The following is a 144,179-nucleotide window of genomic DNA, read 5'->3' as shown; positions in this document are numbered from 1 at the left end:
CTTGAATTGAGACATTAAAACCAAATTACAACATTCTCATATTTTAAAAAGTGCGACCCAGTGGCGTAACTACAGGGGTCCCGGTGGTCGCAGCTGCAACGGGGCCCGTGCCTCCTCCTCTCCTTGAACTGGTTTAACATTGTTTATAAAGGGCTCTTTGGACCAGGACTGGGGAGAAAGGAACAGGATGCTCGCACATTTCTTCTTCCTCCTCCTCTTCATACTCTTCCTCCCCGTCTTTTAGAAGTACCCTTGATAAAGCCTCCCCCTAACCACACCCCAAAAACAAAAGTGTCCCTCTTTGGCCAATTTAAATGTTGGGAGATATGTTTTGGTTTTATTATTTACAAAGACACATTAAGGAGATGAGCAGTATCACTAGAAAGTGATAATTTATCTTTTTACATTTTAAGGAATATGGACATAGACTAAATCTTAAAACGAGGAAGGGATTATACAGTATCTGATCCTAAACACCCCTTTATCTTTTCTTTGGAAGTCATATGATATCATGTATCATATCACAAATATGAAAGCATCCTTCCTTACTGGTACAACACATATGATGGTAAATGTCAAATCGGAGAAGCCAAATGAATGCACATATATAGTTGCCCTTTTGAGCAACTGTCGATTCACTTCATATATTCTCCAATATTTTACATCCACAACAGTTCCTCTGCATGATATTCTTTTTTGCAATTAAATTCATTTTTAAGAGCTGCTCCTTTGCATCAATACACTTTCTGTAATTATTCTCAGGAAAAAGGTTTAATTAGCTTTGATGGAAATATATCCCCTCTAGACCTCAGACATTATTACTGATTTGTAAATAAATACCATAATGATTGTGTTATTAACTAAGGGTTTAGATAAAGCCATCAGTATGAAAAGATTAATTGAGATATTAATAAATATACTGTCAGTTTTAAAAAAGGAAGTCATTCAAAAAGTGACACATTTATATATCGTTATTGCTAACTAAATGAATCAAATATTCTTGTTTCCAAACTTTTAGCAGTGCATGAATATCTTGTTCTGTATTATTAAACTGTTGGGTTTCATTTGCACTATTTTATATAAACACTGAATTAAAAAAATATATATTTTTTATGTAATTTGTTCTTACTAAGGTATCAGTAAGAATAGTAAGTACTGCTTAACAGATAATTTAGAAAACATGCTGGAATCATATTTGCCTTCCATAAACATGCATTGGATTCGCATAAAGCGACCCCGACTCAAGGACTGATTAAGTTCTGAGTAACTACATCAGAAAAAATGTGCAGACTAGATAGGACGAGTGTTTCTTATCTGCTGTCAAATTCTATGTCTCTGTGTTTCATATGAAGAACCTTACATGCAAATTCAACAGTCTGCTATTTTGGTACACATTTTTAACAGCACTCTTAACGAGCAAGCACAACATCCCTATTAATAACACAAACATACTATATATATAACACAAACTGTCCTGTTGAAACGTACCTTTTAGTCACACATTATGAATCTCATCTCCCATAATGAGTTTATGTTACCATTTTCCAGCTACACAAACTCTTAGACCGGATGCTTACGATGCACTTTTAGTTTTTATCCAAATAAAATGTATTGTAATGAGCAAAACTAAAGTTAGTGTGCTTGCACTGGTTAATTGTAATAGCATATTTCCCACTGTTGCCCCTTCATAATGACATTTTCCTCAACATTTCAGGTGTTGCAGGGAGTGGCAGGCCATCCGTGGAAGTGTGCAGGATGAGAGGCATGGTCACCTGTCCATCCTACTTAAATAGCCACCTCACAATACTAGCATCTCGAGGGCCAGTCAGGGGAGGTCAGAGGCAGTGACGTACTTACGTACATCAGGGGGAGTGGTGCAGAGAGGTATGCTTTGTGAACAATTTTGAACCAAACCAGGCAGGCAGGAACGTAGCGGGGTCATGTAACGTGAACTTACATGACCCCACAGTTACATGTGTGGCTGCTCAAGGCTGGAGGGAAAGCTGTGGTTGTGGTAAGGGGTAAATAGAGGAAAGGAAGCAAAGGGTAAGGGAGACTGCATGTATGACTGTATGTTTGTTAGAGTGAGTGTATAAGTGTGTGTGAGCATGTATGAATGTGTGTGTCAACATGCATGTGTATGTTTAAGTGTGTGAGCATATGTATGTGAGCATGGATATGTATGTGTGTGATCATGAATGTTTGTATGAGTATGGTGTAAGTGTGTGTGAACATGAATATGTATGTGTGAGTTTGTGTGAACATGGATGTGTAAATATGTGTGGTACGTGAAAGGAAGTATTTGTTAACATGAGTATGAAGGGTGTAAGTGTGTGTTAGTAAGTATGCGTGTGTAAGTGTGTGTTGGTATGAGTATGTTAGCCTGTGCAAATGTGCGAGTGTGTATAAAAATGTGTATTAGCATGTAAGTGAGTTGCCAGAGGGGGTGCCAAATACTCTTGGTACGCCCCTGAAAGGAACATTTCCCAACCGACCCAATTCTTAGCAATGCCCGCAAAGGTAAGACAGTTGGGCAGCTACTCAGAACAGCATGGGACAAGGGAATTGAAACCACAACTCTCCTGCAAACTACCACACCGATCTCTCTTTAGTGCATAAACCTCAAAGACTGGGAGTGCTACTGAGCATGTACATACTACTACCACTACTACCACTACTACTACCACTACTACTACTACTACTATTACTACTACTACTACTACTACTACTACTATACTACTACTACTACTACCTGCAGTACAAGAAGCCAGGGAATGAGTACAGTAAATAAATAATACATCCTTCAAACTGTCTTCCAGTATATGCAAAATGGACTACAATATGCTTTAAAAAATAAAAGTACAATTTTGGACACTAGATTGTTCTTTTATGTTTCTGCACAGATATTTGCCCCTGTAGCCATTATGTTAAATATGTCTTTGATTAATATTTGAGTTTTATGTGAACTCTGCCATTCAGTAGTTGATATAATTCCAAACACAGTAGAAATTTGAATATCCTTAGATAAGGTTAATCATATTATTAACCACTGGTTAGTGAACACTAAATAGACGAATATTTACATTGAGCACGTTAAATATAATTATAATGGCACTAAAGATACTAAAAAAGGAATGAAACAGGTTTTATCAGTGTCCAGATAAAGATCATTTTTTTCTTTCTTTGGGCAGGGTAGCAAAAGAGAGAGTGTTTGGGGTAGTCTATTAACAGGAATGCAGATTAATAAATAGATCAATCTAAATGTCTCTAGTCATATTTAGGCAGGGTATGAATGTACATAAAACTACAGAGAGAAAGAGACAGATATAATGATATGATAGATAGATAGATAGATAGATAGATAGATAGATAGATAGATAGATAGATAGATAGATAATAGGTTGATAGATAGATAGATAGATAGATAGATAGATAGATAGATAGATAATAGGTATATAGATAGATGATAGACAGATAGATAAATAGATAGATAGATAGATAGATAGATAGATAGATAGATAGATAGATAGACTGAGTAAATAATATTACAGTCACTAAGTTTTTTTATTTTATAGGGAACAGTTTTTGAAAATGTGTCTTGCTACAAAACCACCATTTCAATTCCATTGTAACAACCTTACAGAAAAATAGAAGGTTCATGTTGTTTCCACTCCATCTTCTTCCGTTAGATTTCCAAAACCACAGGGAATATGCCTGTGTATTTATATAGCTGTCCAACTTGTATCCATATCCCCGTTATCACTGATTTCTATGAAGTTCTATGCAGTTTCACCAGTTTTTGCTGATGTAATTAATCACTGTCACTAAACATTCATCTGCTTACTTTATATTTTTCAGTAATACTTCTGTATAGCAATTTTGTTAATTACAACATGTTAAATGGTAGAAATGCTAAAAAAAAATAAGAGCATTTTAAAAAGCTATGGATTATATTAAAATGAACAGCATACAGAATCTGCAATTAAATGTATTTCTTCAGGAAACTCTGTATGTTACTAAAACAAATCTTTTGTTAAAATCTTCAGATTGTATCTAAATTTTATAAATTGATGGTGTGTACAGGTTGTGAAAAATTATTAGCTGCGCATAGTTATTTTCTTCAGACATCATCATTGTCAGAATACTGAATATACTCCACAGGAGGTTCTAGAGAGCAGTATTTATATGCTAAGAAAATATCTGAATGATTTTCTGTCAGTAGAGTCTTCAAAAGGCAATTTTCTACATGAAACTTGCTTTAATGTATTAACTAAAAGAGACGTGAATAATCAGAGAGAAAAGGGCTGAGTGTGATTAATTATCTGTTAGATACATAGATAGATAGATAGATAGATAGATAGATAGATAGATAGATAGATAGATAGATAGATAGATAGAGATCTTATTAGTTAATCACACTCTAACTATATCTTTATAAATTTGTACTCTAGCAATTAAATAAAACATTAAAATGTTTTGTAACCAAAAAAACACTTAAAACCAGTGATATCATATTTATTATAAATACTATAAATAGTTAAATAATATAGAAATACTTTTATTTTGTAAGCATTGTGTTTATCTGGTGTTTTGTTTTATTGACGTAGAATCATAATTATATTTTGAAACGAATCAGCACCGTATAATCAGTTTATTTTTTTCCACGTTGAGCAATCAAATGAGGTTTAAACATTTTAGTGCATAAATAAAATAACTGAATATTAATTTTTTTTTTTACTTTCACAAGACAATAAATAACGTCAAAAGACAATAAATATGTTGGAAACAGCATATGGTTTTTGCTTAAATATGTTTTCAAATGTCAGATATTTGTGATATTTATTATGTGTATTATTTATTTATCTTTTTTATTTTTTAATTAATTGGTATTAAAAGCTTTAACAATAGTAATTATGCAAAGAAACAATTGAAAAACATTTCAACAAAACCAAGTTTTGTTTGTGTTTTAATCTTAAAAATAAATTAATAATGATATTTAAGATTACATTTATATCAGCATTATTTTTGCATTAACCACTAATTAATATTTTAAATATTAATATAAAGTATTGATTACAAGTTTTTTTTACTAAACAGTGTGTAGTTTATAATGCATTCATTTATTTTTTATATTCATAGTTTATGTACTGCATTGATGTAACCATATTATTTTATAGAATTTGAATAATCCTTACTTACAAATTAGATATTGTTTTCATATATATATAATTTTTTTTAAATGGTATTTAGTTCAACATTATTCTTGATTAATATTTATTAAAAATACCATAAATATAAACTGAGATGTATACAGTGTAATTAGTATATCAAGAAATACATTGGGAATACCAAACGTAAAAGAAAAGTATACAAACATAAATAGTATATTAACCCTTTCATGACAGCCCATACATGTATGGGTTTACAATGCATTGTTTTTAATGGGTTTAAGGACAACCCATTGTCCTTAAGGGGGTTAAAAAAGCAGGTGGAAATTTATGGAGTAGAATGATAACAATATGCATTGTTTAAGCAACTTTAAATATATATATATATCTATATATATATATATATATATATATATATACACACACATATATATATATATATATATATATGAAATACAACATGATATTTCAAGCTTTCTGTCTTAATTACTGACAAGAGAGGATAAATAAAAAAATATTATTTCAGTTTCAAATTAATTAAATACATTACATTTCTCAGTGTCCACAAAATCTTAAAATCTGGAAAAATTTAAGTTTTTTATACTGCATAAACGAGAATATTTGGGTGTTGACAAGCAATAAGACACTCCACGATCTGTTACTCATACGGTTTGATAACCTATTGAATTGTTAATTCAGCTTTTTCATGCATTGAAATGTTTCCAAACAGAAAGAATGAAACTAAGGGAACTGACCTTTTTCATGCCATGTTACAATGTGATAACACGCTGACACACAAAGGGTAACAACTAATGAAAAAGTGTTAGGGGTTTATACAGATTTGTATATTTTCTTATAGGGATGACACTTAATTAAAAGCCTGTTAAGATGAGAAAACAAATGTTTTCAATTTTAAGAAATTGCACTGAATTAAGATAGTATTGCTAGTGCATTTTTTTATTATTTTTTTATTGCTAGTGCATTTTTAACAGAATGCAAAGACAAATTTGTTGAAGAGTATTTATTATTATTATTATTATTATTATTATTATTATTATTATTATTATTTCTATGGTGCCATAGTTTTCAACAACCCTGTAATAAGAACAGCATTATTAAAATGAATGTCAACTAAACTTTTTATTGTAGATAGTATAATTTATACATCGTTAGGAGAAAACCTGCATAGATCAAGTGATAGTTTATTTAAGTACTTACTGTGCATATTAAATGTTATTAAACTGAATATGCTGAAACCGGATTGTGGAGATAAAAGGCCACAAAGGTCATTGAAGAATGTGACAGTATATGTTAAAGTTAAAATCTAATGTAACACATTTTATCAAACGTGTTTGCTTGAGATTGTTAATTGATGACTGCAGAAAAATACCTGACAGGGGAGTGCAGGAAAAAAGCTTTTATATAATTTTCTACACCCCTTGCTGTCAGAATGGTCTGCTCTCTTTCTCTCCATCCACTCTTTATTCTGGCAGCAGCTCCTTCACAGGCAGAGACACAGTTTGCATGCTGCAGACACAAGGTAGTTTATTTCAGCTTGGGTTATTTATTGCAGCTATGGTTAGTTACTACTCTAGCTCCAATGACTCTCAACCAGTACTGTATGTTATGTATCATGGGAAAGTGAGTACAGCTGGAGTGTGAAAGATTATTTTTTTATATCATTATGGATTGGCACTGCAGATGCTGTGGAATGCATATATAATGATTCTCAGCCATCCATTTGGTTAGCTGAACATCATGTGATATGTATTAACAGCACTTCAAGTGTCAAATGTTAGCCACAACTGCTGGAACAATACCAGTAAGTGTCCTATTTTGGTTCCAAGCCTTTATGTACCCCTTTACTACCCTCTTACTACCCTTTTTTTGTAATATCTCATAATGTGTGCTGTAGATCATAGAACTGCACAACATAAATTTCCTCATGTTGTGCAGGTACATACTGGTTTGTTAGCTACTACTTCTACCATGGTCATACCATGGTCATAAAACTACAAAAGGAGGTATTGGAGTGGAAGAGAGCACTGATAGGGAGGATATCAACCCCCTTGAAAAAATCCTGCAGACCCCCATGATTGTGACATGCAGTCTAGACAGACTGTTTGCTAATAATGAGTAGACTTGGTGAGTCTTATGCTTAACTACTTGTTTGATTGCCACCTGAATTAGCGCTGTCTCAGACAGCTAAATCTTACATTTATACCAGACCGAGGGACCCACTCATCTTTATTGGAAACCAAGGAGAAAATGCATGAAGTAGATTCAGCTGTACAGGTTTAAAGTCAACAGAGCACTCCTTTTATAGCCTCCTATGATCCATGCTCACAAGACCCTACCCATCCTATATCGGTAAAAAAAAACATCTGCACAACCCACTCTAATTTGAACTCCGGGCACTGTGTATGTCAATGACATTTATACCTGGGAGCATACCCAGGAGCTACCCAGAGCTCTTCCTTTTCGGGATGTGGGTGGGCGGGTCTACTGACATCAATGGGCAGTCTGCTGACATCAGTGAGCGCTGCACTGATGTTATGTGCAGGAAACCCGGAGAGGTTCCAATTCCGAATTGCTGGCCTGGTATCAAAATGCTACAGTCCAAATATACTGTTGACTCTTCTCAGGCGTGCAGCTACATGCTATTCGTTTACAGCATGTGGTTGCATGCTAAAGGCATTTGCCTGGTGAGTCTAATAGCCTGTCTGAGTCTGTGGCAGAGGATACAAAAGCACCATATCGCTGTGCCACGGTAGAGACAGCTTGGTGTAGCTACATATATGTGTTCCTGAACAAGCCCAGGACAACCACTGCCCCTGCAGTTGTATCTTAACAAATTCTTCTATAGTTAAGCATCCCTGTTTTTGCTACATCTATGGACTGATGTAAATTAACTAGTCCAGTCTCCCTAATCTGAACCCAGTCTTCTACATAATGGATGCATACAGTCTAATCCCAAAATTGTTTTAGTTATTGGAGACAATAAGACTTTTCTGTCATGCAATCCACTCCTTAGACTGGCTCTACTAAAAGCAGGGAGTATTGTGTTCCAATGCAATGTTCTTTATCTGGTTCAGCTAGTCCTTATGGCTGAGGTATATACATTTAAATGGACCTTGGGATAAGCTATTTATTAAATGTAAGCTTTTATTTAAAATTATTTAAACTTTTAGTCTGCTCAAGAGGATTTGATTGAGAACACAAGCTCACATAGGTTACCGGAAACTTTCACAGCCTACTGCATACAGATGCCTTTAATTTTTCATTTTGCCTTTGTTTCATTGAAATACTATTATTGATATCAAAGCTACTGTATTTCTTAAGCACTGCAAGGATGCTTTACATTGCTCCGAAGTTACAGGACAATAACACGGCTCCATGCATTGTCTATTTCAGATGTGTTCCGGTGTCCCATACAATAAAAGATCTCTTTGATATTTAACCTTCCTTAGAAACTCCTTAGGTTCTATTTATGCAATGGTGTATAGAATTTATAGATAAGAAAAATCATTAGTGGTGCATGGTTATTACTGAGACATCGCTATTGTCAGAATACTGAGATTCAACCCCAGGAGGTTTTGGAGAAAATTATTTACATAGATGCTATTATCTGAATGATTTTCTGTCAAGATTGTCTTCAAAGGAGAAACTTGCAGCACTAGATCTGAATGTATGTATTAAAGATGATTGGTAAATAAACAGAATAGAATTGTTATTTGCTAACAAGCCAAAGAATGAAGCTAATAATTGAAGGTGTTTTCTTCTTCAAGTAGATAATACATAGAAATATCCATGTTAATAGGGTCTTTTTGGTTAATTGATCTTGGTTTGGCCTTAACATGTGAACAAATGCCAATCATTTTAGTCATGTTATAAAAGGGTTTTCAACACCCCACCTTTTCTTTAAAAAAATTAATTAAGGATTACTACTGTAAAATTATATCTGTGCAGTAGTTTTCAGCAAATAGATACAGGTCTGTCTTATTCCAACCACAAATCTATCCCCAAGCTCATCCCTAAGCTGTTCTTCTTCTGTATCAGTATTTCTTGACACGGTGCATGCCATTTGTACTTTGTGCCACCTTAACACCCGAGGCAGCTGTCTAGTTTTTATATAAGGAAGGCAGTACCAGACTGGACTGATAAAGTTGGCCCTGGCACAGCACAGTGGCCAATAAATCACATGCATGCAGCTCCATACCCTACTTTAACAGCACATGGCTGCTTGCTAAAGACATTTGCCTGGTGTGTCCAACAGCCTGTATGAGCATGTGAAAGAGGATACAAAAGCACCACACCACGGTTCCACTGTAGACAGCTTGGTGTGACTATTTACAGTATATTTGTTCATGAACATGCCCAGGAAAGGCACTGCTCCTACTGTTCTGATCATAATGTCACCAAAAATTACTTTTTTGGGGGAAGGGGAGCTTTTTATTGATGCCTTCACGCTGTAAACCTGTTAGCGTTTCAGATTAAAATTTATACACCTTAACATTTCATGCATGCCTTTTTGATATTAAGATCTTGTGTAAGCCCCACTTGTTGCATCTATGAAGTATGGCCCCTCCAATATCAGTGAAATATAACAAACCAACACAACCAGGTCAAAAAATAGAAGCTTGCATTTATTAGAATAGTACAGGTTTTCCATATTGCATTTTTTATATGCAGGACTTAATTTACAAATTCAAATAAATTACAATCAAAGCATTTAAAATAATTAACAATAGCACTTTGTAAGTATGTTTGGTGATGACCTCAACTGGCAAACTGTTGATGATGTCCCTACCTTATTTCCATGTATGCTACCCTAAATGTGCCAGGTTACAATTTCAGAGCCTGATGTATTGTTTAACATTTCATCTTTATCTGATATCTGCATCCCCTGTTGAGTGTTATTCAATCCATTGATGTAGTTGAAATTCTCTATCGAATCCCAGTTCCATCTTATCTCATCCCGACTGTGTATTATATAGTCTTTTAGACTTTTCTATTTTAAAAGCAAGTGTTTTACCTGTTAAACTCTCATACAGACCTTTTTTGGGTGGCAGAACTGAAACCTCAAAACGCTCTGGGTTTAACCAGATAAAAGAATTGACATTGAAAGCTAAGGGATTTCTTCTTCTATAAATACAGTGTTTAAAACAATCTTCCCTTTTTTGCCAGTGGGAGTTCTTGCTAAAGAGGCTCATAAGAGAATGATTTTTGGTATAAGTAGGAATATATCATGCTTCTGGTCTTGGTGGTTTTTCAAATACAGAGGCTTGAATAATAATACGCTTATAATTTACATGGATATAATAAAAAAAAACATTCATCCCCTTGATAGAAGATCAGGAACAAGCCGAATGAGCAGTGTTAAGTAAGGGATCCCATTCCATAAAGTAAATCTAACATCAACTGGTAGTGTATGTGACCTTTTAAATGAGAGAACATGTTTAATGGGACAATCAATCTTTAAAACAAAAATGCTTACATTTCAAACTAACCGAAATCATGTCCAGGCCAAACCTCTTTCTATCCTTCCTTAAGAACTTTATACTAGAAACATAAAATGTGTCGGTGGATAAGAACTATTCTGCCCGTATAGTCTGTGAAATTTCTGAACACTTTCATTAGTTCCTGGTCTTACATCTAGGATAGTCCTATGCTTATTAGTGCTTTTGTGTAAATGTATATTAGCATATGTAAGTGTGTGCTAACATGATTGTGTATGTGTTAGAATGAGTCTGTATGTGTAACAGCGTGTGTTAATATGATTTAGTATGTGTTGCCATAAGTGCTTTTGTGTTTGTGTTAGCATGAGTGTGTAAGTGTGCATGTGTGTGTTAGCATGAGTGTTTGTGTAAGTGTATGTGTTAGCATAAATTTGAATGTGTTAGAATGTGTTTCAGTATTTGTGTAGCGTATGCGTAAATTTGTGTGTAAATATGTGTGCCAGAGCATATTTTAATTACTGCGGGGTGGGCAAGTGGGCAATTGAAAGAAAAACTGAATGCTACAATAAACCACTGATTCATTGGTGGGTTCTCCATATTTAATCACATGTACTTTACCCGGGCCACTGTGAACAGCTAATATGTATAGGATTTAAGCTGAAATAGATGCATCATCGCAACCATATGTTTAGTCCATAGTGAAAATTATTATATTTGTTGGCTTGGATAAAAAGTAACTATGGCCATTTACTTGCTTTAGTTTACACTTAAATACTTGTATTTCATATACTAACTCTTTTATTGTGACCCAAAGCTTTTGCTTACTCATACTTATTCTGTTTGTGCAGAGAACCTAGAAAGGTCATATCTTAAATTAAAGGTTAGTGCATGTATCCTTGTACCTTGTATCTCACTTAATTTGGTTATATAAGAAGAGTAATACATTTAATTCTATTACCTTTGGGTCAACAAAAAATAAACAAGACCTTGATTTTCTTGTCTGAACTTGGGATGACAATCTTGCAAATATAGAATTCTGTGGACAATGAGTTCTAGATCGTACTGGACAATGTAGAAATTGAACAGCTGAAGAGATATTTTTCTTAACAGCCAAGCCATTCTTTGTATTTGCTTTTGCTAAAATAGCTTCTCTGGTATTTCACTTTTCACAGCTACTCCTGAAGAATCCAAGGCTCATTTTTGTCATACAATTATATGTGTGAGAAAATTCAAAAAGCTGATGTGGAGAGAGATGTTTATGTTTTTAATTTGCACTGTATTGATCTCTGCAATCCTCATCTTTTTGATGGAAACACAAGAAGATTGTTATCAAGTCTTCATATTTCATATTTCTCAGCAGCCTCACTCACTAGTGTTTTTTTTCATTTGAAGTATATGAAAGTTCCTGAACAATGCCTTTTTTTACAGGAGATTTCACAAACATACTAATTCATTATTATTTTAGCATATATTCCTTAAACCTTTTCCCTTGTCTTTATAAAGGTATGAATTATTTTGACCCTTTATAAGAAATATTGTTTTCCATAAATACATGTATATGTATGTGCAGAGCTTTGACTACAGATAGAAAATTTCCTTTTTGAAGGAAAACCCTCTTTGACCATGTCTATTTTTTTCTTCATGAAATTCTTGGATATATTTTAGCCACAAACTCTAAAAATGCTTTGTAGAACCTTGAATAGCATATAAATGAGTTTTGAATGTTAATTCCTACATTAAAAAAACAGGGATAGGCTGTTGAACAGTTTTCTGGATGCCTGGAATATTATAACCTTGTGTCGTAAGTGATAGGGCCTAATTTTACCAATTAGCGCTATATATTCATATTAAATTTCATGGTTTTCTTTTAATAAGATTCCTTTAATCTCCACTCTATAAATATCAATTACGTGGAATTGTTTGTTGGACCTTTTCATATTTACAAATCTTTCTTCGCTAAGCCTTTTTGGAATCTTAGTGAAAGCAATGTTCATATGAAGTGTTAGTCCAAAGAGCAAATCCTTCACCATTCTCGAGTAAAAAAAAAAATCTTAAAGCTAAAAACCTATACATATTGCATATAAAGGATACGGTTTAAAAAATCTAAAGGTTGTGTTTTATTTTTGTAGTATGATCACATGATGCAATTTTCATACCAAAGTAAAATATTTAGGCATTATGGTATTTTGCACCACAATCCATTTTATAACTGACTACAATATTATTATATATATTACTATATATATAGTTTCTAAATCCCATGAATTAATATCAATGAGCATTTTATGGAAGAAGATGGTGGCTCTATGTCACTGCAGTATTACACAGATCCAGTGACCCTGTAAGTATCCTCAACAGTTCAATGGATTTACTTTGAATTCCCTAATCCATTGTATCCTATTGTGTAATAAATCAGAGACATTCCTTTTTTTTTGTTCATTATCTTGAGCAACTGTGTAATACACTTACTTAACCCAGAATGTTCGTATGTGACTGTTTGTCTACAAATACCTTTTTAGCAGGAACATGTTTTTTGCTATTGCAATAGCTATCACAAGTCTTAAATGAATCTTAATTTTTTTGTTGTATTTTATTCATTTTAATATTCGATTAATTCATGTTATTCATCACTTAACAGCTCTTTGAAGTAATCATTTTCTGTTTTGTTTGTCTTTATTTCCTTAAAGGCCCTCAAAATATCAGAGTGTATAAAAAAAATGTACGAGTAAAAAAATGTGCCATTTTATGCGTGGACATATTTTGTACACAAGTATATGCCTACGTGAAACCATTTTTATTCCAACAAAGCAAATGGTTTCCTACTAAAATTAGGGGGGGGGGGCATTTGCATAATCATCCAAACCGCATTAAGACTATTTACACATAGTCTGTTGTCTACAGGCCTCAGTAAACACAAATTTAGTAAAATGCAAATGATGTTTCTATACTAACAAAACTGGTTTGCTTTAGTAGGGTTCTTGGATATTGTCCATAAGTATGCATGTTTATGTTCTAATCTTCAAATAATCCTTCTTTTTTTCCTAGCTTTCCACTGTAGTGATTAGAGGTTACCACCCTGCAGGAAGTAAGGGTTGCCTTGGCAACGTAAAATATCTGCTCCTGGCTTAGCGGAATTCCTACTTAACAGAAAACAACGTTAGCAAATCCTAAGCTTTGATTAACTTGCTTATTTGTTTTAGAAGACTCCCACCTGTGAGGTACCAATAATTTATCACTCTAACATGTTATGCCTTACTGGCATAAATATTGCACTATGAAATATTTTTTATTCATTATAAACGAGTGCACCTGTAATTCAACACTCCTAAATAAAGAAATAGAGCATTTTTCGAAAATATTAAATATCTTTCTTTTAATACAAGGAAATTGGGAGGCATAGCAAATTATATGAGGTCTACAAACGCAAAGCTTTCACAATACTGACTAAAATATCTATGACTAATATCTACTTATTTTAATTTATTTTTCTGGTATTTGATAACGTGGTGTTGTGAAGAAAGAAATTAAATCTATCTGTTCAAAATTATAGTGGTTTTTTTAAAATATTTAGTCAATTTGCTGCCTATTTCTGGCTACTACCTATTTTGTTTGATAGATACGTGAAAATTGAGCATATTATCTCAGATTTTTTGATTAGGTTGGGTTAATATTGTTTGGCACCCAATACATGCTGAGATCTCCTTTGCAGAGGGAATGTTGAAATGATGAAAATAATACAAAAGCAGTTTTTTTTGCCTGTGACCAAATATTAAAATTAGTCACTAACGCTGAGATTAGGTTAAATTGTTCCACATGTGTTTTTAAAATGATTTCATTTTCTAATAACATAATTAAATGTGATTATAAAACATTGTTCTTCGGATCTAACAGCTGAGCTTTAGGCAGCCATAGTTTTTATGATTGTGGACTATTCTGCTGTATCAATTATCTCATGGAATTGGCAGCTATTTAAGTAATTAGGCATGGCAGGGTGTACATTGTATTGCAATGCTTGAACAGCATTATTGCAGTGTATTTTTGTGATTTGATTGGCTACCATAAATCAAGTATGTAATATAGAATAATTTTTTTTTTTTTAATTCAACAGATTTTAATTCTTTCTTTGTCATCCAGGCCCTCATCTAAATTAGGTGTAAATTCACATACATGTTGTAAAAAACCCTTATTATATAACATGCCCATTGGATTTCATCGGCTAACAAATATGTACAAACAATTTGTAGTAATAACCTATTTGTTCCATTTTTTATGATTCCAGCAATGTGAAAGCACCTATTAAAACATAAGAAGAAATACTTATTTAAGGAAGCAAAAAGCATGCTTCTGTATTCTTTAAATACAGCCAAACAACCCTGATTAAATTATCTAGAACATTCATTAGAAATAAAACACAACACTAAACACAGATCAAAGGAATTTGAGTGTTTTGGAGTGGGTATTGTGATATCGCTTAATGAAATCTTTCTTTATCACAATGTTTTCAAAAGTCAACTAAGTTCTTAAATGTATGGTTGTGGATAAAACTAAGGGTCTGTGGCCCTATTAGATAGCCAACCAACTAGTTTCTGTTTGGGGAAAAAAATAAATTACATTGATATAAATATTCTTAGAAGCACAATATGTCATCCTGCACCATGTGAAATGTTGTCACATACAGTATATACCAAAAACTATTCAGCGTTAGCCTCAGTGTTCCAGTAAACTACCAACCACTAAAAAAAAAAACAGTAAAGCTCGTTGGTGTGACATGGGGACAAACCCACTTAGGGAAGACATACTATTAAGGTAAGTGCATTTTATGGTATAGCTTTGGAAACAAGGAGAATCGGAAATGGGAAAAGAGGGAGCCATTAAGCATCCTGATTGTATTTTAAAAAAATTATTATTATCATTTAATAATAAAACTTGAAAGCCTATTTTTTAATACCTGTTGGTCTTGAAACATCGTACATTAATTTTACATTTTCACAAATATATGTCTCTTTATATGTGGTTTTAATATGGGATTTTAATTGTATTTGGGCTAAAGCCGAGAAGTTCTGGAACACTGAAGCTGAACCAATAAACAGAAACGCATATATATATATATATATATATATACTTATATACTGATTGCCCGAGCTGTAGAAACTTTGTACCAGATTCACTCCATTGTTGCTCAATAAATGCCCCAAAATGGTCTACTCTGCTGCACTCCTTTTTTGTTACTAAATCTAGTCTTAAACAACTTATTTTCTCAACATATGAGTTTGTGTGTACGAAACTGAACATTTTAGATCTTTTCAGGGTTTTCTAGACCTTTTTGGTCTCATTCTAAACCATTCGTTTTCAAAACTATTGAGTTTGGATGAAATTCGAAGGGCTTTTTCCATTCTTTTACCTGAAATTTGTTGTTAGTCACCCTCATTGACACTCCATGTCAATGTTCTCTTGCACACTGTGTCTGAATGTCTCCTACCACTTCCGTGTCCCTGTCTCTGTTCCCGCAGCTCTGCTTCCTTTCTTACCTCTACATGTTCCACTTTCTTTGTCCGCTTCTTCTTACGCGTTCTTTTTCACCAGCTTCTCCGTGAACCACACCTTCTGGCGCACTTCAGCAAAAGGGCAATTGGAAGAACGGGGGGAGAGGCTTTTCCCGTGACTTTGTTCTTTTGCAGAAGTACTCTGATAGGCCAAAATAATGGGAGACAGATTTGTGGAAAAAGAGAAAAGTGGTCAGCAGAGGCGATAGGGAGACATTGAGACAAAGTTGAACAAATATGACTGCACAAGTCTAGTGTTTTCTAGTTACTTTAAGTGACATTTGCGGTATTAGTTAAGATTTCTCACACCAACATTTACTGATCTATATTGATTAATATAAGAACATATAGTTTTAGGATTGCTAACTTATTTTGTGCTGTATATTTACCTTCATTTTAACAAAACCTGATTATACAGTACCCTGCCCCCTTACCAATTTACTCATTGCTTGCAGGAAGTTCCATTTCATAGAAATAAATGTTTCATAAATGTCATATGTTTTTAATTATTAAGATGTTTCTACATTGATATTTCACATCAAATGAGTTATCACACTGTCTAATACTTGAAACCATGGGATAGCTGATGCTTCACATTTGACATAACATTAAGCTATTGATTAGCATAAATAGAAGCCTAATTAACCTGGTCAATCTATGGACTGTGCATTAATATGAAGTTGAATTCCCGTTACAACTTCAAAATGACCTTTATACTTATAAGAGCACCTAAGGGCATTCAGTATAGCATGACACTGAGAAATACCTACTGCATTTTAAAGAACTTTGCAGTAAAATTTACAAAAACAAGTTATAACTATATTTCACTTATTTTGTCAGCTTTTAAACCTGGTAGATAAACAAATGAGATGATGGTTAGAAAAATATCTACACAGTTCCACGTTTGTTTTGATTATCTTAAAGTTTCTAAAAATAATAACATTCATATTCAATAAATATTGAATAATATTGAATAATCAATAAGTATAGTTATAATAATTAATATTAATAGATTGTTCCTAGTACCAAATAAAAAGGTAATCATATTACATTATATGCTGGGTTATGGTTCAGTTAAGTGCTAGTGTAGAATGATTAGTACCTGGTCTCCATTGCGATCTAAACTGATAGGGTGGTAGATATGTGCAATAGCCTCCCAGCATTAGTGGATTTTTGCCTTTATACCAAGAAAAAAGAAGAAGAAGAGACAGCCCTGAATAGAAAGTGGAATATGACAGGAGAAAAGAACCTTTTATCCATCTGCTAATTTTTTCTGATTTATCTACAAATCTAAAAATTGTAGTTTTAGTGTGGCACAACACCATTTTCCTAACATTAAACCACACTGATTGATGATCACTGGATCCCAGACACTCTCCTAAAGTGACATCTATCCCTTTGTAAAAAATAAATATAGCACAGGTTGGTTATTGTATGCCATGGGATTTTGTTCTTCTATGTAACAGTGTGGTCTGAGCTACAATAGGAGGTATGTTGCATATTTTAAAGTACCGGTAATTCTAGCCTTGAGCTCGTTCAGATATGCCTGGCAGGCATACAGGTTTGTCCTGTAGCATTTTCCATAAGATTGCCAACAAAGGCTTTTCTATGGCCACTAGAATATCTAACCTACCTTATCCTCCATCATTGCTTAATATAGCCGTACTTATAAGCATGTAAATGAAGATTATGTTGGACAACATTGTCTGTTTTAATATTTTATTAATCCCAAGGTTTCCAGTAATAAAATGTAAAGTGACTATGGGATTTACCCACAATATATGTAATCATGTCTTCAGAGCATTATTGATGCAGCCAGATCAAATGTTTTTGAAATAATAAAAAAAATAGAATACCAAAAGTTGGAGCTACTTTAGTGCTATTGTTGGCCAATTAGTGAATAAACAAATATAATACATTCAAATCTCATTGAAACGTACAACGCAATCCTGTTTCACTGGATGTCCATTTTATTTTACCAGTACAACTGTACCAGCTCCTATGACACTAACGGATATTACTTTTTTTGTAGCTGAGCCAGCCACTATGGTGAAGCAATGGAACCAGGACCCCATGGTTACTCACAGAAATGTCACCTGTGGCAGTTGGAACAATAGCAAGCTAATACAGAACCAGTCAAAATCACACCAGTCAAAAAAGATGAACCTCAAGACACGTTACGGGGCAACCGGTACATTCCAGCCTCTCGAGCTGCATGCTGTCAGCTCCTTTGAAGTGTTGTTTCTTTTATGAAAATGAAGATGTTCATTTTGCAACTTCAGAGAGTGCAAACTCTGATTTGCATGAAAGTAAAATGCATAAATAATGGCATTCCTTGTAACTTAGAGACTAGTTTGGCAAGAGCAAAATCTAACTTTATTTTACATCAAAGAGGCCATGTTAATTTCGGATCCTGTAGAAAATTTGAGCACACATTACAAAAGGGAATAAAATGACCCTAGTTACTACAACGTTCTACAACTACTAAAGTGAAGAAGAACATGGATGAAAGGAAATATGGTTTTACTGCTAATAGGAATCTGTGACGTATAAAAAGGGATAATTACTGTCTCTGACACCACCAATAAAAATAATTTATATGAAACTACCCTGAGAGTACTCTTACATGCACCTGTAAAAAAAAAAAAAGTACAAAGCACTTACCTGACCTAGAAGTGCCAGTCCTGTTGCTGCAGATCCCTTCCTACCCTATAGGTATATAAAGCAGCCAATCAAATTAGGTTGTGGGTGGGGAAAGACGCAAATGTACATGTGGTTCTGCAACATCTCGTTTACAAAACATCATCATGAAAATGTAAGATATAATATAAGTGTATATGATTGCTGAAGTGTCCCTCCAAAAACAAATATTTTAAACATTTGATAGTAGTCATTAACCTAGTAGTCATTGGTAGACTTGTGCATTGGGATTCATAGGATATTCAAATTTAACAAAATGTGCAGATTTTCTCAATTTGTACAAATCACGGAAAACAAGGCCAGTCCCTGTCTGCTAACCTTCTCTGCCGATCACTTCCGCTTCCGTGTCTCACAAAGCAAAAAATTAAAATTGTCGCCCTAATTTTTTGGGTCCACATTCACTTACTCCCTTACACTCTCTAGATGTTTCCCTGCCTTCTCTGCCGACCATGTCCACTTCTGCTGACCACTTCCACATATTCTTCATCTTTGCCTTTCTCTTCACTATTCTCGGTGAAAAATTTGTCCGAATCATTTTGGGCCATTTGCACATGTCTAGCATATAGCTGCCATTCACAAAACCTCGCTTTGCCGATAATTGTTATTGTAACTAAATTTTTCTAAATTATTTCGAATTACAGTAGCTGCCTCTACCCCCAGGAATTACAAATTCTAAGTAAATTCAGTGCTCTCGACGTTTTTACTTTTGTTGAGCGAGAATGTATCCTGAGTTGATGAGCTTGAAGAAGCTTTCAAATGTAAGGCTGTCATCATCCCTCGACTTCAAACTGGGCAGAGTTGCCCCTAATAACAGTTTCGCAAAATCTGAAACAAGAAATCCCTGAAATAAGAATCTAATTGACACTTAAGAAGCCAGTTGGTTTACCAGATCTGTATTGAGGTAAATTCTCATAGGAAACCACAGATATTAGTACCATAGCTGTCAAACACACTGAGGCGTACAGCTAAGGGAAGGGTAAAAAAAAAAGATAAAGTTGTGTTAGGAGCAATGGATTTAATTGGCCTTACATTGGCCCTCCTTACCTGTTGTCTCTGTAAGTCAAACTGTTATGTTATATACTACTTGTTATGTCCTGTCTACCCATTGTACAGCGCTACGGAATTTGATGGTGCTATATAAAACAATAAATAATAATAAGTGATGCATATGGTGAGTTTAAAGTAAAAAGAGAAAGGGTTAATATGTTGGTGAGTAACATAGTAACATAATAATTTAGGTTGAGAAAAGACACAAGTCCATCAAGTTCAACACTGACACTGTTTGTGAGGAGATTTTGGTCTTTTTTTAGTACATAGTAAGTATATTTTTGATATATGCTATCACTCTCGCCTGGGCAAAGGGCTATCCTTTCTCTCTCTTTTTCAACTTCTCTTCTGGCCCTTTACTCATCCTAACCAAATTTTGCTCTTTCTTATTTCACGCCTTTCCTTTCTCTTTTCTTTCATTTTTGTCTCTTCACCGTTTATATTCCCTTTTCACCTTTACTCTGCTATACATTATAGTTGTCCTCTGTAAAAACTCAGACCCAAACTCTTAAAGAGTGTCCAGTAAACGGTGCAGCAAAAGGTGTTAACACTAGATCCAATACTGTGTAAGTTCCTTAATATTATAAGATGGACTAGAATTATATTTTGTACAGTAAGCGGCTGGATCCCTGGCTGTAAAAGGTTAACAAGCCAAATCCTTAAGGCTCACTTTAAGCTATTATTGGTCTATTGGCAGGTGTCTGCCTAATGCACACAGATAGCTGAATACTTTAGCAGATGCTAAAATCTTTGCTGAGTAGGATTAATTAAAATTTGCACAGTCTAGCCTTTTCTAATCAAAACAACAGAGAAATAAAATAACTTGGCACATTTTGTGAGTGTCATTTGCACTGTTGATTGCAGATATGTTTTACACTTTATGTAAGGTATATTTAGTGGTTGTGCCATGTCAGTGTCATACAGTAGTTCAATATAATTCAATTACAACCAAACATTTAATTATGAAGCAAATGCTTACTATTACTGTAGTGGCAGTGTAAATGTATGTGCAATATTCCAATGCAATATATATTATTTTATGGTTTCTAAGGCAAATGGGACATGTTTAATAATTGTTACTACTTGCCAAAAAGGTAAGGAATTGAGGTCATCTCAATCCAGATTGTCACTGAGGTGTGTCCATAGGACCATAGACAAATTGCAGGTATTACTTGATCATAAATATGAAATACTACTTGTACTGTACGCGCTTACCCCACCTTATACAATTTGTACAATAAGTTGTGCCAAGTGGGGAGGGCTTCCATTAATGAGGTATATAATTCTCTTTAATTGTGAAATGTACATTCTTTACTCACAAAATTGATGAGTACCTTAAAGTTATATCATTTCCCTCTAGCTGTATAATAATGGTAGTAAAACTGTAATTTATAGTTAATAAACTTACAAGATTAGGTCTTTTGACACATTTTCTTGATCCAGAATGCTTGCATGGAGGAAAAGAACAGTCTACTCCTCAAAATTGTATTTTTTATTTTTTTAGGCATGTAAGAGTCTATTTAAACAAGCATTTAACTGCATGAAAAATGGAGCATGCATTGTTTCGTTATGGAAGCTAGAAAATGTTCCTCCTCCCCTTGGCTTTCTCTATTGCAGCCAGGAAGCATTAGTAGGTAAACTCCTTCATAAGAGCGACCCCATTAAAGTTACTAACGGAGCCAATTGCGTGTATGCTAACAAAACATCAGTATTCGGATAACATACATGTGAATGGCAGCTATTATTCCCATTGATAATTAAGAGTCCAGCTCCCACTGACTAGAATTGGAGTTCTACTGAGCTTATGCAAGAAGTATATTATGGCCCCTGTTTTTAGAAAAGGCAGCTAACGGAGGAGACAGAAGTCCCTGAAGCCCCTAGATGGCAATGGTGCTCCTGGACCAGGCCAAGGTTCCGGGCATGGTGTCACCTCAAGTGTAATCTGTAGGTTCCACGAGCACCACTGGTCTGGCACAGTGCACCTCTTATCCTTCAAATCACTTTTTATCTGTCACCGACCCTGCCTTGTTACCCTGGATGGCGGTGTAGGGACTTTTTTTATATTCCAGAATAAAGGGCTAGGGGACATAACAGTACTTTTTCTCCCTCACGATGCACTTTTATTTTTGAACTGCTCACTTGTTTTGATCCATTTTTGTGTGCTTTTCTGATTTTAATTTTGCACTGAAAAGGCCATGATAGAACTGGATCCCTTGAAAATTTGCCTATGGGCTACCCCCTCTCCCCTTGCATGGAAGGACCAAAAAGATCAGGCCCATCTACAAGCCTTTTGGTCTAGGAGGGAAGGGGTCATATATTTTATTAAGCAGTATAACTCCCAAAAATGATGACTGTGGGACACCCTTACAGGACACCAGCATTTTTTTTTTACCCAACACTGACCTCTGGGCTTAAATAAGAAAAATGTAAAAAAAATAATGCCTAAAAACTCTCAGGGTTTTTGCCCCATCTCAGGATGAAGGGGCATATTGTAGGGTCACATAGTCTGAAGCTAACTCCTTCCTTTACCCTAGTCATGTGGATCGTGGATCTTATCATTCAAAAATATATTAGCTTTCAAATCAGTTATTTCATTAGTTTGTAGGTACGATAAATTAACAGGTACTAAAAATAAGAAAAAAAAGAATGGTAGGGGGTAATTATAATAGGTTGATTTTAGTGCATCTAAAATGCTATTGAGAGGGAAAAAAATCAGTAGAATGTTTCAACTTCTGGTATATAGTCACAAAATTTACATTAGAGTACTGTAAGTAGGCAGTATTAAATTTTATTTCAAGACACGGAGGCTCATATTGTGCATTTAACCCTTTCTTTACTCCCAACAGCAGCAAAGAAAAATACAACATTAGTTAGGAAAAAATTCAAATAGGAGTGTACAACATAACCCCTCCCACATAGCAACCATCACATAAAAGGGCTGACACATCCACAATCCTCCTCTTTCTTTGCTGCTCCCAGACAGCAGCTAAGTATTTTTCTCCTTATATAACCTTGCAATTTCGTGTTATTTCGTGTAATTTTGGTGTCTTTATGGTATGTTTGGGTTCTGACCGCGTGCTTCTTTAGTAGCTCCACGGTCGGAACCTCCTCATTTATTTTCTGTTTTTTATTAACTTTTATTTATTAATTTTCTTTGTGCCTGGTTTTCCTTTATTTTGCCTCCTTCTGACCTGTGTTGGTTTTCCCTTACCGTGCCCGTTCTTTCTACTTACCGTCCGGTCCTTCCTATTTAGTGCCTCTCGGTTCTCCGTCTACCATGCCCTTGCCGCCCTGCCCTCCCCCTCGTGGGGTTCGTGTCCCCTCCCTCAATAAATTGGAACATTTTGGTCAAGGGACCAAAAATATCGAGGTGCTTGTCCTGCAGGCTAGGGTTCGCAAACCGTTAAGCAAGAACTCGCGCAATAAGCTTCGCGCTGAATGTCCCCGGCCTATCATCCCGGGCAAAGTTTGCGAAACCCCGGTGGTGGACCCTAAAATGGTCCAATTCCTAGCTAAATCTGGCTGGAATCCTTGTAAGGGTCTTGAGTCTGCGCTTAAAGCCACGCAGGACAAGCACCTCGATATTTTTGGTCCCTTGACCAAAATGTTCCAATTTATTGAGGACTGGGTAGAATCAGTATCCCCCCTGATCTGATGGTCCTTTGGGGCTGGGTGCAAAGAGCTATTTGCATAGCCGGAAGTACTAACGCCTCTCTGTCTAAGTTGTCCAATCTGGCTCTTACGGAGATGGGCAGTGAGGCCCAAGGCTTCTTATTTGGAGATTCCTTTATCAAGGATCTCGGCCGTTATGTAGTGGCCTTCACCGCGCTGGACAAGGCGCAATCCTCTATGAGGAAGGTTTTCAACCCTCGGGTTTCCACCAGGGCTGGCAGAGGCAGGAGCCGTCTGTCCGGCCATATCTTCCAAGGCTCATCGCGTTCGAGGCAAGGCTCCTACTCACACTTCCAGCTCCATCGGCCCACCTTCCAAGATTCCTATAACAGGCAACCTTTCTTTACTCAACGAGGGCGCCCGTGGAGAGCGAGAGGACAGCGCAGATCCCAATTCGCCCGCAGACCTACCGGTAAGTCGCTTTTATTCTCACCCTTCTTCCCAGTATCCTGTAGGGGGCAGACTCACCCATTTTTCACAGGTCTGGCGGTCCATAACCTCCGACGCATGGATCCTCCAAAGGGTGAGAGGCTATGTCATAGACCTGGTAGGTTATCCTCTGTCTTCTCCCCCTCTGCTACCCTTCATTTTTTCCCAGCACGACGCGGATCTCGTGGACTCCGAAGTCACTTCCCTGGCACAGAAGAACGCCATAGAGCGAGTTCCCCCAGTTCCTTGTCCAAAAGAAAGGTGGTGGCCTTCGTCCGGTTATCAACCTACGGCACCTCAACGGGTACGTCCGTTACCGTCATTTCAAGATGGAGGGGATCCATCTTTTGCGGGACCTACTCCTCACAAACGACTGGATGGTGAAGATAGACTTCAAGGACGCCTATCTCACAGTTCCGGTGGCGGACGAGTTCAGGAACCTCCTTCATTTTCGGTGGCGCGACGAGCTCTGGCGCTTCACTTGCCTACCTTTCGGGCTATCCTCGGCGCCCTGGTGCTTCACCAAACTTCTCAGGCCGGTGGTAGCCCTTCTCCGTTCCAGAGGTGTCCTGCTGATCATCTATTTGGACGACATGCTCCTCATGGCGCCGGACAAGGAGACTTTACACCTGCACATGCAATGGACGTTGGATCTGGTTCATCGCCTGGGTTTCCTCATTAACGAGGAGAAGTCCCAACTTACCCCGTCCAGACGTTTGTAGTTCCTGGGGTTCGTCGTAGACTCCGTAGAGGGCGTTCTCCGCCTGCCAACCTCCAAGATCCATTCAATCAAGAAGGAAATTCGGAGAGTCCTTCATTTGCGAGTGATCTCGCTTCGTCATCTGGCGCGTATTATCGGCTTATTGGCGGCCTCCATCCAAGCGATATTTCCGGGCCCTCTTCACTACAGGGCTCTTCAACGACTCAAGATCCATCATCTTCGCCAAGGTGCATCCTACGCGGACAGGATCAGCTTGGACGATCAGACCGTGACGGAACTACGATGGTGGCTGGTAAACATGTCTGCTTGGAACGGTTGGGGTGCGAGGTGCGGCGAGATTTCCACAGGAGGCCCTTGGTCGCAGTCGGAGACCGGCCTTCACATCAATTGCCTGGAACTTCTGTTTTTTTCCATGGATTGCATCAATTCCTGCATCAAGTTAGCATGGACAATGTGTCTGCGGTGCGCTACATCAATTGCCTCGGGGGCCTCGGGATCCGCTACCCTGGCAAATCTGGCCAAAGATCTCTGGTCGTTCTGTCTGGACCACAACATCATGGTGCAGGCGGAGTATATTCCCGGTCTTTACAACTCAGTGGCGGACTGGAATTCGTGCTACCTTACGGATGCCAGCGACTGGACCCTGGCGAGGTGTGTATTTTCATCTATTATGGCTCTGTGGGGCCCACTCCGCATAGATCTCTTCGCTTCTCGCTTGAACTCCCGTCTCCCACTTTTTTACAGTTGGCGGCCCGACCCGGCTGCTCTGGCGGTGGACGTCTTCCTTTAGGACTGGTCCGGGGAACGTCATTACGCTTTTCCCCCCTTTGCAATGATTCCCAGGACGCTCCTACAGATCCACCGCCAACAGGCCTCCTTGGTCCTGGTAGTCCCGTTTTGGACCTCCCAGTCTTGGTTTCCCACTCTTCTGGATATGCTAGTGGCAATACCTCATCTGCTCCACTAGCCGAGCCCTCTACTTCGGGATCCCTCCGGAGCTCCTCATCCTCTCATCCAGGACAGCAGCCTTTCGCTCTTGGCATGTTTGGTTTCCGGGAGTCCGGGCGTACCTCAAGCCTTTTGGTCTCAGCTCAGCGGCTCCTGTCGCGAGCTTGGGCTCCAGGTACCTTGGTGCCTGGAACGGGATCTGGATCCCTTTTCAGCCCCTTTGACCTCCGTTATTCACCTCCTTACTCACCTTTTCGACCTGGGTCGTGCTTACCGAACTGTCAATCTGTATCGTTCTGCCATCTCCGCGGCGCACCAGGGTTTTGAAGGTGTTCCTTTCGGCCAACATCCCGTCATTTGCCGCCTCCTTAAAGGAGTCCGCCTGTCTAGGCCTCCCCGTCCTCGGTACTCCTCCACTTGGGACGTTTCAACGGTATTGAACATGTTTTTAGCTTGGCCAATTCGGAACTTTCCTTACGCCACTTGTCGGCTAAGTTAGTTATGTTGTTCTGTCTCGTTTCTTGTAAACGTGTCTCGGATGTACGGGCTCTTGACTGGAATGCCAGGTCCTTTGTACCGGAGGGGGTGCGTCTTGATATATTGCGGCGCACCAAGACCGCGATTCGGTCAGTTACTTACCCGGCTTTCCCGGCTAATGTGGCTCTCTGTCCCGTCGCTTGTCTCCAGGAGTATGAGGCCCGCACTTTGAGGTTTCGTACTGGGGATTCTCCTCAGCTGTTCTTGTCCCTACGCTATCCTCATCCGCCTATTTCTTCGACGACTCTGGCACGCTGGATTAAATGGGTCATGGGTCTTGCTGGTATGGACATTTCTAGGTTTGGGGCTCATTCTGCTAGAAGTGCCGCAGCGGAATCCACATTTAGGGAATTCTATTTTAAACCCATCGAACACCTTTTTTCTCCTTTACTTTCCCAGCTTTGAACTTGCACAATATGAGCCTCCGTGTCTTGACATAAAATTGATGGATTTTACTAAAACATGACGTAAAGTCATGATTTTATGAAAGACACCGAGGGGAATATTGTTCCCACCCTCTTTTTTCTTGTTTTGGGTTTTGCTTGTGTTGGTTTTCTTTGCCCTCCCTTGTGTTCTCGCTGGGTTGTGTCTCTAACTTTTATATGTTTCATGGTATCCTGTACTTTGCTTTTTATGTGTGGGCGGCACTGTGTTTTATCATCCTGTGTATTTGGGGATTGTTCGCTTTATTTGCTGTTACGGTTTTCTGTCATTTGTGTTTTTCAGGTTGACCTTCCCCATGTCCGGCTGCGGTTTTGCGGATCAGTTGCTGCGGTTTGTTCTTCTGACCTCTGGCGTTTGGTTCCAGTGTTCCTGAGTTGATGTCGCCTCGGGTCCTATGTTGTTGGTTCTGGACGTTTTTCCTTTTCTGAGTCAAGTTTTCATCGCAGCCAAGAAAGAGGAGGATTGTGGATGTGTCAGCCCTTTTATGTGATGGTTGCTATGTGGGAGGGGTTATGTTGTACACTCCTATTTGAATTTTTTCCTAACTAATGTTGTATTTTTCTTTGCTGCTGTTGGGAGTAAAGAAAGGGTTAAATGCACAATATTCGCCTCCGTGTCTTTCATAAAATCATGACTTTACGTCCATCAATTATCAGCTACTGCATAATATATAAACCCATAAATTAATGATTTCATCAAAAGAGATTAAAAGTCAGAAGAATAAAGTCTTCCTAAAAAATAACTTACTGCATTTTCCCAAATTGCATAGTAAGCTGTAAATATATACCTAAATAAATATGGACCATATTTCTAAACAAATTATTTGGACATAATAAAAACAAATGCTAGACTATACTAAACTATATTAAAGGTACATGAAAAAAAGTTCAATATCCATTTTATATATCTAAGAATAGAGTAGTCATCTGAACAACCTCTTTGTGACAATAGCTACATCTGAGATGGGACCCTCGGTCAGAGAGGGCTAGCAATAGTCTATAAGAGAAGGTTTGCTGACTATAACTGTCACATCCTCGTTTTGTTTGGCCTCCAGTTATTGTGACCACCAGAACTTAGCTGCTTCTTCCTTTCAAAATCAAACTGAGGAAAATCTAGAAAGAAAAAAAAGTGTAGAAAACTAAAGTTGCGATACAGGCCACAGGGTTGGTGCAGACTGAATGCATTCAAAAAACAAGCCAAGGTTGAATACAGGAGAACCAATGACACACTTAGAACACCCAGAAGATCACCACCAAGGGTCACTACATGGGGGGGGGTACGACAGCTAGTTTAGGTAGAGGGAAATGGAAGAAGACACCGTTAAGGAACTAGAGCATTGGAATGTCAAAATGTGCACATAAAAGAACATGGGACAAGAAAGGCCTGTGCGCAGGAGAATGACATGAATGTGTTTCCCGGGTTGCACCGCAGACACTTCAAGTCCTGAGGAGCCAGACCCAATGGTTAAGAGGTAAGGTCATGATATTGGGCATAAAGAGTAATGAATGTTGTTATGGCGGTAATGGATGCAAGAAAACGAATTTTCAAGAAATTAAATCAGTGTTTAAGCCTCTGATAATTTTGCATGTCAGTCCAATGATTTTGCTTAAAAATAAGCAAATTTTGACTGAAAAACAAACAGTAGAATTAAGCTAAGGTATAAGCACTCTGTTTATTAATAGGGTTAAGAGTACTTGTAACGTGTCTGTATTAAAACTGGGTTTATTTCTAAATAATCTATAGCCATTTATTGTTTTGACGTCTTTAAAATGTTTTAAGTTTTATGTTTCACATTTCAGTAGTTAAGAATCAATGGAAACTCAAAACTGACCTCTATTGGTTGATACAGGTTACTGCATGTTTTTAAAATTGCTGTAATATTTGCTAGTTTATGTTATTATTATTATTATTATTAATTAAATAATAATAAAGCTCATGTTATATCATTCTGCTTTTCTGTACAACGCTCCAAGGTGCATGTTTCATAAAAGTAAAATGTGTTGTCTTTATTTAATTTTTATTTTCAAAATCATAGTTAAACTAAAAATGGAAGAAGCTCAAATATTCTAGACACCATTCAGATATCATCTAGTTTATAAGATTTATGTGGATTTTACTACAGGTTAACAGTTGCACGGTATTAATATTAAAACTGTATCTCTAAACAGGAAACCTATGGGGTAAGATTAGATCTAAACAAAATTAGCTTGCCAAAGCAGTATCAGTATGCTATTAAAAAGGTGCTTCCCCATTAAAACATCATTGTTCATGTGCCTATTTAAAGAATACAGCTGCATGATTTAATTCCAAGAATGACCAAAATGTATAGGCAGTTGTACTCTGATGTACAAAAATAATATCTCCTAAGCAAAAAAAAAAAAGCCATTGATTACAGCATAAAAAGTTTTATGTTTTAATAAAAGTGTATCCAAGACATCATTCATGGCTTGCTTTTCTTCATCATAACCTTTAATGGTACCATATAAACATTTAACACCAATTCATATTCATCAACTCGTAAAGTGCTCAAGCTTATATCCTTATATGCTTTATAATTAAATATGTTCACCTAGATTTGGGGTAATTTTAAGGGGACATTATAGTGTACTAAAAACCGTAAAAGTAATATCTGCAATTATTTAGCTTCACAGTGTAAAGACTGCAACCTGCAGGGATATTGAGCTCTGCTATCTGAAGGACAAATCATGTGTGAAGTACAGTACAGTTTTAGAATGAATTGAAAGCAAGAGGCGTGACTACTAGTTAATAGCATGTCAACGCCATGGATTAGTTCAGGTCCTCTTCAGTTCCCTGAAAGGGTATCACAGCATGAAGACAGTTTTTTGATGCGCTAAACTTTAATAGCAGAGATGGGGAAGTCGAAGCTAGTTTCTCATCTCTTTAGTAACATTTTGATACAACTAGTTGGAGTACAATAAAACATTTATATATATACCGTATTGTTCTGCACTTGTTTCCCTTAGTTTTATTTTTAGGGGCTGACTGCTTTCGTCCACTTGTCCCACTGTCTTCTGTCAGGCCAAAGGGTGGACTCTTCCAGGTACACCCACCTGCCACAATTGGAGGAACGGGGAGAGGCTGTCCCTGAGACCCCACTCCTTTGCAGTTACATCCGCTTCTGGTTTTGCTTGGGAGCAACCATTGGTACCCTCTGTACTTTCCACAATATGTTGGTCATATTTTGGCCCACATTTTCTAGAATTGAAAGTACCCTCGTCATTTTCATATCAGAAATGCTTGCTTTTTGGTCTATAGGTCTTGTTTAATTTTGACACCTTCGTACTGTATATATCCTCGCTTAACTCTAATCAAACATCAGTGAATAAAGTAATTATTGAAATGGTGCATTCAGTGCTCTATGATATCCAGTAAGAAAACGCAAAACCATGGTATTTATCGAATTTCACCAAAAGCCTATTTTTTTAGTTAAGAATTTATTTAGATTTTCATTTACGTTATTTGCTATTTAATACCAGAATAATGCGCTGATGGTCTAAATAGTGGGAGCTTAGTTTCTTTTGATGTTTTAAATAGAGGCAGAGCGTGCGCAGCTAACCAGTACCTCCAATGTGACCCTATAATGCAGCCTTTTAACAGTTTCCAAAGGCACCAAGCAACAACGATTTGGTGTCATTATAAACCATAGAAATGTTCTAGAGTCCTTTCAATTATATTTCTTTCCCTCCGTCTATATTGTGGAGCAGATCATAAGAGGAAGTGATACTAACAGGTACTGAGAGCTTTTAACACATTTGACACTTCAATAACAATTTATGGAACTCAATTTTTTCTTTGAAAGGATTCCTTCGAGTGTTCATGGGAAATGTACAAAATAAGAGAAATTGCAACAGTGACAACTGATAGAGCCACAACAAGCTAACTAAAATATAGTTCTGCTCTGTAAGAATGGGATAAATGATCATTTAACATCTCAGATTTAGAGATTATTGATTTGCATATGAACAAACTGCTTAAAGGGAGCTATGAGTGATTTTATTTTACGCATTCTCATGTGTTTTTATAGTTCTTCTTGTAATGGTTGAATATGTTTTTTCCGCATTTAAGGGTCCACAAGTGGGTTAGGGAATTTTAATGTGGTGTTCAGTGGATATTACAAAGATGATAGTTGAGTTAAAGAAAAATGTATGTTCCAGGAACACACGTGAACCAACACTCTTGAAGAAACCATGTGTATGTAAGTGTGTTAGCATGCTTGTGTATGTGTAAGTGTGTGTGTGTATTAGCAAGAGTGTGTATGTTTAAGTGTGTGTTAGCATGAGTGTGTATGTGTAAATGTGTGTATTTGCATGAGTATGTGTGTGGTTTTCCAGGATTTATTCTTGATGTTGATGTTTCCAAGATTTTATGACTGTACTCGCTTCAATACAGTTAGCAGTAAAGAAGATCATGCTATGGCGACCTCACACCACTGAAAATAACATCATGATTTTTTACTTACACAATATGGCGGGCAGCTGCCCATAACTATTGAAAACATTAAAATGTATGTTACTTGATGCAAGATGTATATATTTCCCCCACAAGTCATATAAAGGTTGGTGGGGGGCTTCCTGCAGAGTCTGCCTTTGTTTTATAATTTGTATTGAGTTTTGTTATATATATCGTGTAACGTGATTTTTTGGGGCAAATTTAATTATTTGTTTAGTAAGTTTGGTGACCTATATGATTTATGTAGCACACAGCAATTTAGCTTTTTGGTGTGAAGTTAAATAATTATGTTGTGTATGTGTTTATTAGCATGCATATGTGTGTTTATTAGCATGAGTGTGTTTTCCAGGGAACACATTTCCACTGCTCCAGAGTATAGCTAAATCATTTCATGAACCTTCCGACACACAGCATTGCTTCCAGACGCAGTTGTCCATATAGTGTATATACAGTTTGGAATGTGCTTGTACTCCTGCACATTCTCACTCATATACATGCACATACATTTCTGTTTTACATACGTATGTTTTGCCTCCTAAGTAATATAGTGAACCAACAGCAGCAGGGGCACCCCTGGCACATGGCCAGGGACTGTTCTGATTGGATGTATGGCTGGAATTTTTTTGTGGTTCCAATGTAATACAGACCACAATCATGTGGTATGTACAAATATATACAAATTCGAATAGAAAAGCTCCATCATTAGAAAAAAACAATATTACTATATCTGGAACAAACATTTTTGTGCTTATTGATGATAAGAGATCCAAGATAAGGTTAAAGTAATAAAAATAAATAATTATAATTAAATAATGTAATATATATATATATATATATATATATATATATAGATAGATATAGATATAGATATAGATATATATATATAGATATATACACAGTATCTCACAAAAGTGAGTACACCCCTCACATTTTTGTCAATATTTTGTTATATCTTTTCATGTGACAACACTGAAGAAATGTCACTCTGCTACAATGTAAAGTAGTGAGTGTACAGCCTGTATAACAGTGTAAATTTGCTGTCCCCTCAAATATAACTCAACACACAGCGATTAATGTCTAAACCTTGGCAACAAAAGTGAGTACACTCCTAACGGTAAATGTCCATACTGGGGCCAAAGTGTCAATATTTTGTGTGGCCCCCATTATTTTCCAGCACTGCTGGTGAACTTGGGCATGGAGTTCACCAGAGCTTCACAGGTTGCCACTGGAGTCCTCTTCCACTCCTCCATGACGACATCACAGAGCTCGTGGATGTTAGAGACCTTGCGCTCCCCCACCTTCTGTTTGAGGATGCCCCACAGATGCTCAATAGGGTCTAGGTCTGCGGCCCAGTCTCCAAATGGAGGGGATCATGCTCTGCTTCAATATGTCTTAGTACATGTTGGCATTCATGGTTACCTCAATCAACTGTAGCTCCCCAGTGCCGGCAGCACTCATGCAGGCCCAGACCACGACAATCCCACCACCATGCTTGACTGTAGGCAAGACACACTTGTCTTTGTACTCCTCACCTGGTTGCCGCCACACACGCTTGACACCATCTGAACTAAATAAGTTTATCTTGGTCTCACCGGACCACAGCACATGGTTCCAGTGATCCATGTCCTTAGTATGCTTGTCTTCAGCAAACTGTTTGTGGGCTTTCTTGTGCATCATCTTTAGAAGAGGCTTCCTTCTGGGACGACCAGTTTGATACAGTGTGCGCCGTATGGTCTGATTACTGACAGGCTGACCCCCAACCTCTTCAACCTCTGCAGCAATGCTGGCAGCACTCATAAGTCTATTTCCCAAAGACAACCTCTGGATATGACGCTGAGCAAGTGCACTCAACTTTTAAGGTGGAACCTGTCCTGTGAAAGCGCTGTATGGTCTTACCCATGTTCTGCAGCTCAGTTTCAGGGTCTTGGCAATCTTCTTATAGCCTAGGCCATCTTTATGTAGAGCAACAATTCTTTTCTTCAGATCCTCAGAGAGTTCTTTGCCATGAGGTGCCATGTTTAACTCCCAGTGACCAGTGTGAGAGAAATAACACCAAATTTAACACACCAGCTCCCAATTCACATCTGAGACCTTGTAACACATTAAGGAGTCACATGACACTGGGGAGGGGCTAATTGGGCTCAATTTAGACATTTCCACTCACTTGTACTCACTTTTGTTGCCAAGGTTTAGACACTAATAGCTGTGTGTTGAGTTATTTTGAGGGGACGGCACATTTACACTGTTATACAGGCTGTACACTCACTACTTTACATTGTAGCAGAGTTTAATTTCTTCAGCGTTTTCACATGAAAAGATTTAATAAAATATTTTTAAAAATGTGAGGGTTGTACTCACTCTTGTGAGATACTGTATTTTTATATATTTCTATATATGAAATATTTTTTCACACACTAAAGAGAGAGATAAATACACAAAAAATACTGTATTTGCTCGATTATAAGACAAGGTTTTTTCAGAGCAAATGCTCTGAAAAATACCCCTCGTCTTATAATCGGGGTCGTCTTATAATCAGACCTCAAATAGGTCTGACTATGAGACGACTAAGATCCAGATCCCCCGCAGCTGCAGGGGACCTGGATCCTCCTGTCTCCCCCGCCCCACTTACCGGTACTTCTGAGTCCCCGGTGTGTAGCTGGGGCAGCGTGTAGATGCACCGGTGCGGGGAACTCTGATCTCTGACAGTCGGGGAAGGTCTGCGCGATGGACGCAGACAACCTCCGCTGCTAGCCACGCCTCCCTCCGGCTGCAGCGTAAGTGCGTGGGATCTACACGCTGCCCCGGCTACATGACAGGGAAGTCAGAAGCACCGGTAAGTTGGGGGGGGAGTTATAAATGGGGGCATAAGGCATTTCTGGAGGCAGAGTGCTCTGTGAAATGCCTTTTAACCCCTTAATGCCACTCTGCCTCCAGCAATGCCTTTTTAACCCTCTATACGCCACTCTGCCTCCTGAATGCCTTAAACCTCCCTATATGCCAGAGTGGCATATAGGGGTATAAGGCATTTCTGGAGGCAGAGTGGCACATAGGGGGTCAAATGGCATATCATGGAGCACAGTGGCATATAGGGTTAAAAGGCATATCATGGGGCACAGTGGCATTTAGAGGGTTAAAAGGCATATCATGGGGCACAGTGGCATATAGGGGGTATAAGGCATTTCTGGGGCAGATGTGCATAACTGGGGGCAGGTTGGAAAATAGAAGGAAATAAAACCGAAATATTTTTCTCAATCATAGCTTTAATTTAAAAAAAATAGTTTAGATGAATTAACATTTACTGGTAAAACTTTTTTCCTATAGGGTCGTCTTATATTCAGGCTTTTTCTTTTTTTCCTAAATTAATATTCAGATTTGGGGGGTCGTCTTATAATCAGGGTCGTCTTATAATCGAGCAAATATGGTATATCACATATTTATAGAAATATACCCTAAAAAGTTTATTTATGTAGCAGTTGCCATTGGTGGTACTATGAAAAAAGCAGGGAGAGAGATAGAATTCCTGCCTCCCTTTTTCTCACCTCAGTCTACAAAATCTGCATCATATACATGACACCAATCTAGGCCCAATTTGTACATCTGTTACACTTTGATAATAATGCTAAAAGTTTTATGGTAGAAATTACATATTTTATTATTAAAATATTGCATACTGCTAAAACATGTTTCTGTAATGTAATGTATGTTGTGTTATCATATCATTCATTAGGAGTATAACCAAAGCAATAAAAAGATATTTGCCAGATTTGTCATGAAAGTAAAATAGTCACTGTATATACTTGTGGCAAATTTCTCATACAGGACATATGAGGGAAATACGAAGTAATCAGCTTTAGATTTTGAAATTGGTCAGAAGTGTATTATATGTATGAATGCGTATGAACATACATCTACAATTTACAATAAGTTATTCATAAATGTCTTAATATTCTAGAAACATTCATAAAACACAAAAAGTGTTTCTCCTTATGTACAAGTATTTCTCATTGTGTTAAAGGGACACTCCAGCCATCATAAGCACTTGAACGCCTGTGATAGTTGTTGCAAATATATCAAGGGATTCTGTCCCGCATATCCTTTTGCATCTTCTTATCTGCCCTCCATTGGCTGAACACATCTTCTGCTGTCCGCACCCACGTGGGGTACTTCTAATGAGACCCATCCAACACGCATGCTCACAAAACTCCTGTGAAAATGTGACCAGGGACAACTGTGGAGCTTCAGCTTCTCCTAAACGTTACTTAAAAGTACCTTGGTATACTCACTTTTCTGGTGCGGCTGGCTGAGACACTAAATTGTTATTATTGTCAATTTTAACGTTATTGTTAATTTTCCCTCATCGTAACGGTACTATGGAATCTACTGGAACTCTATAAATAAAATGCAATGTAATAGTTATATTGTCTTAATTTGTTCTTCTTCATGATTTTTATAATGACTCCCATTTATTATGTTTGACAGTTACTATACGCTAATTTTATTTCCTTATTTTAACTTTGCCATCTATAATGTAATTTGTTAATTTGTATTAGTCCGTTATGTAATGTTTTTAATAAAACTCCTCAGTAGGTGCGAAATCTGACTATACGTATTTTACCAGGAAGGATACATTGAGGTATCTTATTTTCAACTATGTCCTGGGTTTACAAGCATTGCATTGTTACAATAGGTTAACATATAATAGTAGAAAATAATATTAAAATACATACATAATAACATAGGTTGAAACAGGTTAGAAACAGGTTAGAAAACCTAAAAAATAAAAAATAGCCAACCATGATTACAGGTGCATTTTGTATTGAGGTACGTTGACAGAGATCAGGGATTTAAGACACTTTCTTTTTGTATTGTGGAATAGTAAATACAGTTCTGGAACTGGACCTGAGGTTATAGGAGATGGGAACAGCTGGGGAGGGCATGCTACTCAGGTAGGGTGAGAGCTTTCCAGAAAAGGTGAAGGGTGCGTCTGGATTCCAGCAATAGCCAGTTCAACTTTCCAACATGTCACAATGGTGGGTCATGTAAATACATTGTAGTACAAAGTGTCAGAATGAGTTAAACAATGTAGTAAGTTTATGAAGGTGGGTTTGCCTCACTGATGCATATACTACACTCTCACATTCAATAACCAGGATATGCTGTACTATCTGTTTCCCTACTGCGGAGCTCAGGCGGGATTTGTTTCCACACAGGGTTCTTGATCATATATATATATAAAATCATGCAAACATTTTTATGACACTTTTCAAATGATACATTAAGATAAGAAAACATGAGTATTAACAAGCTGTATTCTGGAATGTCTGTTATAGGTTTACCGGGCAGAATATTTTATCTGCAACCATATTAGCAATTGTAGCAGGTGGAACATTGATTTAAAAGAAAGATTATTTTATACACTTAAATATCAGTTTATTCAGATTTTTCTCTGAAAAAGAAGCATGATATTTATATATCACTTATGTTCCCAAGTTGTCATGTTGAAAGAACAGTCTCTTTGTTGATGGCTTTTGTGCCACTTAGAAAGAATTACGTGTTCAAATAGAGACCTGAGAAGTTTTGAACAAGCCCTGTAGAAGAAAAGGTTTCCTTTAATGAAGTGGCGCATTCCTCCTCCAACATCAACTTAGCCTTATGTAGTTTGTTTTCACCGTGCTTAATCACTGACCAAAGCTGCAGTGCGGACCACCAGTTCCCAATAAACCATAAAAGACAGATCAGAAGCTATTGTTCTTTTTTGTAAGGCTTAGTAGACAACTACTGAATAAACCTGTTCAGTGAGAGGAGAGCAGAGACCTTACAACCAGACTAGTGAAAACGACATACGCAGTGAAATATTAATCTAGATAGGGACTAACCATAATGTATATTGGAGCAAATTATTATTATTGGTAGTACCAACAAGTATAATAATAATAATTATTATTATTATTAGATCATCATCATATTCAGCATCATTATAAAAAATAACCACCAATCTTAAGTTAAAAAAAAGATCCTGATATTATGAAATATTTTAAATATTCATCATTGTTTAGTGTTGGATTTTCTTTTCTGGTAACCCGTCCTACCAGCAAAATAAACAAGTAGATTTTCATACAAACTTAAAAACGTATTATATAAACATGTTAAAACATAAATTAAGTTCATCCACCAGAAATCACATTGAGATCATTAAGTTCCATCAAACCTCTAGAACCTTGGTATTTACCTGTAGGCAGGATATGGATCAAAAGGCATCTCCTTGCTCAGCTGCAACTAAAAAAGGGAATGTGTCGAAAAAGAACAAAACAAGAAATGGGCATTAAAAATCTCCAAACAATAGAACTGATGTAACCAAATGATTGTTTGCTTCTTTACTGGGATATAGCATTGTGATGGACAACATTGATGATGGACATCAATATAAAGTAACTCAGCATCACAGAATGTTTGAGGAGTAACTAGATATTAAAAATGAATCCTATTTAATTACAATATATATCCAGCTCATACTATCTACATAACACGTTCAAGAATTCGTGGAATTTGTGAGGAACATGGGCAAAAATACAGGGGCTTGGCTAGAAGCAGATCTAAGGACCATTCAGTGGAAAATGGCAACATTCCCTTTTCACATCTTGCTAAACACAGTTATACTTTAAACAAGTGAATATTTAGTGTTAATACACTTTTTATATTGTGTCTACTTTTTATTGCAGTTAGTTGACAAGACTTAGTGAGCTCACTAGAGAATGAATAAGAATAGTGAGACTTTGGTGGCAGTTTGGTAATCGCTTCTACAGTATGAACTGTATATAATATTGAGTGGATGGGAATTGTTTATGGACTACTTTGCAATTGTCTATTTTGTAGTGATAACTGTATCATCTGTAGGCCTCTATGTTTTGGGGGTCTTAACAAAATAAAGTCTGTATTTAACTTCTTTACATGAAACATTTTGTAGATTCGTGTACAAAGATGAAACCAATTAATTATAAAAAATCTAAATAGAATTTTACAGAGTATTTGTCCCAAGCAGTTCATAGTTCAAACTAGATGAGAAATTCATTAATAGACTGATTCCAGGTGACTTTGTGTATACCTCCTAAAAATCATATCACAAATTATGTAAATTTTTACACTATAAATAAGCCAAATTTTTATTTTAAATATATTTTATTTTTTGTAGCATCAACATCCAATGTCAATATCTTAAGGCTATCCTTACAAAACATTGGATTGTGCAATAATGTTAACTAAAATATCTCTACTCCTGGTTTGTTGGAGGTCCTTGATGGATTGCAATATTTATAAATTTAGAGTTATTGATGTTAGCTTGTACTTGAGTAAATCAAGATGTCACTTAAATATAATGATGTGACTACAGTCAACCCATCGGTGGCCATGCAAATACTAACAGTCCAAAATTGGCAAGACAAAAAAAAAGTATACTTCTTGATGGACCAAGTAATCTTCACAGATAGCTGAGATATGATTTAGGCTGCTGTCACATTTGTAACTCTTTTTTTAACGCTATAGAACATTGGATATGACTCAACCTTTGCGTCACCTTCTGAATCTCCTCTATTTAATGGATGATGCATAGTACCTTTAATATATTGATGGGCCTTCAGCAAGATTAAAGGATTAAGTAATTTAGTGATCAGTATGCTTAGTCTATTTAGGTTTAAGTGGCGTGGTTGGGAGAGTCCTTCTTTAAGTTTTTGCCAGTGGTTAAATGTAGTGTTAGTTAGCCAGAGGTAATGCAAGGCTTCTCTCCAACTGCTCAATTGAGTGTCTGCTCCACAGGTGGCAATAGTGTGTCATTTCTATTCTTCACACTCTTGAATTATCTGACAGCAAAAGCTACTAGATAACTGATCACTCCAGACAAATATGAGATGCAGTATGAAGTGAGAAAACTTTGAAGTTGAGCGCCTAAGCATTTTAAAACACATCCATATGCATTCTTTACTTTAAACTTCAACTCTCACATCAAAAGGATTCACAATCAATTATGGCATTATCTTCATTCACAATATGACCTAATTTCATTCTCTCTCTTATTTTTTAAGATAACGCTTGCTTTTAATATATTTTCCACTAATTTAAATCCATATTTTAGGTACATTGGACAAAAATATAATCTAATTTGAAAATAAGCCACTATTTACATAAATATTTATAACAAGATAGGGTGTCTGAACACAACAAAATATATTCAGATTATTATATTCATATATAGCTAACTTTATACAAAGTGGTTTGTTAGTTGCTGTATACCATGTTATTATCAGTAATATTATTAATATTAGTAGCATTATTAGTATTATTAACATTATAAACAAGAGATGTCCCAAAAAGATAAAACTCAAAGACAATAGAGCAATAATGCAATAGACAATAGATGCAATAGACAATAGACAATAAATGCAAAAAAAAAAGAAAACCTAAATAATATGAGCTTCATTACAAGCATTCCCCTAACATATAGACTCATTACTATGGAGCAGCACTTGTCAAATTTTGCTTTTCAATGAAATAGCAAGTACATTTGATGCAAAATGTGAAAATGTTTACAAGGCATGTGTCCAATGCAAGAGGAAAGTCAACAATTTTCAGTAGATGCATAAATTTGGCATTCACAACCTGAAAGCTTTAAGTTTTGTTTTTTTCTTTTTCTACAGCGGGTCTTTCTCTCACCTGCAGACCTCATGGGGAAACACTGATTGCTTTAAATCTAACATTTGGAGTAACCCATTCACAAAACTTTCTAGCTGTGTGATTCAAACTCAGCCTCTCTTTCCTCTTTTTGTTCTCACAAGAAAATCAATTCACTTGAAGAGCCTCTTAATCCCATTTTTGCAATCAACAATTGCCACTTGTATATCGCTCTAATAGATTAAGAAGTGGGATGATGCGGTTGTCTGGTCTAATTCCAGCCTATTCAGGTAACCACAGCCCTAGGCACTTTATAGTACCAAGTGTAGAACTCTACAGGAAGACTTTTGCTATCATAATTTCCTGTGGAGCGATGCACTACACCCACTGAGTACTCTGAATTACTTTTAATTAGCCCCGACAACCACAGAGAGAAGAAATCTTGCAAGCAACAATAACCAACTCTTTGAGCACTATTGTCATGAACTATTTTTTTGCATTAGAAGAATAGAAAAGGAGAGCTGTGGAACTGCAAAACACACATTTATTTAAATGATGGCAGCCTCCCATAAATCACGTGTAAAACAAAAGACAAAACAGTTTAAGTGGGAGAAAAGGTGAAACGGACGCCCAAAAACAGTCACAAACTTCAAATTAAAAACTTTTCGGAACCACGTTGCTGCTATGGTTACCAAGGACCAGTACATGCTAAATGGTTTCAAATGGGAAAAAAAGGTATATACTCTCTACCAAAAACTATAAATGCTAAAACTTTCATCAAAAAATAAAGGAAGGGGTGTATTAAATAATACATTTATAGAAACTTTTCGTTTAAATCTCAAATAATTGCACAGATTTTGCTTTGTTTCTGGATAGAAGAGTTATGTATGTACGTATATGTCTATGAACTTTCATCGAAAATGTGTTGGTATTGTTGATTTATTTTTCTTTTCTTTTTTTAACTAATGTCTTAAAAGCTACAAACACCCAATTTGACACTTTCTGCATAAATCAGGTATAAGTTACTCAAATCAAAGTCATGGAATAAAAAAAAAAACTGGCAATGGGTTCCTAATTACAGGCAGCAATATTAAAAATCTAAATAGATATAGGTTCTCTTCTTTAGGGTTTCAATCACAGCTCCTACTCTTTTTACCTTTCTGTGTTCACGAAATAAAGAGAACAAAGACGGAGCCCCACTGATTCGAAACTAGCAGAACAGACCAACAACAAGGCACAACTGTTCTTCATGCATGACTAGGATTGGGATAAAAGCAAAAGAAAAAGACTTCTGAGAGAGAGAAAACAACAAAAGAAACAGGAGTGCTGACAAAACTTTGTTTCTTTCTACTGATGCAAAAGAGAGAAGAAAGAGCTATGTTCTAAAGGGGGGGGTAGAAAATAAAGATTAACAGCCAAAAGTAAGAGCTTTCAGCTTTCTGCCTATAATTTATATTTTGTCTGGTTTAAGGGATGGCCACAAGGTATTTTTGCTTGCAGGCAATATAGGTTATATAGTTTTTACAAGAATATGGGAGGTATAAAAACAGTGAAATAAGAAATCCTAGCTATAATAGCCACCTGTGAAGTTTACGCCTGTAAACAAAGCAAAGGTGGAACCGGAAAAGGGTCCAGAAAACTTACTGATACTCTAGGTTGTATTAAGATGAGTGATCAGAAAAAGTCAAATGTAACTCACTTGACTTAGAGGTATTTGGCCCTCATGTGCTGCTGATCACACCAACTACAGCTTGATTCTCATTAATGCCTTGAGAGGCGGTATAGAATCTACAAGAAGTATTGCCAACAATGAAAGCTTGGGTCAAAAGTAACACCGAGAATGCACAGGGGATGCATATGTCTGATTACAACAGAACTGATTGTCTTTATTTTTCAATACCAGACACCTGTAACATTGTACAAACCTTCAGGAACAGTTAAATGAGTGTGCACTCTTTATGGCTACAAATAAGAACAGTTGTTAGCCGTTTGTGTGCTAGAGAGGTGACAAATATTCATACGTTACTTTTAGGTTAAGACAAGAACCTTAAACTCTGTTAAATGGTAAATGCTTGTCTTGCTAAATAATATATCTGCATAAAATAAGACCATCATTTTCACAAGTAAACCTGATCTCACACTTTAAATAATCTGCATTTGCTTTCCACACTTCATGTAAAGAGCTTCACGCTTTTTATGCAATTTACAAATTAAACATAATTAACACAGTTTGCCTCGTTGTAAAACTATTATTTTGTACTGTGAACACATGGCATTATTATGGCTAAAATAGATTAATGTATGCAATAACTTTTCTTCGTATTGTAATATTGTCAGTACGTTCAGAGTTTGAACCAGCGACCTTGAGCATAAGTCGTTTTTCACCTATCTGTATCAACACTAGCAGACTCTGAGGGAAAATCAAATAATCAATGGTTCTTATATGCCATCTTTCCTTGCTAAAGCATTGCTCATGGTCCTGATTTGTGGATCCAGAAGTTTGCATGTTGTAACGTCTTCTGATTTTGTCCACTGGCTTTAGGCCTTGTTCACTTATTTGTATTTGACCTTGCTTAGACTCAATTTTCCTGTCTAATCCCTTCAGTACCTCGTTTGTCTCTTTGCTTATCTGGTTACTGACTCTGGCTTGGACTTTACTTGCTCCTTTGTGTTATCCTTCTGTACCCTGATCTGGTTTCTTCTGTGTATGACCTTGATCAGTCTGAGTATATACCTTTGCCATGTGCTCCTGCGACATCTGCAGTGCATTCCCGCCACTGAAACGTGCTATGCGAGCCTACCACAGACATCTGCCACGTGCTCCTGCCTCAGATATCTGCCCTTGCACTTCCGCCATAGACATCTTCCCTGCACTTCCGCCATGGACATCTGCCCTGCACTCCTGCCACATCTGGCATGTGCTCCTGCCATAGACATCTGCCCTGCACTCCTGCCATAGACATCTGGCATGTGCTCCTGCCATGCTCTTGCCACAGTTTCCAATCTGCCTAGTACTCCTGTAGTCTGCCAAGTTCCTGAAGCAGGCACCGGTCAATCTTGTTTCTTATCCTTGATGGCAGATGGCACCAAACAGTTGCATTGAGGTGGCCTTGGACAGCTGTCTCCTACCAAGGACTTTGGAATTTACCAGCCAGACACTGTCCATGCACAGAGACTCCCGCCTGACCTGGTACCTACATACATGGTACCTGGTATATATAAATATACACATTTGCACTTGCAGACCAGCTATTTCTATACTTCTACAACTTACAATATCGTACTCTACACAGGTTGTATTATTTAGTTATTTTTTTTTAAATGTAAACAATAAAACCATTTATATAAAACGTGTTTCACTTTGCTGTCCTAATAGCTGATGTTCCCATGTATGACACACAAGAAGCAGTCCCATGTCCATTAAAATAGAGCTTCATAGCTGTGAATAATGACCAGTTTTATTGAATGTTATTTTATTTTCTCCTATAGGATGGTCATTTATTAAACTTCGAAGACTTGACAGAAATGTCAAGTAGTATATGGTTAATGTTTAAATTAGATATGGCTTAATTAATGGTTGTATTTCCTATGATAAAGTTAACTTGTGTTGTATTTAATCATTTTTGGAAATGCAGGTGTGAACCTAGGACACCAGAAATGTACTGACGAATACTGTATTTGAGGCCTTCCAACTATATTGTTATTGTTTTAACGATGACTTCATACCCTTTGTTCTAAACATATAGTTTATTTATCAAATAAAATGCATTTCAAAGACACCAGAGCAGCGCTGCGTTAGGTCCAACCCCCCCCCCACTTCCCCATTAACAATAGTGCGTGCCCCTCGACATCAGCAGGACTGCCTGTAACTTTAGCAGGGGCGCCCACTGACATCAGAAACACCATCCACCGACGTCAATGAGACTGACGTCAGCAGGATCTCCTACCCCCACTGCACAAGGGGGGATTCCATATTGCCGGAGCCAGTTAACAGGTATAATAATGGTCTATAGCAATTTAGTGGATAGCGATGTCTTCTTTTGTGCCTCTTTGAAAGTCTATAGTTTTTTATGGCTATAAAGTAAATCATTATTTCCAAATGAAGGTCAACAAGTCATGGAAAAAATATAAATATATGGTTTGGTTAAGACAAAGAGAACAATAAAATAATCAACAACATTTCATGAAGAATGTAATACTGTCAATCTCACGGGCATAAAAAAATTGCACGGAACTCCCATTAAAGAATTCAATATCACTGTGTCCAGTGCATATGGTCTATTACTTCTTTTTATATTCATTATACACTGATTTGTATAGCATCATCATATTCTGCAGAGCTGAATGCAAAACAGTTTGTCATTAGCTTGTTAAATAAAAAGAGCTGGACAGACAGCATATTTAGCAAGTGCTTTGTGTTGAGCGAAATTATCATCTTTGTGTATAAGCACACATATGTATGTCTGTGATTTATTACAAGACAAATGTTTTGTCTGCTCCTGTCATAATGATGTGTGATCCGGTGATTCCGCCTGACATAGTTCTGTCTCTTTGCTGGTAATCATTGTTTTACAGTTTCCATATGCTATACTGATTTATATACTCTGCATTTGTTCCCAAAAATCCTTCCTATTATTTATGCTTAATTCACTACTGAGCCAGAGTGACAGGATTGTAACAGGGTGAATGTAATCGCCCTTATGCACCAACATAAGATACTGTAGATAGCAATACGTCTCTAGAACTGTACACTATACTCTACGTGAGGTCTGAGATAGTTGGAGAACCTACTTCCGCTACTAATGCCGCTAGCTATATATCCCAGCAAACTGCTTGCTTCTTCTGAACTTTATTTTTTTCTTTAATCCTATGTCCCTTTTTTCTGTTGTCACTGACAGAACAGTGCCCTCAATGCTATATTCTGCCTTGGGATTTTTATCCTTTGTAGCGCCTCAAAAAAAAAAACCTTACCATTAAGACCTTCTGTAATATCACTAATAAAAATATTAAAAAGGATAGATCCCAAATCATGATCCCTGAGGTACCCCACTAGTAATAAGACTAATGTTTCTAGGACTTTTATAAACCTGTATGTTGAGCAGAGATCTAAGAGCCTGTAGTCCTCATGTAATTCCTCTTCTGGAGGCTACAAGGTTAATCCAGAATTAATAAGAATGAGATATGAATTCTAAGCCACAATTGTATGCAAACAATATATGTGCAATGGAAAACTGGAAATTAAGGAATTAGTTAACTATATTAGGAAGCACACATTTGTATAATATTTACTGTAGAATTGGAATTACAGCATTCTTTGCTAGGTCACAGAAATCCAAGAGGAAAAGGAGATGCGTAGAGCAAAGATATAAACAATCATCCTGAGAAATTATGCAGAACAGCCAGAAAAAGATTTATTCACAAATAGAACTAGGTCCATCTATCCATCCATCCATCCTCCGTCCATTATCTTTTATATAAGATGATTACTGGTTATTTCCTTTGGGTCATTCAGGGGACCTCATTTATCTGACATATCTGTGTCTATAATCCCTATGCTATGTAAGTAAAATGTGGACCTCACTCCAGGGGACCATATGGTTGGTAATAAAATGTATAAAAATATTAAATATTCTAATATGGCATTTTTTTGTATCAATGTAATGGATTGTTTTTTAAATCAAGGCTATTAAATTGATATCGTTCTGTACTTATGTTTCTAAATATAAAGGGATAAAGTAGCATTTTATGGGTCCCTTATTTGTTATCAGACATGATAACAAAACAGGACCCTTGCATGAAGGAACAGTGTATGTGAAATCAGAAAACAGAATTTGATAGCATACAACAGCTATTTCTCCCATCTAGTCTGCCCATTTGTCCCAACCTGTCCTAAAACTGTGCTAGGTCCTTGGTCATGCATTAAACTCAGCCTTATTCGCACCTCAAGTATTTAAATTCCTTTACTTTAACTCCCTCTACTGCTTTTGCTGGAAAGAAATTCCATTTATCTTCCACCCACTCATACAGTAAAAATTGCATGCCATGACCCTCAAATTTTAGACACTTTTCCTAGAATTTCTTCATACAAAGAACAAATAAACTTATTAGGTGAGTTCCATTCATTTTAACGAGCATAACACATTCTCTGCTAAAGGTAAAATGCCCACGGGGACTGTTCTAATAGATGCTTGGCATGTTATATTAAATGTATGTATCATCTGAAGAGATATATGGATCTTGAAAAATATAATTCAGTTTGCTATGTTTTATTGCCACATGATTGGACATTTAGTTTTCTAGCGTTGACCAAAAAGATTAGCAACAAGAGATAATTGAAACCTGCTGTCAGACACTAAGACTGCCAAAAAACTGTATATATAAGAGTGAATGAATTTAGAGATGCTTTGGGACACTAGAGACCTTCATAGTTTTAAAGATATTATATATATATATAATATATATTGAGATATTTAAAGCCATATTATAAAAATCTTCCCCAACATAAGATATTTAACTCGTTAGCCCTAAATTATCTGTTAGCAGTGAAAATAATTTGGAACAAATAAAAAAATCCCTATAAATCATAATACAAATGTAGGGTGTGTGCTAGACAAACACCATAACTGCTTATCATGTTGCCTCTGGTAAAAAATAGTATGGCTCAGTCTTAAATCACCCAGCTGGACAGTGTGAGTAATAAAAGTCAATAGAGGAATACATTTTATTAGCATTGCCATAAAAAATTTGCTTTGTGTGATGTTTCAGCATGGGAAGTCACACAAAATATCACACGACTGGCAACAATGGCAGCCTCCAAGTCGACAGATAAAAGATGTTTATTGGAAAAAATTTGACTTTGTCAGTGCCAACCTACATTACCGTGTACAGCACTGTATGTTGTATGTATGTTGTACATATGTTGTATGTTGTACATCATATTGCCAAAGTAATATTATGTACAAAACCATGAATTATATTTTATTATATATGAAAGAACATGGCATGACTGATAATCCAGTGCCCCTTCATTCTGGTAATTGACACTTAGAAAAATTCCTCACATGCTTCTCTAAATGCTAAATACCAACATAATTAGACATTCTTGGAATACGTTCACAGTATGTGGCTCAATGAGAATTATGTTTTTTACAAGGGAGTGCAGAACATCAACTTTTAATAACTGTAGTTAGTAAAACTTCTGCATGTATCAATTGCACAGATTAGATATAATGTACTGAGATCCACTGCCATGGATTATGATGGCTTTTATAATATAGTTAGTGCCAACATTTTTTTGCCTTCCTCTGGATCAACACAGTAGGCACACAATAGGTATATAGGTTGAACTTGATGGACTTTGGTCTTTTTTCAACCTTATGAACTTTGTTACTTAACATGGCGTCATTTACTATCCGTATCAACAATGACATATTAATGTTAAGGATGCATTAGGTAAACTAATTTTAAAAGGGAACAGATTACAAGGAATGCGTTATATGCTCCCAGTGTGGCAGAGATGCCATACCAAAGACCACCAGCAATATTAAAAACAAAAAGAAACCCCTTACTGTTCTTGTGCAGGCCATTTTTCATTCAAGTGCCATCAAGACGAGGTACTTTTTTTAAATATGTTTTTTCATTATTATTACATTTATTTTTTTGTATGGCCCCTTTCCTTGGGATGGGCTTCTTGGGCCATTACTGTTTGGGCCATTAAAAGATAAGGATTTTTTTCCTCACCCAAAGGGTGCTTGGTTAACCCTTGCCATAGTGTCATACCCTCCATAGTCAATGCAAAGAACATGTGCAAGAGACTGAAGTTTGTGGTCTGTGCATATTTATTACCATCCACATCAGGATGATCCCTGAGCTTTAGCTATGTCTGTGTTTCATAGCCAAATTAGTTGCAGGGAGTCTTGGCCAGTACAATGGAAATCCATGGTCAAGCAGTTGATCGGGATCCAAGGCGTTTCTACTGGAAGCAACAGAACAAGTTGACACAAAAAAAACCCGCTTTGATTTGGTAAGGAATTATGACAAAGGGGGGCACAGAGGAAGGAGGTATGTAGTACTTATAGCAGTGGTGGCCCCTTCCAGGGAAGGATCATCTGTTGAGGGCACTCATGGTACCCTGTTACAACCCTGAATGACTCAATATAGAGATTCTCCTGCGATGCACATTTGCTTTGTAGGTATTGGGCACAATTACTACACTTCCTATAATTAATGAGTTGGTTACTGGCCTCCTAATCATCTCAAAATGTTTGGTTTGCGTGTGACTAAAATAATGTCTAATGTATATTCAATTGTGCCATGCGATTGGGATGTGAGGACATTTGTCACCATTTGTAATGCTCATAGCTGTAAAATTCACTTGTGGCACAACTGATGGACTGGGGTTCTCGCCACCGACCCCAAACAACTTTTTTAGCTATAAATGTTAATAGGAGTTTGGCCCAACTCTTTGGAAGACCAGTGCACAACTGTATATTATTTAATAAATGCTTAACACTAAAACATTTTTCTTCTAATGCCGTACCTGAATCCAAATACTGGTGGGCAACCAAAAATTCTCCGTGTCAGTACATTTACCTCTCTGGCTGCTGCTACAGCCTGCCTACCTGCTGTGCTGCCTGGACACTCTTCATGAATCCTACATGGTGCGTATGTGCACACTTGTCAAGAGTTACTGCTGTACAGAGGAATGGCAGTTCCAGGTTCCGTCAGTAGCGTATCTAGCGAGGGCAGTCCGCCCCGGGTGCCGCTCATCAGGGGGGTGCCACCAGGCCGGCACCCCTTCCAGAGATGGACAGAGATGTCCACCGCTAGAGGAGCAGGCTTGCTTGGAGAGATTAAGTATCTCCCTCTAATCGGCTTAAAGACAATCAAGGGAGTGGGAGGTCTGTTAACACAGACCTCCGATTCTGCTCCCTTGCGATGCTCACGGCAACTTATGCTGTGCGTCGGGATTTTATGTCATAACCCCGCACACAACACTGAAGCCATGCCCACCGCCTTCACTGCACAGGAAGGACAGGACACAGAAGAAGAAGAAGAGCCAAGAGGACGAACGAAGAGGAGGAGGAAAAGTGACAGTGACAGAGGAAAAGTAGGAAAACATTCAGTGAGAGTGGATTAGTAAGTGTGTGAGAGTGATGGGTGTTATGCTGTAGTTTATGCTGAATGTTTGTGAATGAGTGGGATAGCATGGCATAGGGAGGCTGTAATCACATTCCTATCATGCCCAGGTTCCAGCATGTACTGGCTGCCTGGGCATGATAGGAGTGTGAATGCTGTTAGCAATTATATATATATATATATGTGTAAGGTTTGTGGGGTTGGAGCACAGCGCAGAAAGACACCAGGTGAAGCAGCAGACACAAAACCAGTAGATAATGCAACAGCAATGATTTATTTACTGAAGCAAAAAGGAATAGGCAAAAAGCAGTACCGTTAAGCAATCCGCAGTCAGGGGTAGAGAGAATCAGCAAAGTCCGTATAATCAAGCCAAGGTCAAAGTCCGTAGAATCCAATAAACAAGTGTCCAGTAATAAGGGAGAGGGCTATAGCAGGTAACCAGAACAATCAAGTAATGAATGTACAGGGCTGCAGGTTTAAATAGCCTGCTAAAGACTGACTCCTCCTATAAGCCCTCCTTCCCCAATATACCATATTAATGGTGACTGTCCGTCACCTCTTTGTCCCGCCTCTCTGCCTGCCCACCTGCGTCACTGGACCGCAGGACACGCCTCCCCACTGTCAATCTCCTTCTGGCGTCCGCCCTACACGGCGTGCGCCGTAGGAGAGGTCGGGGATGCGGCCTATCCTCCATGGATGCGGTCCGCAGCCACGTGGTATGCGACCGCGTGGGCCGCGGACAAAGACACCGGAGTCCAGCGATGTCCCCGCCGGGCGAGGACACACGCGGACGAAGATGCCGACGGCCAACGAGGTCCCCGCCAGGCGAGGACACACGCGGACGGCGGGGGTGAACGGTAAGTTCCTAACAATATGTAAATGGATTAAGCTGTATTAGTCCAGTAGACACGATGTAAAAAAAAACAAAATTTATCCTCACTTGTTTAAAGTTGTAAGCGCTATCATGTTGATCAGTATTGCTTCAGACCTGATGAAGGGAGGATAACTCTGGAAAGCTTGCCTTTTAAATATTATGTTAGTCCAATAAAAAATGTATCACCGCATACACTGCAATACTCTGGTTTTTTTACATTATATATATATATATATATATTTATTTATTTATTTATATATATATATATATATATATATATATATATATATATATATATATATAAAGCATATATTCTAAAGATGGTCAGCACTCCAGGTCTTTAAATTAACAATTTCTCTTTATTCAAAGTCACGTCGACGTTTCAGTCATTGCTGAATTTCCTCAGGACATGTATGTATACATATACATGCTAGAACCTGGGCATGATAGGAGTGTGATTGCTGCTAACATTTATATATATATATATATTTTTTTTTTATTATTATTATTATTGTTATTGATTTTTTTGTCTAATTTTAGTGTATTACTTTTAATAAAAGTGGGGGGGGGGTTGTTTTTAAAGGTGGCGGGGTCTTTTTCCGTTTTGGTCAAGTGAATGCTGAATTTTCAGTTTCGGTCCAGAATTTTCATTTCGGTGCATCCCTACTAGTATATACTAAGCCAGACGCTGAAGTGGTAGGCCTACACCACATAAATGTTTGGCTTAGTATATAGTGATAGGGGTTATGCTGCATTATTGTCAATGTCTGGCTCAATGTATAGTGATAGGGTTATGCTGTACCACCGTCAGTGCGTGCCTCAGTATATAGTGATAGGTGTTATGCTGTACCCCGTGAACGTTTGCCTCAGTATATAATGATAGTTATGCTGTACCACCATCAACGTTTGCTTCAGTATATATTAGTTATGCTGTACCACCGTCAATGTTTGCCTCAGTATATAATGAAATCAGTTATGCTGTACCACCATCAATGTTTGCCTCAATATATAATGATAGCAGTTATGCTGTAACACCGTCAATGTCAGCCTCAGTATATAGTGATAGGTGTTATGCTGTACCCCAGTCAATGTCTGCCTTAGTATATAATGATAACAGTTAAGTTGTACCCCTGTCAATGTTTGCCTAATGATAGAAGCTATGCAGTTTTAAAGTGTGTGGGGGGTGCCATATACAGGACCCGCCCCAGGTGCCAAACACTCTAGGTACACCCCCGGGTCCTGTACAGCCTCCTCTTACAGACACCCTCATGCGTTCATTGCCTCAATTAAAAATTTTTTTTTTGGAGTACTATTTAAACCTCCAGAAAGCATCTGTTAGTTGCCTGAGATAATGCCTGGCTACAGTAATTCTTGTGATCTGGTTTTGACCTTGGTTAGTTTTTCGACCATACTGTCTGTCTCCTGTCCTGACCATGGCTCCCCAATGGGTACTGATGGGTGTATCTTTCAAAAGCACTGGTTTATAACTCATTAATCTTCATGAATAAGCAGGCTACAGGCAAGGGGATGTTATTTCACACATTTTTTTTCAAAACATTTCCAGTAGATTCCAGATGTTAACATTAGACAGCCCTCTAAGAAACACAAAGTTCATCCTCTATAATAGTTTGTGTATGATTATAATATTGTACTGGCAAAATACACTACTTATTTCTCTTATGACATATCCCATAAATGTTCATGGCACTAATGGAGCAATTACGAGTGAAATTGCAGATAACATTTCACACATTCTTGCAGTGTCAAGCTGAGAGTGAAATTAATCATAAAGCAAAAATCTGGTAGGAGTCTGCTATTCTCAGATTTTTGGTACTTTTGATCCTTAAACCTTTGTTTTCCCCCCTCCAATAAATTCCTATTTAAACAATGAATTGCTTAATATTTTATTTAATTTATGAGGGAGTAGTTTATATGGGGTAATCTCAGTATCTTTTCTCACATTTTAATGTGAAGTATATATGCTGTATATTTGTTTTACCATAAATGTTTTATAGAAGCACATCTATTACATTTTGAGTGGTCATTAAGAATGAAGAAAGGCAGTGGCGACTCTAGAAACAATATATAGGGGGGGTACACAAGATACCACAGTCAAACTGGGGGGGCATTAATAATTTCCACCATTAAATCATACCACTGAAAAAACATATACCGTATTTGCTCGATTATAAGACGAGGTTTTTTTTCAGAGCAAATGCTCTGAAAAATACCCCTCGTTTTCTAATCGGGGTCGTCTTCTAATCAGACCTCAAATAGAGGTCTGATTATGAGACTAAGATCCAGATCCCCCGCACCGCTGCAGGGGACCTGGATCCTCCTGTCTCCCCCCCAACACACACACACTTACCGGTGCTTCCTGCTGTATTGCCGGGGCAGCGTCCGCTGCAGCCGGAAGGAGGTGTGGTTAGCAGCGGAGGTTGTCTGCGTCCGTCGTGGATACCTTCCCCGACTGTCAGAGATCAGAGTTCCCCAACCACCATATTCATAACCCCATCACCACAATCATCCCGCTCCATCTTCATGCTCCCTAACATAACTTCTCATCATCTCTATACCCATGCTTTATTTTACATCATCTTAATACCCATTTCCTTAGCATGCCCCCTTCATACAATATTCAACAATGCTTCATTCATTCATACAATTTAACATAGCGGAGTAATAAGAAACCACAGGGCTGTGAGCTGACTTCACAAGAAACATTGTGACAGGAACGGCCTGTACCCCAACTGGGTACACCCGCCAGACGTTGCTTCCTTCTGCCCATAGCCACCAGGAATACAGAACTTAAATCGCCAAGTTAAAATAATGTCGAAGCCTGTAGAAAAAATTGATCATCAGGAACCTCAGTGGCACTAACATAGCAATACAGTGCTTTACTGTGATGACAAGGACAGCATCAAGGCTTACTCCGATAACAAGATTGAAGTAAAATAGGAATTGAGTTTCATTGAAAACACACCAGTAGTTAAACAGTACAAGGAGGTAATTTAAATACAATAGTTACAGCAATCCACGTATAATTCTCCATCAGGCCCTCCTTTGCATGCTGCTCAATATTTGCACTCGGCCCCATCTCAGTCAAATAGGGGTTCACTATTGTAGTCTGTGGGGCAGATAGTAAACACGGGCTGACTTCTGACTGAAACCTCCTGGATATCAGATCTTCGTGCGACTACTGGCCATGGAGGTCTCTGTCCCGTAAGTCCTGACCTGATGGAGAGTAATACACCACACTTAAAATGGGGAAAATGAAATTCATTGCCTAAAAACGAATGCAGCAAAATCAAAAAATTAGTAAAAATCTATTTCGCTTGCCATACACAAGTCTAGCGCTTGGCATTGCGTATGTGTGCAGCTGCCTGCTGAAAGCTCCTGGTGCACAATTGTTTTCAGAAGTAGTTTGGAACTCTGTTTTACTGCCAATGTTTGTCTATGCGGATGGTTGCCTATGTGCTTGATTTTATACACCTGTTCGCAATAGGTGTGGCTAAAACACCTAAATGTGTCCGCAAACTTTTGGTCACATAATCTACATAAAACTAAAAACGCAGTTTAACAGGCTTTACTTCTTGCAATATACCCCTTCTAGATTGTAAACTAGTTTGAGCCACCTCACATTTTGTTCCTGTAATTCAAAATTATTGTGTTATGCATTGCTTGTTATGTCCTGTTTACCCATTGTACATCTCTTTAAATTATGATGGTGCTATATAAATCAATAAATAATAATAATACCCAGTCCCATTTGTGAATTCCCCAATAAATGTTACACATCCAATACAGAACTTGCACCTCATTATGGGTCATAATTTTACAAGAAAACCAATGCCTGAATAAAGATATCATCAACCTTTAGTGGCAACAAATAATGAATTCAAATTGTCAAATTGTGCAGGGTGTCATTTGGCTCTGATTTGTTACTAGTGGATTAAATGGTATCTAAAATGCTATTAATGAAAATACGGTAATACAAATATTTTGGCAGTGAACTGCCCTTCAACTTAAACTTCACCCTTCAATGTATGATCAACAGACTTCATTGGCAGTCAATGGTTAACCTTATGGTGGCGTTGGTGTAGAGATACCCTGTGATGTGAAACACCCTGGCAAATGTTGAGCTTTGTTAAGATACAGAGAACGGTGACCTCTACTGGTAGTACCTGTAACTACATGTCAGTAAATATAAAATATCTGGATGGTATGGCCAGTTATGGCTACTGCTTTTTAATAGTTTGGGTAAAGGGCATGAATTAATTCAACCAGTCAAAGACTATGAGGGGCCATTAGGGACATTATTTTAAGTAGATGATAACACGTTTCACTACATGATATATGCATTTCACTAAAACTAAAATAATGTCCCTAATGGCCCCTCATATGATCTGGCAATGTTTTATATAGACTATAATAGTATTACTACTGTTATTATATATACAGTGCACATTTCCATCTAAATTGCTGGGACAAGTTTTCATTTCATCCACTGCATTCCAGAGTGGGCCCTTCTAGCACCAATGGTCCCTGGGGCCTTTGTCCAGTACTTTATCCATACTCTGGTAGTTAAAGGTATAATAAAAAATAGGTGCCGGGTTTAATGTGCACACACATAAAAACCCTTCAATTGTCAGCTATAGACCTCAAGCACTGACCAAGCCTTATTATATCAGGAGCCCAATCCATGATTGGTCTTATTGCCAGGCAACTCAGCCAGGTGCCTATGGCATCTGGACGAGGAAGGCACAGGTGGTCACTGTGGCGTCTGCAAGGGTAAAAAAAAAGCATCAGCAACATTTGGTTCACATAAAAGTTATGTGCCTATACTGGCATTCTGCATGTTAAAAAACAGGTGACAAAGGAGATTCTTTCCTGGGGTGCTATTCGGTTGATTACGACCCTGTTCCAGTCCTTACATTGTATCTCCTGTTTTTGTTTGTTTATTTAAGATGGGCACTGCCACACGCCTGACCAAGCCATCCCTCAGCACATAACTCAGCAGCTGCCACCCTTTCTGTTGAATGCCAGCATATGAAGTCATCTCACAGGACTATGCCTCAGACAGATGTGCTGTGCCGGGTACAATACACTATGAAAGTTGTGCTGACTTGGCATAGACCTCTGTAGTGTAAATGTACCAGTTCTGGGAGATCTGAGATACATTGGAAAGCAGTGCACCCGGAAGCCTAATTTGCTGGACTTGCCCCTGGACTTGCCGCTCTGGAAAGCTAAAATATCTCCCGGCGGAGATGTGAAGAGAAGAAAGACAAATTTACAACTGGTTAGTCCAAAATACAACACTTTACTATAACATTCTCACTAACCAGTGGTGGAATATTTTTTTTGCAATGAACACAATTAGAAATAAATTAGATTAAACATCAAATAAAAATGTAATTTACTTAAAATCTTCAGGGATGAACTGTGGATGTTGTGCCTATATGTACTTGGTTATGCTGTTGATGACTGTGCCCAGCCAGCACTGTGTTACATCCAGGGCCGGCCGAAGACTTAACGCCGCCTGGGGCGAAGTTTAAAATGCCGCCCCCCGCCGACGCCGGGGGGGGGGGCGGCATTATCTACCCCCCCCGGTACTTACCCTTAAACAGTCCTGCGGCGAGTCTCCCTGTGCTGCCACGGTGCCGGCTTGTAATGCTGAGCGCCGGAAATTCACGTCACTTCCGGCGCTCTGCATTACAAGCCGGCACCGAGACCGAACAGGGAAACTCGCCGCAGAGGAGAGAGAGAGGGGCGCCGAGCGGGTAAGCGAAAATCACTCGGTGCCCCTCTCTCTCTCCTCCGCTTCAAAAAAACCAAAAAAAAAACGCTTGGGGCGGCAAAGTGCCGCCCCTTCTGAAGTGCCGCCTGGGGCAATTGCCCCAGTCGGCCCCATTGTAGGGCCGGCCCTGGTTACATCATTCCTTGTGTATCATATTATTATTATTATTATTTATTTCTAAAGCGCCGACAGATTCCGCAGCGCTGTACAAGGTGAGAAGGTTACAGATAATGACAGGTACAATACAACAATTGACATATAGATACAAGAGGAATTAGGGGCCCTGTTCCCGCAGGAATTTACAATCTAGGTGGATTCAATTTGGCATAAACTCAGCATTGTATGGAATTCAAAAATACATATGAGACAGCCGAAAACACCATTTAAAACAAATATACTGTTAGGGGAGCACTCAACTAGGCTTTCAAATGTACATACGTAAAAAGATGCAAAATATACTTGTGCAATTTATCATTTGCCCATTAGGTGGCAGCGCTTGCACATTAAGAGCAGGTAGTCATTTTCTAGGTAAAAGAAGATGTTAAAAAGGTCTTCTTTTTTCCTTACATTAAAGAACTTGCGACCCAATTCAATATCATATTTCTAAGCACAAGTCTCACTACATCAAATTTATCTCTATGGAATTAAGTAAACATAGTTGCACTGTCTCCTAATTCCATAGCTATATTGTACATACAGTATGTGTGTGTAGACCTCCACAAACCTATAGAAATCTATATGGTCCAGACACTGCAGACACTGTTTTAATATCTCTACTTCCTCCTACCCTAGTGTTGTTACACCACAATACAACCATATGCTAGCAGCAGTTCTACATGAGGTTGCTCCTTCATCTCTCCACCACCCCCCCATCATGGCATTTCAAACAGACCCAGAGACTACTGAATTCTGAGGAGGAAGCACATGTACCCAAGGACTTTGTACGGTATATTGCAAATGCATGCACCTTTTAAATACCTCATCTCCCCAAATGTCATTTTTCTCAACCTTGTGAGCAATTTTAAAAATACAATAGGAAACATCATCCTCTCTCATAATGCTACTCATATGATACCTCAGTCTCTTTGCTTGCTAGCAATCACCCTCAACTGCTTTAGTTATGCCACCATTGCAAGGCTTCTGGTGTCCTCTTGTCCTCCCATGCCACTTTCTTCCTACTTCACCCTATTCCCTCATATGTCCTACCTTCTATTCTAGTGTTCTTATATCTACCTTAACCGATCTACGTAATCTCACTTTTTCTGCTGACATGTTCCCATCCTCCTTCAAACACGCTATAATCTCTTCCACTTTGAAGAAACCTTCCCCAGATCCTACATCCTTGTCCAACTACTAACTTATCTCTCTTTTGTCCTGTTCCCTAAACTACTGGAATGCTTAACCTACAATCACCTAATCCAGTTTCTTTCTTCTGTCTGCTTGCCCCTTTAACAGGGCCGGACTGGGTAAGTGCAGCCGATGAATGGATATGCTCACGGCATTTGCCTGGTGTTCCAATTGGCCAGTTCGGGCCTGCCTTTTGACCTCCATTTTTGCTGTGACAAAAACTGTAGTCACCTAAATCATTAGCAATCTTCTGACTGCTAAAACAAAAGTTCAGTTTTCCTTCTCCTTTCCTTTTCTTTTTTTTCACTTTCTTTAACCTTTGACATTGTTGACCATCCTTTTATGCTGCATACCCTTCATTCTTTTGGCCATACCTGGGAACTTTTGGGCTCCGGCTACCCGGAGCTGTCTCTTGCAGGACGCGGCCAGGACTGCCCACCCACGTCAGGGGACCGCCCGCTGATGTCAGTGGGCAGTCCCGCTGACGTTAATGGGAGTTCCCGCTGATGTCGGAGCAGTTCCTGATGGCGTTGGGGGCGTTCCCACTGATGACAGCGGAAAACATTTAAAGGGAAAATGGGCAGGGAGCGGGGCGTGTCAAGACCCCGCGACCCGGTGGATTCGGGTCTTGACCCGGAGAAGCAGTGCTCACCCGGCAATCTCCGGGTCAAACTCGGGGAGTTCCCACGTATGCTTATGGCGTTCACAACCAAACTCTCTCCTGCCTAACTTTACTTAGTGCTAAATCCTGCTGCCTCACCTGAAAAATATCTCTCACATTTGTTTTTTTCTTACACAAGACAATACTAACATAGTAATTCATTACTGTCTAGATTAGTTCAACTCCCTACTAATTGGTCTTCCCCTATCCTGCCACCTCTCCAATCTATTCTGAACACTTCTGCCAGGCTAATAACCCTATGCTATTGTGCTTTATCTGCTGTTTCACTATGCCAGTCCCTCCTCTGGCCCCCATACACCACAGAATTCAACTTAAACTCCTTGTACAACACTGTGCCATTTATATCTCAGAACCCATCCTCTTTGCTCTGTCACTTATCGTATTTCTTTTCAGCTGGTTTCACTTCTCCCCGTTTGGATCTCCCAAGATTGTACACGTGCTGTTCTGGAATGACCTTTCTCGTTCTGTCAGAATCTATCTATTCAAATTTGAATCACGCACTAGAAACCCACCTTGAGAAAAGCATGCAATCTGTCCTCATACCCAAAACCTGCATTCGGAAAGAAGCAGGAGTGATCCAAAACTACTAATAGATTTTCAGCTTGCAAGGGCAGTGCTGTCTTCTCCGTCTGTACTAGTATTAACACATATTAATGTTATCATCATTATCTATTTTGTCAATGTTGTTGTTAGTTTCCACTTCACTTTTGTGCAATGCACAAAAAAGTTTCAAATGCCATTTTTAGGGCTGAACTTGATATTTTAAGACCAGAGGCTACGTGCCAAGCTCTGACACACAGCATGTAGCGTCACATTAATGCTCTGGATCTGCTGTATAAGCCGCAGCAATGGTTAGTGGCCCACTCAATCTGGCAATGCCAACAGGGCATTGGCAAGTCCAGGTGTGAGGACCCTTTCTACCCCTGGTCTGTGTCCTGCATAAATGCATTTAACGTTTGAGGGACTTTCCTTTTAAATTAGTGTGGACTGATTTCATAGTTACTCATAGAAGATATGAGGTACTCTACAAGTGGTGAATTTAAAAACACTTATACCGTATTTGCTCGATTGTAAGACGAGGTTTTTATCAGAGCAAATAGGTCTGACTATGAGACGACTAAGATCCAGATCCCCCGCAGCTGCAGGGGACCTGGATCCTCCTGTCTCCCCCCCGCCCCACTTACCGGTACTTCTGAGTCCCCGGTGTGTAGCTGGGGCAGCGTGTAGATGTCTACGTGATTCGCATAGACAACTTCCGCTGCAGCAGGAAGGAGGCGTGGCTAGCAGCGGGGGTTGTCTGCGTCCGGTGCGGGGAACTCTGATCTCTGACAGTCGGGGAAGGTCTGCGCGATGGACGCAGACAACCCCCGCTGCCAGCCACGCCTCCTTACGGCTGCAGCGTAAGTGCGTGGGATCTACACGGTGCCCCGGCTACATGACAGGGAAGTCAGAAGCACCGGTAAGTTTGGGGGGGGGGTCAAGTGTTAAATGGGGGGCATAAGGCATTTCTGGAGGCAGAGTGCTCTGTGAAATGCCTTTTAACCCCCTTAATGCCTCTCTGCCTCCAGAAATGCATTTTTAACCCTCTATACGCCACTCTGCCTCCTGAATGCCTTAAACCTCCCTATATGCCACTCTTCCCCATAATATGCCTTTTAACCCTCTAAATGCCAGAGTGGCATATAGGGGTATAAGGCATTTCTGGAGGCAGAGTGGCACATAGGGGGTCAAAAGGCATATCATGGGGCACAGTGGCCTATAGGGTTAAAAGGCATATCATGGGGCACAGTGGCATTTAGAGGGTTAAAAGGCATATCATGGGGCACAGTGGTATATAGGGGGTATAAGGCATTTCTGGAGCAGATGTGCATAACTGGGTGACAGGTTGGAAAATAGAAGGAAATAAAACCAAAATATTTTTCTCAATCGTAACTTTTATTAAAAAAAAATAGTTTAGATGAATTAACATTTACTGGTAAAACTCTTTTCCTATAGGGTCGTCTTATATTCAGGCTTTTTCTTTTTTTCCTAAATTAATATTCAGATTTGGGGGGTCGTCTTATAATCAGGGTCGTCTTATAATCGAGCAGATACGGTAGTCTCATTACAAACTACAAGCTAAGCATGAGTTACATGCAAGGCCAGTGACCAGGGAGCATGCGTAGATTTATACCCCAACAAAAGCACAGTGCATGTTATGCCACTACAACCAAGTGACCATGATAATGGAAAAAAAAGATACAAATTTAACAATTTTTCTTTTGTTTTCTGCATGAACAAATAGAAGCAATCTCAAATAAACATCAAATAGGACCAAGTAAAGCAAATCATTGCTTCTGTTTGTTTTAGTACTAAAGGGTGTTTCTGTGATCCTTGCCTGTTGCTACTGGTGGAAAACGAATCCAGGAAGAAAAGAAAGGAGAGGACAGACAGAAATGGAAGTAAAGGTACAGAATATGCATACCTGCTGATGCTGCTACGCCATCATACTTCTTGTGGAAGGACACGATCTTTGCTGTAGATGTGCTGAAGATATGCTGTAGACCAGGGGTAGGCACCAACATAGCTCATGGAGGACATTTACTGGAATCGGTGGTGGACAATTAAATGATGTTCAATGGGCCTTCACAAACCTTGCCACGGACGCTGGTGTTCTCGTATGGACACTTTTATAGACCCTATCGTTCTCCTGGTGTTTTCCTTAAAGTGCCAGGGCCACCTCATGATCGCCAGTCCGGCATTGATGTTAGCCCAGTCTGCTATACATTTCTTCCTGCTGCTTTTCCTAAACTTAAGCAGAAAAAGAAGCCTCCACATAAAAAAAATGAACTGAATTGTTATAGAAACATAGACCTAATACTGTTTTATTTAAATGTTTCCCCTAGACAATTAAGACATTGGCAGTCTTGCAAATGAACAATAGCAATCCAATTATATATTCATTATAGAACAGGGTCTCACTAAAGAAAACAGCTCGGGCTTAATATGGATCCTTTTTCTTTTGGTATTCAGTAAGTATGCTCATTAAATGAAATATATATTTATTCCATATGTATTTCCAAATATAGATAAGTACATTTCTCTGAAGATTCAGGATAAATTACCGCTAAGTCCACTCTTGCACGTATCATTATTAAAAGGAATCTTTAAATGAATACCTTGCTGCCTCTGACTTTGCCACATACTTAAATAATAAAATTGAAATCAGATGTGAAATATCTCCAAAGCCTTTCTGCTGCCCTTGCCCTCCCTTTGCCTCTGCATCCACCAATAGACTGAACTCTCCTTCCTCTTCTACCAATTCTCTGTTGTCGCTGAAAATGTGGTTGGTGCTCTTCTTCGTTCTTCGTTGGTGCTCTTCCTCTTGTCCAGCCACATGCCCCCTCGATCCTATCCCTTCTCATCTTACCCAGTATCTACACTTGTCCCATTGTTAGTTCTTCGTACCGGTTCCAAATTGTTTATAAAGGGCCTTTCAGACCTAGACCACTTCAGTCCAGGTCGGAAGGGCTCTTTCTACACTATTTTGAACCGGCACAAGGAGACAGGAACGTAACGTGGTCAAGTTACGTCATGTGACCCCACAGTGAAAGAAAGGCTGCTCACACAGTGTGCGAGCAGCCGGACAGGAAGCTACTGGAGAGGTGAAAGTTAAGCGGCGGCGCGAGAGCGCAGCCACTAACCCCCTTGTGAACTACTCTACCTGTCTAAGCCAAGAAGAGGAAACCTTGGCAAGTGGTTCTGCTGCTACATCATCATCTATAATAACTTTGTTTTAAAAAGGACTTTTTTTTTTTTTTTTTTTGCTGTTGTTGTTGTTGTTGCTTTTAGCGCTTTTATCCTACCCCTTTTAAGTTTACCTATATGTTAGTTTGTATATATATATTTTTGATTGTATGTATGCTTCTGAGTGGCATAGCTAAGTTGTTTGGGGGCAATGATGGCACACACAAGCTGTTTGAGGGCAATGATTACACATACCAGCTGTTTTGACCAATAAGACACAGAAAAGCTGTTTGGGAGCACTGATAACCTGGGGCAAAGGCACTTGCAGAGATTATCCAATGCTATAATTCCCTCAATGTTAATTGTGCAATCATCTCCCTGTCCCTTGGTGTCACCCTTGACTCTGACCTCTCATTCGCCCCCACATCCAGCCTATCTCAAAAATCTGCATTCATAACTTTGCCCACATTCATCCCTTTCTAACATAAAATGCCACTAAGGTTCTTGTTTATGCCCTCATTGCCTGCCTTGACTATTGTAACCCTGTTTTAGTTGGTCTCCCTCATACCTGTCTTGCTCCTCTACAATCCACCATGAACGCTGCTGCAAGATTTATCTTCCTCACCCATTTCTTTACTAACACCTCTCTGTTCACTGGCTGCCTGTGCGCCACACAAATCATTTCAAAATCCTGACTCTTACTTTCAAAGCTCTTCATAGCAGTTCCCCTACTTACATCTCCTCACCCATCTCCAAACACACTCCCACCCAGTCTATCCACTCATCCGATAATCTCCGTCTGTCCGGTGCTATGATTTCTAGTGCTCATGCAAGCTTGCAGGATTTCACAAGGGATGCCCATGTCCTCTGGAATGCCCTCCCCCGGCCTATCCCCCTTCCTTTGATCCATACAGAACTTACAATGACGTTGCTTCCATCTTCCTTTAGCTCACCTTTCCTAGTCCATCACCTGCCTTTGGACATGATGATGCTATGTAAAACAATAAATGATTCTTATTATAATGAATAAACATACTATATTTTTATGAGTTTTCCTGATGTACCTCTCCATATGGGGGCCGGGTGTTATGAAGCACAATTGGGTGCAGGAAAAGGTGGTAGGACAAGGGGGCTAATTCCACACCCCAACCATAGAGCAAAAGGCTGCCTAGATATCTTAAACCTTGACCAAATTTGTAGAGTTTAAAAGCACAATTATGAGTCTGTGTATTTAATCTCTGCACGCTGCATTTCTGCATTTAATATACTTTTTGTGTGAAATAATAATGTACCCTGTTGTTTGCATTACCATAATACATAGATGGAAACAAAACACCAAGCCTAAGTATGAAAGAACTGAATTATTAGTGATAGCCATTCCTAAGCAACTGCAGAGAGAAATGAATTCTCCCAGTCAATGAATTCTAAGTACGTCTGGGTGGCAAATGTCCAAAACTGGTCTGCTGCAGCCATTTAAATACCCAAATCTGGAAACCTTTCTTTAAATAAATATATCCAAAATGTTAATAATTATTTCAATGCTATCCTGTGGCATAGGTTAATATGGCCACTCCACTTTAAGGGAGCTAACTTTATGAGAAATTATGAACAAATGTCCACTTCACATACGAGCAGATAGGACTCACTCTACCTGCACTCTAATGCCTTCTTCATCCCTTTTTGGCAAACGCCTCTTCTACATTACACCACCTATACATTAAATAAAAACATGTTCAGTCCCAAAACGCCTTATCTGTTTCCTCACATTTTATTAGGCTTCATTCCTGCAACTCCATTTCGATTTCCTGGGTTATCCAAACACTTCGACAAATCAAAACCCTGCACCCATATCCTTGCCAATGTCCCTCCGTGAGTGCTTATTCACAAATGCTCTCATAATTCTGACTAAATTACTGACTAAATTTGATATGATTCAATATTTATGTTGACTCAGCTTGCCTCTCATACATAATCTCTTACCAAACCTCCTTTCATTTATTCCCTAATCATCATTAACTCTACTATAGGTTATTTTGCCCAAAGCCTTCAATGGCTCTGATGCCATAAAACCTATGAGTTCCTCCTGAATTACCTTCAATTATTTGTCTGATTGTTCGTGACACTTTTGTGTATTATGATTTCTTATTCACATTCCCAACTTTGATGTCTTATTCCTTGCATGTCAAAATTCCCTTATTCTACTAATCCCTGTCACTTCCAATTAAAGCTCTCCTGTGTATCCATCATCATGCTCCACTGTAGTAAGCATGTGCCCTGTATGAAATACCATATGATCCAGATTATAGGTCACACCCTTATAGTTTGGTGCCATTTGAAAGAAACATTTATTTTTAAAGAGAAAATACACATTAGTAGAAGAGAAAACAGTAATTGATTTAATGATCAGGAACACGTGTTTTTTTTTTTAATTTTTGGTATTGATTATTCAGTTAGCCCTGCTTTTGATAGCATGTGTTGTATGCTCATAGAAATATGGAAAACCATTATGTAGTTATAAATAATGAAGGGGAAAGGTTGAAGTATGGCGCTACACTATTTGCACCTTAGTTAGAGAGTGCATCATGAATTAAAAGGCTATAAAGGATGGGGGCTACAATACACTCTCCAACTAAGGATCCATTAAGAATGAATGTAGGGACCTTAAAGGGCTTCAAGGTTGGGGACCACATAGAAAAGCAAACCACTTATGATTAGAGCTTGCCTTGTATGTGTGTGTGTGTTTTAAATTGTATTATGTAGGACTCATCAAGGAGAAACATTAAAACAGAGGCAATTACCAAATTTGACCACTCTCACACCCCCTCATCTTTGCAAACCATTGATGTTAACGTTATGATCACAGAATGCGTTGTGACACTGGTAGTCTAAGACATTAATAAGAATACAGCAAATGTGTTAGACTTAAAATAGTTAGCTATTGTTTTGGGTGCTGCATTTTTGGTGAAAGGTTGAAATTGATACTAATGTGTTCGTTAATGGCACCTGCCAAATACTTGTTTCTGTATTCTGAAAATATCTAGCGATTTCCAATAGCATTTCAAGGTCGACAAAGTGTTATTATATACTTGATATATGTAGTTCTTCTTTGGGAAACGAGGTAAAAAAAAGCGAGCGCTGAACCTCTCAGGCCACCCGGATCCTGCAGTGACAGGCGACAGGAAAAATTCCCTTGTTCCTCTGTAATAAATTAAGGTGGATATTTATTGGGTGATCATTACCTGGTACTAACTTGAACTAGGTGTTCTATGATGTCATTAAAATGTGACTAAAAGTCCCCATGAGATATGTTTAGTCCACAGAGAAACAGATACGTCTCAGTAAATGATCTTACCGACTTTTAAGTGGATATTAATTAAATGTTTGAAATACAAAAGCGCGTGGGAAGGAAGCATAAATGTAGCTGTTTTGTGGCCATGACGTGTTGTAATTGAAGATACTCCTCGACTTGTTGATATATAGACATTATACAAGCTGAATCCTATTAGACCCACATTCAGGAAAGTCTAAGTGTAAAAATAAGTTATCCTGCTTCAAAGAGGGGAAAAAACTGCTCAAGATGCAGGAAACTATAGCTGTGAACAATTATATTTATGGTTGCAAATCATCAATGTTGCCATGGTGATGGAACAAAATGTTAATCAAAACGTAACAATGTAAACATTAAAGTAAATGTTGTTTCTGCTTTAACCCTCTGTGCGCATGTGTACAACACTCCACATAAAGATGCCCACAAGTGTCATCGGGGCCTTCAGACCTCTCAGATGGATCCTGGATTGAAGACATAACAACCAGTGATGATTGTAAGCAGAGTAACACCAGGTTGACACTCAAGTTCCTTTTAGGATTACATGGACATGGAAGTACTATAGTGTATTTTACCTAACTAGATGCCCAATGTGCATCTTAACAGCCCAAAGTCATGTGACCTGGAACCAGGGCCACCAGTGGAACCAGGGCCACTTTTAAGGCCAGCAACCACCTGATGTCATAAATGTGGCCAATGTATTTAATATTGAATTTAAATATTGTAATCTTCATTACAGGAAAACAATTTTTACTGCAAGAGGTTTAGTATTTAGGGCTACAATGAAAAACAATAAAGGAACATTCAACCAATAGGAGCTCCAAGGTCATGAGAAGTTTATGAAACACCAGTTAAAGCCAAAAAAAATCTTCTAAACGCCACATCAGTGTTTTCAATTTTAAAATATCAATATTCCTTTTAGTATTGATTTGCGCCTCACTCTTTAATCCAAGACCCCAAAATCTTTTTTTGGTTTCAATATATTTTCAATGATATTTAGTCATTTACTATTTAAAAATACAAGGGCTGCATCAGCAGTAACATTGGCTGTTGGTGTATGTATGTATGTATGTATGTATGTATGTATGTATGTATGTATGTATGAAGGCATTTCTATAGGGATGATTCATCAGCACATTAACACAGCCATTCTAGATGTAATCTACATTGCCTGGGAAAGAAATACCCTCTTTATTTTAGGGATTACCTTAACACAATTGGTAGCATGGTGAAGCCAGCAGAGGGTACCACTGACATAAAATTATGAAATTGTAGCTGATGTAAGCACAAAAGTGATATTACGTATTAAGTTTGTAGGCACGGTTCCCACGTAAACATTATATCACATTACTCATATGGAGAAAGCACTTCTGAGGTCCAATAAAACGTGTGGAAACGCTTTCTTCTTTGAGACCAATATGGTTATATCCATTGTCCTTCTTTAAAAAGGTAAGCTCCTTCTTCAGGACCCAAATCCCGCTTTTCTACTTTGGTGTCTCTTTTCTTCCTAAGACCAAAAAGCAAAAATACATTACTTTATACTTTTCTTCATAATATATTTTCTATTACATAAGTAGCTATCAATAGGTCACATAGTCCCTGTTAAGTTATCTGAAAAGTTGGGAGGAATTAAATACTTGAACAGGGATAGGAAAACCTCAGACCATCAGACACTGCTGGGGTGGCCAACTATTTGTCCATGAAATAGGCCAAGCTAAATGTACAAGTCAGCGCATCTTTGGGAAGAAGGTCCCATAGATGATTATCTCAGGCATTAACACACTGGTACTGCATGAGACTCTAGCTGGGTTAATGTAGCTAAAGCACACCAAAAATAAACACATACAAAGTAATACATTATTGCATTCTGTATAACGGAAGCAATGAAATAACAAGTCACACTTGGCGTGAATGGTGCTAAGGGACAGCAATAATCTACACAACAATAGCAGTTACACGAAGAGAAAATCTCCGGTGCAATCACCGTGGCAAACAAGAGACTGTTCCTGCAAATTCCGCCACATTTAGTACTTTGCGTCATAATTGCTCCTTATCTCTGACCCCTAGAGAATCTGACATATGATTACAGGCAATTATCTTACCTAATCTGCCCAAAACTTAATTATGTAACTTAATTATGGATAGTCTTATTTGTATTCTGAGCATTCCTGAATGCATCTACAGTTCTTTGACCTACCTACACTTCTGGGTAATAATTCCATTAATCAGATATCATCTCTGTAATAATGGAATCATATTCCAGACACTAAAATGAGCTTCTTCGTTCTAGGCATTTTTCTATCAAATCACACAGGCAAAGCCCCTTGTCCCTTTCAGGATGTGCATATATGTGTATATCTTCTGCAGGAAAATGTGTAATAAAGGCAAGTACTCTTGCAGTCAACACACATGCATTATAATTGCTAGAGAGAATACCAAGTAGTGATCAGCCATTGGCTTCATATTGCTTAGCCAGATGCAGATCAGTCACTCATGGTTTCACATTGCCAACATTTTTTTTTACAAATATGTGTCAGAAGGTCTAAGCTTGTAAAGCAATGTATGAGAATTGATGTGATGTATTGTTAAGCTATTCTGCATCATACAACAGTCACCACAAGGGGTGAGGGTGCCCTGCCAATTTCATCATTTCAAATTGAAAGTCATTAGAGAAAGAAATATGTAAAGCACTCTATTGCAGCAATTTGCTTGCTCTGGGCAAGGAAGCAGTCTGCATCTGGAGCTTGTAAGTGATGCTGGGCTCGGTTTGGTACCTTTGCTACCTCCTCTGCTTGCTCAACACACACACACACACACACAAACCTCTCCATAGATTGTGAGGAGCAGAGTATGGGGGAGGGAAATGAGATAAGTGTGGGAGGGAGAACAGTGATTCCTCTCTACAGCAGCACTGAGCTGTCCAAATCACAGAAATAGACACAAGGGGAGGGGGTACGGAGACAGATCCATCATTGTATCAGCATCCTGAGGACCACAGGACATAAGACAATGATAATCAACAGGTAAATGAATGCTCATTGATTTGCATGTTCCTAATCTCTTTTTTAACTGTTATTATTCAGAATGCTTAGGAGAGAATGTGTTTTTACAGGTAAAGAGGACATATGGCTTTGCCAGTGGATTCAGGATGCACGTTGATGTGTTGGATCTGTGCACTGCTGGGCTTTGTGATTTAGTATAATTTTACCATTAAGAATAAATGTATGCATCCTGTAATGAATAATGCATAACCCCTGCCGAGTAAACTGCTCTTTTAATGTCTGTGTTCACATCATAGGCCTCCTCGGTATAGAAAATGAAGCTTTGGTTTTATAGTCAGCATGTGAAGTCCTTGTGGGGGTTTTTTTTTATTATTATGCGAACTCCTGCATGTGATGCTTGGATGATGGACGCCAGACATTGAACTCTTTCTAGGAGTACAGTGCATCTTGTAAGGAAGATGTAAGATCTCTCCAGTCTCCGTGTATATTGCTATCTGAGCTGGGACACCCACCTGGGTCCACGTTGGGTGGAGGTGTGATTTTGGGTTTGGAAGCCACCATGCAGAGGTTGAATGAGCCCAGGGCCACTGCAAACCACAGCCACTTTGCAGAGGATGGATCCCATTCTATGCCTGATACGGTTCTAAGGATATCTCTCATCATCTCCCTCCTCTTCCTCTCTCTCTTTGGAAACATTATGTTACTGGTGGTTTTTCATCGCAAGCCACAGTTGCTCCAGGTGGCCAACCGATTTATCTTCAACCTGCTGGTGGCTGATCTTCTGCAGACTGTCTTGGTGATGCCTTGTGTAATTGCTACCTCCCTCCCTGATATCTGGCCTTTGGAACATGGTCTTTGTGGAGCTGTGGTGGTCCTCATGCATCTCTTTGCTTTTGCTGGAGTGAACACCATCACAGTGGTTTCGGTTGACAAATATCTGGCTATCATCCATCCTTTGTCATATCCCACCAAGATGACCCCAAAACGAGGTAGCCTGCTTATCACCTGCACTTGGATCTTCAGTGTTCTCCAGAGCACCCCTCCTCTGTATGGATGGGGCAAGGTTGAATTTGATCTTCACAACCACTACTGCAAAGTCTTGTGGGCTTCTAGTTATTCATACACTGTACTCAGTGCATTGTTTTCCTTCATCTTACCAGTGAGCATTATGTTGGCGTGCTATGGAATGGTGTTCAGAGCAGCCAGGAGGCAAAATGCATTAGTGCACCCAGTCCAGGCAAATGGATGTGACAGGTCTGATGGGACAAGAACCACTGCACTAAGCACAGTTGACAAAACAAATCCTCACCGACCTCTTTACCACTGTAAAGCAGCCAAGGTTATTTTTGCCATTTTATCATCCTACATAATAAGTATGGGTCCTTATAGTATTCTCAGCATTGTTGCATCCAGTGCCAATTTAGTTATTCCAAGGTGGGTAACATCACTGGTCCTGGTGCTCTTTTTCCTGCAATGTTGTATCCATCCATATATATATGGATATATGCATAAAAGTTTAAAAAAAGAGTTCCTGGTCCTCCTGCATGGATTCTTCTGCAAGCAGGTACATCCCCAAAATGCCACCATAGACAGTTATATTATTCTAACAGATGGAAGAATATTTCAATCTCACTTCTCTACTGGCCCTACAGTGAAATTTATAGAGGAAGAGACCACTATTTCTGTAATAACTGGGAAAAGTATGAACAATCTAAAATTCAAAGACAATAAAAAAGAGATTAGTTCAACCACTATATCACCTGAAAAAGAGTTAAATCCTCAGATAAGTGAACCTGATATACCCCATCTTGTTAAGTGTTAATCTTTTACCAGTGGAAGTTTCTATATTAAATTATGGGTTAAAATATCAGGGTTGTTTGTATTAAAAAAAAGGGTGGCTGTGGGTTTAAAAATAGTGGTACTGTGTTTGAGTACTTTGTGCCAATAGGTGCTTTTAAGGAATTATTTCACAATATGGTTGCAACTTCTTGGGCACCGAAAAAGCAAATTAATATATTAAAACATAAAAAATGCTATTTGTCTATTATAGTAGGTGTTGTATATTTATAGGATGTTTTTTTCTATTAAAACATGAGATGATGGAGCTTCAGAATAAATGTCTGATATTATTTAAATTGTTTAAGGCAACTAGAATAAATATATCATTTAATTAGCTATTTAATTATATATTTATTTACATTTTTACATTTTGGGTAGATGGAAGTTGAGCTAATTGCTTTAAAGTCAGTTGCTTGACTTTAAAGGGTTCTAAGGTAGTCAAGTGTCATGTAAAATAGGTACAAGAGTCAGCCTCTGTCTTTTAAATTTTCTCAAAGCCTGGAATGAAAAAGGTATATCCTCATTGCCAAGTAAAATGTTCTGTTTTTTCTAAATTCCAGTTAATGTCAGAGGGCATCCAATTTATCAGTGAATCAAAGTGGGCTTATAATTGAAATATTTTGTATAGAGATGTTTAGAGCATTTATAGTTTCTTTACTGGTGGTCTTATCGATTGCCAGGTATGTTAAGACACATGACTGGCACACAAAGTCCAGTTGGCTAGACAAAAAATGGCAGCTGGTGGTGAAGCTGTTATTATGCCTAAATCATTTGAATTATACACTTAATACTAGACACAGAGTGGTAGGGCTACACTAAAAGGAACATACAGGTACAGGAACAGTCAATTATTTATAAAGGGAATAAAGGACTCTAACAATAACATTTGTTTCAAGGTGATAATAGAAATAACCCACTAGAGAAAATCATTGGCCAAAGATGATACCTTTTTGTTGGGTCAACAAAGAAAAATATATTGAGTCACATAAGCTTTCCAGACCTCGGACGTCTCCAGATTAACTAAGGAGCATGAATAGAATAAGACAGTGAGTGAGGGAATGTTGGCCCGGTTAAAAAGTTCACCTTCAACTAGAGACTCTTCTCTTTGACCAGTATGGCTGTATCACATTTCTTGTTGTTTGATTTCAGGTAAAAAAGTTAAATCAGAAATTAGTTTATGTAATCCCATTAATTATCAAACATAAAAACATCAAAATGTATCAGGCCCTTGGACTCGTCCAGGGCTGCTCTTAGAATTAGGTGAGTCAAGACTGGTTGCTATTTGTTTGAGAACTTGCCATGGTCTAGTCTTAGATTCAGTATAGCCTTATGACTATCCCGTTCACTTGTTGTATTTTAAACATAGACTGTTCTCCTATTCAGAGAAGTAAAAGTTCTTTACACTACATCTAAGTCTCCCAACTCCCATGTTTTAGACTATGACCTATTGTCCTTACCAGACCTCACCATCTTCAATGCTAATGAGGCCTTGACTAAACCCAAGTGTATATCTTTATACAATCATCCCAGTTCAAGCAAAAGAAAAGCTCAGTGACTGCAGTCTCCTTCCAGCTTCCATCTACCTTCAAATAAAACTGTATATTAACTTGTAAATGGCGCCTTAATTGAGAACAATGACTTGATTACCAGCTACATAGCCCATACATAGCAAAGTGGTCTCAGACAGCCAGCTATGTTATCTCCTACTTAGACGTCTTAAATGCAAGGCTCCATCTGGGGAAAAGAGAAGCTGGCTGATTTGCAGCTTCTCTGTGAACATAAAAAAGCAAAAAAATAATCAGATTGCTGTCTTAGGCAACCATCAGGTCAATGGAGCAGGTAGCCAACATGGCGTCTTTCTAATATGCCAACCAACTGCTGACCTTTTGTGAGATCACCTAGAATGCTAGTTAAAATGTATAACGTGTATCTAACGTTGTTATCTAAGTTTAACTATAGCAAAACTGGGAAATTTCTTCCGTCTTGCCATAGGCAAAGATATGTCCTGACCGCAGTAATTAAAAGGTTAAAAGTAGGTGTTGGGCAGCAGCCCCTGAAAAAGAAGTGCATTTTTCCATGAATATACAGACTAGCGTGCAACAGCTATGCATGTATTCTGCAGGGAGGAACCAATGCATACAATCACTAGATTAAATGATCTGTGTATTACTGAGAGCGGATGACTCTCAATTCTTTCAGGGAGATTTGGCCCATTCTGCCTTATAAAGTACAGGGTTAGAGCAAATATGTTGCAGGCAAGGATACATTTTATTGCAACAATGTACAAATGTAACATTAAAAAAATCTTTTTATTATAAATAAATGGGAATCACAGACCAGGTAACCAAAGTCACCTTCAGGGTTCTGGGCACATGCTCTTGTAGATACTTGCTCTTCCAGGTTGCCCTGTGGATTTATCACAATTGCTGCAGAACCTCTTTGAGAAGCTAATTTTTGCTCTTTAAGATGCCAACGATAGGTGCCAGCTCAGATGTCAGAGTTTATAGGGGTTCTGCAACAGCTGTAGACTTGTTTGCTGTGTTGACTTCATTAGGCTCTTCGGGAAAAGCCTAATGCGATCATTTCTGTACCTCATTTATGAAAACAATTGTATATATACAATGAAAGATACCACAAAGTATTTATTTGCTTTACATAAAGACATAATCTTTCTGATTCTCTATGGAATCTACTTCTAATTAGGAAAATAAAATGGCACATAGAATACCAAATACAATAAATTTGTTTATTTTTTAATGTGTATATATATATATATATATATATATATATATATATATATATATATATATATATATATAGTATATATTTTGCATGTATGTAATTTATTTGGTGTCAAATGTGAGAGAATTTTATATAAATTCTAATAAACTAATGATTTTAATTAAAAGTGAAAACTGAACAATTGCAAGAGTATTTGGCACAAGTAGAATACTATAGTATATGTAAAATGACATATGTCTGGAACTGAAATTGTTAATTCTTCCCATTCAAAGTATGTTTTACACATTAACAGGTCAACCCAGTGTCTGATGTGAGCAGACTTTAGTTCTTAAGGGGTGCATTTAAGCAATATTTAGGGATATGCTTAGTAAATTGCATAATGGTACACAATGTTAATTGATCCATTACAAGTTTGACCCTTTAGGGTCTTGGTTGACAGCTGTATTATGCATTACAAGGTACAAGATTACAAAAGTTACCGGTGTGCTAAATTTTTTTCACAAACAGACTGCTTTTCGTTTCTCCATGAAGAGGCAAGATCAGAACGGTCGATGTAATAGAATACATTTTTATACACAACATGACTACTGAAAATGCAATGAATGATGAATGTGTCCCTGTGTAGTATTACGATATTTGATGGTCATATCTGAAAGATGTTCGATTTATGATGCACGTATAGTCATGATATTATATCAAAATAGGGTTTTTTTTGTTTTAGGGGTGTCGTTAGAGGAGTGGCTAGGGGTAAGCTTTGCCAAAATATTTTATATGACTTTGTGACAAATTTTATATAACCGAGTAGATCATTTAGGAGAATAGTGTATTTTGTTTAGACAATTTAATTTAGAGGCATTTCTTCTACACACAGTATTGCGACGTTGAGGCCTGAAGAAAACTGTCTCAAAGAAAGGGGCATCAGAGAAGGAGAGAGGGACAGAGGGATGTGGGTCCCAAAAGGCAGCAGCAGATTTACCTTGGGTGCTGGCCTAGGCCTTTCCCAGGGCAGCGCTCCCCCCAGTTGCCTCCCTAGGCCAGCACAAGTCACTTCCGAAAGGGACTAGCCACCTAGCACACTGGGCAAGGTGCTGCAGCCTGATATGCCCAGCTGCATACTACGTGAGCATAAAGTACCAGGGCCACCACGTCATTGACAGTCTGGCTTTGTTGCTGGGTATAAATGTATCACAGTCCTCTACAGCGCTAGTAGCTAAAATTATTAACATTAACATCAGAAAATAGTTTGTAAAAAATGTGTAAAAAAAACCCATTATTCTGCTAAATAGCCAAGTCCATATCTATGAAAAGATAACAGTGGAACATATGAACATACAAGCCCTACCAACTAGTTATGCCTCTAATCTAAAAAAGATTCCGCTAAAAATAATATAGCATGATAACTAGAATATTTAGTGGCTTTTTACACATTTGCACCATTTATTGTTTCTTTAGATCCTTTTAGACTGTTGACAAGCTGATGTCCAATAATATGATGGTACTTATCTTTATTGTCTAACGGGGAATTCAGTCTGCATGCGTCAAGCGCCATCATAGTCGATCCTAGGGAATATGAGCATTCCAGAGAAGGAAAGCTGGACACGATCAATACAAACCATGAATGAAAAACATAATTAAGCCCAAGGCAATTTGGAAATACTATAGTATACCTATCTGTAACCTTAAAGACTGTTGATGTTGCTTAAATGACATTGAACAAAGCTTGACTAGAGAAGAAAATATATAAGACGAAACAGGGGACAAAGAGAAGGAAAAAAATCAATCATTAAAGGTCAGTAAGCAAAAGGCTCCTTGAAGCAACCACGGTTGGACTTTTGGTAGCATAGTTTGCATTATTGTGGACTACTTGTGGATTAAATAGTAGGTCAAAAAAGTAAATATTTCATATGTGAGCCTAAATCAATGAAATGTATACCTAGACTTACCTTATTTTCTTACAGAGCTTGTTTTCATGTCTAACTGTTAACTAAAGTACTTAAAGATTATGGAAGATCTTGTGATCAATCAATTTAAATGTCCATTTACTATTTCATTGAAGATGGTACAGATGCCAGGGAAAAGCACTGTGTTTAATAATTTAAATATGGATTAGAACACTGATATTCTCGGCCTCACATAACAGGGATAAAATCCTAGGAGGGTTTAAGTCAAAAGATAAGTTAAAGGAATAGATTAGGTTTTGGGACATAAAAGCTTTTTATGACTAAACATGAAACAATATATTATCAAAACATACCAGAAAAAAATGTAATATGCACACACTAGAAGAGTGAAGGGAAAGGGGAGACATGTTAAAAATATTCAAATATGTTAAGGCATTAAAGACTTTTACCAGAATTATAAAGTGTGATTTAAAGTAAATGGGTGGAAACCTGAGGGGTTATGCAAGACAAAAGGTGCAAGTGAACCTAGAGGAATTGATGCTGTTTCAAAGGTAAAGGGTGGTCACAGCAAAGATTTTGTTTCTTCTTCCGTTCACTTTGCATTTTGTTAAATGGTAGAAAAACTATTTTTGAAAGCATTTTTTCACACTTGCCTAATATTTTGCACAGTACTGTATATGTATACAGAACACGAGGAGCAAGCCACGCGTACAGACATGCACTCTTTTTCCTCTTTCTTCTGTCTCCCTTTATCTTTCTTTCTTTGCTGGAGAGTTGTGGTCTTCACTCTCTCACTTCATTTAATACATTTACAAATGAATGGGGTGATTTTACTCAGAACTTCTATATAAAGTACAAGTACCTCAATCCTTTGACCCAATGCAGTGTCGGGAGCACGTCTCCATTGTGTGCACTGCATGACAGCAGAATCCCCCCCCCCCTAACAAAATGAATGGCCAGATGAGAGTTTGCTCGGCTTCACATGCCTACTTAAGTACCATGGACATTGTAGTCAAAGGTTCGGAGGAGTTGCTTAAACAGAAAAACAGCATTCTTTTTGGTGAGGGCAGTTAAAATTCAGTGTTTAGCAATATGCATTTTAATTTAAATCCTGATTGGTTTATAGTTGGAGCACTTTAGATTTGTTATTCCCTTTGTGGAAAATAGGCATTAAAGTCTTTGTATATAATGTTTGTACAAAGCGCCCGCCTCAATCAAACCTAAAAGTGTATGTGAAAGGTATATTTTGAATTAAATAAAGCACGCCTGCTCAGCTATAAATAATAAGAAAAAGCTAAGCAACGCGCATTTCTAGGAATGGTTATTAGACGGCAGCAATCATTTTTCTGACAAGTCATTAAAATTCAGGCTGAGCGGCTCCATTAATTGAGGGAAAATGTATTGCTCTGATCATTTTTTCCCCCTGGTCGTGAATGTTGGTTCAATGTATCCATAACAACTGTCTAAGGAGGAGAGACGGTGGCCACTGAGGGTATAGGAGCATTTTTTTCCTCAATTGTTTTTGGGATCCGTTTAATATGTCATACTGCAGAATTTCAATACTTTTATTTTTTTACAATGGGAAATTCTGAAGGAAACCCACAAATTTTACATAAAGCACCAAAGAACTAATCAAATTAACATAAGCAGGAAAAAAAATGAAATCGTAGCCAGAGAGGTGGCCCACAATGCATGGATTCTCATTGCTTCAGGTGCTTTAGAGGAAATCACAGGTCAATTCAGAGTATTCATTGGCCTACCACTGACTCTTTTGCAAAGACACATATATGTTGGCACAGGGCATTTTATTTGTATACAGTATCTCACAAAAGTGAGTACACCCCTCACATTTTTGCCAAGGTTTAGACTTTAATGGCTGTGTGTTCAGTTTTTTTGAGGGGGACAGCAAATTTACACTGTTATACAGGCTGTCCACTCACTACTTTACATTGTAGCAGAGTGTAATTTCTTTAGTGTTGTCACATGAAAAGATATAACAAAATATTTACAAAAATGAGAGGGGTGTACTCACTTTTGAGATACTGCAAGTTCACAATGCCTGATGTGGGTTATAGACATGCTTATGTATTGCCTTTCTGAATATAGTATATACTGTATAATATTTAACCACCATTATAAGCAAGTTTAGTTGATCTCTAGTCTAGTAAAAGACAGCAGCTGATCTCAGTAAACGTGGACGAACACTTATACGAGCCCCCCTTCTACAAATGACTGCACTCAGCACATTAAAGGTTGGAGTCTAAGGATCTTTATTGCACAAGTCTTAGGCAAGGCTACAAATTCATGCCACATATTTTGGTCTGTAGAACGCAACTTTTTTTCTATAAAATGTGGACCCCAGTAATCATCACATTACAGTGCGGTCCTATGAGTATGTGCTATCTTATGTACAATATTAAACCTGAACAAGAAAAGACAGACATTATACTCTGCACACCTAGTGAACACTTGAAATATGTAATGTATTATAAAGTACCGGATTAAAATGTACAATCATTTAAATAAAAAACACAACCATTCTAAAGAATACAGAATGATCTGGATGGACAAAATCAACTCTTTCATATATAAACCTTTGATTTAAGAATATGTGAAAGGCACATGAGCCATCTGATTGTTATTAGCACTATATCTGTTTAACCTCACTATGTGTTTATGCAGTGCCTTATTGCATTAGCAGCATAACAAGAGATTAATCTACACTACGGACATCCATGTTCGAATGCACGGATCATGATCAAATGATCCAATATACACGGTCATCACGTTGGTGGGAAACGCATTGTTTTAAGGCCCTGTTTAAAGGAAAGGGAAAAAAGAAAAAGAAAGAAGGAGAACATGACAGGAATGATGTAAACACAATTTCCCAAAGTGCTCATTGGGTCAGAAAGTCTCTTTGTGCCATACAAACTTTGTGTTTCCATGTCTTCAAACAAAAAGCAGTTTCCTTGGTCTGTGTGCGATCAGTATGCGGGCTATTTCATATTAATCTACTTTTACGACACTGTAGATTTTTTTCACAAACCAGTAACAAGAGAAAAATCCAATGGTGCCTATAAGGAAAAAAAAAACAGTGTTAGATACATAGCATGAACAAATTGTAGAATAGAAAAAAAAAATATTTGGCATAAAATGTTTATATTTGTAGTCAGTGATACATTTGAGGCCAAGGATTCCCGACAGAACACTAAAAAGTACCTGAAGCCTTAAAGGTCCCAATTAAATCAATCACTATTCTACCTGCTAGAAACGTCACCTTAGAGCCATTTGTCACCCATTTGTACTTTTTGCAATACCAAGTGTGTTAAAGAGGACTTGTCAGACAGTAAATCTATGATCAACCAATAGTGTGTTCTTATTTAGTGGAGATTTAAGTTTACTGGCTGTCATTGACAAAATATGTTTAATTACATTCCTGTCCTTTGGTCACACCCCTCTTTTCAAAAGGTGGCAAGAACCAATCACCTCCCACCAAAGGGGAGGGACTATCATACATGATGTATACGACTGCTCTTGTATTCAAATATGGCAGATTTCTAGCAGATATCTATCTATATTTTACATTAATCTGTAAACACGGTTATACATCTGTATTGGGTGCACTTGACCAAGAATATAGGCCTGGTCACATGTCCCCTTTTTGGTCTTGCATACATTGTATTGTCTCACATCTCTGAAAACCATGAACCGTCAAGAGCTGCGGTAATTAAAAAAAAAAAAAAAAAAAAAGCTATTCTGAAAAAATCTCCTACTCCGAGTCTTTGGCAGATACAGTACAAAAATAGAACAGCTGAAAATGTGTAAAGCAGGAACTGTCTAAACATACATTAAGCTAGTAAAAACATACACTCACTGACAACTGTCTTTTGCTTCATTTCCCCAGCAGATTGGAATTAATTTACATTTTTTTTTTCATTAAGTGGTCTTTTCCCTAATGTAGGACACAGCCAAGAATTTTACAGCCTGATACAGCGAGGAAACCGTCTGCATTTGCAAATATTTACTGTGCTTAAAAAGGAACCAGTAGTCACAGCAACTGCAGCACTTTAGGCTCCTTGCTGGCTTCCAGATAAACAGCCTTCTGTATAATCATTCTGGACGATGCAAGGCGAAGATAAAAATGAAAGCGGAATCTTCCTATTTCCTCCGGTGAAAGGCACCTTCCAGAAGACCAGGAAACGCTAAACAGGGCGTTTGTTCTTTTTCAGGGATGCTGACAGCCAGTTTTATGATGTCAGCACAACAAGCATATAAAACAGCATCACGGTATTAGACAAATGTAATGCATCATTTGTAACAATTTCCACTAGATTAGATTGTAAAATCTGGACAGCGGAGTCCTTAATACATTCTGGCTTTGTTTAAATGTCACTATTACGGATAATAAGAGAATGCTATAAAAATAGCAATTTTAGGGTCTCATTTGTGTCCCAATACTTACATATACGATGTGTGTATAAATTAGATATATATATAATTTTTTTTTAAAAAAGTAACCATGTACACATATTTTCCCCTAAGAATAATATATATATTAAATAATTATAAGTTATGATATGTTTTTCCAGAGAGCTAATGCTAAATTCTGCCAGTTTCTTGCATGTGCCCTAGATTCAGGGTTAACCTTTAAGGCACGCTGTGAAATAAATAGTTCTAAGAACTGTTTCCCTAATTGGCAATTACCTGTAAACAGGAAAAAAATTAAGACCATGATCATGGTGTACCCGAAGTACAGAATGGTGCTTGCAGTTCCTGTGATTTGAAGCTTAGAGAAAAAATAATGAACAGCGTATACAAAAAGGTACACGGCAGTGAAGCCACTCGTTAGAAATGATCGCCACCACCAGTGATAATCCTGCAAGGAAACAAAAAAATATAGAATTACTAAAAACAGTCAATCAGATGTATTTATCAACAGCCTCTGGCATTTCTTTGCAGACAATGTAACTTTAAATGCAGTGAAACAATAAGTGTGAATTAATAATGTACAAGTACATTTGGAAGCATGTGATACGGCAATATGTCTTTATTAAAAGGGAAACTCCAGCCATTAGATGGGCATTAATATATGAGAGCTGAGAGACATTTCTGGGGGGGGGTTACATTTTCAAATGCATAAGGGGATTCTGAAGTATCCCTCCTACCACAAGGCAGCTCCAGCGAGAGCCCCATGCGCATGGGAAGAAATCGCTTCCATTGATTTTCATGGTAGCGCTTTCTTGCCACCGATCGGCTGCTTCAAGCAGCCAGGCATTCAAAAGAATTGTCGGACAATTCTTGCTTTGGAAGAATACATATTAACACTCACAGAGTACTTTAATATGCAATTCTTATTTGGTGGGACTGTCCCTTAAAGAATGATGCACACAAAAGCATCAGTAACCACTTAAGGACCAAGGACGTCCTCCGCTATCTTCACTGATCGCCCAGTGTGCAGCATTCATCCTAAAACATGCATAAAAAGTGAAAAGGTACAGAAAAAAGAAAAAAATCTGTGTTCCCATTGAACTTAGGCTTGCTGTGGGCCACAAAAAAAGGTAAGTAGGACATCTTAGAAATCCTCAAGTGATGTGCTTTCAGGGAACATGTAGTTTGCTTATTTTTTGGGTGTTTTGGGCAGTTTTACTCCCAAAAGCATAAGGTTTTCCCCCTCCTGGCAAAACCGCATAGCGCATTTATGTAGAGTCTTTGTGCCCAGGAGAAATGGGAAATTAATGCTTTATGTATTTGTTCTATTTAGCCCAGAATAAGGACCATCTTGGGATGTATGCTTAAGGGGTTAAAGTGGTTGTGGCGCTAAAGCATCACATAAAACCTTACAGTTTGAGCTTTAGTTTTTTAAAAGGGAAAAGTTATTGCTACGAATAGCGTTGCAGACCCACCAATTATTTTAAGGTGCCATCACCCAACACTTATAACAAATGCCAAGAGCAAAACTAGAACGGTATATGTTTGGCACAATTTACTAAGTGTTGCGATTGATAGTTATACCCAAAGAAACTCAATTATTATACATACAACAAAAAAATCTATTGTAGTACAGTATACATATACCTCGGCACATAGATGGAAGTAACAAAGCAAGATGGTAGCCTCTGAGCAAGTGATCAGGAGTATTATGAATACCAGAAACAGGAACCCAAACATATAGTACATTTGATGAGACCTACAAAACAAAATATACACAGTGAAACATAGGATTGTGACGAACACAATGTTTAGGTGACATTTTTATGTCACAATTTATTGTGCAACTTGCACATGAACATGAATTCAAGAGGCAGACACATAGCAACATCAGGAGCACGGCACAAAACATGTGATTAACAGAGAGACAAAATGCTTTATAGCACATCCCTACTGGCCCTGCCAGAAACATTAAGACTGGAGCACCCAAGGGGATGACACTCAAACTCTTCTGATATTTGCAGCCTAGATCAACAGGCAAGCACGACATTTTAATCCCTTCTTCCTTTTACCGGCGGAGCGCATCTATTTACAGCCAAAGTTTGATAGGATGTGTACGCCCTTCAATATGTTTCACAATACTACTATGCAAGACACACACAATCACATCTCAAGTAAGGAAATGTATGAGCCATCACTTACCAAATGCTATTGAGAATGAAAAACAGCTGAATAAAAATGCACCCAAATGGTAGAATGCCCCCCATAACTATGCCAGGGAAAGGCTTTGTGAAGAAGGACTGCCGTGGAATCTGACGAGGGATCTGATTTATTCGAACGGGGTGCTCGATTGGCTATAAAAAGAAAAAGAAGTTTTAGGCTTGTGCAAAGTGTCCAAAAAAAATAATAAAAAAAAAATAAAAAATATATATATATATATATATATATATATATATATATATATACATACATATATACACATACACACACATTTTTACATAGCTTATAGCAAGAAATGCAAAACACAACATACCTTTTCCTTGAATCCAAAATATGCCCCAAGAAATGTTAATGGCACAGAGATACCAAACCACATGGCTAGGATGGCGACCAGCGTCCCAAAAGGAATTGCAGCGGAAGAACCATTTTCCCATAAGATAATATTCATAATAAAGAAATCCGCAAATATTATGCTATAAAGAGAAGTAAAATTAAGTTAAAATGGAACGTAAAATAATGTTTTAACATTAATTTACACATTTGCTGGGTGTTTGAATCTTTGTACACAAATATACACATCAGTGCCTGACCTCAGATATACTCTTTTGGCTGAATGGGTGCAAATTCCCACAGAAACACCCCGAAATCTCAGTAGAGTGTATGCCCATGGAATGTCCATCAAGGTCGTATAGAGGTGTCCACATACTTTTGGTCAAATAGTGTATCTGCTTGTAAATAAATGGACCACTGACCATTGAGTATTGGCTGCTCAAGCATAGTTTGCTGCAGTGTAGTGCATAAACATACACTATGTGAAAATCTAAGAACAAATGTTGGGTTAAATCTCCAAAGATTATAAATGAATCTGTGCCAGGAACAACATGTCCACTATCAGAATATGTGTATATTTGCACAGGCAGATACTGATGGAACGTGCATGAGAAACAGGCTGCAAAAGGCTACAAGTGTGAAGATCACATAGTTATGAAGACACTTACCCGGGACATAAAAGTGCAGTCAATAACACATTGCTTTTCCATTTCTCACCACCAAATGCTACAAAAGAAAGAAAAAAAAAAAAGGGAAACTGTTCTAAAGTCCATTAAAAGTGCAGTTTACTGTTCTAAACAGCCTCACCAAACAAAGAAACCACTGAAAAAGATCTGCAGTCTGAAAAACAGTTTGAAGGCATACGAAGAAATCACTTAAGAACGGTCCAAAGAAGAACCAACGTGATCTGCTTAATATATGGAAGCTAGCAAAGGTGAGCATGTCTACTCTTCACACAATGTAGTAGGCATGTCCTCAACAAAGCATTACAACTGTAGTTTGGACAGGCCAAGCTTTATGTACCATTTGGTTTTCCTGTAAATGTTAAATGTCCAGATAATATTGTGACACATACTTTTCACAGACATCAGCAGACCACATATACATCACTTACTCTTGTACATCCTTGCAGACACGTAACCAGCAGGAGTTCCGAGTAAGACCCACAGGACAACAGCACACGTCATCAAGGCTCCTCTGTTAGCAGGTGACAGAAATCCAAGGCAGGCTTGAACTTGAAGAGCAAAACAAATATAACTCGTCATATGCAAGTCACATTAAGCGTATATCATGTTCGTAGGTATACATATATGTGGGCTTTCACTGCAGCTAGATCTAAAATGTCCAGATCTGACCAATGCATTCTAACGGTGAAAAGGGGTCTTCAATAGATCTCGAGGAAGAGACACAGAGGGTCAGAAGGCTGTAACGGAAACAAGTTTTGAACTAGGAAGTTTTTTAATTTTATTATCCTAGAACGTGTTAAAGCCAAAGACTCTCTGGTCTGCTCACTGCCTAATCCAGAGCTTAGTAAACAGATACATTTGCAAGATATTGTTTATTGCTGATAAGTACCACGTGGATTAATGCAGATGGCACTGTAAATTTAAATGACAAAAAATAAATATTTCCTGCTCTATCACCTTTGATCGTTAACAATTAAACACACCAGCAGGTACTGAGAACCAGGACCAGGAGTAGAGACATACTTACATAATGTAATAACGGTCATAATGAATATTTGGGTTCCTTGACCGAGAAAAACAGCAAGCAACATTCCGTTTTTGGGGGGTCGGAATACATCCCCATGAACTAATTTCCAACCAAATTCTTCTTGCGCATCCTCCTGCGATTAAAAGTGACATTTTTTTTTTTATAAAACTCGTGAGCATTTTGAGCGTTAGACATTCAGGTCGCTTAATCATTTAGAAGGTCATCATAAAACCTACCATTGCATAACAATCAGTTAAACCAATAAAATGCGAGTCACATGTCACTGAACTCAACTTTTGAGATACATGTATGTAGCTATGTTATAAAAGGTGTGTGTGTGTGGGGGGGGGTCTACCTATCTGTATCTAAATGTATTCAAAGACACAGATAAACCAAGTTAAATATAACATATGCCACGGTATACTCACAGAAGAATCTATTTGGTTGTATCTGGCAATATCCTTGTGAAGTGTTCTTAACATTATCATAGCAACCATGCCAGAGAGAAAGAGGACAATCACCAGGGAATTCATGATACTGAAAGGAAATAAAACAACCTTAGTAAGCAACCTCACTGTGGAGAAGGGGTTATGAATAATAAAATGTATATAACCAAGGCTGGATTTGCTCTCTTAGTGGAGGCTCCTGCATGCGCAGCCCCACCGAACTTCTACCCACTCTTGGCTGAGCATAACACTGGGCCATAAGTCGCACTCCCTCAGTCTCCACATGCCGAGCCTTAGGGCTGGGATATGATGTAATATCCCGGCGCCTAGCGTGTGGGTGTAAGTATGTAACCATGTGTAAAGGAGTTACTGTGGGTGTAAGTATGTCACCGTATGGGCGTGTGTAAAGGAGTTACTGTGGGTGTAAGTATGTCACCGTATGGGCGTGTGTAAAGGAGTTACTGTGGGTGTAAGTATGTCACCGTATGGGCGTGTGTAAAGGAGTTACTGTGGGTGTAAGTATGTCACCGTATGGGCGTGTGTAAAGGAGTTACTGTGGGTGTAAGTATGTCACCGTATGGGCGTGTGTAAAGGAGTTACTGTGGGTGTAAGTATGTCACCGTGTGGGCACGTTGTGTGGCGAAGTGATGCAATTTCCAGGGAGGATGACTTCCCCGCATTGCAGGACCCAATTGGATCGCCGCTCCGTGCGAGCAGTATGGACCTGAAGCAATTGGTGCAGGGCCCCTTAGAACGGAGCAGCCCTGGAGCAATTGGTCCGTGCGCACCACCGTTAATCCAGCCATAACACACACGGATTAATTCACTACCGAAGGAGTTGACAGGAGGTGGTTATGGTTTAATCTTTATGTTCCAAGGAGCCAATCCCCCGTGAGCTTCTGCTCCAAGAATGGCTTGGATAAGCCTATATAAAGCATATGTAAATCAGATTTATTGAAAGTCACCTATAGCATCATGCAGAGCTAGCGCAGCCATTCTTGCAAACTCACACTTCAGGAGAACCAACTCGGAAAGTCCTTAAAATAACTAGTAATTCATGTATTATTATTACTTACCTGAACCACTGAATGTTAGTGTGAGGCATGGATTCTAAAATATAATCCCAACGGGACGCCCACTTAATGGTATTATTCTCCTGGAAATAAAAATGCATACAGAGCTGAAATACTGACTTCAAATATGAAAGCATAGAATTTATAAAAACGACTTTGCTGACAACGACCTATCACACAACAGTGTATTCAGCTCATATGCTTAAACCAAAATGTTATGGAGGTGGCCTTTAACAATAGAAAGCTTTTAGCACAAGTTTCTTTTCCATATTTAAACACCGGTACAGATAACATTTTAAACTCATCTAAATTTCTAGTTAGTACTAAAGCCTCACAGCGTCGCCTGTTTATTGCTGTCAGAACGATATTTACAGCAAATTCTGGGATTAAGGTTCTGTTACACAGATAACAGGGCTTTATGTTGCACATGGTGATTATTTCAGTGTATAAACCTCAATAGATTGAATGGGTGCCCTTATGCCCATACTATGGCTCAGGGAGGAAGCGAGAGTGTGCCAACTTATTCAAGTAAGTATACAGACCAAATGGGGAAACCTTTTGACTCAATTGTTTTATTGGAAACACAAATAAATAATACAGCAGGTAACCACTTACTTGAAATTTCACAGAATACGTGTAAATCACAAGCAAGTCACTTGTATGCTCTTGAGGAATTTCCATCGGAGGGCCATCACAATGTAAATTATTTTCATCAGTATGTTTGTAGCTAAAAAGCAACAGAAGAAGCAATACAGAGGTAAATCATGTAATTAGAAATATATATACACACACACACACATACATATATACATACACACACACTTTCATCAACAAAATCACCGCGAAAACTACCTTTTTGGTTCCAGCCTTGCAGTAACCAGTCGTGCACCATCCCAGTTTTCTCCGTTTCCACTGTGATAGGTAATGGTTATATCAACATGATTGAATAGGTAGAATGTGTTCTTTTTGTTGAATTCAGACTGTTGAAAAATAGAATTTCAATACAGGAGGAAACTTTCCTTTTCACAATTCATTTTCCAGAAAGTTGGAACTGATAAGGAGAAGGACTCTAAGACAGCTAAAACTTAGCTTCATGTTTAATGGCTCATGCTCAGTGTCCTAGCTTTGGGATTGACAAAAACCCGTCAAACTCTAGGGTACCTAGAGAAACCATAAACATGTACCCTCAGCATCACACACCCTGATATTTATACAGGAACCCAGGTTTTTTTTTTTTTTTATTATTATTATTACTAAACAGGTAATTTGTCAGGTAGTTCCTAACTATCCATTTGTATGTGTACCTAGTCTGTTATCCGAGCCCAATGTAGTAGCCCTGTGGTGAAGAATAGAATGGCCAAGTCTCAATAACCCAGCCAGACACTAATGAAAGTCTATGAAGGAATGGTCCTTATTAGCATTGCCATAAAGAATCAGCTGAGTATTGTGGCAAGACCGGGATTTTGCCTACACACATCTAAATTACAACATACAGCACTGTATTTTATGCTCTATTGGTTTTCAGTATCATATAACCAAGCATGTTACCCTCTAATAAATAACACAATAAAAACAGGCAACGGACACACTTTGTCCCTACGTACATTAATAACACAGGCGTCTTTTACTCTCCCATCTGCTGTAATGGCACAGCCAATGGGGAATCCAGGACTGCAAAATTTCTGCCCATCCTCCACGTCATAACACCATGTCACCGGCATATTGTCTATAATCCTGTACAGGTAAAAAGGAGACCGTATAAATTCATGAAACATATAGGATATTATTGGATAACTGAAAAAACACATTTAAAAAATATTGCATTTACAAGAGAAACAATAGTAATGTGATATACATCCATACAGGATACTGGTTCCTCTTCTCAGATTAAAACTATATTGAACCTGACACATCTATTCATACAGTAACACCATGTGAGAAAGCGCTTACTCTCTAATTGCGTAAGAAACACAATCTGAAAATCACTTAATTTGTTTTAATGTAACATATTCTATGTGGAGTTTTTTTTTTTTTCTCCTTTCTCTCAGTGTTCCATCCCCTAAAAAACAAATAACAGCTCACCAATGGTGCTGATAATTCAAGTCAATTCCTTTCTTGATGAAGTCCAGAAGTGAGGCATCATCATTTGGTTTATAACGCTTGGAACAAGCTTTCGCACACGTCTCCGGAACATTGAACTTAAACTGTAAAACACAGAAATTACAAACGAATGCGGGCCATGTATCGGCATGAATACTACATGAGCATATACCGAAATCTTATCTCCAGTGATAAAAGAACAAGGTACACCAGTGGAGAAGACATATATATCATCTATTTCCCAACCACTGACAGATAACTTGTTGTTTATTGCACTTAATACAAGCAACACTGTTACAATTTTCATGTTAAATGCATATCGGTCCATGTTTGCATGTCTCCAGCGCATTTTACTTCATGCAAATCACCACCGCAGCTGCTTCACCCGACCGTCCCTTTAAATCAATGTGAATTCTAGGCAAAGCGGCTTAAACAAAAACAGCCTTTTATGAACCTACAGACACAAAAGTAATTTGGTTGTAGAAGTTACTGATCAATTTTTATTACACCATAAATACCGGTACTTTGTTTTACCTTAAACTGTTCCTGGGAGTTTTAAATTACCTTGTATGGGGATGATGCTATTCTTTCTCCAAATAATACTTGTCCAAGGTTCTCAGAAGCGTGCCGCTCATTTTTGTCCTTACAAAAGTCAAAACTACAAAACAAAGTAAAAAATAGTTATACTAAAAGGTTCATACAATTTTACTATATTTTTAATATTGTTTACAGCCTTTTTGCCAGTAATCTAGAGTAAATACATAAAAAAAGGACAAAACGTGTTTATTCCAGATACATGGTTATGGTTTGTCTTTAATGCTGGGGGAGAAAACTGTAAAACATTGTAAGCTCATTTGAGCAGGGTCCTCCTCACCTGTTGTCTCTGTTAGTCAATTTGTTATGTTATTTACTACTTGTTATGTCCTGTACAGCGCTACGGAATTTGATGACACTATATAAAACAATAAATAATAATATAACATGCACTTTTTTTTTTTTATTTATAAAAAAAAAAAAAAAAAATCTTGTCCCCTAGGAGCGCTGCACTGACTTGGCTTTTATGCGACTCTGGGAGGTGCTCTGCTGCTGTATGAATGAAACACTATGGAAGGCTCACAGAGAAGCATTCAATCACAAGTCTGAGATGGAACATTTGCTACACTGCAACAATGAGGCCCCAATATTGACAATAAGTATAACGTGGATGTGCAAATTGCAATGAGATGACATACCGCTTCTCCATTATAAAATACCTTAAATTGCCCTGAGCAACACACAGAAACTATCAATGAGCTTCCAAGATCAAGTTAGTAAGAAAATATGTAACTGAATAGCTCACCAACATGTCATTAAAAAGCGACACATCTCACATGCGAACATTTAGGAGGTTTTGTTGGGAACAAAAAGGGTGAAATCAACCACAACGCGCAAAATGACTATCACACCCATAACAGACATGTAGAAAGGAAGCCCCCAGTTCCTCCGCACCAAGGAAGACTTCTTGCTTCTGGCACCTAAAGTGATGCGGGTTTGCTATCTTCTATGAAAAAATTGGGCATGGGAGAGCAAGAGAGCGGACAAGAGAGATGGCATGTGTCACAAGAAGAGACATCCAGAATTAGAGGCAGACACAGAATGAGTTCAAACACAGAGAAAAAAAAGTACAGGAATGAAGTTAAAAAGGTTAAGTAGCAGTTTGCTGAATAAATACTTTTATTAACAAATAAAACATTTCAGCCAATCACCTGCAGGTAGCAGTGAATTAAGGTTAAGGGTCTTCATGCAGGTTTTGGGGACGCACAACACATAATATGTACTTACGCATCATATTCATATGGAAGAACAGATTCCACAGAGTCCAGGCGGTTCACAAACACCTCAATTAGGGACTAAAATAGAAAAAAGAACAATAAAACATCCACTGATTGGAAAATCTGAAACAGTAGAAATTCAGAGACACGAATGACTTCAGTGGAACTCTTTATGTCATCACTAGAAAAATGTTTGGCATCACAAACTCACACATTTTCCTCACAGAATGCTATCCAAGTGCATCGTATAGAAACAGTAAAGTGTTCCTTATATTACTTTTCTACCAAAGTGATAAGGGGGATATATCGCTGTCATGGTATATTTTATAAAGTGACATTGTCATTGCCTTTCTTTCTTAATGTCAGGAACCTGTTTCATTGCACTCCTGTTAAAAGTACCAGCGCCTTATGCACCTGTTTGCATTACAAACATCATACCCCTGGGAATTATGTAAAGTGCTGCTTAGTCAGTGACCAACAGGCACAATAAATACTTAAGGGTCTAACCGCTGAGGAGAATTTTTTTCTAAATATAAAATCATAACTTTGAGTAGCATCTCAATTAAGAGGCTGTAACACGTTTCACTGCAAAGTGATGACGAAAGGGTTAAGTACGCATAGCCAGATTCTGGCAGTGCCGAGTGTGCCTGACCCTTGACCCCAGCTCTTCCGGATTAACTCGTAGCCCGTATTAAAAAGTCTGCAAAGGGCCACCTATTCCCATCCCGGAAGTGGAGTGGACTTTAAGCTCCCTTCCATTTCCTCCAGTTCTTACCTTACAGTTCTCCGTCTCTTTATTTACTTCACAGAAGCTTACAGGAGCCAGACCCGGAAGATAAAATGCGGCGCACCAGTCCGTACAGAGCAGTGTCAGAAGAATGAATAATCGTCTCCTCTCTGTCATATTAACCTCCATTCTCCGGAATGAGGACACCGGACACACTGCGAGTCAGATGATGGCAGCTTCTCGGTGACGCCTACCCGCCGCTAATGCTGCTGCTAAGGGTTTCGGGCTAGATTGTGGGTGACGTCATCACGTTGCGTGCTCGCCCACGGCTGTCCGTTGGCTCTAGGAGTGGAGACGCGCTTTGTATTCCCTTCCTGGGTAGACTCTTATGATATACATGCGGCCGTTTGAATAAATGTCTGTAAACAGGGCCGGCCCAAGGCAAAATGCCGCCTGGGGCGAATTTTAAAATGCTCTCCCCCCCCCCCAATTATCTACCCTTCTCCCCCCACCCTTGTACTTACCTTTCAGCAGTCCTGCGGCGAGTCTCCCTGTTCGGTCTCGGTGCCGGCTATGAGGAAATCTTACGGCACTCAGCATTACAAGCTGGCACCGAGACCGAACAGGGAGACTCGCCGCAGAGGAGAGAGAGAGAGAGGCGCCGAGCGGGTACTGACAGCTTGGTAAGTGAAAACCACTTGGCGCCCCTCTCTCTCTTTCGCTTTTTAAAAAAAAAAAAAGGGCTTGGGGCGGCAAAGTGCCGCCCCTTCAAAAGTGCCACCTGGAGCGGTTGCCCCACTTGGCTCCATTGTCGGGCCGGCCCTGTCTGTAAATATCAACAATTACAGGGCCTTAAGGAGAAACCACGGGGCCTGACATCACCAAGCAACAAGTGCCACCTTTACCCACAAACAGCTTGCCAGTGCCATGTTTGTCCCTTAAACAGTTTGGCAGTGGCCGTAAATAGCTTGACATACCATAACAGACACACACTAGCATACATATGCAAATGCCATACAGTAGCATACACTACACACATGCACGCTAACACAACACTCATATACATGTACAAACGTACTTACAGTAACATATTTTGGCATACTAACACACACAAAAAGAGCAAGATACTTGCACACTTACATACAGTATCTACACACAGTGTATCATACACACAGACTAAAATATTTATTTGAAACCACGCCTCTTGGCTCAAGAGGAGGTTCTGCACCCTCAAAATCCTTACACGCTATGTCTGAGCATCCCGCAGCACCGGCCTAGTAGTACATTGGGGGGGGTAGAGCTTCCGCTAGGGGCCCACAAGGGCCTCTTTTATACCAGTGTCTCTACGACTGCAAGGTCACATGACCCAGCGGTAGCGGAGACACTGCGGCCAAGCCCTGGACCCTTAAACTTGTACCAGTTTTACCCCCCTGATGGCGGCCCTATGCAGAAAATAGTGTCCTTACACATGCCGCATATTATGCCAAAAAACAGCAAAATGTATCTTCACTTTGCAACAATTGCCAGCAGCACGTCTGGTGTTAGCTGAGGCTATTACCCCCTCTAAAGAATACAGGACACACAACAGCTCTAAACAACGGCTTTACTGCATATAAATCAGCCTGATTCATAACACCTATACAAAACAATGCGATTCACCCGCTACAAGTAACACAAACCTACTTAACACGCAGTGCTACGGATCCTACTAACAAAACAAGTCTGACGCCTACATAAAAAAAGAGATGCGAGGTGGCAGTTCCCCTTTAATTGCCATCTAGGGGCAAAAGGGACACCATGAACATTTAAGGGGACCCCACATGTCATGAATCACACGCAGTGCATATGATGGGTGGCGTGTCCCTTTAAATTTCTGCCGGGGTTTAATAAAACCCCGCACAAAATGTGTCCTCATTGACGTTAAAATGGGAGTTTTCCTAACCAGAGATTGGCTACTTTTACCCCCCTAACCTCGGAGAGGCAAGAAGTTTCTTAGTACTGTAAAGTGGGAAGTTAATGCTAGTTATGGATTTATCGAGATCACTGTGAGGACATTCCGAGTCCACGCAAAACAGAGAGACGAAGGTAAAGAATGTGTATTGAAAATGTTTTAATAAATAACACAATGGTTGTATCCACGTAAAGCAGGCGCGCGCCTATATATGATCCCGAAAGCTACTATAAAAAATAAAACGTTAATTAAAATTGGACCATACGTTAAAAATACGATCGCAACATTCAATCTGATCATTCCGAAACGGAATTTGTTATTCCCCGCCAGACAGATGGCGACATTGAAGGGCGGGGCACAGCCCGGAGACAGCAGTGTGTTCGGACGGGTCATATGACTACGTGGCTTCATTACCATTCGTCTGTTCTTGCATCCGGGCATAGCGGCCTCGTTTTGGCACAGTGACGTCACTCCTATTTAAGTTATCCGCATTCTTTGTTTGCGGTCATTTTAGTTGCGTGTCGGAGGTCGGTTGATTCGTGTGGCAGGTAAGGGCCGATTATTTGCGTGTTTCGGTTTATGTTCGTAGCGGAAAGGGGTTAATTGCGGGTGTAATGTTAAGTGTTGGGTGCGTGAGTCTGTAGACACCTCGCTGGAGCTTAGTTTTTAAGTAGTAGTAGTCGTCTTTTGGTGCGGGGGAGCGACGCCATTTTGACGAGAGCATGGTGCCTAAAGATTAACGACGAGCTCCATGCATTTTAAAACGATTCGCCCTAAATCCTATCCCTGCTGCGTGTGGGGGTTACTGGTGCTCCCCTCGGAATGTTATTTGAGGGGTTTTTTTTTTGTGTCCGGGCGCCTCGTGAGGTAACTTCATATAGTGTTCAGACCCGGGTTTTATTTTTTTCCCTTTCATTTGTTCTGTATTGTCGGGCAGATAATCTTAAAACTCCACGATAGACTCTGCCGCTCCGTCCCGTGTATGCTGTGTGTAGACACCATTCCATGCTCCTCGCCGGCCGCCATTTTGTGGCTGGGGTGTTGCCATTAACCTTGCTGTAATAGCGTGCGAAGGTTTTTATCATCCCTCAATAGCTTATTTTGAGACTTAAGCTTCGATAATTAGTCCTTTTGGTCTCTGAATGAAATGAAACTGATTTTTCTCGAAACGTTTCCCGGTAAAAATTGATCCATTGCTATATTTATGTGGAACCACAAAATATTGCGGGAAACCTTCGATCTCTGGCCTTTTTATTATGAAGTTAAAAATGAATGCGTAAAGTTCTAGATAAGGAGCAGTTGCCTAGGAAACAAGTCGAATGCCCTTGGGCATTGCTAGGGTTTGCTATAGGCCTTCTCTTTGTACACGTGGCCCATCTGCTGGTAGCCTCAGAGGAAACAGACGTCTGAGCCCAAATGATGGAGCCCTTATATAGATTTCTTTGCTTTATTGGTCTAGTATCAGAATGGCCTTAATCCATGGAATGAGTTTACTGTGATTATGATCAAGCACTGGAGCTCCGAGGTGGGCAAAGGTTTTAGCCGAGGTAGATTGTTTAACTACAGATCCCTGAACCATGCCTGGCATTGGAGAATAGATCTGGGTTAGACTGTATACGAAGTGTGCTTTCTAGGCTGCGCTCAGCATGCGGATTACAGCTGTTACTGATCACTTGCTTTTGTTTCAGGTATACTGTTTCATAATGGTGGAAGCAGACCGCCCAGGCAAGCTCTTCATCGGTGGCTTGAACACCGAGACGAATGAGAAGGCTTTGGAAGCGGTGTTCAGTAAATATGGGCGCATCGTAGAAGGTACGTTTATTTGTCAGTCTGTTAGATTGTTCAAAAGCGGTGATGAACACTTGGCATTGATTCAAGTCTTGAACTGATAAAAGCCAAATTGTCCTCTAAGAAGTTCTGAGCTTTTGTCCTAAGATGTCTGTGGCAGGGTGTTACTGAGAATATCAAGTGATAATTTATAACCCTCTATCCTTATTTTAGTTCTGCTAATGAAAGATCGTGAAACAAACAAGTCCAGAGGGTTTGCATTTGTCACATTTGAGAGTCCAGGCGATGCAAAAGATGCTGCAAGGGAGCTGAATGGGAAGGTATGCTCATGTCTTGTGATTGGAAAACCTGTTAAAGGCTAGCTTTACTTTAAATGGGCACGATCATATGCACGTCAATGTATATGGTAGGTAAGTGACCCCTTTAATACTTTCCCTGTGTAGAGCTATTCTGTATACCCCCCATATACATGTGCCTTATCTGGTTTTAAACCTCAATGACTGGAATTGTCTTTTTTACTATAAATGAGTTATTTTTTTATACATTACACGGGTCCATTTTCTCTTGTCATAGAGGAAAACCTTGCGGCATTTGCCCTTTATAATGGGGAAGTGAGGAAGCTCAAACCACCTTTCTGTTTAGTGAATAAACCCCAATGTGGGTTATGGCATGGCACTGTGGACTAGCTTTTAACAGCTGCTGGATTAATATATTTAACTTTACTTCACTCTGCAGGCTTTGGATGGAAAACCCATTAAAGTTGAGCAAGCCACTAAACCAATGTTTGGGGTAGGAAGTAGACGTCCACCAACCTCTCCCAGAAGTCGTGGTCCCCCAAGAGGTCTCAGGGGATCCAGAGGAGGTAATGCAGTTTATCAAAAGGGAATGTTTATAGTTGTGTATTTAATGCTGTTACACAAACTCAAGCAAATGGTGCAAGTGATTGTAATACCTGTAAGCAGTCCGAATTCCTTATTCTAGCTAAATAAGTCACTCAGGCCTTTATTTTGGATGCTCGGTTTCTAATTCTAGATAGTCACTCTGGTTGAGTTGCACAAGTGTATATCCTACAGGAGCGTTGTCTAGAACGGCAGTAACTGTAAAGAATAAAACCAGGTGCTTTAGGTACTAGCAGTATGGAGTGACTTTCTTGATGCTTAGAATTTTTTTTTTTTTCTGTAGGTGGCTCATCAAGGGGGCAAATGCCACTAAAAAGAGGACCCCCACCAAGAAGTGGCGGTGGCCCTCCACCTAAAAGATCTGCTCCCTCAGGCCCTGTTCGGAGCAGTGGGATGGGTGGACGAGGTAAGAATATTGCAATTTGTTACTGTATTGCTTGCATTTAGTTATACAAAAAAATAATAAACCTATCTCTGCAGCGCCGCTGTCCCGTGAACGTGACGGGTATGGAGGGCCTCCACGCAGAGAGCCGATGCCATCACGCAGAGATGTTTACATGTCTCCTCGAGATGATGGATACAGCACAAAGGATAGATATGATAGGTAAGGTGATGTTAGTATGCCTTATTTACACATTTTGCCTTTTAAGAGTCTCATCCACAATGGTTAATTAAATTTTCTGAATTTTAACAGTTACTCCGGTAGAGATTATCAAAATTCTAGAGATTCCAGAGACTATGCACCACCTCCAAGAGATTATGCGTATCGGGATTACGGGCATTCAAGTTCACGTGATGACTATGGATCTCGGGGATATAGGTATTTTCTATTCTTAAAATAGCTTTTTTTTTTTTAACATTTTTAGTCTGTTTGCATAACTTTTTTTTCTGATTTCAGTGATCGTGATGGCTATGGTGGTGGTCGTGACAGAGATTATTCAGATCATCCAAGTGGAGGTTCTTACAGAGACTCGTATGAGCCATATGGTAAGGTGTCATTTTGCTAAGTTTTCTGTTTTACAGGATACTTATTTGCGCACAGTGAAGATACAAAATTCATAATGGCAAATGGAACACTAATAGCTTATGTGGGGCAGAGGCAGACAATACATACATCTCACATGGAGTGCTAATTTAAGTCCCACTACAGCAAGAACCAACACCTTGCCCCAATGAAGCAAATGAAACTCCCTGGATATCATGTGGCAAAATATATCCTCATAAAGCTGCAGTACTGGAGATCGTAACACAAATGAGACGATTAAGTGTGCCTTGTCAGTTAAAACAATCTATAGATATAACTAGAAAAACAAAAAAGCCATTCTACTAGCTTTTCAAACATGGCAGCACTTACAAAAACCCACACCGTACAAGAAAGTAAAATAAGCTGCAAATATCAAAGTAAAATGTCATGTGTAACTTAGTGTTGCCCTATTGCCTGACCATTGACCCTGCAGGTAACTCACGTAGTGCTCCACCTGCACGAGGGCCCACACCATCATATGGTGGAAGCAGTCGTTATGATGATTATGGCAGCGCTCGCGATGGATATGGAGGCCGAGACAGTTACTCAAGCAGCAGAAATGATATCTACTCAAGTGGGCGAGAGCGTGTTGGCAGACAAGAGCGTGGACTGCCACCTTCAATGGATAGGGGATACCCACCTCCACGTGACTCTTACAGCAGCTCAAGCCGTGGCGTTCCCAGAGGTGGTGGCCGCGGTGGAAGCAGATCTGATAGAGGAGGTGGCAGGAACAGATACTAAATTCAAAGGCATGGACCAAAAAAAAAATTGTACAAACAAATCAAAATGGCATTTGTTCTGCCTCCACCAGCGGACTACAATAATTGTTTTTTTTATTTATCTTTTTTTCTACCTGTAAGATTGTCCTCCATGAATTTTAGCCCCTTGGGAGGAACTTTAATTGCTTAAGCTTCACATTTTGTTAGATGTTTATGCTATGTAAATGTGTAGTTTGAACTATGTACTAGTGTTGTGTTTTTTTTTTTTTAGTTTTTTTTTCCAAAGTAAAGTTTCACTGAAACGCAAAATCAAGCTTGCTTTTTAATGGTTACCCATCGAATCCAAAGGAGACCAAGACATAACAAATGTTTCTTGTAAATTAAAGTGTGCTGCTTAATCTGAGCCCACGTTAACAAATGTGACTCCAATGGGCTCTAATGGATCGTAAAGCTTATGTCCAGTAAGATCAAAACAATGGATAACGCTGACCCACCCTACATACAATTTCCATGAAACGGGACGGTCTGCCCACTTGTAAAGATTTTTTAAGTCATAATCTACGGTTAACCGAGTAGCCCCCGTAACACAGAAGCTGCAAAACCGTATGTGCTGTTACTTTCAATGTGTTTGCAAATCTGTAGTGTCACTTTCAAAGGAATGATTCTAAAGGCTAACGGAAGAACCAAATCCAAAGAGGCCTCAAAAGATCATGAGACTAAACCAAGTGAATCTTTCTGCTATAAACCACCAAATGCCCAAGAAACTGCAATGAGGGGTAAGCAAAGACAACTAGTTTTTTTTGTACAGTCTAAGTCATATCCACATTGTACAGATGTACTGTACTTAATGGAAGTGAGTTTTATTGAAACGTGGAAAGGCACTGCTGGATACCAATTCTAAACAACCGTATTCTTGGAATAAAAATAACCAATTAGACAAATGGATGCCTTCGTTTGATACAGGGGCAAGATTTCACAGATACTAAAAACCCATGTGAAATGTGCTGTTTAGGGCCGTCAATGTGCCGTAACTATCCACGGATGTCAAATCAAAGCATAAAACACGAACGCAGCTTGTGGCCACGTGCATACTTACGATGAGAACCCTTGGTTCAAAAACTTGAATGATATTCTGAAGACCCAACAAATCTTATTCAAACGTGGCAATTCTCAATGGAAACTACATGCCATAAGTTGATCCCAATGTTCCTTTCCAAACAAAACGCTGTGCAGATGTGGTAATGTACGTAAGGGTGGGTATGATTGTTTGGAGCGCGATTTCTCATGTTGCGTGTTTGTTCCAGGTTGACGTGACGTCCTGAGAGCTGCTGCTTCTGAAGGACCCACCTATGGTTTAGTGCTTCTGGTAAGACCCTAGTATATTGGCGTATGACTTGTGATTTTGAAGGCACTCTTCAGCTTCTGTAAAGCAGTGTCCTCTAGCGTGTTAAAAGAACTTTAAAATTTCCCTCAACTTTCTGCTCACGGGACTGTACAAATTAGTTTCCATGACAACCTGTCAGATGTGCCTGTTTTAAAACTCAAACATTGACATTGTTTAATCTTTTCTTTAGGAATATCCCTGTGGAGCTTCAGGAAGTGATGGTTTGAGATCATCAGGTAAAGAAAGGTAAACTTGGCCAAAAGCGGATGTGGCCTGACACGCATAAACTGGTAAAGCTGGTGTACGGTCACGAGACGGTTAGGTGTGATGGCATTTTCACCTATGCTTTTCACTATTACACCTAACTGAAATCTAAGCAGTTATACACTTGGTAAGATATACAGGTATGAACTAATAAAGGGGGTGAACAGGCATAAGTATGTAGGGTGCAGGAGAGGCTTACTAAACATTTAAGTACAGTGATTAAACAAAGTACAAGATGAATAAATCTCGCTTATGTTTGGAAGCTTTCATTCTGAGTGGTAAACAGGTGGCCGTCTAAAAAGTGGTAGAGGTTAATAGTCACATCGTGTAGGCTTGTCGCCAATGAGCAGCAAGATATGGAGTGAATGGTTCTTATGTGAGCCGCTTTAAATTGCTTCCTACATAGTATTTACCATACTAGGGATACAGATGAAGTTGCAGGTAAAGCAGCCATGCCTGCTAGTCTCGCTGGTCCGCTATACCTGTAGGTGACACGAATGCTTGGCCCATGGCCCCCGGTCTATTGCCATTAGCTGAATTTATGTTCCCACTAAAATCACAATCAAGTTGGCAACAGCGAGTTTTCCTCTCAATGTTCTTCAGCTGGACATCTGCTACAACTGCATTTATACCATGTTTTTTGATCTTTGTACATTCATAATAAAATCACTACTTTTTTTTTTTGAAATGGCATTGTGTATTATTTGTGAAAACTGCGCAAATTAGATTTTTTAACAATGCGGGCATTAGAAGTTAGACTGCTGGTGCGCTTGTCAAGTTCTGTTTTGCTTTCTCGTCCATCCAGTCTAACAAATTTTACTAAGTCACATCCAAGATCAGCAGGAACTCTCTGAAGTCCCTGGTTCCTGTCTAGATCATACTTTTTTTTATGAAGAAGAAAAAAATCACATTTAATATTTGGCTGAAATTCAGTAAAAATTTCCATAAGGCTCTTGTAGTAAGACTCTAGCACTCCATGTTAAACTGCAGGGGCTCTGGTGCATTTTACGCGATAGAGGTATTTAGCAAATGTAGTTTTTCATGCAGCTTCTCCCTTAGCTGTCTTTGATGAGTAAACATGTCTGCACGTGCTTAGAATGCCAAGTGAAGTCGGCTAATTCCACGTTTCACAGGCGTACGTGTGATCGGCTGCCGCTTCAATAATTCAAAACTCGGTGTGTAAAATGCTTCATTCATGGAGTTTAATTCCTCAGCTGTGGTAATGACACAACTTGGGCCTCTATGCAGTAAATTGGAGTTGTCCTAAATATGTAGGGAGGACATCACTCGGATAGCATTGACAGCAATAGTTTGACGTGTCAAATACAAAATGAGGACGTGTTGCCATACCACGAACGCGGGACTTGATGTGGGAACTCCTGGCGAGTGAAGGGTCGGATGTTCTGCACTCTTGAGCCTAGAAGTAGGCAGGGAGTTGTGAGATTTATCTTGGCTGGGTATGGAAGGTGGTGGGTCCGGGTTACATTTAGCGTATAGTGTATAATCTCAGTTTTCAAGACCTAAGGATCGACATGAAATTACTTGTGTAGCGCCATTGTATTAAAATGCTGCGCATCGGGTAAACGGGACGCAAGTATGTGACAGAAAACAGGCGAGGAGGGTGCTGTGCAGCTAGAGATGTTTGCTGTGTTTAGAATAACGGTAACAGGGCTGGGAAGCACAGAGAACACGTTGGTAGCGTTCTATTTTCAAGAAGACCGCAGGACAAAATATAAACCCGGGATATCGGGTTATGTCACGGCATTTAACGTGGTGTTTTCTGTAAAGAGATGAGTGAGGGGCAATGTTTTTAAGCAGCTCCTGTAAGCAGACAAAATGTTCTGTGTGGGACGTTCATGCGTGTGGCCCCAGAGCCAGAGGAGCGAGAGATACGGGGGCCACCCTGGCAGAAATTCTGGTAAGGGGCTGAGCATCTTTTTAGATTAGGTCTTTATGTGGAGGAAATGGATAAAGCAATCTGTAGCTTGAATATTGAGGCAAATTGGGCATAAAAGACGATCAACTATGAATCTCCAGGTGGATAATGGGTGTCTTATCCACACACGAGTACTTGTCCCGGAGGGCCACAATCAGCTGCTGCAACAGGTCCCCTCCCAAAAAAAAATTGGCCTCTGTAAAACATGCCGATATATCCGTTAAAAACGTCGCATCGTAGAAGACTAGACAGAATCTGCCATTTTACTGCGTGACTGCTCAGACGCTAAAAGACGGTGATGCCACAGGGAGGAATCAGAATAACACCCAATGGAGGTCTCAATTTACATCTAAACACTTTTCATTATAAACTAAGGGACTGATACACTTTTGTGGACTACAACTCCCAAAGCACTCAGCCAGAAGGAAGATAAGCTGCAAGTATTTTTCCGTATATTTGCTCTGAAAAACCCTTGTCTTATAATCAGACCTCAAACAGAGACCACAAGACTGATCCAGATCCCCCGAAGCGCCGCAGGGAACCTGGATCCTTTTCTCCGGCAGCCGGTGAACGCCTGTGCAATGCGCGCAGACAACCTTCGCTGCTACCAGCACTTCCTCTGGGGCTTCTATGACGGAGTTCCAGCGTCACATGACTCTCTGGTGCTCAGCCATAGAAGTCCCGGGTAGCAGCGGAGGTTGTCTATGCGCAGATGTCCACCGGCTGCCCCACTTGACGCCAAGGAGTCAGGAGCACGGGGACAAGTCTATGGATCCATCGGTAAATTGGGGGCGGGGCATATAGGGGGGTATAAGGTATATCGGAGGGGGGGGCAGATTGGCAAATAGGTAATAAGGCATAGCTGGTGGGCAGAGTGGAAAATGGGGTATAAGGCATATCAGGGAGGCAAATTGGCACAGAATTACAATGCATCCCCAGACTTGTCCCCCATGCTCCAGAATCCCTGGTGTCTAGGCGACCCGGAAGGTCATGTGACACCGCTCAGAGCAGAGGCGTTCGCTGGCTGCCAGCATTTGCTCCCATTTAATCTCAAACCTCATCCTATATTTGAACAATTTGATTCAACTAATCTATTTTATTGAGTAGTTGGTGCAGCCCTGGTTATCATGGATTAGTTGATAACTAATTTAACTTCCTGAACATCTAATTCTAGCATCTTAAAGCTCCAACATTTCTTAAGGTCAATTTGTTAAAGGGAGAGCTGCGTATTCGCTCCTTCACTTCACAATGCATTGTGAGGGGCCAACCCCAGAGATCTTCTGTACCAGGAAGAGCTTGGCTGGCCCTGTATAATGTATAGTTAAATCAGCAACGTCCACCACTCCGTCTAAAGAAGAGGGACTCTGACTACTTATCTGGCCTAGAAACTGCAGCCCTGCTGCGGCAGTTGCCCTCTTCCTCCGTCATGCCTGACCAATTAGCAGTAGGAAAGAGTTCCCATTAAACCCAATGGGAGTATTTACAGTGCTGGAGGTGATGGGACTCTGGTATATCACATATATCCTCTATACGGAGAAAACCGCCAGGATTTGTCCCTCATTATTAGTGAATGAACCCCTTCTTGTTAAGCAACTTGGCCTGAAAAGTAACAGCCGCCATGGAGTAAAGCAGCTGACATCGCCGCCACCGCCGCCTTCAGGGTGTCGTTCGCATCAAACAAAAAAAATAAAGATTTTACCTTTTATTTCTAATTCCACACAGAAAAGGAATAAATTCTTCCATGACACAGAAAAAGAAGAATTTATTCCTGTTTTATGTGGAATTAGAAATAAAAGGTAAAAAAGTTTTAAATTTTATGTTTAGTTCTAAAGAGCAACAATATATCTTTAGCCTGTTTGGGAATTTGTTTCCCTTTTCCGCCTCGTAATACATCCAGGTTCCCGTTACCGCGGGCCAGAGCTCCCATCGCGGGAGTCACCGGTGTTTAAGCAGGGATGCCCTCGTCGCGCCAAAAGCGTGTGGCTCCGGCGGAAATCAGACGGTTAGAGGCAGGCATTGCGAGGTACCTGAGGAGAAGCTGAGAGCCGGCCGGAGACGGAGCCGCGCGCTTCCTGCCTGTCGCTCTATATGGTGCGGCGCCTGCGAACGTTAGCCCGACCCGCGCAAAAAAAGGAAGAAGTGACGCAGATGCGATCGCAGAGGCGGCTGACTTGTCCGAGCTGCCCGGCACCGCTATGAACCCGGAGGAGCAGGCCGTCACATGGCTCATCTCCCTGGGGGTATTAAACTCTCCCAAGAAAACCATCTGCGACCCAGAGGACTTCTTAAAATGCAGCCTCAGGGACGGCGCTGTGCTCTGCAGGCTGATGAACCGGCTGCTCCCGGGATCGGTGGAAAAGGTAACACGTTTCGTACATCGGCGATCGATGCCTTTCTTTATCGTGTATGTATTACCGGGGTGACAGAGGGCTGGGAGACGCCCTGCTCGTATATGCAAACCCAGGTCTCAAAAGTCTCTTCGCCAAACCACGGCCCAATAATTCGTTTGAATAGAGAAAACATTTTGGGGGTAAAACCTTCTCCGATTATTCGCAACCTATTGAACCAACGCTAGGAACGGGCTAGGCCACCGGGGGCTACAAGGGGTTAATAATTCAGAAGCCGCAGCGAGTCCCGTCTTGTCAAGTGTCAAGGTTTTGCATAATTTACAGGTCACGTGATAGCGCCGGATTTAGGTTAACCCACTGAGTGCCGGTGCTCTGTCAGTAGGTTATAGGGGGCTGGTGAAACGCCCTGGGAGTTTAATGCAGAGGCTGGGGAATGGGGCAAATATCTCTCCAAAGATAGGATGCTCAAAAACCCATGGCAAGTAATCTGGGGAGGGGAAGTAAAGCCAAGTGGCCCCATCAGCTCCTTGTCCCCATAACTAACCTACACATTTACACCCACACTCTCACGCTTACACACTCGCCCTAACATACTTCAACTATCAGACACGCTTACACCGAATGAGGCCGGATCTGCACAAAAGCTGCAGCTTGCAATAAAATCTATCTATAGTCTATTGGATGAATCAGATCAGCTAGGACTATATATTTATTATTAATCATTATTTTCTTTTTTAAGATATGGAGGTTTTACAGGGCATGGGAAGCCTTAACTGGCCTCTGTACCAACAGCAGAGATGGGGAACTGCTGTATTATTATGTAATTATTACATCATATTTAAGATAATGCATGCAATAGCTTAGTGTTCCTTAAATTTTTGTGTCCCTGTCCTGTATGAATGCATTGGGGGGCTCTGCAGAATCCCTCCATATATACATTAACCTCTTCCACAAGAACTGCCCCCGCTGAATGTAAAACACAAAAGCATTGCCAAAAGACAGGGCCATGCAGTGGGCAGTGTGCTGCAGCTCTGGAGCTGAAGCTTCTCCTAAAAGTACTTTTTACTTTTTTTTTTCTTTGGTAAAGAATGCATATCAAAGTCCTCTCATGCGCATTGTTTATCGGTGGGCCCTGCACTAGACGGTCCCTTTAACTAAATAAGATTTGAAGAGCTGCAGGTCCTCTGCACAGCACTAAAGAGGCAGCTCAGTCTTCAGGAGCCGTAGATGCCATGCATGCTTTCCAACATTTTTAATGGGGGAAGGGAGCAAAGTGGCCATGATCAGTATTCACACGCTCACACTTTCATCGCTGTCCTCGCTTCCTCCTCAGAGTTTCCGCTCTCCTCGTATCAAGTCACAATGTTTTGATGTCCGCTTAATGGCCTAGACCAACAAAGCCTCTGGCGGCAGCAGCAGCAGCCCCCATGCTTTATTAGAAGGGGCATTATGCTCCTCAGTGGGGCAGTTATTTCTGGACCATTTACACCATGGCAGTCTGTGTTTAGCCAATGCTATATATCGCCATCATATTCCGTAGCGCTGTACAATGGGTAGACAGGACATGACAAATATTATATAACATAACAGTTTGACTTACAAAGCTCGTGGGTGCTAAATATGCTTGTTCGTGAATGAACTCTGTTGCATCAGAGTTTTTGGGTCTATTCACTTAGTAAGGGTTGCAAAGCATCTTGTTTATTCACTGATACGTCACACGTGAGTGATGAGAGCTTTATGACGAAAAAAATGACAAAACTTCCCCGCAACCTTTAAAAACGAATGTATGAGGTCCATCCAATGGGCGTGAAGAGAGCAGTCAGTGAAAATGACATCAATCCGCGCAGAATATATAAACTTTTTCCCAGATCAGCCTTTTAGAATCTCCTGGCTCAACAAATGTCGCGGGAGGGGGGGGGTGTCTCTAATGAGTTCACCTGTGTGCATGCATGGTATGCACCCATTGTTTTAAATCGCAGTTTTTCCAGCCACTGATTGGCAGCTTCAGGCAGCCAATCAGTGTTGAGAATTGGCAGACCGTGGAGGAGTCTGCCAAAAGTATTTTATTTTGTAAGTACTTTATGTTTAGTCATAAAGGTAAGTATCACGCCGGGCAGCAATGAAGTGAAACTGCTTCTATAGATAGAATACCTTTTAGGAAAAACAGTCCTGCTTTGGTATCCCGCTTTTTGTGTTGGCGCTCGTGGCCAAAATAAATGTATTTCAGTCTTTTAAATCCATAGTGCTGATGAAAAGTGTTACATATTTTATTACACAGAATGATCTGTTTCTATAGAGATGCCAGCTTGTGGCCCCCTCCTTCTCCTTTTTCGTTCAGGCAAATTACTTCAGACTATTATCCAGCAGGTGGCGCCAAAGCACTGCTTTCCACCCAATCACGTGGTCTGTGTTAACATGTTTCAGCTTCTCTGTGGTATTGTAGCCTCAATCACTCTGCCTGCTTCCTGAATGCGATGTTGTAATCCTTGCACACATTGGCAGATTTTCTGGGCTGCTATTGGTCAGCCCCTTGTGAGTTGCTGATTGGTCCGTAGAGGTTTTCCAGCCCAGTTTGCTTTCTCTTCCTGTCACTGAGAGTAGATTGCATGAGTGATGAAGTGGGCTGCCAGGCTGTGTGAGAGGTCAGTAGCACCTGGGATTCTTTCCTTTCGATCGTATCTCTTGTCTGCTGGAACTCGGATACTTTATCAACAGGTCTGGGTAATGCAATTAGCTCCTTCTTAAAAGGTACAGTCCAACCATCATATGTACTTTACTGCATTTGGTAGCCAAGGGCCACTTTATACATTCTAAATACATAGAGTCCTGTCTATACCCTCCGACTTATGCAGACAGTCACTGCCTGCCCGCTTCAGCCCTCGTTCAGTGACATTTTCAGGGAGTCTAATGGGGTTTTTATGGGAGCTTCTTCCTGCCTTTGATAGCCCGCTTCTATGTCTCTGAGGATGGGACAGTATGCTCCAGCTCTGGAGCTGCAGCATCCTTGGCAGAACGATAACTCTGATTCTTTTTTTTCTTTTCTTCTTTGGCAATGTAAGGGTTAAGTGCCAGCTTTTTGCCGTCCAACAGTCTACTATATCAGATAAGTAAGTTAATTCCATACGTTTTTGTTTGTTTATGTAAAATGTATACATTTTCCTGCAGGATAAAGGCGGTTCTGTTTGTGAAAGTAATGTGATGTATGGTATTGTATTGCGTCTGATGATTAGAAACTGTTTCTTTACGACATTTTCTCAAAATATATTTGTCATTCCAAATTTATTTTAATTTAAGATGTTGCCTGTATGGCCGCAACTACCTGTTTTTGCATTGAGATGCTTTGTGGTTTTCATTCACACTTTAAGGCAGTTACCTTGTTGTACCCTAAAGCGTTTGCCCTGTTTAATACATACACGTTTAGCGCGCATAACTCATCACCACAGCTCCTAGTGTAGAGGACTGCATCGGGATGCGGGTCCCGCGGGACCTATCAAACAACTTGCGGGTGCGGGCGGTTTTTTTAGGTGTTGCGGGCGGTCAGACAACTGCGGGTCCCAGTAATCCCGTGCAGTTTCGCAAGGCTGCCTTCTCATTGCTCGCACACAGAGTCTCTTCTCTTCGTCCGCCAAGGAACCCAGCAGGGTCACGTGAATTTACGTTGCATGATTCTGTTCCCGCTTCCCTCGGGCGGGACAAGAGAAGAGACACTGAGTGCGAGCAACGCGAAGGCAGCCTTGTGGGAGTGTGTGGGAAATCTACAGTTTAGGTAAGCGGGTGGGGGAGTTTTATGAACCAGTATGAATGAATGAGTTGTGGGAGCGGGATTAAGAAAACAGTCCCGCGCAGGGCTCTATCCTAGTGCGCCATTACCACATCCAGATCACTTTGCAAGTAGTTTGATGAAAATAAACTGCCAATTTCACACAAATGCACAATGTTGTCACAATAGACTGTGAGCGACTGTCTGAGGGTTGACCGTGACCTGGTGTGCCAAGGATGACTGAATGTAAGTGAATGGAGTGGATGAAGTAAGCAGACGACATGGAGAGAAGTGAAAAGAGGGCCATTGGGAAGTCTGGGCAAAACTGTACAGGACATGCAATAGCAGAGGGTCTTTGCTCACACAGTTAGGGGTAGATGGAGAACTGAGTGACACAGACAGACACATGATGTGGAGGAAATGCTAGTGGAGAAGTTCTAGTATGTTTCTCCACACCCAGTACGGGACAAGCATGAGTATAATGAGAACAATCATGATGATGGCCACCTAAGGGGTCCCAAGTTTGGGTATCAGGAGAAACTGGCGATTTTCATCCTGCAACACAAGGCCATACTGTTTAGGACTGAGAAGGGAAAAGGGTGTCACTGAGATGAAGAAGTGGGCATGGTGGCATCAAGAGGAATAAGTGTAAGATACTAGTGAAGAGGAAGATGACAGGTGTGAAAAGAGCTGTTACTCACCAGCACCAGGAAGGTTGGATGCCACTGGAGCGTCAGTATAAGTTAAGTATGCGGCACTGTTGGACGTTAGGCATTTGCCCAGGGTGCCAGAGTGCCAGTCTGGGTCTATAAGCAGCCAGACGTTGGCAGAAAAACACCCCCATTAAATGAATGGAAGCACTTTCTGTGTGAGAAATGGGCACAGGCAGCAGGAGGTGTGTGTCCAAAGTCCTATAATATTGGGAATAGACTTGACGTTCAACTTGGTGTTTTGTTTTCTGATAGAATAATTGATGCCATTCTATTTCCGTGCGTAGCACAGCTGTAGTTATTTGAGCTCACATGTTAAACATACATTGCACGGCTAATCTTTTTGTGATAACCTTGCTTCTTAAGTGTTTGTGTACGTAGGTGTAGGCGATAACACGCTTATAAAAATGATTTCATACTGTGTCTTCGAGATAAGTTCACCCGTAAATGTCTTTCCTGCATATAAGGTAGTTTTAGGACTTCTTACATTGTTGAAGTAAAAGTGGTATGGTCCAGAAGCAGATTGTTGGGATCTCCTCCAGAATATACACTCACTGGCCACTTTATTAGGTACACCTGTTCAATTGCTTGTTAACACAAATAGCTAACCAGCCACTGACATGGCAACAACAATGCATTTAGGCATGTAGACGTGGTCAAGACAACTTGCTGAAGTTCAAGCCAAGCATCATAGTGAGGAAGAAAAGGGGATTTAAGTGACTTTGGGCATGGCATGGTTGTTGGTGACAGACGGGCTGGTCTGAGTATTTTTAGAAACTGCTGATCTACTGGGATTTTCACGCACAACCATCTCTAGAATTTACAGAGAATGGTCAGAAAAAGAGAAAATATCCAGTGAGCGGCAGTTGTGTGGATGAAAATGCTTTGTTGAGGTCAAAGGAGAATGGTCAGACTGGTTGAGATGACAGAAAGGCAACAGTAACTCAAATAACCACTCGTTACAACCAAGGTTTGCAGAATCCAGAATCACAACACGTCGCACCTTGAAGCAGATGGGCTACAGCAGCAGAAGACCACACCGGGTGCCACTCCTGTCAGCTCAGAACAGGAAACCGAGGCTACAATTCACACAGACTCACCAAAACTGGACAATGGAAGGCTGGAAGAACATAGCCTGGTCTGACGAGTCTCAATTCCAGCTGCGACATTCAGATGGCAGGGTCAGAGTTTGATCTGTGGGTAAGGCTGATTGAGCTAATATGAGAAGATACTGAAATCTTGTGCTTTTGAGGACTGGAGATGATTGCATTTGCTGCGAAACAGCGCAAGAAGATTATACCGGCACACAGAGCACCAAATGATTTAGTTCTCTCCTCCCCAAATTTCCAAGGGGATCCCGAGAACCTTTAGTCCTATATAAGAGACTGAAGCGCACCCTGCCAAACAATGAAGGGAACGTGATAAACGTAATATGCTGTTACAGAACCTCTCATTCTGAAGATTCCATTCTATTAGGAGGTGGAAGGGATTGAGATGTTAAATTCTGCTTGGGTAAGGATGATCTGATTGCAGTGTAGAAAATTGGTGGCTGAAGACTAAACAAAGCAAGAGTTCAGCGCACACCCAGCAGATACCGCTCAAAAAAACCATCTAGCTAAGGTATAAATATTGGGGATTAAGTCACACTTTATGGCCATATATTGCTTAGCCGGCCACTACATCAAAGAACCCCAAGTTTGGACATAGGAGTGGGAAGAAGCGATTACTTTTTTTTCTTCAAGAGGGAAGAAAATCGGAGCAAAGCTGGGGAGCAGTATGTAGGGGTTAGGAGTTCAGGTTTTAATGTTCAAACGATGAGGAGCCAATGGAGGGACTGGCGTAGTGAGGATAAGAACCCAAGTCTCCCAGAGTTATTCAGGACGGATTGGAAAATGGTGAAAGAGGTGGAGGCCGATTAGCAGAGGGCTGCAATAATGCATGTGGGAGATCAGTGTCTCCGTGTCTTGCATGTGTTTAGTGCGATACTATAATTATTTGTAGTTGATCGGTCTGTATGTTTCAATCTTCCATTGTTCTTTGTAGTTTTTTCCGGAGCCCAAGAGTGAAGCGGAGTGCCTAGAAAACATCCGGGATTTTCTGAAGGCATGCACCAGTCTGCGGGTTGAGGTGAGTGCTGACGGAGATCACGTTTATCTGTAATGGATAAAGTCTAGCAGCCTCCACGGGACCAAACGAAATGTACTCGCGGTAACATGTTAAATAATAGATGCTTCGTTGTTTAGAATTACACGATAGGGAAGAAATTGTCCAAATGAACTCAATATGTGATTTTAGGATGGAGATTAATCTTCAGAGGATGATCCGTATTGCGCTGTGATGAGCATGCTGCCCTGTGACTCTTTTTCAAAAGACACTTCGTTAATGCGCTTTAACGTGTCTGGAGATGGGATTATTTGTCTTTTAATGAAATATCGATTGAGTACATCACGCTATGCAGCAAAAAAGCCAAATTAATCGGAAATTGTGGTCTGGCTCAACATATGCAGTTAAACATTTAAGCAAAACATGGGTAGCGTTTTGTTGTTTGAAGTAGGGCTGCAACTAACGATTATTTTCATAATCGATTAGTTGGCCGATTATTTTGTCGATTAATCGGATAAAAAAAAAGAATGTAAATTTTTCATTTTACATAATTTAATAAACAAATGATGTTAAATAAAAACAGCAGAATAAAAAAACTTTGATAAAATGCATTTCTTGTCTTCATTTCCCAACCAGCCCCCCCAATTGATGCACATTTGAGCCCAGGCTTGCCACGCTGCCTCCCACATATACCACTCCACGCTGCCTCCCACATATGCCACTCCACGCTGCCCCCCACATATACCACTCCACGCTGCCTCCCACATATGCCGCTCCACGCTGCCTCCCACATATACCACTCCACGCTGCCTCCCACATATACCACTCCACGCTGCCTCCCACATATGCCGCTCCACGCTGCCTCCCACATATGCCACGCCACGCTGCCTCCCACACACGTCACTGTGCCTGATACGCCTTATACCCCGATACACCACTCCGTCCTCCCCAGACATGCCACACTGCCTCCCCACATATGCCTTATATACCTTATACCCCCAGATATGTCACTCCATCCTCCCCAGATATGCCTTATACCCCCAGATATCTCATAGACCCCTCAGAGTCACAGACCCGTTCACAGCACACTGACACCATACTTTTATAAATAAGTACTGGGTTAATCTTCACTGCCCCCAGGATTTAGATTCCCCTTAGTTTGGCCCCCCTTTACCTCTAACTGCGCCTTAAGTTAACTTTAGTAAATTAATCAAATTAACCCTCAGTCCTCATCATTGAATTAACCCTAAACACCCCATTAACCATAACTACCCCTAAATTAACTCTAAATACCCCATCAAAACTACCCTAAAAACACCATTAACCACAACTGCCTCAAATTAACCCCAAACACCCCATTAACCACAGCTGCTCCTAAATTAACCCTAAACACCCCATTAACCATAGCTGCCCCTAAATTAACCCTAAACACCCCATTAACCATAACTGCCCCTAAATTAACCCTAAACACTCCATTAACCATAACTGCCCCTAAATTAACCCTAAACACCCCATTAACCATAACTGCCCCTAAATACCCCATTAACCATAACTGCCCCTAAATTAACCCCCACCTCCCCTAACTTTCAGCAGCCCAAATATTAATGTTATACTTACAGTTAGATGAGTGTCACAGCCATGTGGTTCTGGCCTTCTGGGAGAAGGAAGGGGGCGGGGCCAGTTGTCACAGTGATTACAGGGAGGGGCTGGTAAGTAGGAGCTGCTGCTGTGAGTCACTGAAACGGATTATATAATGAGGGGGATTTTTCAGAGCGTTTGCTCTGAAAAAACCCTCATTTTATAATCGATAATAATCGATTGAACTAATCGATAATGAAATTCGTTGGCAACGATTTTCATTATCGATTATTATCGATTTTATCGATTAGTTGTTGCAGCCCTAGTTTGAAGTGTTAATATTGCGATGCGAATGAAATGATGTTCATGTGGCTGCACGTTTCTGACATTGCAAAGTTTGACTACAAATGTATTTAAAGCAACCGAAGCGCTCCTGTAGGAAACACCTGGTCGCGCAGGGAGCTCCATCAGCAGGTCACAAGACCCAAAAGTATTACACCCTTCTCTCACACGGCCACTCTCTCCATAGCTGTTCGAAGCGAGCGATCTCTACGCCGGTGAAAATTTCTCAAAAGTCCTGAGCACTCTTTCCGCCATCAACAGAGCCACCGAAGGTAAGAAACACCGTCCTCCTCTTCCAGTGTACAGAAGAACACACTCCTGGACACATTTGCTAACAGCTCTGCTGTCCGTCTTTTCTGTTTTGTATCACTGACCACGATGGGTTGGTGTATTTATTTCAGCTGAATAACCTGCAGCTTAAGGTGTGAATAGGAAAGAATACCGATTACGTTTCAAGTATTCAAGGTTATTACTTATTTTTATTTAAAATGCACAGTTTTTAATGCATACACTTTGGAACATGCGTTCTTTAGTTACTGGAGTTAGAAAACGAGGCTTATCTTTCTATTTCTACCTCCCCAATGTCTAGTGAAAACAGGACGCATACTTAAGTATGCTTTCTGCTCATGCTGTGTAGCACTAGAATGTCCCTTCTAGTTCATGTTAGAGGCTTGGCTTGAAAGGGTAGCTGCTACGATGCTTCTCGAGAACCCAGCATTCATAATTATTTGTGTATTAACTTCTTTCCAGATCAGGCGTCGGGGAGACCATGCTCCCTTACATTATCACAATCTCATAGCTTTGCAGCCTGCACTCCCGTTAGTTCCCAAGGAACAGATTGTTCTACGAGAGTATTGAAGAGGCAATCAAAAGCTCTGGTAAGTTTCCTCCCAAGTGTGACCATCTGCATTTTGCAATTATGGGACAGATAACGCCTTTGACTGGCTGCGTTATGGATGTTAATTGCATTAATTTAATGCGGAGCCACTAATTACTAACCTGCCATGTGGCGGCTTATTTTGGACATTTTTGAATATCTAAACCTTCTATTTTTGCCGGTTTTAATGGATATGGGACGGCCTCTACTACCAGCCTGTTTCCCAAAAATAACAACCTTCGTTCTTGCGTTTAGTCCCTGCTCAGGTGGAGCGTTGGGCTCCCCAGCTAAAAGATCTGACACCACCTATGCTGGAAGGTGATTCCTCGCACTTATCATTCCTGTAATAATAATTTTTTAAAATATTACACTAACTGATGCAAAGAGAAGCTCAGTCTGAGCATTAAAACTGAAATTATCGAGATTTAAGACCAATTTTTGTCCCTTTGTTTTTACTCCTCAGCTTGGATGCTGTTTTGAATTTTTTTACTCTTACGCTGTATCTGATGTGTCTAATAGTGTGTTTTTTGTTTGTTCTGTAGACTATGAGCTCATGTTTTGAACCGTGTATCGTGTTTTGTGGGGAGGTGGAAAAACATTCCTTGTTTCCCAATTGCTTGTCTGTTTTTTTTTCTTGGTAGGATATGACAGGGAATGGCAGCTGTCAGTTAATTGTGAAAGCGCGGTTTAATTTCAAGCAGCAAAATGAGGACGAGCTCTCATTCTGTAAAGGGGACACCATCCACGTCACGAGGGTGGAGGACGGAGGCTGGTGGGAAGGCACGCTCGGTGGCAAAAGTGGCTGGTTCCCCAGTAACTACGTGAAAGAGGTGAAGCCCAATGGTAAGAGCTGTTTGATTATCCTCTGAATTAAAGCGTTCCACCGAACCGCACCAAATACGAACTGTGCCTTTGTATATTTTAATGGTTTTTAGTTGGCGGTAGCAGGAAATGTTATACACGCTTCTGGGGCTTTTTGAATTTGGGAAAAAATGCCAACAATTTGCTTTTCTTTACTGTGTAAATATTATATAAAGATCCAAATCAAACCTTATATTTTGGGAGTTCTTTACTGTGTGTATGTGTGAATATATAATCTGTGTGTGTGTATATATATATTTGTATTTTGATATAAATATCCCAAAATCGACTTTTGTGTGTAAAAGTCAGAAGGCGTTTTAAAGGTTAGAATATCACTAAAGAAGAATGCATGTTAAGGTACTTTCTGTACTATGATTACTTTTATGTGTACCTTAGGCTCAAGGTACGGTGTCTGTTTTGGTTTGATAATTCTCAATACCGATTGGCTGCTTGAAGCAGCCAATCAGCCGCAGGAAAGCAGTTTCCCCACGTGCACACATGGCAGTCCAGACCCCACCCCGGCTTTAGTATTGTGGATTTTTGTGCGTTAGAAATAGGGCTGAAACAACGAATCGATAAAATCGTTAATAATCGATAACGGAAATCGTTGTCGACGATTTCCGTTATTGATTAATCGAGTGATCGATTCGTTGTTGGCTCCTTTTACTTACCTCCGCGAGCGTTCCCTGCTTCCGCTACACGCTCTGCACTGCGTGACGGATGTGACGCGTTCCGGAGGTAAGTATTCTTTATGTCTGTGCGATTCGCTCTGTGCGAGTGGCTCCGTTCGCACAGAGCGGTTCGCGGGGGTGGGGGTGGGGTTTCAGGGGATGCAGGGCAGGGTGGGGGGGCAGGCCAGGGTAGGAGACTGAGTGCAGGGCAGAGTGGGGGTGGGGGTGCAGGGCAGAGTGGGGGTGGGGGTGGGGATGCAGGGCAGGGTGTGAGTGTGGGGGCAGGGCAGGAGACTGGGTGCAGGGCAGAGTGGGAGACTGGGTGCAGGGCAGAGTGGGGGTGTGGATGCAGGGCAGGGTGTGAGTGTGGGTGCAGGGCAGAGTGGGTGCAGGGTGTGAGTGTGGGGGCAGGGCAGAATGTGGGGGCAGGGCTGGGTGCAGGGCAGAGTTGGAGACTGGGTGCAGGGGCACAGTGCAAAGTGCTGGGTGCAAAGTGCCAGGGCTGGGTGCAAAGTTCTGGGTGCAAAGTGCCAGGGCTGGGTGCAAAGTGCTGAGTGCAAAGTGCCGGGTGCAAAGTGCCGGGTGCAAAGTGCCGGGTGCAAAGTGCCGGGTGCAAAGTGCCAGGGGTGGGGCAAAGTGCTGGGTGCAAAGTGCTGGGTGCAAAGTGCAAAGTGCTGGGTGCAAAGTACCAGGGCTGGGGCAAAGTTTCTTGAACAGTAATAGTCCACCTCTTTTCAGAATGTTTGGGGTTATTTTGTTTCATAAATATTGTGTTTGGGTTTTTGTACTTTGAAAATATTGTTTTTTTATTACATCATAACAAAATAAGAATGTTAATGTAAATTTTAAGTTGTTTTTTAACATCCAGTTCATTAAATTATTTTAAATAAACAAAAAATTTGCATATTGTTTTTTTTTATCCGATTAATCGATTAATCGAAAAAATAATCGGCCAACTAATCGATTATTAAAATAATCGTTAGTTGCAGCCCTAGTTAGAAATGTGTGTTTTGCACTGCAGGAAAGTTCCACATTTAGTCAACACTACACAACGCAAGGTACTAGGCAAGGTCTGACATTCTCCTCCTGAAATCATTTGATGATTATTATATGAATTATTGCACTGTGTGCGTTAAACACATTCTTGTCATATTATTTATGATACATTCGCAATGTCATTTCTCGCTATCTATTTAGACAAACCTCTGTCTCCGAAGGCCCTGAAAGCGAGTGAAACGGGTCAGCTGACGAAGAATTATTACACTTCAGTAAGTATGCTTTGGATCGAGTAGTATACACAGCAGCTTGATATCGCTTTGTAACGGATGTTGATAACCGTTACGGACAGCTCTACATAACCGTGGAATAACACGAGGTTATGAGTTAATAAAGAATCACTCTTTTTCCCAAGGGTGATCATAAGGTGCTCAATATATGGTAACATTAATATATATATATATATTAAAAACCACATACTGTCCTCCTTTCCAAATCTTAGAAAATATGGATGGGTTGATTCCCCGCCTCAGTCCTTGGAATAACGGATTAAAACACTCCAGATTGCCACAGATTAGTGATAAACACACCAAAGAATTGTGATGACTGTGTTAGACCCAGAGGCTTTCATTTTCAGTCTTGATATTTTGGGTGACTTTCCCTGCTCAATCATCACACTGAGCTAATTATTTGACAATCCTAATGAAGGCCGTTCCTCTTTAGACTTCAGTAAATCAGATGATTAAGACTGGGCCATTCACCATTCTATTGTTCACCACAGACGGTATGATAAGAAGTCAGGGTATCTGTCTAGTAGATTGGGCTACGAGCTGGGATGGATATGTATATATCTAACATAAAGCAGCTTGAAAATTTTACTTTATATATATTATATTTTAAATTATTACAGGTGTTGCAGAATATTCTGGAAACTGAAAGAAGTTTCTCCAAAGAACTTCAGTTATTGCTGTCCACTTACCTCAGACCTCTTCAGTCCTATGACAAGTAAGTAGAGCGAAGTTCTTGCTTGGGATCCTATGTACTATGTTTTTGTGCTCTAATGTGTACTAAATTGGCATAGTTAGGGCCAGAGGATCAATGAAGGGTCTGAAGCAGTAATTCTTACACCCGCTTTATCCAAAGCTCCATTAGCATTAACAGATGACCTTGATCCCATAGGGAAGTTAAGAGAGATTCTGTGAGCTAAGACATTATTATTCAAATAATGTAAATATGGCAAAATTCAAAAAATAACTCTCTGCATAGAAGCATAGCCTGGGTTGAATTTCACTTTACTTTTTCTAAGGTCCAAAGAAAGGGAACTCTGATCATTATCTGTATGATGATCAGTTCACATTATTTGTTGAGTCACATGTCTGAATATTTTTAAACTAAACTTTTTTTTTTTTTTTTTTGTTTCACAGTACAATATAAATGAAAATTTTTTGTTTTTTTCCAGAATCACCTCTGGGGACATCCTTTTACTTCTTGGAAACTTTGAAGAGATCTGCACATTTCAGCAAACACTGTGTCAGGCGTTGGAAGAATGTGCAAAGTAAGAAGTACAGACCATAATATTTAGCATTGTTGGTAGTTTTTCTCTTTTTTTTCAAAGGGGTTAGATTAGGAAATCCTTTAATGAAATCTAATCTGTATATATGTGCATAAGAACCAGGGGTATTGTTGAGAAATGACCAAACAAAATAATCTCTATCTCCCAAGATTGTTGGGGCCTATAGATGCCTGGCAATAAAAAGGTGAACACGTAGAAGTATATGAAAGCAGCTTTTCTAGAACTTTCTGCTACTCAATGAAAGGACATAAAACTGTGCAGATGTGTTTTTGGGCACTGTTACTTTGAACACAATCTTTGAGATTAAACAATATAGCAATCTGTCTATAATCTGAATTCCTGGGGTGTATCATCATACCTGGGAACATTCAGGCTACCCGGAGCCCTACCTTTTTAGAATGAGGGTAAACGGTCCTGCTTCCGGAGGGGGGGCTGCTGCCGAGAAGTCCCGCTTTACCTGGAGTCTTCCAGCAAAACCTGGAGAGTTCCTATGTATGTTTACCACCCATAGCTGCTGCTGCATTGTGGGTCCTGTCTTGGGTAGTGCAGAAAGAAGTTTAGAAGGGGTCAGGTATGGCGTAGGAGGCAAGAAGTTTTGGAGTACTGTGCACACAGGGTGGGTTACAGAATAGTGACGCGGTAAGTACATCCTCTCAGTCAACAACTAGTGGCTTACAAGGACATTTAAGATCCCCAAAATGTGAGAGCTTTTTGCCTAAAAAAAAACAAAAAAAAAACAACAAACTCATGTTTCTGTGATCTTTAAACAGATGCACCAGTGACAGCTTGAATCTCATTAAAGTATTTGGTACAAATGTCAGTGTTTATACAGGCCAGATCATCAGATGGTTATTTGTCACAGAAAGGGAAGATCGGAAATCACATTCTGTAAAAAGAACTGAATAGTGAAAAGATAATCATACTGCAGGGTATATGCAGCTGGCTGTGATCTCAAAAAATGCTGGCGCAATGGCTATTAGTAGCCCCAAGCATTTAAAAGATGACAGCTGCTGTCATACAATTACTTGAAATTATTTGATTTGTTTCCATAAATCAGCTACTACCAGGCCCGGACTGGCCATCAGGCACACCGGGCATTTGCCCGGTGGGCCGGGCCGCGGCAGGGCCAGATTGACTTTGGGGCTGATGGAGCTGCAGCTCCAGGCCCCTACCTTTTAAAATAGGCCCAGTCAGGACCGGACTGACTGGGCCTATGCGGCCTCTACGGCCGCATTAACGCAGGGCATAAGGGGCACCTGCCGCGACTGCGACCGGGTCCGCTACTTTAAGGGGCCGGGAAGCCCCCGCACAGGGTTTAAATTAAGACATCGGGGTTTTTTATTTATTTATTTATTTTACTTTATTTGTTAATAAAGTAAAAAAAAAAAAACGCAATGTTTTTTAATTTAAGCCCTGTGCGGCCGCAGACAGCCTAAGGCCGACCCTGGTGGGGGCTTCCCGGCCCCTTAAAGTGGCGGACCCGGTCGCAGTTGCGGCGGGCTTAAGGGGCCCTGCGCTAATGCGGCCGTAGAGGCCGCATAGGTCCAGTCAGTCCGGTCCTGACTGGGCCTATTTTAAGGTAGCGGCCTGGAGCTGCAGCTCCATCAGCCCTGCCGCGGGCCCGGTCGCAGTTGCTGCTTGCTCCGGCAACAAGGTAAGTAGGGTGAGGGAGGGAGGTGCAGTGAGAAGGGGCAGAGGGGAGTTAGATAGTGAGAGGGGGTACATAGTGAAAAGCGGGAACATAGTTAGAAGGGGCAGATAAGATGGGGAGAGGGGCTAGTGTGAATGCATATGAGAATGAATGAATAAATGTGTGGATGAATTGTGTGAATGCGTATATTGCTTGAATGATTTGTGAGACTGCATTAATGAATGTGTTAATGATTTGTGTGAATGAGTGAGTAAATGCAAAGATGGTGCATGAAGGGTGGGCTTTAACAATAAATTAAATAAATAAAAATGGGCTGCTCAGGCTTAAATGCCCTATTTTTTTGTCCCAGTCCGGGCCTGGCTACTACCTTTGTGTAATAAATCCCTATATCTTGTGAGAGGGTGCACACAAATAGTGAATAATATCACCACCACAATAGTAAAGGTTATTGTATATGCATTCACTTCTAGGCATATCTGCCTTACAAAAAAATGTAAGCAATAGAAAAAATGAAAGTAAAAAAAAAAAAAAAAAAGGAAGAATGTAGAATTTTGTAAATGGATTTTTTTCTCAAGTGTCTGGGAGCCGTCCCAAGAAATAATTGTGAGCTGTTACATTATCAATGATGGAAGCGTGCATTTATAGCTTAGCTTTTTCAATAGAAATAGGAGTTATTTAAAGTGATAATTTGCCGCTATTGTTAAACCACCAAGGCAATGGAATACAGTTCTCGAATCAGCCACTAGATGTCAGCGTAGCCCAATTGGTTTGTTAATGATGTGAAAGCTGCGTCCTTTCTGTTCTTGTGCAACTTTACTTTTACCAAACAAAGGTGCTGGAGTCCAATGTCCCGGCCGAGCGGACCGGCAAAGCAGCACAGTTTCCTTTCTCCCATTAGATCATGAAAGTTAACTGCGATAAGTAGCATTCATCCCATTTAACCCATTATTTTCCTCTGATTGTTGCGTGTGTTTCCAAGTGTACGTCTGAGTGTTTGGGACATTTATATGTCTGCCATGCTGTATTTTATGTGTTAATGCATCATATGTGAATTGGATGATTTTATGAACTATTAAGAGCATAATGATAGTCAATCATCATTTTAAAGCTGTTCTTCGACCCACAGTGACTATTGTATATATCAATACAGTGATTTATTTTTGCATTGTTTCCTCACAGGCTGCCAGAAAACCAACAGAAAGTTGGAAGCTGTTTCCTGACTCTTTTCAATCAGTTTAAGTCTTTGTACCTCGCCTATTGTACTAATCACCCCATGGCTGTCAATGTCCTTACACAGCACAGGTTAGTGGTATTTATGTGCTATTGAACCACAATTTTTGATTCTTTTTGTTTTGTTTATTGATCTCTGTTGTAAACTAGCATGTCCTGTTTTACTGTAACTCCAGTAAATGACCATCTAGGTAAGCATAAGTCGGAAAGTCCCAGAGGAAAAATTCAGACCGGGATAGCTTCCCCAGTTCTGTTCTCTAATAATGGTTCTAAACTTGTTCCGCTTCTGTTCCACAGTGATGAGCTGGAGAAATTTATGGAGTCCCAAGGAGCTGCAAACTCAGGCATTCTGATGCTTACAACAAGCCTTAGCAAACCCTTCATCAGGCTGGACAAATATGTCACCCTCCTTCAAGAGCTAGAAAGACACATGGAGGTGAATGTCTGTTGTTGTTTAACTTGTCTCGAGCAGACATCCTACAGCGCTACACACTAAATATATCTATTTAATGAGTTTTAGAGATTATCACGCGTCAGATATATGTATTAAAAAAACACACAGAGAAAGGTGTCTTACCTTCCTGTTTTAAGGATCTGGATGATTCTATCCATGGGTTATCACTGCCATGTTGTTTAGTTGCTAATTGTTGATTGGTTTATGCATCCTTTGTAAGGGTGATAAAGATGGTAACGGACAGGAAATTGTTCATATAATCCTAGACATACTGCTGTCAGTCTCAGCTTCCACGACTCTCAGAGTAGATATCACCAAAAACAAGTACACCAATTGATGTACATAAAGCACAATGTTTAGGTTGTTCTAACAACACATTTCATTGTACAGAAATTCACGCTGTTTATGGGTCCTGGACGATAACATGGAATTATACGGGGTTTTACTTTTTCACCTTTACCAAAAATGGATAAATGAGAAGTTATATGGCTTATATGTCTCAGGTTAATTTTAATGTTGACTCGTTGGTGGTAGTGGTATTATGACAGTTTTATTTTCCTGCTCTTTAGGTCGATTTTATTGCATTTCAAGAATAAAGATTTTTTTTGTTCCTTTTACAGGAAGCACACCCGGATCACAAAGATGTTCTAAGAGCCATGGCGTCCTTTAAAGCTCTTGTGGTAGGTGATGTCAATGTCTCACTTTGTTTTACGTTCATACTCCAGGCAATGATGGCAAGAGGAGTCAGGTTTAGCATTTCTACCACAACTATGATCTGTTTGTGTTGTGGAACAAAATACAAGAATGCAGCTATTTATAAAATGTTTAGACAGCATTAGAAGTTCCACAGAAAGCTTGTGGATTAGACCTCTGAGAATCAAGGGGAAATATTGACTGAAAGCAAAGGTAGACACTCTGCAGACTTTTATAGGCTACAGCAGTTGTAGTTGTAAAGTCCTCCCAATCACATAAGCAACTCTGGAATCTAGAAATTTATGTTCAGGATAGCCATATGCCTATCCCATGCATGTATAAATTCACTTACTATGTTAGCTTCTGCTGGAAGGCTGTTCCACTTATCTACCACCCTCTTAGTAAAGTAATATGTAGCCGGCCAATGCAATTTACCCCATCAAATCTTATATTTTTGAAGACTAGAAACCCCAGGGTTTTTAAAATGCTAATTATTTCCATGCACTAATTCTACCACCAGTCTTTGTCAAAAATCGCGGTAGAATTTTTTTTTCAGTTATGAATTTACAGCTTCTGATATGTCACTGCAAAACACACCAATAAGTGTTCAGCAACATCTCTTGAGGACAGTGATGCCACCCACACATTGGTTTGTCAGGCTGTTTGGGGGTAATAGGTCACATTTGGGACATGAGCAATTCAGTTCTTCAACTTGGAATTTTGACATGTTGAAAATTCTGCCCCATGTCCTATTTGGGGAATCTTTAAAGCCAGCCAATTCAGTTTACCCCCAAATATATATCAAACCATATATGTTTGAAAACTAGACACTCCAGGGCACTTCAAAAACTCGTATTTTAACCCTTCCCATGTCCTAATTCTACTACCAGCTGTTTGGTAGTAATATTTTTCCCACACACACATTGTACTTTAGGTATGAATTTACCGCTCCTGAAACATCTCCTGAGTACAATATAACACTTTTATAATGTACTGTGGCATTAGGGCGCTAATAATAATAAAAAAAAATACTGTATCGGCCGGTACCCAAACCTTTTCCACAAATAATTCTTTAATCTTTTCAAATGTTTGCCCCTTCATAATTTCTCTTGGGAACACGTAATTGTCACATGGCAAGAAAGCGGGAACTGATAGGTTGTTGACATATGCACTAAAAATACTCAAAAGCACCAACTGTAGGTAGTTTTCTTAAATTTCAAAAAAATGTGTAGGTGACAATCAAGATGTAAGTAATGGCAGTTTTTTTGGATATACATTCTGGAAAATAGTCTGATGCATGCGGACTGCTGAGTTAGTCGTATGATATAAGGCTACTTTCACATTCTCCTCACATGAGAAGCGTGTAGGAGGGTTTCCTTTGATGGCGGTGCATGGTGGTTTCAGTAAACACTCATCGACTCCAGCAATAAAAATGCATCTCTCATTAATGTGAAGGTTAATCATAGTTGGGAAACAAAGGTAAAATACAAAAGCCATACAGATTTGCTATTTTTGGAGAAATAATATTTCCTAGGTTTCATTGCTTCTCTCGTCACAAAATATATTTTGAAATCATAATCATCTCATCTTTTTTCTAAATTGCCAGATGGGGTCTTTATTCTTTTTTGTGTGTGCATATTATTGATTTTTTCAAAGATAGCCGTTATATCAACTGACTCTGTCTGTCTGGGTTGTTATAGGTCTTTCAGGGATGTTTCATTTTGATTAAATGTAGCTGGACTACTTAACCTCTCTAGCAAAGCAAAAATGGAGAAGCTATGTGTGAAAAACTGAGTACACCCTTGCTGCTTTCATAGAAATTAAGATGGAGATTCCTCCACAACAATGTGAGAGACTGATAACAGCATACAGAAAACGTATACTTCAAGTTCAAGTGGTTCTTCAAATTATGGAATTGTAAGGTGTACGTACTTCTTCACACATGGCTTCTCCATGTTGGCTTTATTGAATGAATTATGACACGGTGTAATATGTCATGTGTTGTTCATCTTGGGTTGTATTTACCTAATTTTTAGACCTGCTAAGGAATAGATAGTTGCAATTATTTCCTGTTGTGTAAAACCATAGAATTCATTTTTTCACATGACTGTATCCTATAGTGAATCGTTCAGACAGACCTATAGGCCAAATACTAGTTTTAACGCTGTTTCATAGGACCCTTCTCAATAGCACGGATATTTAGGATCTCCGATTAGCATAAGTGTCCTTGGAGGGCAACAAACCTGTCTGCACATACGTTTTAGAATCCTGTTTATACCTCTCCCAAACTACTGTAAAGCTAAACAAGAAAATATATAACATGTAGCCATCACCTGTCTGATACTATTACCATGGTTTAGTCCAGCTGCTGCAGGACTACATCTCTCATAATGCTCTTTTAGCTAAGGACCTGGCGGATGAGTATTGGAGATGTAGTCCTGAGGCAGCTGGAGGGCCGCAGGTTGGACACCCCTGGTTTAGTCGATACAGCAGTATGGGAAGATCTATTGCTTACCCTATTGAAGGATTGGTACGCCTTTTTACTGGTGAGAAAAAGAAACCACAACCGTCCCTGTCTTACTGTGTTCTGTTCATGAGGGAGGGAAAAAAGTGTTTCAGAGAAAACAGGAAAGCTGGAAACTGTGTTTGCATAGAAATGTTCGCTTTCAAACTGCGTGTTAACGGTCTCTGTTGTTTCACTTGCGTGCTTTGTCATTTGCAGCCGCATGTAGGTTATTGCTAAAATATTTAACAGGTTCTATAGACTTTCAATCACTAATGGCGAGGACAGGAAGCTTTCTAGGTTGGTGTTTGCTAGGTAGAACTGAGTGACAGATTGAAGGTTAAGAAACTTAAGGGGACAGTTTAATGTCCCAGGGAGCTATTCGAAGAACTTCAATATGCATTATTGAAAAAGTAAATAAAATATGTATTTACTTTAGGTAGAAGCTGCAGTTCCCTGACCCACCGTTGTCTAACGACTTTCTCTAGTCATTTGGTTGCTTGAAGCAAAGCAAAAATATCAAAATCTTGTCATATACAGTTGTGTGAAAAAGAAAACACACCCTCTTTGAATTATATGGGTTTACAACAATGATCTGTTCCAGGTTAGCAAGTCTAAAAGTTGGGTAAATACAACCTCAGGTGAGCAACCCACACATGACATATTACAGTGTCATAATTTGTTCAACAAAAATAAAGCCAAAATGGAGAATCCATGTGTGGAAAAACTAAGTACACCATTAGTGCTTCCATAGGAATTAAGATGGTAAGTAGCAGACAGGTTCTGCCAATTAAATGCCCTTGATTAATTGGTCGTTGGCAAGTGTGATCACCTCTATGAAAATCCGAAGTTTAAGCAGTTTGCTGGTTTGGAGCATTCAGGTGTTAACACAATACCAAGGAGGAAAGATATCAGAAATGATCTTAGAGAAGCAATTGTTGCTGCCTATTACTCTGGGGAGGGTTATAAGGCCATTTCCAATCAATTTAAAGTCCATCATTCTACAGTGAGAAAGATTATTCAAAAGTGGAAAACATTCAAGACGGTTAACAATCTTCTTAGGAGTGGACGTCACAGTGGGTGAACACATCGGCCATGTTTTCCAGGACACACATTTTTACATATTGCTGACTAGCCTAGATAAAGTGCTGCCCTGCAATATGGAAGATGTATAACTGACTAATTGGTTCCCATCTATACACCACACATACTGCAGGGCAGTGTTATATCTGGGCTGGTCCTCAATATGTAAAAATTGTGTGTCCTGGAAAACAGGCCTTATGTATACCATAGTATTCTACCGTCAAGTGTGAGGCCATCTGTCCAACAGCTTAAGCTTGGCCGAAATTGGGTAATTGGGTCCCAAACACACCAGCAAATCTACAACAGAATAGTTGAAAAACAAAAGAATCAAGGTGTCGCAGTTGCCTAGTTAAAGTGCAGACCTCAACCTGATTGAAATACTGTGGCTGGGCCTTAAAAGACATTTGTATAAACAAATATCTGCGATCCTCAATGAACTGAAGCAATGTTGTAAAGACGAGCGGGCCAAAAGTCCTCCACAATGATATGAGAGGCTCATAAAGTCATACAGAAAACGATTACTTCAAGTTATTGCCAAAGGTGGTTCTACAAGCTATTGACTCATAAGGTGTACTTTTGGTTTTTCTCACACGGCTTCTCCATTTTGCTTTATTTTTGTTAAATCACGGCACGGTGTAATATGTTATATGTTGTTCATGTGCGGTTGTATTTATCTAACTTTTAGATCTGCTAAGGAACAGGTGATTGTTATGGCCTTATATGCAAAACCATAGAATTCAAAGAGGGTATATGTTCTTTTTCACACAACTGTATATCAAAAACATCTTATATTTCATGTTGCTACCCATAGTTATACTTTCTACTTTACCGCCATAGTTATGTGTAATAAACCCAGAGAATATAAGCAATGCAATCCATAGGTAAGCTATCACATTTGGTGAACACAATAAATCTAATGCAGAGTCCCTTATCTGCCCCGGCAAGGGCAGATAGAGTTTGGCAATCACATAGATTGGAGAGCCACGTAGGTTTTGCGTTTGGAACATGACATGGCGTTATCTGAAGAAAGTGGAATGTATTCTACGTGTTAGTGATGTATTCTGTACATTTCAGGCCCAATGTCAGGACGTGCGGAAAAGGAAGCAACTGGAATTGCAGATCCTCTCAGAACCCATTCAAAGCTGGGAAGGAGATGACATTAAAACACTGGGAAATGTTACGTACATGTCACAGGTTCTCGTTCAGTGTGGAGCAAGTGAGGTATGTGTTGGGTCAGGTCAAGCGCTAAATTCAAATGTAGTATCAAGCTGGACCCGCACCCTCTCTTTCAGTGTGAACATTGCTTCTTAACAAATGCCACAGAGTTTTGTTTATGGCTGGGTCCTCTGTTTTTTTAGATTGTAGGTCAATTCTAATGATAAATTCCTTGTAACACAGACATCTACAACATGACTAAGGACAAGAGCCATTTAGTCCATCAGGATGCCTATTCTGTCTGCTGCAACGGAAAGAGTTCAAATATAACCTGGGTTCTGCCAGAGTGTGGAAACTTGTAGAATGTTGATTTGCACAAAGTGTTCATATGATATGGCTACACATGAGCTCTGTTTAATATAAATGCTCATTTCTTTTGGATTTATAAAAATTTTACTTATGTTATTCATCGTATTAATAAGTTTCTCTTATGGCATGGTTGTAGGAAAAAGAAGAGCGATATTTTATGCTGTTTCCAAGTTCAATTTTAATGCTCTCTGCTAGTCCTCGGATGAGTGGCTTTCTATATCAGGTATTATCTAATTCTTTACATGAATAAATATGCATGTTTTGGGGGATTTGTGTTGCTGTTATTGGGTTTATTGGTTCAGGAACAAGTGTTTTGTTTTGGTTTTTTTGTGTAAATTATATTGAAATGTTGCCGTCCTTAGGATTACTTTATTTTCTCTTTTAAGCATCTTGACAAATCGTTTTTCCTTTCTATAAGCGAAAATGTCTTGAAACAAAAACATGTAGTTTAGTTTCCAATAATAAAAGGTAGCTTTGCCTTTTTATGTTACTCCTTTTTAATAATTTATGTTCTGACCATGTGGTTAGTATTTGCATGAAAAATACATTGATTTCTCATCACAACCTTTATTTTCCAACTGCTTTCAGTTTTGTAAAAATGTTGTTATTGTAACATGTATTCTAATGTGTTAGTAACTGATAAGGTAATATATACATTTTTTATTTTAGTTCTTGAGAAATAAAAAGAAAAACAAAAAACACTTTGCATAGCAAAAAGTGAAATTTGTAACCAAATGGTTTGGGTACGTTTCATCAAAAAATGTAGCCATTTTTTGCTGTGTTCATTCAATGATGAATCTCCCTTTTTTATATATATATATATATATATATATTTACTCACAGAGTCAGCCCGGTGCTAGTAACCAGCAGTTTCCATGTAAAACACTTTCAAAAAGATGGTCAGCACTCCAGGTCTTTAAATAGACAATTTCATTTTATTCAAAGTCAAGTCGACGTTTCAGTCATTACTGACTTTCATCAGGACATATATATAATTTTTTTTTTTTTATTATGTGCTTTCCTTAGACATAATTTTTAAACGTTTGACCCATAATCTAGTATGATAAATCGAGTACGGATTGGAGGAAATTTTATATGACAAATATTGCCGTTTTAGCTCTGGAAAATGCCCACAAACGCATACTTATTCCTTCTGATTTTGCTTCTTTGAAAGGGGAAATTACCTTTGACTGGAATGTCAGCAGTTAAAATTGAGGACAATGACATCAATAATCACGCGTTTGAAATTTCAGGTGAGAACGTTCTTTCCGTTCTATGTGGTGCACAATCACAGATTGCTATCTCTAGAAATTTATAAACCTGATTGACTCAAGATGTGAATCACTTTTTTTGTAGTCTTCGTTTGTGGTCTTGAGGGAGTTCTGCTTAGTCTTGTAATATGTATAGATTTTAATACAACTCCATACGTGATAATATGCTTAGAAAACAGCCACTTGCCACACTAGGTATGTAGTAAAGAGATTATTGTGTGTATTCCCCCTCGTCTTGTAAATTAATTGTGTAATTGCACTAGCGAGACTTTCAGTAATTTGTCTGCTTTAGGTCACATGATAGAACGCATCGTGGTGCACTGTAACAGCAGTCAGGACTGTCAAGAATGGCTGGACCATCTTCACCGTCTGACTAAAACATTTGGGTCCCATGCTACCCTGTGTAAAACGCAGTCTTGGACGGGTCATTCGGTAAGATTTTCTGACAGTTGGAGGCACGTATTTAAGGCACTTATTTAATGCTTTGACTGTGTATCCAAAGTTCTACCATACTAAGCTGGGGGAAGATATTGTCTCATGCACACTCTTCTTGAACAGGAAGCCCTCACATGAAGTAAAAATCGCAAGACAATATGGTTCCACATTTGTAGTGTGAAATGTCATCGATTCTTACAATCTTCAGACGTTAATCGGCTACGTGCAAATGTTTTTTAGGTTTTGCGTTAAAACACCATGGGGTTACTGTAAAAATGATAGGGGGTCGTGCAGTAGTATAATGAGATTACAATGCAGCGACATGGCTTCAGCAGCTGGCTGTCTTCCCTCCTTTTAATTTCACTAATGTTGTATTACGATCATATTAGACTCCTGTAATGTGTGAAACTTTCTACTCCAAGTGTTGAATGCGTGTTAACTTTTAAGATTTCAGAGCGAAAACAAGCGGCACCTTCTCACCATTCATTTTCAGTGCTTCCCCGAGGGCCTTTGGAACCAGCCAAAATCTACAAAACCTGGACTTTGAGTTGCTTAAGGCCTGCCCCCCCACTCCGTCCATCAGCAGCATTGTGTTACAAAGAGGTGAGTCTTAGACATAATCTTCACCGCTATGTTTAATATTCCCTTTCTACATGTCTTCAATTAAAAATAAAATAGCGAATTCTGATATCTCTCTCTCCCCCCCCTCCATGTCTCTCCCCTCCATGTCTCTCTCTCTCTCTCACTCTCTCTCTCCGAGCTGCCTCTACTGACAGCAGGAAGCATACATATGTATGCTGATTGCACGTGTTCTGTAGCAGTCCCAAACTACTCAAAGGGAAGCCGGCTATACATCTTTGGCACCAGCAGGAATTAACAACATTGGAGGCCATGACCCAACAATAAGTCATTATGTGCATGTTAAAAATTATCAATGGGAAAGATGCAGAAAAGCAGTGAGCATCTGCTCTGCTCCATCTCAGAAAGTCCTATAATTAGAAATCAATACTGCTTTTGTACTGAGCATTTGTGTAGCCGCATTATGACGAGAAAGGACACCATTTTGCTGCTGCTTTGTAAAATCTCTGCTTTATTACGGGTGTTCTTGTTAAGTACTACAGTTTGTATGTATGGGCCGCAGTTGGGGGACTGCTGGAATATGGCCTAATATTTGCTTCTGTGTATCAGAGATCGGTAGCCTTGACACACCTAATTACATTAAGAAGAAGACAGCGCTAAAGACATACAAGTATTAAATAATAATTCTAAACAAAAATAATGAAACAAATATAGATAAAATACAAAAAATCTACACATAAATAAAAATGTAAAAAAAATACAAACAGAGTATGAATAATAAAATAATGATCTCCAGTACAGCTTGAATTTACAAGCAAAAGAGACTCTCACTGTTGAAAAGCGTTATGCCTGGCCAGGCTATACGCCAACAATGCAGTATCTATATCATATGTTTTATATGTGATGAATAACGGATCTACTTGCAGATTACTTATGTGAGGAGGCTCTTGATCGTATATATTAACGTTACAGAATGTTTTTCTGTTCATGGAAAGCCCGTATAGTAACACCTGTTTATAGTAATCACCAAATGGTCGATTTCCTAGCATGAAAAATAATTTTCAATAGCTTTTTGGTCTGTGGATCTGTTGGTGAACAGCTGTGCTCTCAATGCATATAATAAAAATGAAATAATATAAAATACTTATACGGTCTGACGATTTATATTCATCTGCTGTCTCTCATACTTCTTTTCTTTCTCTACATATTGGTTTTTAGAGGATGTCTTATATCTATAAGGTAAGGGTAGACACATCTTTTATGCCGCATTAAGATTGCTTTCCCCAGCTCCATGTTCTGTCGCTTCTGTCTGTCTTTAGTGCGTAGCAAAAAAATATATATTTTTTGTATGTTATGTTCAGAATTCCACATTCTTTTCTTTAATTAAAAAAGGAAGAAAACAAAATCTGTTAACATGCTAAAACGCAGGCTTCGTGGGATTGCCTTTGCTTTCTGTGTGCCGTTGCATTAACTCTGCTTTGAAGAAGATGGTATGGTTTAACCATTTGAGTGCTGCACAGGTGGGGAGGCATAAAACCTTTTTTTTTTTTTTTTTTTTTTTTTTTTTTTTTTTTTTTTTTTACCCCTCTGGCATTTAAAGAGTTATGTTTTGGGGAACACCATGATTGCATTATGATATTGTAAGGGATGAGTACATCAACAGGTTATTCCATTACTATTCTCTCTGAAAAAGCATTGAATGTTCTAAGAGGAAGAACTAATGAATGGACTCCCAGTACAATGGCAATGGAGAAATCCTTTTGTTAAAAGCACGGCTGCATCAATATTCAACATAAAATACATTTTAAAGGTTTTCAAATCTGGTAGTGGAACATGATCAGAGTAAAGAGCTGGATTTGTTGGTATTTTACCTTTTTCCTAGTAGAAATATTGTTTAATGTAGGATATGTGTCTTGAAACGTAGACACATTATCTTAAAGTGGTGATTGCTGGAGCTGATTAAATCCAGGGGATAATCGGTGTGTAAAACATAGAATAGCCTTTCGTATGTTTAACAGCACCATTTTAATTCAAAGGATTATCTCACATGGACTGAAGGAAGACTGAGCAATCACCTCAAATAGGTCCTAGGTATCCTGATTTTTTTTTTTAAAGGGGCATTGCACAAGTGAAGTAAATGCTCCTTACTCAGGTGGGGAGATATTATAAAACTTCCCATTAAATAATTATATTGAATTATTTATACCACATTTTGAATGTACGCTTTCCATTTTTTAGTGTTTGTTAGAACAGCCACACTTTATTCACTGCTGCCATAAGTACTGGAATCACTGTTGCTTTTACAGCATTTTCTTATATTCATTTTCACTTTTGCGATAGTCGTCCCAAAACACAATTCCACCACTGAAACTTGTTTTTTCGTGACCCACGGCTGCAAACCCCTTTATATAAATAAATGTACTATAATATGATTACAGAGAAATTACTTAAGAATAAATGCATACTTTTTGACAGCCTTTTTGTTGTAACAAAAAGTAAAAAAAAAAAGACAATATATATGTTAACCTGCAATAGTACTACAATTACACCGGATAGATAAAAATTATTTAAAAGTAAACCTAAGAATATTTATGGATGTTAGGAAATAATTGTCTGAAAGATCCAAATAGTGTAGATTCAACCTAGAACTAGGTAGCCTTATCGTCACATATGTATATTTATGTAATGTTTGCCATTTGTAAATAATAGATCAAATGATACTTAATACTTCATGGATTATGAATCTAACCTTATGGGTTTCTAGAAGCTGCTTTTAAGATTTACACAGGCAATCGATTTTCTTTAACAAATTATTGCGTTCAGTTTTTCTAGTTACGTTTTTTGGTGGCAATACTTTTTTTTGTGGACGTTTACCGTTTTTCTAAAGCACATTTTTTTATTTCTTGGTTTTTTTCTGACTTAATATCCACATCATTGTTTTATGCCCCCAAGACAGATGCCAGTTAGTCAAAATGGTCCACGTTCTCTGCTGTGGCTGTAAGACCTTTGTACTCTGGGGTGTTATGAAATAACAAGACATTGAAAAAGGCCTGAGGGATAGAAGCCTCTAGTTAGCAAAATGAGTTTTATCGCTCAATGACGTAAATAAAGACATTCAGGTTTAGTTTTCCTGGATTGATCGAAGGACGTAAGGCACTAATGATTCTTTGGAACACTGAACACACTGTTCTATAGAGATTTGATGACACTAAAAAAAAAACATCTATGGTATAATATGGTTCCCCGTACATTGGCAGTTCCCCTCTCATTATCTCTCCTACTAGGAGTCTGATGGTAATTTATTTATTACCTGTAATAAATGTATTTATTACCTGCCTTTAGCAGTGTCACCCTTGTTAATACTAAGAATTGGTTGTCCTTTCTATGCCCATGTGGTTCTGACTTGTAATTTTTGTTGATATATTTACGGTTTCTGGAAGTCTTATTGTCCGCAAGTCACTAGTCTTGAACCTTTAAACTAATATTCACGTGAGGGTATCTGTATCACTTTCCCTGTTCTTGGCTCCTTGCAGTGTGTAGTGCAGGGTACATCATACAGGTACACTTATATTGGCTCCCTTCTCCTATAATGCCTGATGAGGTTGGAGAATACATGGCAAGGGATCTGAGACCATTTCTCCACACAAAATCACTCCAAATCCTTCAAATTTGAAGGTTGACTCTGATGGACTCTCCTCTTCGGTACACAGGTTCACAGGTTTTCTATGGGGTTCAAGAACAAAGAAAAGGAACCCCAGCACTCCAAACAGCTTCCAATCTTTAGGATACTTTATTTAGAGAAAGCAAAAAAAAAAGCAACGTTTCGGCCAAACAGGGCCTTTGTCAAGCTTGAATATTATTTGTCCCTCCATACGCCACGGCACATTGTTTTACAACATCATTTTAATTTCTACAGTGTACCTGTGTGGCACTTCTACTACTATCTGTTTGTGCTTTGCATTATGACATGCGAGCTCCAGCAGGCACGATCAAGACATTTCTCAAAAACCAACAACTAAAACCAGACAGGAAATAAACAACACATCAGCCAACAAGTGATGGCTTTATGATTATTATGTAGTTTTCTTATAATCACCAATTTACGACAGTAGCTTTCGGCTGAATGATCCTCCAAGACGTCTAATTTTTTTTAACTTCTTAAGTGGCTGTTGGAGGTCAGATAGAAGACAATAGAGGAATGCAGGAGATATATTTTTTTACAGTAGGTGTAGAGGACCAATTTTATGGGACAACTAGTTTATCTGCTAGGCCTTAGGGATCTGTCATGGTTTGGTGGAACCCCTGATTATGCCATCAATGAGACCAAGAAGTGTATATCGTGCTGCCAGAGGGCTATGAACTCATCAGCTGTCATCAGACTTCTCCCATGCCAACAGGAATATACAGTAACCCTGCATGCATAAAGTAGATATGACATTCCAGGACCAATGATTAGAGACCAACTTCTCCTGACTTTAATGGAGCCTTTAATGGACTTTAATGAATTGTTGGGTAATTGCTAAACAATAACACACACAATTAAAATGAGCAATAACCTGTGCTGTTGGAGTGAGCAGATTGTTCTTCTAGCTGGGGACTCTTGTAATGTTTGGCAGCCAGAGTTGTAATGTAAATCTACAGTATACATTTTATAGATATCCTTAGTCTCTCTTCATCCTTCCAATGTACATATTAATGTTAACTCCTTTTTTAATATAGGCTGGGCTACCCCTTCTCTTCAGTGGTCCTTCAGTCTTTTTCAGGATGTGATTCTCGTACTGGGAGTAGTACAGTTGTTGTACCTGTGTTCATGATTCTTTCTGGGCCAGATCAAGAAAACCTTTGCTTCTTTCCACATATGTGATATCATTGCCACATTGTTCACAACGAATGCTGGCAAACATGCAATAATCTGCTGACTTTTAAAGTGTGTATAATAAATGAATAACACAACCTATCTCAGTGCTGTAAAGCCATGTGGTTCGTTGTGTTATGATGCACTTGCTGCTTTCTTTCTACTGTATTGGATGTGATTCGACAAGTCTATGCACTTCTGCACCACACTGAAAGGGTTGAACATTGTCTGTAATTGTAAAATGTAAGGTTATCCTACAAAGATATGTGAGTAAATTCTTGGTTTCTTCAGGAATCCAGCAAAAGCCCCAAACCAGTGAAGAAATTTCTTCAAAAACGGAAAACTGAAAGAAAGCCTTCTGATGAAGACTCTGGTTTCAGGAAAAGTATGACGTTATTATTGGTATTATTATTACATATTGCCTTACATTGAAAGAGCCCAAGCAGACTTAAAAAAAAATGGGACCGTTAAAAATAACATTCAAAGAGCTAGCTTACAGTCTAATAGGAAATTTAGGGGGTAATGAGATAGAAGTAGAGGGTCTGCTTCCAAAAGGATGATTTTACTGTAGAGATGCTGATATTAAGGGATTTTTCTGAGTCTCTGAATAGTTGGGCTTATAGTTTAAATCTACAGTAAGTAGGAGACAGTCTAACCAAACATTGTATGGCCTTCCAGAGACCAACTACAGCATGGGTAAAATCCTTAGTACGCATGTGAGAAGAGATGATAATGGTAGGAGAGACGCAAGTCATGGTTGGAATGAAGGAGATAAGAGCAGCATTCTTGAGGGTGTACTAACCCTCATCACCAAATGTTTTTTATGAGCATTTCTATTTAATTTCAAATAGAGAAATGGCTCTGAGACTTAAGTCACGGGTGTTGATAGGCTCTGCTTAAGAGTCTTGGAGTCCGTAGTCTTTTCTGAACTGAGCCTGGGAGATCATGAATATAGGATTATACATTGGGTTGGGAGGAAAGATAAGAGTGTGCATATAATATGATTTGCGAGTGATCTGTCTGTGGTGTGGATAGAGTCCTTGTGCGTGGCAATTGGTGATCTGTTGGTTTTCTCAGTGTATTATAAAGGGCCAAACCGGATGAGTTTCTTCTATATGGGTGCTGGTCCTGTAGAAGCTATGTATTATGCATGGCCAGCTTGGCTCTTCTGGCAATGGAAGCTCACTGGGGTCAGCCCTTTACAATGCATAGTGATAATCACTACGTTGAAATATCCCACTTTACTTCAAATTTGGTTTTGCCAATATGCTGAGCCGTAGTATAATGAATACGGTTACACAGATGTGAAATGATAGCTTTGTATTTTTGTTTCACAGGCACTATTGCCTTAGAAGAAGATGCACAGATTCTAAAAGTAATCGAAGCATACTGCACAGGTGCCGGCTTCCAGCAAAATCTCACTTCGGGTGAGTAAGTAGAATATTGCACGGTTGAAGGCTACAGCTAGTAAAACCACTCATTCAATTTATAACTTTCCAATGTTCATGTTTTTCTACTATTACTATTCTTTATTATTATTAATGTTACCAAATGATTTGCATGGCAAAAAAAAATGGTGCTTTGATTTGGCACAAGGAAGGCACAATTAGCACAGTAACCCAAGGATTATACACCTGGTTTTGACCCGAATTCTCTCGTACTTTAACCTTACCCAGGTCTTTTTTATTTTCATTGTGCTTGTGTGTATCATGAGGGTTCGCTTGATTACAGTGAGACCCCTTCATATTTGTTAATGTTCCAGAGGGCCACATCCATCCCTTAGAGATTACCCTATAGTGTACTATTTTTAATACTACTGGCTTAAGTATACTTGTGTGCATGTAGTGCTAGGGCAAAAGGAGGTTGGGGCAATTTTGAAAAAAAAACAAACACCATTCTCAATTTCTAGTTTACCTCAAATGAAATCTTAATTTCAGCAGTTCTTTAAAACCATTAAAACCTTTCAGAAGAAATGGCAATATGCTTTCATTAGTCTTTGCTTTTAAAATCTCCCCCCCCCCCCCCCCCATCAGTAGGTCTTTGCATAGTCCTAGAATTAACGATCAGCGTTGACTCCTTTTACGTTCTACTGATTTAATGATTTTGGAAAATCCCGGTTGTGTTTTGTCTATGCTGTGTATCACATTAGAAAGCTATGCTTGCATACAGATGACTTAATTCTGAACATTTGTGCTCCTTGGCAAGTTAATGTTTTTCATAACGTTTGCCTTAGCCTGTCGATTCTAATCTTGTCATTTACCCTGAATATATGTAGCGCTGCACAAATAATTGGCTCTATATAAAATGAATGAGCACCGGAAGGTCATGTGATGCCAGCGCTCAGTCATAGAAGTGCTGGCAGCAGTGGAGGTTGTCGGTGCGCATCGCGCAGACGTCCACCAGCTGCCAGAGAGGAGCATCCGGGTTCCCTGCAGTGCTGCGGGGGCTCTGGATCTTGGTCTTGTAGTCAGACTTCTATAGTGAACTGGTGCTATGGAGAGACAGGATCCATACTGTTCATTATTTGTCTATAATAAAGTGTTGTATGGTCCAGTGGGGAAAACTGGGAACAGTATTTATACTTTCCACAAAAATGGCAGAATTACGATTTGAAAGGGTTAAAGAGGAGAAATGTGAGTATCGATGTGAGAGATCATAATCTGTGTTTGTTGCATGCACAGGAAATCTAAATATCGTTTTTTATCAGTATCTATGCCATATATAGACATTTTTTTTCCACACTCAACATGAATCATTGTGGTTATTGTTTTAAGCTCTGATGATGCATTGTGTCGTTCGCAAGGGCAGTGGGGAATTTAATCAAATGGGACGTTATTGAAAAGGCAGATTTTAAGACTGGTTTAAATTGGAGAAAAAGGTAAAAAAAAAGAAAAAAGGAATTGATTCATACATAGAAATCAGGAGTCATGTCAATGATGTTCCAGTAAAGAAATTACTATCAATATAGTGTTTCATCGTATAGGATTATTCTTATGGTATGTGTAGCAGAACACGTTCATAGCACACTATAATGTGAAAGTAAATTGCGGTTTCTTGTAAAAGTTTTTACCGTCCACAATCTAGTAGGCAGTCAGAGGATTAGCCGCATTTTTTAGCGTGGGGTCCTCTTATTTAACCCCTTAATGACAATTGCCGGTCCTGGCACGGCACGGAAAAGCATGTGCTTTACGACAATTGACGTGCCAGGACCGGCACGTCTTTAAACGGGTGCAGAAAGCGATCTACTATCACTTTCTGCACCCAAAAAGCGTTGCTGAATGCCTCGACCTCGAGGCATTCAGCAACGCCGCGATCGGCACGAAGGGGCCATCTCTGGCCCCTCCACGGGGCGTCAACATCCGCCATACTTTGTATGGCGGCGGACGCCCGTTTTAAAAGCGTTTAGGAGGCGATCGACGATCGCCTCCTAAACTTAAATGGTGTCGCTGGAATGCCTCGATCAGGAGGCATCCAGCGACACCAAACACTAACCTTTTGATGGGCTGTGACCGCTCCGGAGAGCGGTCACAGCCGCAGCTGCCGGCAATCTTCGCCATCAAGGAAGATGGCCGCCGTCCTGTAACAGGAACCACAAATTTTAAAAGTTCGCTAGATGGTCCAGACCATCTAGAGAACTTTGGCTCCACTTGCAGGTTGAATACAGGTACTGCATTCACCATGCAAGTCAATGGAGCCCAGCTTTCTAATCACAGTGTGATTAGTAAAAATAAATTAAAAAATAAAATAAAATTAATAATAATTAGAAAAAAATAGTAAAAAAACAGTAAAATGTAAAAATCATTTCCCACTGATGTCACTATCAGGGGAACCTCCAAGTTGAAAAAAAATGTTAAATTTTTTTTAAAAAAAAATAATAAAAAAAAAATATATATATATATATAAAAAATATATTTTTGTGAGCAAGTCCTAAAATTAGCATATTAGCTTAAAACAATTCTCGCATGGAAAGAGTTAAAATACTGGCATATTAAATGCCCGTGGGGTGTCTACTTTTAAAAAATGTATGATTTGATGGGGTAAATTGAATGGGCCAGGTTCAACAACGTCCCAATTAACACGGGGGGAAGGATGGCCACACATCTAATTTCCAATTAGAAAAATGCACACGTACCAAATGTGGCCTTTTAGTTCCCCCAAAAAATGACACACCCATGCATGTGGGGTATCACTGCACTCAGGAGATGTTGCTGAACACATTATGGGGTGTCGTGTGACAGCGGCATATACCAGGAGCTGTAAATTCATACATAAAGTAGGTGTGTGTGGGAAAAATACACACACAAAAATATTACTGCAAACTTTGAAAAAATGCTGGTGGTAAAATATGTGCATGCAAAGAGTTAAAATACCAGCATTTAAAATACCCTGTGGTGTCTAGTTTTGAAAAATATATGGTTTTGTTGGGCACACTGAAATGGCCTGGCTCAAAGATGTACCAAATAGGGCACGGGCAGTGGATCCACAAATGCCAAAGTTCAACATTGAAAAAAGCGCATGCCCCAAATGTGGCCCTTTTGCCCCAAAACAGCCAGGCAAAATCATTCATGTGAGGTATCGCTGTACTCAGGAGATGTTGCTGAACACATATTGGGGTGTTTTGTGATAGTGACATATACGAGAACATTTTAATTCATACCTGAATTAAAATGTGTGTGGAAAACCAAATGCAAAAAAATGACTACCACAAAGTTTGACAAAGACTGGTGGTAGATATGGTGCATGGAAAGAGTTAAAATACTAGCATTTGAAATACCCTGGGGTGTCTAGTTTTCAAAAATATATGGGTTTATTGGGCACACTGAAATGGCCCGGCTCAAAGATGTACCAAATAGGGCATGGGCAGTGGATCCCCAAATGCCAAAGTTCAACATTGAAAAATGCGCATGCCCCAAATGTGGCCCTTTTGCCCCCAAACAGCCAGGCAAAATCATTCATGTGGGGTATCGCTGCGCTCAGGAGATGTTGCTGAACACATATTGGGGTGTTTTGTGATAGTGACATAAACTAGAACATTTTAATTCATACCTGAAGTAAAATGTGTATGACAAAACAAATGCAAAAAAATGACTACCATAAAGTTTGACAAAGACTGGTGGTAGATATGGTGCATGGAAAGAGTTAAAATACTAGCATTTGGAATACCCTGGGCTGTCTAGTTTTCAAAAATATATGACTTGATGGGGTAAATTGCATTGGCCGGGTTCAAAGATACCCGAAATGGCACATGGGGGGAAGAATTACCAGATTTGGAAAAAATGGCTTTGAAATAGCAAAACGCTACCTGTACTTATTGCCCCATAATGGGTAGAAAAAAGCAAAAAAACATAAAAACATTGGGTATTTCTAAACTCAGGACAAATAGTAGAATCTATTTAGCAGGTTTTTTCATTACCTTTTATAGATGAGTAAAAGATTTTTCAACTAAAAGTTAGAAACAGTCATTTTTTTCTAAATTTTTCACCATATTTTATAATTTTTTTAATAGTAAATAATATGATACAATCAAAACAATGTCATCTAAAGAAAGCCCTTCTTGTCCTGAAAAAAACAATATCTAATGTGTGTGGGTTCAGTAAACGGGAAAGAAGAAAATTACAGCTAAACACAAGCAGCGCAGAAATGTTAAAAAGGCCATTGTCACAAAGGGTACAAAAAGTAAAATCAGCCTTTGTCTCGAAGGGGTTAAACTCATATTGAAAATGCTGATGGGTTCTATGCATATGATGGCAAGCAAGTGTATGCCACATAGGGGACACCAGGGAGGCTTTGTATTTTAAATTATATTCTGTTTATAGTTAAATACAAAGCCAGTGACTGCCCTTGGAGAATATTCTCCCTGATGTGGCATACACTTGCTTGCCATCATAGACATAGAACCCAGCATTATCAATGAGTTTAACTAAGAGGCTAATTCTATGCCCATGTGATTTGCATAGCTTATTATTATTATTACACTACATTATATTTATATAGCGCCAGCAGATTCTGCAGTGCTCTTGCAATAAGGGACAGTGAAAATATTTAACAAAGGTAATTGTCATTTTAAAATGCATTAATAGATACTGGTACAGAAGAAGAAGCGGATTGTGCTCTTGTGAGCCAACGATTTTAACCATATATTATACCCAGAACTATTTTCTTACTTTTTTTCTTTATTTTTTTCCTTTTTTCTTTAAGGGCCTCGCAAAGATTCAGCTCCACAAGTTCTGCTTCTAGAAGAGGAGAATCATATGATTGAGGAGATTAGAAGCAATGGCCAAACTGCTACAGAAGACAAGTAAGATTGGATAACGTGCTAAATCCTGTGCGCTACGTTCATGGGAAATAATAACCCATTTAAATGTTCAAGGAGCTAAATCATACTTGTCGTGAGTTCCTTCAAAGATTACAATAATTGTTTTAGGTCCCTATAATCACTAACGCAGCTTAGATGCTTTCCAACTATTTTCTTCTATTTACAGAAGCCTTGTAGATACCGTCTACGCATTGAGAGATGAGGTCAAAGAATTAAAACAGGTGAGCAGATGCCCTGTCGTTTCAATATCTAATAGATTGTGTGTGTGTGTGTGTGTGTGTGTGTGTGTTTAAAAGTTTGTATTTTTTTTCCTGTGAAAGAAAAACATTCTGTCCAATAAACAAAGTGGATCAAAAATACAGTTTAGATGTTGTTAATGATGTAAGGGACTATTGTAGCTGGAAATGGTTGTTTTTTAATGTAATATATTCATAGGTGTACTCAGACCCTTTTTGACAAGTGATGGGAGTGATTCCCATCGCTCCTGTGTTCTAATGGCACATTGTGTTCGCTAATCCAAGTTTAAGCTTAAAAACTGTTAGTGTGTGTGTGTGTGTGTACTATTTATATAATATAAATTGTCAAAAGGCGAGGCATGCTAACCAATGTTTTGGCCTCTGATTTATATGGATGGAGAACTCACCTAGTGAAACAGTAAAGCTTAACGTATATTTTTTTCCTTACTAGCAGCAATTATCATTAACCCTTTGTAACTATATATAGAATGAATGACAAAAAAAATGCATATATAATATTTAACAATTTTTTTATGTACTTCTGATTGTGATGATTGTAAGGCATTGAGTACTTTGGACACTCGTGCACACTACCTCTGATGTCCTGTTTTCTATCTTGGTTATTAAACGTGTTGCAGGGATGGGGAGGACAACTGCGTGCTGGAAAAGAGAATTTTATATTAACAACTTTCAAACTGCTGTATGTTATATAAAAATCTGAATATTGACTTTGTATTTAAAGTTATGAGCAAGCACCTTCCCATCCCTCCCACTTGTAATACCTTCTATTTCTCCCATTTATTGAAAACTGGAAACATTATTTCACTATTGTAATCCTGTCCTGTGTTCATCTTCTCGTACTCTCCTCAGGAGAATAAAAGAATGAAGCAAAGCTTAGACGAAGAACAGAAGTCAAGAAAGGACCTGGAAAAACTGGTCTGGAAGATACTGAAGCAAACAAGCGAGGGGGCGCGGGACGAGCAACCACATTAACACACCGTCCCTGGATGACTTGTGTATGGTGGATAAGGCGATGCATGCCTAACAGGAGTCTTGTAAGGCAGGGGTTGGTTTACTTGTCCTTCAGCGGTGGTTCTGCAAGCATGTAATCTTATATATAAACGCGATCATGGTCGCGGGAATATTTGCTGTATGTTTACACACTGTATGTGTGGGTTTTTGTTATTTTTTTTTTATATATATATATAGCTTTCTGGTACTGAAAGTTTTAAAATGAGCCATGAATAATGTATAGTATTGAGAAATAAACTGTATATTAAGGTTCAATTCACAGCACAACTAATAGATGTGAGAATTGGATGAGGTAAAGCTTGCAACAAGATGCACTGCCATGGAAAAATACATTTCTCTTGTTCATCTTTTTTCAAGACTTTGCTTCTGCCAAGACTTTGCTTTTACGTTGAACGTAATCACCGATCAGTTAATAATATGTTATTAATCCTCATATGAATGGCTTACATCTATAACTGTGCCATACCATATGCTGCAGGATAAAAGCTCACCCCATTTTCCCCCAGGTCATCAACGTGAAAGAGCGGCTCGACCATCCCCCTGGTCATATCCCTTCCTTAAAAACATTGCATCAACGTTGCATGATTGTAGGAAAGCCTCTGGATGCTGGGCACCTATACAACAGTACCCCCTGACCCGCCACATGGCTCCAATGCATCTTGAGTTGGTTTTTATGACCTCATAAATTGGCGCACCACCAGTAGCCTCCCCCTCACTCTTTTTCAAGAGACACGGTGAAAGGTGTCGTCACTTTTAAGCCAAACTTATGGTATTCTAATCAGGCCTGTACTTTACTTTATAGAAGATGGGCCTTGCTCCAAAGATTAGGTCTATTGAACTTAATGGATTTTGCTACAATTCAATACCTTTGTAGTGAACGTCTGTTGATGTTTTTTATCGACATCTGCCCTGTGAGGAAGGATATCTCCTCTAGACTTTGACTTAATGTTACTGCAACAAATAACAAAGTGGAAATTATTGCAGTGGCCAATGAAATCATAAAAGCTATGTTCCAGCGTGCGTGACAAGTTTTTCTGAGGAAAGTCTATTTTGCGACAAGATTTGCATGTCTGATTGCTTAGCATTAATAGCTAGACCTTGTAACAATACTTCCTATTTGCTGTAGTTTTGTGATATATGACCCTAAAAGACATCCGTAAGTACTGTGATACTATAGTCCGTGTGCCGAAAAAGATCACTGGCACGACAAAGTGCTTTTCCTTAGGCAGGTTTGGGAAAGTATTTTTTGTGTTGTGTTTGTGGTGCATGTGCAGCATATTTTTGTATCTGTTTTATCATTTGTACAGACGGTTTTAGAATTTGTGATAATGAGCACAACGATATGCAATACAACACAACAGATCAATAATTCACGTTTCATATGAACTTTGTCATTACATAGAGCAATATTACATGAGACCTCTTTGTACTTATATCATTTTCTTTAATAGCTTCCAAAATATATTAACTGTGAAGTTCCAGGAACGGCCGTAAATGCATTCTTCAAGGTACTCGAAATGCTGAGTAGAACTCTGTTTTGATGATCAGCATGGTAGCTTTGCCTGTGCTAATACACATACGAATATGGCATGTATTTCATTTGCAGACACCCTGGACTGTATGTTTTATGTTCATCTGGAATTGAATGATTAAAAAAAGCCTATAAGAGAACGTAGCAGGAGTGGGACACATCCCCCGTGGAACAGTTCCTGAAATCGAATTCCTCCAAACCAATTTCAAACTTGAGTTTTGCCAGAGGAAGCCTTTAACCTCAGATTAATGTGTATTTATACATAATTATGTACATATCCATTCCACATTCCAAGTCTATATATTAAGTCTAATACATATTCAACCATTAGAAAAACAGAAAATTAATGTTGCATGGATACAACTAGAATTAACCCGAGTCACCAGTTGACTAAAGGTACTGATTTAGTGAAGTTGAACCTCGTATCCATGTCTAAGAGATGGGGAGAGGTGATAGGTGTGAGTGAACTTTTTATACATAAAAACCTTTAAATCATGTCTGTGGCATAAGATATATTTAGTCTTCACAAATAGTACACTCACATAGGTAATATTCCAGAATATGGACAATGCAACCCCCGATATACCACAACCACCCAGTTATGTTTTTAAGCAGAAAAAAAAATACATTAATCATAATTTAAATTCTAAAAGAAATATTTGTCCACAGTTCATATTCTTTTTTACCTTAAGATCTCAACCTTATTTAAATAGTGAAAAGCTCTGTTTTCCTCGTGTCAACATGCATTGTTCATTGGACAGCTATGGGAATCTCGTACATGGGCTCTTGCATAGCCCACGGCTGATCATCTTGGACACGATAAATGCAAATATTACCGTTGTGGCTATATTTATTATCCATTTTTTATTACTTTCTAATCATTAATTTTCACCTAGATGTACTCTGATGATTTCATGATAGCCATTGAGTTGCATCCAAGGCATAGACATGATATTTTGCCACATTACATTAAAAGCTCACGTCAATATTATAAGTGCCTCAAAAATAGTGTTAAGAAGCTGCCCCAGCGAAAGCAATGCTTATCATAGTTACTTTTATTTGCAAATTAAGAAGGCACTATTTGTGAAAAGATTTCTTGTCGGAAGGAATCCGATAGCTTTGTGCACCAAAACATGCAATATTCTTCTAAGTGCAATGCAATGCGTGACAGTGATGCAATTAATAATGTATTTTTTCTTCTTCTTACCGCCAAGGATTAAAATGTAATCTTATTTTAATACAATAATAAGAAGCAACAGTATTGTATTATGCTGTATATATTTTTTGTTATAAAAAGTCTGTTTTGAAAGGGATGGTTTTAAATGTAATAATCAAATCCTGCATGTCTCAAAGAAATAATCACCAGTATGCCTAAAATATCACCTCCACGGCTTATATAGGAGGCAATAACCACACTCTTATTAGAAACACCTTAACATACGTAGGCATTGCGTTCAATGCTGTAAAAAATAGAATCCAAAGAGTCCCTTTTAAGCTAATTGGTAAAAGAGTATTGGTAAAACCTTTTGGGGGGTTCTTTGTATCTGCCTTTATTATAATTTTTTTATGAGTCTGGATATGTTTACTTATTTGCTGAAATTGTAAATACTGTGTATCCCTGTTTGCTAAATGTATTACAAGCAGCTTCTTTATCTCTTACTTTATTGTATGGTTTTTGTTGGTGTTATCTGGTTTGTTTTAATGCCTTTTTTATTGCTATTCAACACTTTCAATAAATATATATATTTTTTGTTTTACAGAAAACAATACTTGTGAGTTTGGTTTTTTTATTAACATATATGAACTGATGCTGGAAAATAAATAAAATAACTATAGTTTGTGTAAATAACGGTTAATGTATTAATAACCGATCAGCCATAACATTATAACCACCTGCCTAATATTGTGTAGGTCCCTCCTTTTTGCCACCAAAACAGCCCTGACCCGTCGAGGCATTGACTTCAGTAGACCTCTGAAGGTGTGCTGTGGTATCTGCACCAAGACGTTAGCAGCAGATCCTTTAAGTCCGGTAAATTGCGAGGTGCGGCCCCCATGGATACATCCTGGTGCCATGTGTTCTCCAGGTGAGCGACGCACCCGGCCATCCACGTGATGTAAAAGAAAACGTGCATCGGTAAGTCTTGTTCAACCATGACCCTGGCGCCGGTTCACCGCTTTTCCTTCCTTGGACCGCTTTAGATAAGTTCTGACCACTGCAGACCATGTTTTTCCTGTATAGGCTGGAAAACATTTCTAATGCAGAAAAGGGCCAAGGTTGGTCTATGAAACGCTTTTTATTTCATTTCAGTATCACATAAATACTAAAGACCTGTACGCTCTACATTAACTGCAGTGTGCAAATCTGATCTTTACTACGTGATATAAAAAAAAAAAAAAACATAGCCGATGACATCCGTACTAAGCCAAGGTGATTTTTTTTTTTTTTTTTTTTTTATGTTCTAGGAAACAGTTCATCAGATTTTTTTAAACCTCAGCACAGGCGATAAAACAAATGAATTTAACTTTTTTTTTTATGCATGTGCACCTTTTACCCTGAAATAAATCTCGGAAATAAAGCAGGCTAGTGCATAAATAGTTTAATTGAAAATACATATATATATACAACAAGATAAATGTGCAATTAAATATTTTCTTCTGTTATATAGGTCCATTTCTCAGGAAGGCGTTTTGGTAAATACACATTATTACATAGACTTGGAATTTTGCACTTGTTGATTAGGATTAGTAAATCCGCCATTGTGGTTTCATATGATGGCATGCTTAACACCAACCTAAAGGCATGTTATAGGTTTAAATGACACGTATGATAGGGTGCATTACAGTAAGTGACTGGCAGGGTACGAAGTACTCGGTATGTCTGATGGAAAGTCCACACTTGGAAGTTCACTGTTTAGATAATACTGCCCAAATGGCCTATGACAATAATTGATTTTAACCACAATATTACTTGAAGTCTTCTATTCGCAGAGACTGCTCATGGCATCATCTTTTCTCTTATTTACCGATATATATATCAGAAGACGTTGCACCCCAAGCGGTCCGTTGATTACAAGATAAAAAAAAGATTTGCCTTGAATATCCAACTTCTGAACAGCCCCTTTTTAAATATACACTGGGCACATATTCTAGCGCTATACACAAACATTACATTACCTATTTATTATAAACATTCATATTAATAAATAAAAATGTACATTGTCTGTTCACTGTATCCTTTTCTTGTACGCTAAATAAATGATTTGCTATTTTAAACATTGATATAATCCTTCAAAGGGACTGGACCTGCAAATATTCATTATTAACCACGACAGTGGATCAGATGTTCAGGACCATCTTATAAAACAAGCATTTCATAGGAGATTCTGGGTGTTGAGTTTTCGAGGGTTTTATGGGGGCCCTAACTTCCATGAGGCAAGTGGGGCAGCTGCCCCAAGTGCTGCAAGGTGATCGGTCAACGAAAATTCCCTTGCGCCCCCTACCACTGCCAGAAGTGGCTGTGAGCAGAGCGGAACAGGACCTCCGACCCTTCCCCAGGTGCCAAGAGCCCTATTAACCGCTCTGTAGGTCGGAGTGTGAACAATTTTAATTATTTAGGTCATAGTAAAAAGAATATGAAGTGTTAAGGCAGAAAAAGTGGAGGAGGCAGATGAACCCTTTAACTGTTATCTGTTTTGGGTATTTGTGCCTCTGAGCAGATTTGCCTCAGCTCTGTATAAGCTATAGGATCATTATGAACGGCAAAAAAAATATCAATGTTTTATATCTTATTTACAATGATGGGGTTTATTTATCCCATTAAACAATACATCTCAAGCTAAAAAATAATACACAATTAAAATATATTTATGGGTTTGGCATTTATATTCTAGTGTTTTCTTCAAATATAGTTGGTGAAAATGGACTCCATAGTTCAGATATATATTAGTACGCTGTAATAGTCATTTCTCTGTTTTACCGTGAA

At 39.1% G+C, this 144,179-nt stretch overlaps 4 protein-coding genes and 1 non-coding gene across 5 annotated transcripts; 4 read left to right on the top strand and 1 right to left on the bottom strand.

Moving 5' to 3' along the window:
- Positions 1 to 68,249: 68,249 nt before the first annotated feature.
- Positions 68,250 to 71,084, top strand: GPR101 (G protein-coupled receptor 101). The gene is made up of 2 exons (XM_089487657.1): positions 68,250 to 69,124; positions 70,913 to 71,084. Exons 1-2 carry the CDS (start codon positions 68,250 to 68,252, stop codon positions 71,082 to 71,084), a joined length of 1,047 nt encoding a protein of 348 aa, XP_089343783.1.
- Positions 71,085 to 77,178: 6,094 nt separating this feature from the next.
- LOC149298188 (transmembrane 9 superfamily member 2-like) lies at positions 77,179 to 89,209 on the bottom strand. The gene is made up of 17 exons (XM_089487656.1): positions 89,069 to 89,209; positions 88,304 to 88,371; positions 87,047 to 87,140; positions 86,465 to 86,586; positions 85,987 to 86,116; positions 85,235 to 85,362; positions 84,998 to 85,109; positions 84,386 to 84,465; positions 83,292 to 83,400; positions 82,864 to 82,996; positions 82,265 to 82,384; positions 81,819 to 81,876; positions 81,134 to 81,293; positions 80,803 to 80,954; positions 80,248 to 80,359; positions 78,877 to 79,048; positions 77,179 to 77,246 (listed from the first exon to the last, which is right to left on the bottom strand). The coding sequence occupies exons 1-17, from the start codon at positions 89,207 to 89,209 to the stop codon at positions 77,179 to 77,181; spliced, it is 1,959 nt and encodes a 652-aa protein (XP_089343782.1).
- Positions 89,210 to 92,674: 3,465 nt separating this feature from the next.
- LOC149298186 (RNA-binding motif protein, X chromosome) lies at positions 92,675 to 95,423 on the top strand. Its single transcript, XM_089487718.1, has 8 exons — positions 92,675 to 92,783; positions 92,973 to 93,079; positions 93,495 to 93,621; positions 93,942 to 94,064; positions 94,139 to 94,262; positions 94,353 to 94,478; positions 94,557 to 94,645; positions 95,116 to 95,423. The coding sequence occupies exons 1-8, from the start codon at positions 92,675 to 92,677 to the stop codon at positions 95,421 to 95,423; spliced, it is 1,113 nt and encodes a 370-aa protein (XP_089343844.1).
- Positions 92,820 to 92,896, top strand: LOC149298187 (small nucleolar RNA SNORD61). Its single transcript, XR_016272456.1, has one exon. It is a non-coding gene; the product is annotated as a small nucleolar RNA SNORD61 (small nucleolar RNA).
- A 5,757-nt stretch (positions 95,424 to 101,180) lies between the features above and the next one.
- On the top strand, positions 101,181 to 138,627 carry LOC149298185 (rho guanine nucleotide exchange factor 6-like). Its single transcript, XM_089487655.1, has 20 exons — positions 101,181 to 101,345; positions 107,847 to 107,930; positions 111,345 to 111,546; positions 113,433 to 113,503; positions 114,142 to 114,236; positions 114,691 to 114,786; positions 117,635 to 117,757; positions 117,983 to 118,121; positions 118,760 to 118,819; positions 123,493 to 123,639; positions 124,079 to 124,165; positions 125,117 to 125,195; positions 125,506 to 125,661; positions 126,142 to 126,251; positions 127,446 to 127,466; positions 131,374 to 131,467; positions 132,420 to 132,509; positions 137,281 to 137,380; positions 137,565 to 137,619; positions 138,505 to 138,627. The coding sequence occupies exons 1-20, from the start codon at positions 101,181 to 101,183 to the stop codon at positions 138,625 to 138,627; spliced, it is 2,097 nt and encodes a 698-aa protein (XP_089343781.1).
- The last annotated feature ends 5,552 nt before the right edge of the window (positions 138,628 to 144,179 follow it).

Source organism: Sceloporus occidentalis, unplaced genomic scaffold (assembly GCF_023333645.1).
Source record: "Sceloporus occidentalis isolate IW3139 unplaced genomic scaffold, rSceOcc1.0.p SCAF_34, whole genome shotgun sequence".
In the NCBI taxonomy this organism is placed as follows: Eukaryota; Metazoa; Chordata; class Lepidosauria; order Squamata; family Phrynosomatidae; genus Sceloporus; species Sceloporus occidentalis.
Note: the sequence above shows the minus strand (reverse complement) of the source record. Positions and strands in the feature narration are given on the sequence as shown.

What these genes read in the sequence shown, in the direction of transcription:
- GPR101 (XM_089487657.1), top strand. Translation starts at nt 68,250, where the DNA reads ATGCAGAGGTTGAATGAGCCCAGGGCCACTGCAAACCACAGCCACTTT. An exon ending in GCCAATTTAGTTATTCCAAG is followed by an intron (nt 69,125 to 70,912) that starts GTGGGTAACATC and finishes TCTCCTATTCAG; the next exon opens with AGAAGTAAAAGTTCTTTACA.
- LOC149298186 (XM_089487718.1), top strand. Translation starts at nt 92,675, where the DNA reads ATGGTGGAAGCAGACCGCCCAGGCAAGCTCTTCATCGGTGGCTTGAAC. An exon ending in CAAGGGAGCTGAATGGGAAG is followed by an intron (nt 93,080 to 93,494) that starts GTATGCTCATGT and finishes TTCACTCTGCAG; the next exon opens with GCTTTGGATGGAAAACCCAT. An exon ending in ACAAAGGATAGATATGATAG is followed by an intron (nt 94,263 to 94,352) that starts GTAAGGTGATGT and finishes GAATTTTAACAG; the next exon opens with TTACTCCGGTAGAGATTATC.
- LOC149298188 (XM_089487656.1), bottom strand. Translation starts at nt 89,209, where the DNA reads ATGGAGGTTAATATGACAGAGAGGAGACGATTATTCATTCTTCTGACA. An exon ending in ACTGCACTTTTATGTCCCGG is followed by an intron (nt 81,294 to 81,818) that starts GTAAGTGTCTTC and finishes TTCTCTTTATAG; the next exon opens with CATAATATTTGCGGATTTCT. An exon ending in ACTTCCATCTATGTGCCGAG is followed by an intron (nt 79,049 to 80,247) that starts GTATATGTATAC and finishes GTTTCCTTGCAG; the next exon opens with GATTATCACTGGTGGTGGCG.
- LOC149298185 (XM_089487655.1), top strand. Translation starts at nt 101,181, where the DNA reads ATGAACCCGGAGGAGCAGGCCGTCACATGGCTCATCTCCCTGGGGGTA. An exon ending in GAAAGAGGTGAAGCCCAATG is followed by an intron (nt 111,547 to 113,432) that starts GTAAGAGCTGTT and finishes CTATCTATTTAG; the next exon opens with ACAAACCTCTGTCTCCGAAG. An exon ending in TTCGGTAAGATTTTCTGACA is followed by an intron (nt 125,662 to 126,141) that starts GTTGGAGGCACG and finishes ATTCATTTTCAG; the next exon opens with TGCTTCCCCGAGGGCCTTTG.